The sequence below is a fragment of the Botryllus schlosseri genome, chromosome 7 (assembly GCF_051294905.1).
Source record: "Botryllus schlosseri isolate E-star chromosome 7, Bs_hap1, whole genome shotgun sequence".
NCBI classification, from domain to species: domain Eukaryota; kingdom Metazoa; phylum Chordata; class Ascidiacea; order Stolidobranchia; family Styelidae; genus Botryllus; species Botryllus schlosseri.
In genome coordinates this window covers 3,635,823-3,780,001 of record NC_137242.1, presented here as the reverse complement: position 1 = coordinate 3,780,001, position 144,179 = coordinate 3,635,823, and the positions used below count along the sequence as shown (strand labels likewise).

Sequence of the window (144,179 nt, the reverse complement as noted above, 5' to 3'; positions counted from 1 at the left end):
CTCTCCTGACGATCTGAACCCTGCAGGACAAATGCCATCCCGCAGAGAAAAATTATTTGCCAGTTAAGAAATACCAATTTGAAATCATGTGCGTCTTTTAGTTTGGTACGTTCTGGCGATTTCCATAAATTTTGACATAGCAGATATAGGAGGTCACGATAAAGCATCATGCAACGAAGTCAATATAACAACGGGTCCGCCCGAAAATGTTTAATTATTATTTAAGAGTCCTACCTTTTCCAACACACCACACTCAGCTCTACTGGTAAATCTGATTACGTGAGCAGAGAGAGGATAAAAAATTGATACCAATATATATGCAATTCCTGACCATATTGACCGATTAAAACATAAATTAAATAAATTTGTCGTTCTCCGCGCGCTTAGCCGAATTACGGTGACTCACGAAACAGTACATGAAATTGGGTATAGCTGATATGTAGCCGAAAAGGTCGAGCCGAAAAGGTCGAGCCAAAAAGTTGACCTTTTTTTATTAGTCAACTCGCCGGTGATCCCAGCTTTTATACCCATTTTTCGGTTCCCAATATTTGGGGGGCGATGATCGATGTGGAGCTTCAAAAGGGGGCGATGAGTCGAAAAAGGTTGGGAACCACTGGCTTAGATCATAGTACCCACCAAAACAAGATGAAAAAGGAGGAGGCAATATAATGCCAATGGTTGCCATACTGACCTGCTTAGATAGCGAAATCCGCTACGCAACGCCCGCTACGACCTTTTGATATATTACTATTCCTCAACAGTTAGATAGTTTTAATACTATACAATACATTGGGTTATAATTTTCATCTGAACAAGCTACACATACAATGTACAATGCGATAAGACACAATGCAATGTAACGAACAGATAGGAGGATGTCGAACGACACGCATCAGTAGCGATCCATTACTCAAACATCCACTTCAGCCTAGAGTGCCCGATGTCACAGTTCTTTTTCGATGTTGATCTTTTTTAGAAGCCGCGGCCCTTTCTACTAGTTCTTTCCATTACTTGTGAGTGCTTTCCTTCTTCGGGTCTTTTTTCTGGGCTTTGTTGTGTCCAATGTCCATGGCTTTATCAACCCACGACGTTCCAAGTCACAAGTCCTTCTCTGACTTTAGCGTTTGGACCAACGCAACTCGATCCATTTTTTCACCCAGTCAGTCAGAATTCGAGAAATTCTACGAAAGATCGCGCATACGTCAAAATCACCATTTTCAGTCACGATCACGAATCACCAACGGGTCATGTATCATCAATATCATCATGAACAGGCAATGTGACGTCTATGAATAGCTGTACTCAAGTGTAATATTGGAAACTTCTTTTAAAGCTCTCTTTTTTGATATTAGATGCTTATACGTGGTTCCATTGAAGTTTCTGCAATGCGAAGCTCACGAAGTTCAGTTAAAGACCAGTAACTTGATTGTGAATGAGATGTAAATTATAAGGAAACTTGCCAATGACCGGAACCGGCACCTCTCCCGGCGCTTGCGAACCACTGACTTGGAACATGTTTCAAACTGATATGAGAGCAATACTATATATTGCGTAAAAAGCACGTTCGCATATAAATATAGTGAGTAGGCCTACCTATGACTAGAGCTGGTCAACATCGAGTATCTGAGTGATTCGATTCTGAATCGAGCATTAAGCTTCGAGTCGAGTCGAGTATATTCGAGTATCACTGATCGTGACATCAGAACAGTATGCATGTGATCAGATTCGCCGGTAGAGTTGATGAAGACAATGGAGGTGTTTTCTAACATTTAGGGCAAGTTATAAATGATCATGCATCTTCGGTTGAGCCAACTGTTGTTAGTCACTTTGTTGCATGTTATTATTCTTTGACCTCCCATCAGGATTGTCGGTATAGTGGAAAGATATTGGAATCGCCCAAACGCACCGCAGAAACAAATTTCTTCCGTGAGGAGAACACGATTCCAAGTTGGTATTTCTATACGGGGTGCATCATTTCCCGCTGCTGTTCGCATCTGTACTGTGGGATGAGATTGCAAAGGGCGCGACTATAATAAAATAGAAAGATGAAGTCGCATTGAATCGCGAATAGCGCGAAGAAAGTTTCAAGATTGATTAAAATCTGTCATAAATTCTGTAGTAAATTCTCAAATTAAATTTGCATGTCGACGGCCGACAACACAAACTATTTGAATTACGTGTCGACGGCCGCGGGTTGGCCACCCCTGATTTAGACGTCCCTACTTGTATCTTGATATGTACGATAACAATAGGGTTGCATTTAAAACAAAAATCAATTTAAAACAAACATGTATAAAACAAGGTCTTTGTTCAAAAGATGTTTTTTATTTTATTTTTTAAGCCATGATGTGACGGATAGTCAATTGTGATGTCATAGTGGATTGACATTGACAATTGAAAATATAGGGCAAATATAGCTTCTTTGACGAAATTCTACGTACTTTAGCTGCTGAACCGACTATTTTGAGGGTTCCAACCATCCCATACGTCGGCTATATCGGGTTGTAATTGTCCGTTGGCCCATACAACATGTTTTTTGGAAAGTATTTACAAACATTTTTTTCTGAAAAAGGCTTTTGTTTAAAACGCTGTTTAAAAAAGTTTTAACAAAGTGTTTTAGAAAACCATTTGTTTTAAGTGCAACCCTAGATACCAATTATAACGGACGTTTCGGTCGTTGCCTAGCTCAAACGATGGTTCGTTATATTTACTTGATTAGAGTTTTGGCTGTAACAATTTAGGCTTGTCGAGTAGCTTGCCAACTCGAATTGAGACTACCACCTCACTTTCTTTGCTTCCTACAATCCGAGCCTACCCCTGAGACCCGGTCAAATGTAACTCCAAACAGTTACAGAATAGGATAGCAATTTACTACATAGAAAGATCACGTCAACGTCGAGGCAATAGTCACAATAGCGGTTAACAACAGTTAACTCTCTAGGCTCTAAACTTACAATCTAAACAAAATACAATCACCTGAATGATGGCCTAAACTTATACAATACTCACAAAATACAAATAATGCCCTATGGTACATTGTATCCATAAATTTAGCCTAACTTCAATCACTGATCCAATGATATTACAAGCAACAAAGCGACTAAACTTCAACAAGTGACTATCAAGACACGAGGGGAAAATCCAACCAGAGAGGGCACTACTGAGCTGTGAGGCTCACAATCACTTGACCATTTCTCGTGTTACACCAATGTCCAAGATCTTGAGGGTGATGGATTCGTATACCACTGCCAATTCTATCTCGAATAAGATCACTTGTAGTTAAGCAATTGGTATCACGCTGTTGTGTATCGACCGAACAATACGATGACACTTAGGAAGGTGAAGCCTCGCACTTCTGAGCTGGTATATGAGTGGAACAGCAGAAGTTTAATGATTTGTTTGAATATTCATTATAATGATTTCGTTTTGTGTGAAAATATTTTATTGGTATATTGTTGTTTTGGCGCTCTGTTGATGATCATTTCATTTTGTGTACCAGTAATCTACAGTAATGTATTCGATGTGTAGTTAGATGTGTATTGTCAGAGATTTCTGTTTTTGTGACTCAGTGAAGATTTGGAGTTCCGCGATGGCTTGTATATTAGTATATGTGGTCCCCAGGTTAGTATCGGTTAAGAACTGCTGGTTTAGACATTCTGGCACCAGCGACACTGTTGCATTTTAATCAGCTGCAAAGAAGGCGACTAACTACCTTAGCTAGCAATGGAAAGCCCTGAAACTCCTCAAGTAAATATTAGGAATCCCGGACAACATGTACAATACGTGTACTCTATACGACATAATTGAGTAGCCTAATTCGTTGTTGATAAGAGCAAATTTTAAAAATTTACATGGGCAGGTGGCGGCGGCCATCTAGGATATGTGTTGCATTGTTTCTCACCGTAGCGTGGATGACTATCAGCGTTTAGGGTTGCATTTTCAAAGACACCGTAAGAGCAGCGACGAATGTATACTGCATAGTGAGTATTGATATATCGATGTAAAACTCGCGCTATACAGACAATAACGCGGGCAGAGGACATCGCAACGACGCAGCACAAATGACCGTAACAACGGTCCTTGCATGGTTGCGATTGTTCAGAACAATGCCGATTTTCAGATTTTGAAGGCTATTTCGGGGTGGTTCCATTGCCTTGATGAAAGTTAAATGTATATTATAAGAATCAGCGCGACTGTAGCTTTCAAATAAGATCAACTTTATTTAATTTGAGCGCTCGGGTCGTGATCTATGGGATTAGCAATTTCGTTGCCGTTTCATGCTACGAAGCGACAACAAATCTGCCGACCAACGAATCACTCGACCGTGAATCACGTGTTGCGCATCCATCCGTAGGTTAGTTATCTATAGTCCAACATTGAGTAAGCGCATTGTAGGTTGGTTGTCATTGTCATATTATAATTTTAGATTAATTCAGGACATGTTGAGTACAATACATGATGATGAACAAACAACAGCTGCTTCACATATAGTTTTAAAGCATGACTGACTTATGCTGAAGGAAAGCGCAGTAGCCTACATGCCTGTTTTGACCGAGGGAAAGCAGACAACCTGAGAAGAAATATTGCACAAGGCGCTTGTGGCGAACTAATTTATCGTTTCAGAAGGAATGCATCATCATTGAATACAACTATAAAGCTTGGCAATGACACTACTTTGTCTGATCTTATTAGGATCCAGTCGTGGTGTACAATTGAATAAGTCTTGAATGCTCTAAGGCAGTGTTGGGATGACTCGAGTCAACTTTTTCGTATGACTTGACTTGACTCGAGTCACTTTGGAAAAATGACTTGACTTGACTTGACTCGAAGCTTCAAAAATGCGCATTGACTCGTAACTCGGAGCAAAATTTACGAGTCAATTTCAAGTCATCAAGTAAACGGTGTCGATTAAATCACCCTATCTTGTGTATGTTCGGATTGTTCGAGATACGCCGGTGTCACTTGTGAGAGCAACCAGTCATTCACTGATCGTACGATACACTGATCCTCGATTGTTAGATCACAAATAAATAAACCGCAAACTAAACAATCACAGCTTGCGGTGTAGTAGTAGTATGGTAGTAGTAGTAGTAGTAGTAGTAGTATAGAGATTGTACAATCTACAATCTCTATAGTAGTAGCAGTAGAAGATTACTCTAAATAGAAATGTGTCTCTGTTTCTTAGACGGATCAATGCTTACGTTGCGCACTGCGCAGTGCTCACCTTTACCAACATTTATGTATGATTTAAATCAAACAAATGTAGTTTTTGCGTTTATATACTCACGGATATGTAGATGTAGATTAGGTCCTATATTTTGGCTGATAATAACTGACTGTAGCATGTGACTGTACAGTTACTCACGTATTTTATTAACAGTTCTACATGTGCGTGAGTGATACAACGTCTTTTCGCATGTATATTTAACTGGATATTCGTTATTTGATTCAAGATAAATGATCATCATTGATCAATTAATCTGTCTTTCACACAGCTAGCAAAGTGTATTGACTTTGAATCATCACTCATACATAGAAAATTCAATTTGACTTGAGTTGTGACTTGACTCGTGACTTGACTTGACTCGACTTGACTCGAGTCACCTCCAAAAAACGAGGGACTTGACTTGACTCGAGTCACCTTTGAAAATCAATTGACTTGACTTGACTCGAGTCAAAATCTGCAATGACTCGAAATGACTCGTGACTCGAAGGTAGTGACTTGATCCCAACACTGCTCCAAGGATTGGCTGAATCAGCCGTTTATGCTGGAGACTATTACAGCAAAATGAATTCACTTGTAAGCAATGTTCCCTCTAATTTTCCACGAGTCTGCGCACACTCACCAACTCACTGCGCAGACCCTTGGACAACAGTGCGTAACGACGAAAAAAAAGGCCATCACTTCGGATTTTTCGTGCGCAAGTTAGATTTTCTGTGCGCAGAGACCGTGTCAGCACTGCGCAACTAGAAGCGAACATTGCTTGTAAGTACTGTCAAAGTCGTCAATGATGCCGCAGAAAGAGGTGTAAAGGTAAGCACGGACTATGCTGGTATGACCAGCAAAAAGACAGTTTGCTGGTATATCTTAGCATGTTCTGAATGAATCTTGAATCATTACCGTCTGCAACACTACAAATGCTCTGGAATCAGACCAGACATGGATACAAAACGAGCTTAAAATGCACTGAAGCGGTGCGATAGTTACACTTCTTCGGAGTTCCTATATATAAGCTATCTGGTCAGCCCATACAACATCTTCTGAGCAGATCAGATTATGCGCGGCATCCATGTCACATATGGTGTGCTGCACCAGTTTATTATGACCAATATACTTTACCTACACCCGGAAAAGTAGGAGCACTGACGTAACTGCAATAATAACTAGGTATTTCCCGGGTTTATATTTAGTTGTAAAAGTACACAATCATTCGCCGTTTCACCTCTGTCATGCCTGCCATTCTCTATAGCTAAGCTATACAAGCCAACGGTCGTTTTAATGGTCATACCAGCGTAGTCTGTGCTTGCCTTTACACTTATTTCAGGCATCATTGACGACTTTGACAGCACTAACGACTGTAACGAGTGAATTCATTTTGCTGTGAGAGTCTGATAATAAGTCCCCAGCATAAACGGCTGATTCAGCCAATCCTTAGAGCAGTGGTTTTTAACCTTGCCCCCAGCGCCCCTTGGGGGGCGCTGGCGATTTTGAAGGGGGCGGAAACGCTCAGGGGGCGATATGGGGGGCGCTGGGCTCAGGCAGCGGTATGGGGGGCGCTGGAGAAAAATGGCTTCGCAGTAGATGATGTGGTGGTAGGACATATCCTTAATGAGTATTCAGAGCAAATTAACACCGAAAACGTCGTTATATATAGCCTTCAAAATACATATAGGTTTAATTGTCCATCGGCGCCTAAATGACTGGCACCGAATGTTCCTGTCTTGGCAATCTGAACCCCAGAAGACGAATTCCATCTGGCAGGAAAAAATTCTATGCCAGTGAAGAAATACCAATTTGAAATCGTGTGCGTCTGTTAGTTTAGTACGATTGGGCGACAGGAATATTCCTGTTGGGCGATTCTATATTTTTTGATATAGCAGACAGGAGGTCATGAAATAACATCATGCAACGAAGTCATACCAACGGGTTCGCCCGCCCGAATATGTTTAATTATTAGTTACGGGCCCTACAGTTTCCAAGACACCTCATAATGTTCGCTTTAAGTTTTGATGAGTCTGCGCACACTCAACGACTCACTGCGCTGACCCTTGGACAACAGCGCATATCGACTAAAAAAAGGTCATAACTTCGGATTTGTTGCGCGCATCATAGATTTTCTGTGCGCAGAGACTGTGTCAGCACTGCGCACGTGCGCAGCTTAGAGGGAACATTGCACCTCACTCAGCTCTACCGGTAAATCTGGTAACGTGAGCAGAGAGGACAAGAAATTGATAGCAATATATATGCAATCCCCGATCTTACTGACCGATTTTAGCATGAATTATCGTAAGTTTTCGCGCTTCGCACGAGCTCGCTAAACAGTAGGCTACAGCTGATTCCGTGGCAAAAGCGAACAACGTGATGGGGCACGGTCGATTTATCACCCTATGGGAGCCCAAGACCCAAGTTTTTTCGGGGGCCTGACGAAGTGCCGTTTCGTTCCTGCCAACGGGTATACGCCCGAAGATGTATAATTAATATTGAGGGGTCCTACGTTTTCAATCACACATTACTCAGCTTTACCGGTAAAGCTGTTTACGTGAGCAGAGAGAGGATAAAAATTGATCTCAATATACATGCAATTCCCGATCATATTGACCAATTCAATCATTAATTTGTGAAATTTTTCGCGCTTCGCGCGTCTAGGCGAGAATAGCTGCCTCAGTAAATGGACACCCAATGTAGATGACTAGTATCAGCAAATAGCGGACAGCCGAATGGGGTCTGGGGGCGAAGCCCTCCGGAAATTTGGTTTATCACCCGATGGGGGACCCAAGACCAACGTTTTTTGTTTGGGGGGGGGGCTGACGAAGTGCTGTTACGGCCCTCCCTCTTACTCATTGTCTTTATTACATTCCTTACAATATGGGGTTGGGGGGGCGCTGGAGCACGATAATTTTTGAAAGGGGGCGCTGGAGGAAAAAAGGTTAAGAACCACTGCCTTAGAGCATTCAAGACTTCAATTATATACCACGACTGGAGCCTAATAAGATCAGACAAAGAAGTGTCATTGTTGAGCTTTATATTTGTATTCAATGATGATGCATCTCTTCTGAAACGAGAAATTCGTTCGCCACTCGAATAAGCGCCTATGCAATATTTCTCCCCGTGTTCTGTGCTTTCCCTCGGTCAAAACAGACATGAAGGCTACGGTGATTTCCTTCACAATAAGTCAGTCATGCTTTAAAACTTTATGTGAAGCAGCTGTTGTTTGTTCATCATCATGTATTTAGTAACTCAATATGTCCTGAATTAATCTGAAATTATCATATGACAACCAACTTACAATGCGCTTACAGAATCACCGCCGATAGCAGACTCCTTTAACAACTAATCAGCAAGCCACCAATCGCTTTCGTGATTATTAGTCTTGCCGCCGCTCTGTGGTCGCTATGGCACGCCCGTCGCCGCTCGTCGGTAGCTACTTTCAAACGCTTTGCGACAAATGTTAACGACTCTTCTGTGAGCTTATTCCAGGCTCATTGCTGTTTTTTTTTATCAATAATCTATAGAATGGGGCATTGATGCCCATCATTTGTGAGATTTTCCAAATTTTGGACAACCCTAGTGTATATATATAATACAGGTAAATACACGGATCATACGGTTTTTAAAGTAGCAAATAGCAACACCTTTATTCGCGAACAATTGAATTGGCAAAAATGCGATGATTGTCCGGTTGATTGTCCGGTATTTTTTAATATAGCAGACAGGAGGTCACGAAATAATATCATGTAACGAAGTCATACCAACGGGTCCGCCCGCCCGAAGATGTTCAATTATTATTTACGGGCTCTACAGTTTCAACGACACCTAACTCAGCTCTACCGGTAAATCTGATTTGGTGAGCAGAGAGGACAGGAAATTGATAGCAATATATATGCAATTCCCGATCTTATTGACCTATTTTATCACGAATTATCGAAAATTTTCGCGCCTCACGTTGGTTCACTAAACAGTACAGCTATAATTTCGTGGCAAAGGCGAACAACGTGATGGGGGGTCAGTTTATGACTCTATGGGAGCCCAAGACTCCGGTTTTTTTAGGGGGGCTGACGAAGTGCTGTTTCGTTCCTGCCAAAGGGTAGCCTATACATCCAGAGGTGTTTAATTATTATTGAGGGGTCCTACCTTTTCAAACACACCGCACTCAGCTCTACCCCCGGAAAATCAGATTACGTGTGCGGAGAGAGGATAAAATTGATAGGTGGACTGGGGGGCCATGGGGGGTGAAAATGTCAGTTAGATATATTTAACGAACACGGCCAAAAATGCGATGACGGATTATTCTACATATGACACGAAAGTTGACTAAAAAAAGGTCAGAACTAGGGCGGTTTTTTGACATGTCAAAATAACTCAAAATTTTGTCAAAATTGTAAAGTTAGGTCCAAAATTGTCAAAATTGTTTACAAAAGTCAAGTTTTTTAAACGCTTATAACCTATAATTCTGTAGGCGGTCTAGTTTGATACTCGAGCAATAGTCAGCTGACATATGTAAGCTCCAGTCTACTCTGGTATCTTACCCCCATCATCTTCAGATCTTGGGGAGCATTTTCTCCTTGTTCATCTCTGACTATGTCAAGGTTTTTAGGTAAATTATTTAGATATTTTAGCTTTTTTGAATGTCTGCTGTCCGACATAAACATATGGCAGTGACACATGTGTATCAGGGTTACATGTGCAACCTAATTGTCTGACCGCTAGGAAACACAATATTTCAAAGCTTACACATATGATCCAGTCGTGCTCGTGATGATATTGCAATAATGCAATGTTTCTGTATCACTCTTAATGTTTCTGTATTATTCACGAAGACTAACCGAGTGTGCAATTGTTACTGCACCTAAGACTTTGCCATTTTGGAGAATGGCACACTTTAGTATCATTTTTGAGCTACCTATAGGCATTTGCCATTCACTTGACATGTTAATCAGGATTCCTAAGTCCTCCAGTAATCCATGGTAACGGTATCACCGCAATACACAAAGCTACCGAAAGTAGGCCTACGAAGAAAAGGCTGTTTCTCCATAAGGAAAGTCAGATACCTTCTCTACCTTGCCAAGTAATCTTTTCTCACTTCATAAGGATGTTGAAAGTTACGAAGATTTCCATTCCAAGTCTCAAAGCTTATGTCAGATCAATAACTCGTGTTGATCGACTACTTTACGTTCTGAATCAACTTCGATTTCAAAATCTTCATCATTTGGCCTGCTATGCCTAAGATCAGGGCCGTAACAGCACTTCGTCAGGCCCCCCCCCAAAACGTTGGCCGTGGGCCCCCCATAGGGTGATAAACCTAACTTCTGGGGGGCTTCGCCCCCCAGACCCCCCTTTGGCTGGCCGCTTTTTGACGCTATTTTACATCTGCATTGGGTGTCCGTTTAGTGAATCAGCTTTTCCCGCCTAGACGCGCAAAGCGCGAAAAATTTCAGAAAATCATGATTGAATCAGGCAATATGATCAGGAATTACATATATTGCTATCAAATTTGATCCTCTCCCTGCTCACGTAATCAGATTTACCGGTAGAGCTGAGCGAGGTATGTTTTAAAACGTAGGACCGCCCAATAATAATTAGACATCTTCGGGCGTATACCCGTTGGCAGGAACGAAACAGCACTTCGTCAGCCTCGCCCCCCCACAAAAACTTGGGTTTGGGGGTCTCATAGGGTGATAAACCGACCCCCTCATCACAGTGTTCGCTTTTGCCACGAACTTAGCTGCACTGTTTAGTGAGCCAGCTCGAAGCGCGAAGATTTTCGATAATTCATGATACAATCGGTCAATAAGATCGGGAATTGCAAATATATTGCTATCAATATCTTGTCCTCTCTGCTCACGTTATCAGATTTACCGGAAACTGTAGGGCCTGTAAATAATAATTAAACATCTTCGGGCGGCCGGACCCGTTGGTATGACTTCGTTACATGATTTTATTTCGTGACCTCCTGTCTGCTATATCAAAAATATAGAATCGCTCAAACGTACTAAACTAAAAGACGCACACGATTTCAAATTGGTATTTCTTCACAGGCATATATTTTTTCCTTCTGGATGGTATTTGTCTTCTGAGGTTCAGATTGCCAAGACAGGAAGCAACATATGGCGCCAGTCATCTAGGCGCCTATGGACAATTAAACCTATTATTTTGTATATATAACAAAGTTTTCGGTCTGCGTAAGGGCAGTCTGTTTCGGCTAAGATTTTCGCGCTGCCGATCGTTCTGGCACACTTCTTGGAGTCGCATGTAATAAGTCCTAAATCGTTATATATCTTGGTGTGTAGTGGCGTATATTAATGGCCAACGCCGATATGTCCATTTCTATAAATCTTGCGTGTTTTTTCTTGGGGGAAGAGTACCAAATAATCAAGATATTTGGCAACTTTAAATCGCGCGCAGCGCGAAAAATTTTGGATAATAATGCATAAATTTTCAAAAAATACTCTATAATTTATGCTAATTCACGAAATAATTTGGGGCCCCCTTCGAGCTCGGCCCCCCCCCAATTGGGGGGTTTGGGGTGCGGCAGTTACGGTGCTGCCTAAGATCTTCATCTTGATCCAAATTATCGAGCGTATAGAAGTTTCAGGTTACACTGGATAAGCTGAATGGGGCATTGGACCTATAGCTGATAGTAAATGTCATGATTTTTTTCTTGCCATATCCCGCAGTTTGCATCAAATATGTGTGTGAAATATCCTCGGATGATTGCATCCTGTAACGAGTCTAACCAAAAATGGGTGAAAACATCGGCCTAGATCGAAACTAGTACCTTTTTCCTACATAATTCAATCGAGCCCTTGACTATATAACTTATTATATGGTAAAAGTTTGGATTTTGATATGAAATTGAAAAGTAATATAACTAAATTTGTGAAAATTTGCATATTTTGGGCATATGTCGCAGAGCAAAAAGTTGACGTGATATAGAAGAAAACCAGTGAAATTTTTGGAATCAGCACGGCAAAATTAGCCCAAATCAAGTGCCAAATCAAAGTCAACAAAATTTTCGTTCAAAATTGTTGCCCGTGTTAACTGCTCATTGTGAATCATAAACGGCCAAATGAAACGTACTGAACGTACCGCAATATCCTATCTGAATTAAAACTGAAGTGCATGATGAAGATTGTGATATAGACAAATTGTCAGAATGAAACAACACGGTGTGTCACCAGCAGTGTACGCACAACTTCAGTGATGCCATCCATCCAACAACTGCTGCTGTTGACCGAGAATGTAGGAAAGTGTCTTTCGTTGTACTGCAACAATTCTTAATTATTTCTACCATGATGCGTGATGATACTGGAATTCTTCATAGATCCAGATTTCGTTAAATAAATTTGTCAGTTTCAAGTCAAATAAGTTTTTCAGGTCAACCTTCTTCGTAAGGAAAGACAGTTCCAACCAGAAATGAAGATAAATAGTACAATTCTAACATTTAAATAGGTTCCTTGTGGTGCAGAATTTGAATATTGCAACGAACAACACATTCATATTCGCAATTTATTCACTATAGGCTTTTCAACTGACCCTCGTCGGTAGTGACCGCCAGTATAATACGGAGATTGCAATTCGAAATATAAATATGAAATAGGTAGTGTGACGTAAGAATGGTATAACAACAACAACGAGAGAAATCACGAAACGAGAGCGTTAAGCAAAAATGCAATTAGTGCAATACAAATTGGCTATAATATATACACGGAGAGAATAGAGTCGGTCCTTTTGCCGACAAAGAATCGGTTGCTCGAGTTTTATTATAGTCGATTCGAGAACCTTTAAATGGAACAGACTACGTCCACGAGCAAGAATTGAAAATCTGCTATCTTTATACGATTTTGCACACTCTGGATGCGTAAGAAGGTGCTGACCGATTGCAGAGTTACATGCCATGGTCTGGTCATAGTCGCGCAAGAAAGGGTTACTTGTCTGCGATTGACTGTCTGAAATAGCATTGACGTCAAGTTTTCTAATCTGCTAGGGCACATGTTGGTTGATTCTTTGTTGCAAACGACGTAAAGTACGACCCACATACCGACTGTCGCAGTGGCACGTATAATTGTAAATAATACTACTCTGTTTTAACATTATGTGGGAAAACACATAATTTACGTACACGAGGTCCAAATTAAGTTTTTCAAGGTGAAAAAAATGTCAAAATTATGATTTTTTCAGGTCAAAAGCTTCTCTCTTTTAGATAAAATGAATCGCTCTAGTCATAACTAAACGTAAAATGGGCGCGCAAACCGGTTTTCAGAGCACCTACTCGGAAAAATGACCTCATGTTTAGTCAATTCCCCAGCGATCAGAGTTCCCGTATCTTTGTCCTCTATTTTGGATCCTATAATATTGGGGGGCGAAAATTTGTGTCCAGCTTGAGAAGAGGGCGATAATTCGAAAAAGGTTTGGAACCACTGGTCTATGCGAAGTAAAGAAGAGGCATGCACACTGAATTAAGAGTAAAGCAGAGAATATAAAAGGCAAGCGACAAAATGAGGTGACATTTGGCGGAAAGCCAAATGGCTAACTATAGTACAGGGTTGCCATACGTCCGGAATTTCTCGGACATGTGCGGAATTTCACTGTTAAAACTGTGTCCGGGAGGAAATTCTAAAATATGCCTAAATGTCCGGAATTTTGAAGGCTTGAAGTAAGCTGATAATTTTTTTTCGTAAATCAACATAAACAACATTATTTTTCGGCAGATTTATGCTACATGGAATTTTTTTCGCGCTGCGCGCGAGTTAGTATCACATAAAATGATTAATGTATGAGGACTACCGCCCTCGTAAAAACTGCAATCCAAAATAAATAAAAATGACCTTCACTTACTGAAATGAGTCTAATTGTAATGGCAATTGTAGAAGAAAGGTAGGCTATATTCCTAGAGTCGGTTAAGGTCGTATATGCTTTATTCAAAGATAGTAGTTATAAACATGGAGCGCGTTTGCCTTTATTCTGGGTTTCGCAAAGATGTTGAACGTAATCTGCTTCCAAAATAGGCCGCGAGTAAGTCCGGGCAAAGGTACTCACGTTTTTTTAATAATCAGCCTATCCAATTTTAACCTGGGCCACGGAACATTTTCAAATTGGAAATGGAGTCGCGACCATAAAAGGTTGGAAACCACCGGGTGCGTGATATTTATATAGCTCAGTGGTGCACACGGGCATTAGGCTGATAAACAATATTATCGGTGTGACATGAGCACGACTTAACGATGTAGGCCTACGTACAATTATGCTCCCTGTATTTTCGAAGTTATCTACCGCTAACTTTGATCATGCGGGCGGAGAGAGGATCAAAACTTTGTAGTATTATATGAAAGAACCAATATTATTGACAGAATTCATTCAAAAAATTAACGACCAGATAAATATAGAAACCAGATGCATATAGCAAGCCCCCCAGAAGTTGCATCGATTATACCCTATGCTGGGCCTAAGATCATTGTTTATATGGGCGGGAGAGGGCTTAAAAAATGTGGTATCGGTCATGGTTACAACTTACAACACACAACCACATACTCCTGAACCGGATCGTGACCACCTCTGGTTGATAGGCAAAGCTCTGCTAGTATGACGTCATATTGGCCGACAAAGTGCTCATATTTCATGTTTAAATCCGCTAGTTAGCGCTAGTGAGTGTCCGGAATTTGAGTCACGAAAATATGGTAATCCAAGACTAGTATTTATTTTAAAGAAATTGCTTGTATTTCGACTTGAATGCGGACATGCTCGACGACTGTCGGATAGCCGGCGAGATGCTGTTCCACAAGTGGGGTCCGGCATTCTTGATAGAGCTATGCGTTTTCTTGTATTCCGTCCCGATCACATGGTAGTTGTTCTTCGTTGACGCGCGTGTGCACTTTGAAATTTGAGGGACATTGACCGCAATGTAACTGATATACACTTGGCAATTTCTAGCTTCCTCATCTTCTATGTTTAGAACGTAATGATCAAAGTCCATACTAGAATATGAGCACTTGAGTCGCAAATTGCGGTTAGACGATTATATCCAAGTTTAACAACGTAAGCAGCTATGCAAAGGTCACTGAGCAAATTGGACATAAAAAAAACTTAACCGTAAGTAGTAGAGAAATGGTGGATATGCCCGCATGCAAGCTTTTAACTTAAAGAAACTAACTTCTCCAATAAAATAAAGAAACAAAGGATAACCGACTTACGCATTTTGCAGAATTGCAGTGGGTAGTTCCCCCCCGTGACGGATTGCTGCAGAGGTTTGATCAATAATTTCTGTGGCTGAAGGTATGATGTCGCTACGGCTAGTGATTTTCGGTTCAAATGAGGGTGATATATGTGTATTCCTGGTATCATTTCCAAGGTTGCTTGTAAAATTACGTAACTCACTATCGGGCGATGAGTGGATTCCAAAACTAGAAATGGTCCTGCCTGGCGATTTAAAACTCGGCTGACCTATCATGTCGATCAATGATTTCCGGTTCAATTGAGTACGAGTGCCATCTGCGTATGCTGAAAAGTCGTTTGTGTTGAATAAAGTTTTATTATTAGGCGAGTTTTCTCAAGGTTATTGTAATCTTTGCTGTAATTTTCCGCGTATGACGATCGAATCCTTCTGGATCTCTATGGTGTGTAACCCGACGAAACGGAAAAGTTCGCCTGGCGTGACTCGGCGTGTAATGGCGGGTTTGATTGACTGATGGGTATATGATCACAACTTATGCTATGTTTCAAGCGTATGGTCAAGGTCACACAAATCGATGTAAAGTCCGCTTGGTTGAATTGTCGTTCTTCGATGGGGGTGGGGGACAGTTGGCTGTTTTTAAGGGCTACATTCAAAACTACTACCTTAACCCGCTGTCAGTCAGGCGCAGTGACGCCCGGATGTAAAGATTTGGTGTTATGAAACTATCCTGCTGCTGTTTATATTTTAAAGCTCAACTGGCGTATGATTTCTCTTGGATCTGTCAACGCTCCTCTTGGTTCGTGGGAGCCTATATGCCATATCTCAGGTGTACGGTCAAGGCGTTAGGCCACACGAAACGATGTAAATTCACGCTTGACGTTTGATCTGACATACTCTGGTCGGGAGCTACGCTGTAGTTTTCCGCGTATGACAATCGAATCTTTATGGGTTTCTATGGTGTGTAACCCGACGAAACGGAAAAGTTTGCCTGGCGTGACTCGGTGTGTAATGGCGGGTTGATTGATTGATGGATATATGATTAAAACTTATGCTATGTTTCAAGCGTATGGTCAAGGTCACATGCATCGATGTAAAGTCCCGCTTGGTTGAATTGTCGTTCTTTGATGGTGGTGGCGGACGGTTGACTGTTTTTAAGGGCTACATCTAAAAATACTACCGTAACCCGCTGTCAGTCAGGGACAGAGACGAGCGGATGTAAATATTTGGTATTATGAGACCATCTTGCTCCGGTTTATATTTTAAAACTCAACTGCCGTATGATTTCTCTTGGATCTCTCGATCAATGATTTCCGGTTCAATCGAGGTGTGACTGCAAGCTATCTGTGCGGTGCACGGGTTATCAAATCAAACTCGTTTGTGTCATTGACTCCACATTGATATGACCGCACGCAGACAGTTTTGAATAAGTATATGGGATTCGGTTGAAAACGGCTTCATTACAAAGAACCTGAGATAAATCCATTGCTCTTGCTACTTGCTAGCCGCCGTTGTCAAGCGGTTGTTGACGACGTCCAAAACTAGGCCTACTTAGCAGTTTAGGACAGTAGATGGCTAGTATGCAAGGAGCGAGCGGCGTGTAAGATACAAACGAGCGTGAATTTGGATGGGCAAGCAACGCATTGAAGGATCTTTACTGGATTACTTTGGGATTTACGTTTATCCGGACCCGGATTAGTGGAATTTACATGCTAGTCGCCAAATAATTTCGCTGGCCAGTGATGTTCATGAATCAGCCGTGATCGATCAAGCGTGATGCGATGATGTCAGTCGGGGTTCAAAATAGGACTCGTTTGAGTTAATTACATCAAGGTAATCAGTTTTCTTCTGACTCGTGACTCTTGCATCGATGTGGTTCCTGTATCGAGAACTACGATACTCGATTCCATTATACGCCGACAAATCGGGGCCCGTATACTGTACAAATGAGCGTGGATTCGGATGGGAGTACAGCGCATTGGAGGATTTTTACTAGATTACTTTTGGATTTATGTTTATCCGGACCCGGATTTTTGGATTTTACATGCTAGTCGCGAAATAATTTCACTGGCAAGTGATGTCCATGAATCAGCCGTGACAAGAGCTTTATGTGAAAGAAAATATTATCCATCACGCAGCTTGAAAAACGACTTTACCCGCTGCGTGTCGAAATAGCGTAGGGGTCGATTCCGCAGCTGCAACACCAATGGGTTGCCGGCTCGAGTCCGACTGAGTTCGACTGCAGAATTCTTACCCCAAGTGTTGGAGTTTTATCTATGCTCCTAATTTTCATATAATCCGTGTAAGTGATGCCTTCTAGAAACTCAGAAGTGGGCAGTGCTACAAGTCGCTAGCTACGGGACACAAATGACGAAAATCATCCTGGTGTAAATGACCGTATCAGTAGTCTACAAGTCCCACGAATATCACAAACAACGAAGCAAACTCTACCCGTCATGATATCAACTCCATCAGGACATATTTTCAATATATTGAGATATGTAAATTTCATTCTTCATGTTTTCAATCTTGCAAGCGAACCATCTTTTTGGGCGGCAATAATACAAGAATTGTCGTTATCGGCTAACGCTCTCAAGGGCGATTTGGTATATGGAAATGTGAATATTGATTACGGCGGTGCGATCTTGGACGATTCTTGATATCAGGAAAACACCATGCGCAGTCTGAAAATCTTGTCGAACATTCGTACCCTGCTACAATACTAAGTGCAAAGCGTTATCGGAAAAAACATCGCGATGAAGCGGCGATCGACATGCATCGTACAACGACAAAACAATAATCACGCGCGCGCACTCACACACACACACACACACAGACAGACACACACACTAGAATACTAGTCAGGTTATCGGACCACGACCTGACACATCGATCCAGTTTTCCGTTCCATGCCATCTTATTTTGTCGCTTGTCATTCATATTCTCTGCTTTAGTTTCCATTCAATGTGCATTCGCCTTCTCTACTTTACCTATGTCAAGATGGGTGTCTGATTTCAAATACTACTCCAAGCTCCAATTCGTTTCGACACCTCACTGTCTTTCAATGTATCGCAGTTTTGTAGTGTTTTGAAACGATGAAAATATTAATAAACTGACGCTGACACACTAAATTCTCCCAAGAACAGCTGCAATACAGTAACGTTTGAGGTCTATATATTTGCGATTTTTTTTTTATTGCGCGTGAAGATTTAAAAAAGACTAGTCGAATAGGTAGGAGAAGACTGAAAGAGCCAAGCTCTAGCACATAATCGATATTTCGTCTTTCAGTATTGGTGTTTGTAAGATAGGACTAGAATCTGTGTATAATGAAGAAAATTACTATAATATGAAGGCGAGGCATTCAATAACACCCAAACAGAGTTCAGGAAAGCGTCAGTTGAACTGGATTACATTCGAAAATGAACGATGAGAAGTGAGCACAATGACTCGCGAAACGGAGTTGAACATTCGAATCCGGAGTTGGACTTGTTGGTGAATGGAAAATTATTCGATTTGACTCGAGTCCTATACAGTGCTGGGATCAAGGCACCATCTTCGAGTCACGAGTAAGGCTAGGCACAATGATTCGCGTACCCGAATCTGAAACGAGTAATAAATTTAGCGATTCTAGTCGAGTAGTAAAAGACGATTTTTTAGAGTAGGCCTACTGAAAATATACGCTTCTCGCCACTAAAAGTTAATTTATCAACGAAATTCATAGGTTCGATTCTATAGTTTCCAGTGTGGAAGCTGTAAAACTTTGATTGGATGTATCGCAGCATACACGAAACCTACAGTACAATGCTACGAACGTTACTGAAAGTAACAAATCGCTGGTTTGCCAGCTAATTTTAAGACTCTAAAGCATCACCAGATTTTTATGACTCCATATGGCGGGTGTTTTCAATCCGGATCCAAACATCTGGATAATAAGTAGCCAGTACACAATTAAGTAACTCCGTCGGTCGGAAGAAGCAGGCGGTCCGTGGGCATATGAGCATGCGCCATTACAGCATGCGAGACTTCGGCATGCGACAATTTGGCATGCGACACATGAGCATGTGGGTTAAATTACGGGTTAGGGGGTAGGTTAGGGTAGGATTTATGGTTGCATTAGGGTTAGGCTTTAGGCTAGGTTAGGCTAGGTTAGGTTAGGTTAGGCTATGTTTCGGGTTAGGGTAAGTTTTTGGGTTATAAAGTCACATGCTGAAGTGACGCATGCTGATGTGTTCCATGCTGAACTGTCGTTTTCCATTGTGTCGCATGCTCATATGTCGGGCAACCGAAGCAGGCGTATCACACGATATACTTTTTTCGTATCATTGATAATGATATCATCCACATTTCGATGTCTCTTGGAAGTGGCACGTGAAACGTCGTTGTTCCACCACCAATATATCTTCTACTGATGAGATGTCTTATTCGTTTAGATATCTGCCGCGTTTGTGGAAATCTTCAGCGACTATTATTTTTCTGGGGATCATTTTCGTTGAGCATTAAAATATGGTCTCTCGCAGAGCGTGACGGTCAAAAAAAAAATGTGCGACTCAAATATTCAGCGGACACCGCGATGCATTATTATACGAGACTCCTATATATCACTTGGAATACAGTACCGATGCCTTGTAATTCAGAGGCTGCTGTATCGAGAGCGTCCATGGCAGTTGATCGAATAACCATGTGAGAAGATGGTCAAATATGATTGTTTACTTCTCTATTACGGATATTCTATTTCGGAGTGTTTCCTTGTATATCCCCGACAGCGACGACATAGAGCTGATTATTACTGATCTCCCGATGTGAGAATGAAACTCGTGAAAAGAAGCTTGTGATCTACGATGGATTACAGAATATTCCGATGTCAACGCTGACGTTCGTGAAAATGGTGCGATTCGTTATAGTTCTGATCTTGTGTGACTACCCCAAACAGTAGATTATCGACTGTAAAACGTTTGTGTAGCTATAATTCGTATCCAAGTTGTTGAACTAAGACGGTAGAATCGAATGCCATTCATAAAAACTTATTCAAATACCTATACTAAGAGTGAACATTACAACGTTAAGTCACTTGAAAAGTTGCCGTGGTAGCAGAATATTGTTTGTGAATCGATATGGTTAGTAACAGCTGCATTGATCGCACATTTAATGCTATTTATCGACATCGGATCGCCTTATGAAATATCAGTGAGAGAACAAAGTGTGTGCCAACTGCCCTTTGTCGATGGAAATAAACACCTGTCTCCTATATTGTGTCAGAAAACAATCTGTTTTCATGCAATACGCATATTTGCACGCCAAGTCCTGCTAATTTTGTTGTCCGTTCGTTTTTGTATTGACATTAAGTGTCTTGTATCGCTCCTTTGACGATGGTAATTTGCCGGAAAAAGTCAGCACCTAAGATTAAAAATGAACCAGAGAACGAGCTCTTTCTTCGTGACCTTTCAATATTCACCTATGGTTTTGAATTCACAGCAAATGACATTATTGTTGCCAATATGTGAATTGCTATCGAAGATTCGTAGTAATGGTTTTGTCTGTTTTTAGGATGATATACTTCTCAAATAGTTTCCCGAAATGAGAGACTGTTATGGAAAGACACTTCGATCCGGATCCACCAGTACAGGGATGTGTATATATCGCGTCGGGCTGTCACCGCTCCGAATTATATAGACTCGCAACGTTCGCCAGGTTTTCGAGACTATCGTACGCAAAACGTGCAGATTTAGCATCTGACGGATATTACTGGCTAGGGTTCGAAGACAAAATTAAATGTTTCGGATGCAGTGTTTCACTCGAAAAATGGGTTGAAAAGGATTCGAATGTAAGTTGTCATGAAGCGAGTTGTGTTCGAGACGTATTCAACATTCCCGTTGAAAGATCGAATTTCAGGAGTCTATTACGGGAGTTTAAGCTCCAAATCGAGTCACCGCAAGTCAATAACAGCGACATAAAACTTGCGAATATCATTGACCGAGAATACGCGTGTTTTATTAAGAACCTCGACTTGAAAAGGGAATCGAAGCGACGCGAAACCTTCAAGAAATGGCCTAGCTATCCAATACCCCACGCAGTAGGCGAGTTGGCGAAACAAGGGTTTTTCTATCTCGGTAACTTAGACAGAACGCAATGCTTTAGCTGCTTCGGTGTTCTTCGCAATTGGAGACCCATAGACGACGTATCGGAAATACACCTTACACATTTTCCGAAATGTACTTTCGCACGTGGTAGCTTTTCAGGAAATATCGCACTAGCTGAGCACGACCGCGGTAATTTGGATGACTTGCTTCACGAGAAAATACGACGGCTCACTATCAATGTGAAAGAACCAGATGAGCCCTCCGAGGATGAAAAACAGTATCTTGCTGAACTATTCCCTTGCCTAAACCCCGCGAATCCTGTAATGTCGTCCTTGTCACGAAGAATAGCAACCTTCGTCGAAGGTTGGGATCCCGCTAAAATCAATGCTAGCGTCGAGCAACTAGCAAATGCGGGGTTTTATTACATCGATTCGGACAAGACGAAATGTTTTTACTGCAATGGTGGACTTCGGTGGGACCGGACAGACGAGGTTTGGACGGAACATGCTAAATGGTTTCCGCAATGCGAGTACGTACTTCGTATGAAAGGTATCGAATTCGGGCGACGCATCGAAAACACATATCCAAATCTCAATCGTCCAATTATTAGAAACCCCATCACGAAGTTGGAGTTGACTAAACGGCAAAGTGTTCTGCGGAATCGTCAATCAAACGGTGGACCACCGTTGAATTGCATCGAAAGGGAGAGGCCATGGCGTGTAAACGATGTGAAATAAACATAAATGAATATGACTATAGCATGTAGACATCTTTGCATTGTTTCTGGACTTCTGGGATTGATGTAGAACGCAGTGGTGGCAGTCACGAAGTACTTCTATTTTTTCTCAGAATTGTGGTAGGTTTTACCTAATTACACTATATACTCAACTGCCTTGTGTTGGACTACTTCTTGTTCCATCAGTTGGATTAGACGGGACGTTCAAAATGGTTTTAAAACTGATGGAAGAAGAAGTAGTCCAAGGTTGCTATTCTTCGTGACAAGGACGACATTACAGGATTCGCGGGGTTTAGGCAAGGGAATAGTTCAGCAAGATACTGTTTTTCATCCTCGGAGGGCTCATCTGGTTCTTTCACATTGATAGTGAGCCGTCGTATTTTCTCGTGAAGCAAGTCATCCAAATTACCGCGGTCGTGCTCAGCTAGTGCGATATTTCCTGAAAAGCTACCACGTGCGAAAGTACATTTCGGAAAATGTGTAAGGTGTATTTCCGATACGTCGTCTATGGGTCTCCAATTGCGAAGAACACCGAAGCAGCTAAAGCATTGCGTTCTGTCTAAGTTACCGAGATAGAAAAACCCTTGTTTCGCCAACTCGCCTACTGCGTGGGGTATTGGATAGCTAGGCCATTTCTTGAAGGTTTCGCGTCGCTTCGATTCCCTTTTCAAGTCGAGGTTCTTAATAAAACACGCGTATTCTCGGTCAATGATATTCGCAAGTTTTATGTCGCTGTTATTGACTTGCGGTGACTCGATTTGGAGCTTAAACTCCCGTAATAGACTCCTGAAATTCGATCTTTCAACGGGAATGTTGAATACGTCTCGAACACAACTCGCTTCATGACAACTTACATTCGAATCCTTTTCAACCCATTTTTCGAGTGAAACACTGCATCCGAAACATTTAATTTTGTCTTCGAACCCTAGCCAGTAATATCCGTCAGATGCTAAATCTGCACGTTTTGCGTACGATAGTCTCGAAAACCTGGCGAACGTTGCGAGTCTATATAATTCGGAGCGGTGACAGCCCGACGCGATATATACACATCCCTGTACTGGTGGATCCGGATCGAAGTGTCTTTCCATAACAGTCTCTCATTTCGGGAAACTATTTGAGAAGTATATCATCCTAAAAACAGACAAAACCATTACTACGAATCTTCGATAGCAATTCACATATTGGCAACAATAATGTCATTTGCTGTGAATTCAAAACCATAGGTGAATATTGAAAGGTCACGAAGAAAGAGCTCGTTCTCTGGTTCATTTTTAATCTTAGGTGCTGACTTTTTCCGGCAAATTACCATCGTCAAAGGAGCGATACAAGACACTTAATGTCAATACAAAAACGAACGGACAACAAAATTAGCAGGACTTGGCGTGCAAATATGCGTATTGCATGAAAACAGATTGTTTTCTGACACAATATAGGAGACAGGTGTTTATTTCCATCGACAAAGGGCAGTTGGCACACACTTTGTTCTCTCACTGATATTTCATAAGGCGATCCGATGTCGATAAATAGCATTAAATGTGCGATCAATGCAGCTGTTACTAACCATATCGATTCACAAACAATATTCTGCTACCACGGCAACTTTTCAAGTGACTTAACGTTGTAATGTTCACTCTTAGTATAGGTATTTGAATAAGTTTTTATGAATGGCATTCGATTCTACCGTCTTAGTTCAACAACTTGGATACGAATTATAGCTACACAAACGTTTTACAGTCGATAATCTACTGTTTGGGGTAGTCACACAAGATCAGAACTATAACGAATCGCACCATTTTCACGAACGTCAGCGTTGACATCGGAATATTCTGTAATCCATCGTAGATCACAAGCTTCTTTTCACGAGTTTCATTCTCACATCGGGAGATCAGTAATAATCAGCTCTATGTCGTCGCTGTCGGGGATATACAAGGAAACACTCCGAAATAGAATATCCGTAATAGAGAAGTAAACAATCATATTTGACCATCTTCTCACATGGTTATTCGATCAACTGCCATGGACGCTCTCGATACAGCAGCCTCTGAATTACAAGGCATCGGTACTGTATTCCAAGTGATATATAGGAGTCTCGTATAATAATGCATCGCGGTGTCCGCTGAATATTTGAGTCGCACATTTTTTTTTTGACCGTCACGCTCTGCGAGAGACCATATTTTAATGCTCAACGAAAATGATCCCCAGAAAAATAATAGTCGCTGAAGATTTCCACAAACGCGGCAGATATCTAAACGAATAAGACATCTCATCAGTAGAAGATATATTGGTGGTGGAACAACGACGTTTCACGTGCCACTTCCAAGAGACATCGAAATGTGGATGATATCATTATCAATGATACGAAAAAAGTATATCGTGTGATACGCCTGCTTCGGTTGCACGACATATGAGCATGCGACACAATGGAAAACGACAGTTCAGCATGGAACACATCAGCATGCGTCACTTCAGCATGTGACTTTATAACCCAAAAACTTACCCTAACCCGAAACATAGCCTAACCTAACCTAACCTAGCCTAACCTAGCCTAAAGCCTAACCCTAATGCAACCATAAATCCTACCCTAACCTACCCCCTAACCCGTAATTTAACCCACATGCTCATGTGTCGCATGCCAAATTGTCGCATGCCGAAGTCTCGCATGCTGTAATGTCGCATGCTCATATGCCCACGGACCGCCTGCTTCTTCCGACCGACGGAGTTACTTAATTGTGTACTGGCTACTTATTATCCAGATGTTTGGATCCGGATTGAAAACACCCGCCATATGGAGTCATAAAAATCTGGTGATGCTTTAGAGTCTTAAAATTAGCTGGCAAACCAGCGATTTGTTACTTTCAGTAACGTTCGTAGCATTGTACTGTAGGTTTCGTGTATGCTGCGATACATCCAATCAAAGTTTTACAGCTTCCACACTGGAAACTATAGAATCGAACCTATGAATTTCGTTGATAAATTAACTTTTAGTGGCGAGAAGCGTATATTTTCAGTAGGCCTACTCTAAAAAATCGTCTTTTACTACTCGACTAGAATCGCTAAATTTATTACTCGTTTCAGATTCGGGTACGCGAATCATTGTGCCTAGCCTTACTCGTGACTCGAAGATGGTGCCTTGATCCCAGCACTGTATAGGACTCGAGTCAAATCGAATAATTTTCCATTCACCAACAAGTCCAACTCCGGATTCGAATGTTCAACTCCGTTTCGCGAGTCATTGTGCTCACTTCTCATCGTTCATTTTCGAATGTAATCCAGTTCAACTGACGCTTTCCTGAACTCTGTTTGGGTGTTATTGAATGCCTCGCCTTCATATTATAGTAATTTTCTTCATTATACACAGATTCTAGTCCTATCTTACAAACACCAATACTGAAAGACGAAATATCGATTATGTGCTAGAGCTTGGCTCTTTCAGTCTTCTCCTACCTATTCGACTAGTCTTTTTTAAATCTTCACGCGCAATAAAAAAAAAATCGCAAATATATAGACCTCAAACGTTACTGTATTGCAGCTGTTCTTGGGAGAATTTAGTGTGTCAGCGTCAGTTTATTAATATTTTCATCGTTTCAAAACACTACAAAACTGCGATACATTGAAAGACAGTGAGGTGTCGAAACGAATTGGAGCTTGGAGTAGTATTTGAAATCAGACACCCATCTTGACATAGGTAAAGTAGAGAAGGCGAATGCACATTGAATGGAAACTAAAGCAGAGAATATGAATGACAAGCGACAAAATAAGATGGCATGGAACGGAAAACTGGATCGATGTGTCAGGTCGTGGTCCGATAACCTGACTAGTATTCTAGTGTGTGTGTCTGTCTGTGTGTGTGTGTGTGTGTGAGTGCGCGCGCGTGATTATTGTTTTGTCGTTGTACGATGCATGTCGATCGCCGCTTCATCGCGATGTTTTTTCCGATAACGCTTTGCACTTAGTATTGTAGCAGGGTACGAATGTTCGACAAGATTTTCAGACTGCGCATGGTGTTTTCCTGATATCAAGGATCGTTTACCGCGGCGAATCGTCCAAGATCGCACCGCCGTAATCAATATTCACATTTCCATATACCAAATCGCCCTTGAGAGCGTTAGCCGATAACGACAATTCTTGTATTATTGCCGCCCAAAAAGATGGTTCGCTTGCAAGATTGAAAACATGAAGAATGAAATTTACATATCTCAATATATTGAAAATATGTCCTGATGGAGTTGATATCATGGCGGGTAGAGTTTGCTTCGTTGTTTGTGATATTCGTGGGACTTGTAGACTACTGATACGGTCATTTACACCAGGATGATTTTCGTCATTTGTGTCCCGTAGCTAGCGACTTGTAGCACTGCCCACTTCTGAGTTTCTAGAAGGCATCACTTACACGGATTATATGAAAATTAGGAGCATAGATAAAACTCCAACACTTGGGGTAAGAATTCTGCAGTCGAACTCAGTCGGACTCGAGCCGGCAACCCATTGGTGTTGCAGCTGCGGAATCGACCCCTACGCTATTTCGACACGCAGCGGGTAAAGTCGTTTTTCAAGCTGCGTGATGGATAATATTTTCTTTCACATAAAGCTCTTGTCACGGCTGATTCATGGACATCACTTGCCAGTGAAATTATTTCGCGACTAGCATGTAAAATCCAAAAATCCGGGTCCGGATAAACATAAATCCAAAAGTAATCTAGTAAAAATCCTCCAATGCGCTGTACTCCCATCCGAATCCACGCTCATTTGTACAGTATACGGGCCCCGATTTGTCGGCGTATAATGGAATCGAGTATCGTAGTTCTCGATACAGGAACCACATCGATGCAAGAGTCACGAGTCAGAAGAAAACTGATTACCTTGATGTAATTAACTTAAACGAGTCCTATTTTGAACCCCGACTGACATCATCGCATCACGCTTGATCGATCACGGCTGATTCATGAACATCACTGGCCAGCGAAATTATTTGGCGACTAGCATGTAAATTCCACTAATCCGGGTCCGGATAAACGTAAATCCCAAAGTAATCCAGTAAAGATCCTTCAATGCGTTGCTTGCCCATCCAAATTCACGCTCGTTTGTATCTTACACGCGGCTCGCTCCGTGCATACTAGCCATCTACTGTCCTAAACTGCTAAGTAGGCCTAGTTTTGGACGTCGTCAACAACCGCTTGACAACGGCGGCTAGCAAGTAGCAAGAGCAATGGATTTATCTCAGGTTCTTTGTAATGAAGCCGTTTTCAACCGAATCCCATATACTTATTCAAAACTGTCTGCGTGCGGTCATATCAATGTGGAGTCAATGACACAAACGAGTTTGATTTGATAACCCGTGCACCGCACAGATAGCTTGCAGTCACACCTCGATTGAACCGGAAATCATTGATCGAGAGATCCAAGAGAAATCATACGGCAGTTGAGTTTTAAAATATAAACCGGAGCAAGATGGTCTCATAATACCAAATATTTACATCCGCTCGTCTCTGTCCCTGACTGACAGCGGGTTACGGTAGTATTTTTAGATGTAGCCCTTAAAAACAGTCAACCGTCCGCCACCACCATCAAAGAACGACAATTCAACCAAGCGGGACTTTACATCGATGCATGTGACCTTGACCATACGCTTGAAACATAGCATAAGTTATAATCATATATCCATCCATCAATCAACCCGCCATTACACACCGAGTCACGCCAGGCAAACTTTTCCGTTTCGTCGGGTTACACACCATAGAAACCCATAAAGATTCGATTGTCATACGCGGAAAACTACAGCGTAGCTCCCGACCAGAGTATGTCAGATCAAACGTCAAGCGTGAATTTACATCGTTTCGTGTGGCCTAACGCCTTGACCGTACACCTGAGATATGGCATATAGGCTCCCACGAACCAAGAGGAGCGTTGACAGATCCAAGAGAAATCATACGCCAGTTGAGCTTTAAAATATAAACAGCAGCAGGATAGTTTCATAACACCAAATCTTTACATCCGGGCGTCACTGCGCCTGACTGACAGCGGGTTAAGGTAGTAGTTTTGAATGAAGCCCTTAAAAACAGCCAACTGTCCCCCACCCCCATCGAAGAACGACAATTCAACCAAGCGGACTTTACATCGATTTGTGTGACCTTGACCATACGCTTGAAACATAGCATAAGTTGTGATCATATACCCATCAGTCAATCAAACCCGCCATTACACGCCGAGTCACGCCAGGCGAACTTTTCCGTTTCGTCGGGTTACACACCATAGAGATCCAGAAGGATTCGATCGTCATACGCGGAAAATTACAGCAAAGATTACAATAACCTTGAGAAAACTCGCCTAATAATAAAACTTTATTCAACACAAACGACTTTTCAGCATACGCAGATGGCACTCGTACTCAATTGAACCGGAAATCATTGATCGACATGATAGGTCAGCCGAGTTTTAAATCGCCAGGCAGGACCATTTCTAGTTTTGGAATCCACTCATCGCCCGATAGTGAGTTACGTAATTTTACAAGCAACCTTGGAAATGATACCAGGAATACACATATATCACCCTCATTTGAACCGAAAATCACTAGCCGTAGCGACATCATACCTTCAGCCACAGAAATTATTGATCAAACCTCTGCAGCAATCCGTCACGGGGGGAACTACCCACTGCAATTCTGCAAAATGCGTAAGTCGGTTATCCTTTGTTTCTTTATTTTATTGGAGAAGTTAGTTTCTTTAAGTTAAAAGCTTGCATGCGGGCATATCCACCATTTCTCTACTACTACCGTATAGTAGCGCTACATTATTGTTCCAATACAGTTCAAACTAAACTACGTTATGTGACCAATTCACCATATATGGTCCATCGTACACCACGGAGGGTGCTTATTAACCCACGCTACGCGTAACGTTTTTCCAATCAGAATCGGTTTCCACGATACAATAATTAGAAAGGTTATATATTGCCTTATCCGGAATGCCGGATAATCATATGAAACCTGGGTGGATATGCTATAAGACACATTTCCAAGAAGTCAGATATGCGTTATTCGAGGCAGTTTAACCAAAATAAATTCACACTATCTTTTACGCTGTGATCTACGTAAATACTTACTAAAGGGATGGTGTGAACGTGAGGTTCACGTTCGCGTTCTGTATGTGAACCTCGGAAATTTTGAGGTTCGCGTTCACAACAGAACCTTGGTAGGTTCTGCACTGTGAACCTTTTTCATATATTTGCAATTTTCACCTCATTATAACAGCTTTGGTTCAATTTTATTGCATTTCAACTGCGGGCCACTCTGTGCATGGCGCTGGCAGCATAAACAATCAACACTAAACGGGCATCGGGCATGCACCTTGACGATCTCAAAAATTTGACTCGAATTTTTACAAAAGTTTGGTCCAAATATCCAGTTTTCCGTTTGTGAATATTTAGAGACTCTTTATTGTGAGATTGGCCCGCAATCACGTAACATCAAGAGCGAATTATACTGCATGTAATCAGCGAATGATGCTTATTCAACCGATCAATGAGATTGATATCGTTTTCTGATGTAAAAATCTATCAGGCGTACGGGGCCAATCTTGACTTCTTATGTATACTGTATCATAAAAATAATCCGTGCGAATGGGTTGCTGGCTACTGTTGTATAACTTGTTAATGGGGTAATATCGGTAGCAAGTATAGAAACCAGTTTTGCACTCTGCGCAATATCCATGTAGCAATACTCAGACGCCGAATATATTGTCCGGCCAGGCCTAGATCGTTAAGGCGTAAGCTTATAAGAGAATATATATTATCTGGCAAGTTCTCGTCGAAATTGTCGGCAAAGCGACGGAAGATATTGATTTTATGGGGTTATCATATTATTTGATTGCCTCAGTCGATACATATATTGGCGACGTTTAATACGTCAATATGTACTTCAGCACTCTGCCGTTATGCGGCTCGAGTCGTCGCTAGGTATCGTGGACTGTACTGTACAGTAGCCTACATGCACAGTACATTAATTTAGTTGAAATAAAAGGTTGAAATTAGCAATATGACGTCACGCGACGTCATGAGATTCACGTTCGCGTTCACACAGAACCTTTCAAAAAGGTTCGTGTTCACACGAACCTGAACCTTTCAGAGGTTCACACCATCCATAGGTTACTACCCCAGTTTGTTACTAATGCGCTATTTTTCAGAATTTGTTTTACTAGAATGGATCCTGGGGAGTTTATTAAACTGCTAGCGTTGGCTGCCGAAGATAGCGATAATGCGGACAGCGAAAGCATGAGCAGCAGTGCTTTGGCTGAGCATTTAAAGCGAGCGTTGGTTCTTAAAGGTAATAAGCCGGGCCACGACAACAGTAGCGATAGCAGCGACGATGAAGACCAGAAAAAGAAGAAATATCCCCTTGAAGCGAAAATGCCGCAAACTCTCCATCTTCTTTATGCAGCGAGTAAGCTACGAATTTACAAGATAGCCGATAAAATCGCGGCCAACGAAGTTTCCGGATCGTTGAAACTCAGTGAGCAGGAGATTCAACTAGAGATACCCAAACAGGAAGTTTGGGATTTCAAACTCGGTGACCGTGTAAGAATAAAGCAACAGTATTCTTTACAAGATTTCAAATCGATTCAGAGCAGAACCCTCGGCTGGAACGCACGGCTTCGCACAATTTACGGTTGTCAGGGAATCGTGACACATAGATGGAGCGAATACGAAAATGGCGTTACTATAGATATGCCGTCAAGATTCTCCACAAGTTGTATCTACTCGGGTTTGGTGGAAAGAATTCCAGATAGTGAAATTGACGAGGACACGTCTTTTACGACACAGTGGAAGGTGAATGAATATGTCACTACTATTATGGATAAGAAGGTGGTAGAACTTATGCAGCGACGACTTGGTACTATACCGCAGCGCTACCTGGGAAGAAAGGGTAGAATTATCGCAGTGACCAGAGTGGCCATCGTCGTAACCTTCAACGAGCGCACAAGTGTCGATATCAACTCATATTTATTAATGAGGTGTCCTGATCAGACCCCTATCGAGATAAGTGAGAGAAACCATGATAAGTTCAAAGTCGGTGATAAAGTCAAGGTTCTCAGTAACATCAGACAGCTAGTGGCGAATCAGAAATATCACGGAAAATGGAACGTATCTATGACGTCATTTGCTGGAAAAGAAGTGACGATTATTCATATCTGTAAAGACCTTAAAAAGATACGCGTTCAATACAAATTGGGTGACCATTGGATTATGAATGCAGATTCACTGTACCACGAACCAATGAAAGAAGTACCACAAGAAGATTGTAAATTTAAAGGTGGTGACATTGTCAAAATCAGAATGACCAACAATTTGAGAGCTTTGCTTGATAAGAAGGACGTGCCGATGGTATTCCTTGAATACTTACGAGCTACCGCTAAAGTGAAATTAGTCGATCACAATTTCGATTACCTGATCAAATACAACAACGACCAGAATGTTTCCGCTTATGCCTCGACTATTCGAAAAGCTACTCAGGGGGAGAGAGGGCACCATATGAAAGTAAAACATGATATGAAGAATATCAGGGTGGGCTGTGAGGTATATTTGGATATAGGACCTCCAAACTTTGTGAAATTCGTGTTGAGCGATTCGAACGCCCACCAAGACGTGGTTTATGCTTTAACTCACCCTTCGACTCTCGTCGGCTATGCCGAAGACAACCGAGCCGTTTTGGAGTACAGCAATGGAAAGAGATACAGAATCAAAAAGAGATTCCTCACTGTACCCGACAAATTCAACATGCAAGGGGGCATTGATGGAATTGAATTGAACGCAGCGAAAGAAATCCTAGACACAATAGCCAACTGCGTGCAAATTGTTACGGCAAATGAAGATGCGGATGTGACAAAAGGCTGCCCAGTCCGAATACTTCATATGTCATTCGATTCAGCCCCTGTGGTGGATTTGCGAGTGAATTCGTCTTCAGCTTCCGTAGAACAATTAGCAGAGACACTGCTCTCAATATCCACATGGTCTGTTGACATCATTGCAGACAATGTGATTTACATCAACGGATTGAATTCAATTGACAGAGAAATCAAAGTATCCATGTACTTCAACCAGGAACCCTATCTGCCTTATGAACGCCCCGATTCAAGTCAGGAACCGATGTCGTCAAAACCACGTGAACCCAGTGGTACCAGCTCGGTGCATGAAACGCCACGGACATTCTTTGAGATTGCTGAAAAGGAGGATTGTGCTGGACCTATCCACAACGAGCCTCAGCCACATGGTGTACAAGCCGAAAATGATCACCATACTGGACCAATGGATCCGCCGCAAAGAATGTCAGATTACCGTTACATGCCTTTACCTCATGGCATCTACATACCGTATTTCCTTGATCGTAGAGAGCCACGTGGACATGTCGAAGAAGACAATAATCAGCAACAATCAACAAACGATCCGGTCGTTAGCAAAACGTATATCATAAAACATGTCGACAGATTTTATACAAACTGAATGCATAACATTATACCAGGGGTGTCAAACTTACTTTGGGTCGCGGGTCGGATTTAAACCTTTTGATCGCTGGCGGGCCCGACCAGTTAAATGATTCCAAAATGTTATCCAAAATCGAAACCTTTGATTTTCACTGGTATTCCTAATTATGAAGCCTATACATAATAGTGGAATACATTTTATTACGAATTACATGGGCTCTCTTCTGGTAACATTTGCATTCGCAAAAATACGATGATTGACCAATTGAATACAGTCACGAACTCTTAAATCAGGGGCTCCATTGATGACATATAAGTTACTTATTTCTATGCTCATTTGGTCTTCGTTCCGATGCGGGATTGACCCTGCGTATGCGTTGGGAGGTAATGAGATTTGATTGTAAACGCGAAAGTTTGAATTTGGTTCATTAAAATTTAATTATCATTAAATCACCATTCGGTTTTCCCTGGAGGCAGGTGACCTATTGAGTCAGAAGTTACAGCAGCACGACCACCGATATTTGAATTATATTCCGGGTGTAACTGTTACATTCTCGGTAGAACTAGCGTACAACGGTTCGGCATTGGCGTTGTCACCTCGGTTTCACAAAATATCTCAGTTTTGATTAGAAATGTGCTGGACAATGAAAGCAATTTCTATTTATTCAGAATTGCTTCACGGGCCGTATGTTTGACACCCCTGCTCTATTCTACAAGTTCTAGCTTTAGAAAAAAATGACATATCTAAACAGATTTGGCAACGCGTCTATTCTCCCGATAATATCATCTGTAGTCAATGACCTTTCCCGCATGTTGCGGAGCTCTTGCTCCCTCTCTCCTATCTGTTATGGAAATATACTACATCACGTGACTTATCGCATAGTCATAACTAGGGCCATTTTATATGACCTTAAAAATCCATAATATGACTTTATTTTTCGGAATATATGACTTTATATGACTTTATGTGACTTTATGTGAAAATCGTGTATTTTTACATGCCAACAACGTCACTCACGGAACTAAATAGTAAAACAAACGCAACATAACACATCCATTTTTATTTGAAACCATTGTTGTAGTACAGATTCATGTAGTGCGGAATGTTAGAGTCTTTGAAGTTACGATTTGGACGTATAATGACTTTAGTAAGGAAAATAAGCGCTCCACAGACGCTGATGTGGGTTGACACTTCTGCAGTTTTGCATAAAGCGATGGTGAAATGTCTCGTCTTTGTAGTTCCATAATTTTTTTCACATCGTTTTTGTCCAAATGCTTCTTAATGTAATTTTTGAGCTCAAGCGGATCTTTTCCGAAATCAAGCGCATTTAGATCAGCATGGGTGACGGGCCTGTACGTTGGCTATAACTTTCCATTACAGCATCACATCAGGTTGATGGTGTACGTAAGCTATAACTTTCCATTTTCATTATTAAGTTTGAAATATTTTTATAGTGGAGGCAAATTGACTGAATAGTCAACTTTGGATCATTGACTGAATTTTTGATGCTCTTTACAATAACTTCACCTTCCTACGTCTCGGCATAATTTTGAGCAGCATTCGATCAGCTACCCCAACGAGTAACTGCCTTAGTTTCTTAGTGCTTGATTGCTTCACTGCTTAAATTGGTACTTTTTATTCAAACTATACTAAAAATATGACTTTATAACTTTATATGACCTAACCAGCAAAATAGGACTTTATATGACTCTATAACTTTCTTAATATAACCCATAGGGATGCGCTTTTTGCGTTAAAATTGATTTCACGACTTACTGATGCATAGAAAAAAATATGACTTTAATGACTTTAAATGGCCCTAGAACCCAGTGCATATCGTAGATCGACTCAGAAGAGACTCATGTACGCTATAACTTACTGCTTAAACTATCCGAATTACTAACCATCCGTACAATATATCTGGAAAATGCAATTGTTGTCGTCTATTGAACTACCAGTCAAGAACTACACAGGATGTTCGTGTCACTTACTGCCAGTTAAGTAGGGGAGATGTGGTACCGATGGATCAAAAATTGGAAAATGATCGCTGGCTCCAAAATGTTCAGCCGAAAACAACAGGTCTTTTGCTGGCTCAGCACTTTGATACAAGCTCCACCTATCGCGCACATATACATTATACATGAATATCCGTCTTTTCAAAAAATATTTATGGACGTTCAAAATTTGTTGCTCGAACGTGTCATCGGTCCCCACCCGGTGGGTCCAATGGCACACGACCCGGGGACCTATGACACATATACCCTAAATACCTCAGATGTGACAACTTTTCTTGCTCAGTATCATAATCTAAGCTACAGTAAGCCAAAGAAGAATGTTTGATCGCAACCGTCAAAAAATAGAATAAACATTAACTCAAATGTTGTCATAAAATCACATTTCGATTTAGGCTCGGACTTATAAATTTGAGGGTACATACATATTGCCCGAAAATCGGCAGTGTGACTTCCAAATACCTCGTTATAGCGATAAAACATCATGTACAATTATTACATAAAGATTTTCTGTACGTAGGCATGTTTCATTTGTTTTATGATTAGTATGCTTGATTATTTTGCTTGATTTGGCTATTGTATCATCGGTCCCCACCCTACGAATTTTACACGTGAATCGAAAATAATTCCACTCAAGGAAAGTACAGCAAAAATAATAGGTGCCATTATATAGCCTGATACAAGCCCTACACTTCACAATAAAAATGATTGCTGGTTTGTTCGTGTTGAAGGTTACAAAGAAAAATGTATATGTCGATATAAATTTACTTTACACCCCCCAAAACAAAAAACATCTGTGAGACACCCCATAGCTCGCGCACGTCGAATTTTTTTGTATGTGAGGAAAGATTTTGCCAGCAAGCAATTGTAGACAAGTTCACGGAGTGTAATCATAGAATGATCATAGAGAATTTTCAAAATATTTTCGGTCCCAGTGATCCATCCCGTACATACGCCCTACTGTAAGCTGCTATCAGTATAGACCACGCACTTGCCGTATATTATTGCAGACTAACGGACAGCTCCTCCCATCGCAATGTAGACACGGTCAGAATGCACTATAATCACATAATGTAATTTGTTCATAGAGATTGAGTAAATAGGCCTAACCATGCAATGCATGGAATGCATATTGTGAACTGACAAGAAAAATAATGCACTGTAAATAAGATACAATAAAGTTTTATTGAAAAGCGACGGACTGATTTCTCGGACCAAGGGAAGAAGAGTAGATATCCTGCTGAGAAAAATTGAATTATCAAATAGATCATACGAATACCGATATTACTGAAATACGGGTAGGGTTAGGTAGTTAGGTTGACTTGCAAATTTAAATTTCATTAGGAATTAATGATATGCAGAGGTGTTCTGTAACAGTGATGGAAAAAGAGTCAGCGTTTCTACTCAATATTAGTTGAAGTATCATCGTAAATTTCTAATCAATTACAAGGAGAGGTAGGAAATTCTGAGTAATGACAAAACTACTTCCAGTAGAAGTAGAAAATACAGATCTGAAAAAGAACTCAAGTAAACACAGTTCCCATGGGCAGATTTGGTTGATGTGTCTCATACATTTAGCAGTTAAACGGAGGTAGGGTTACCATACGTCCTCCTTTTTCAGGATTTTGAAATTGTCCTCCGAGGACGCCTAAACGACATCCTTTTTTGGCAATTCATCCTCCTTTACAGCTTTGACAGCTAGGATAATGGACAGGTTCGAATGAAAATCGGCATAAATGACGCTAAATAGGTTATACGGACGTTCGGGCGGGTCATTCGGGAGTCGATTGAAAGTGACGACTTTTTTTAATCATCACCACATATGTTCGAGCAAAAATAGTAAAATAGGCTGAATTCAGTCTTGATCAACTAACTTTTCTGATTTGGTAAAAATGTCCTCTTTTCCCGATTCCAAAATATGGTAGCCCTAATCGGAGGTAGCTTCCGTCGATATTGCATCTACTATCTTTGTCACTCACTCGCAAAATGACTAACTGCACCACTAATTCCAAAGACTACTGCAAGTCGTTTCGACACCTTCCTATCTTTTCATTTTATCGCAATTTTGGGTTGTGTTGAACTGATAAAAATTTCTAATAAACCGAACCGAATAAGTGCAATTTTTCAAAATAGATGCAGTCACCGTGATACAAGGGGTACTTCGCCCGCAGTCGTCATGACAATTTCACTCAAAACGCGACGCAAGAATATCCCAACAGTAGCTTATGTTATACAAAATCCAATGTGTAGAAAGTAAGTTTTGCCTGATAAATTTTGAAGTATAAGTTAAATTAGTCCAAAAAGATAACCCCCCGAGCACGTAGTATATGTAAGTCCTTCGTTACTGATCACTTCTGGTATTACGTAATCAGTTTTATTCTAGGGTTACCATAGGTCCTCCTCCTTTTTAAGATTTTGTCCTCTTTTTTAAGAATTTTGGTCAAATGTACTGTCAAATTGGAGTGAGATACCGCAAATCAGCACAAGTACAGCTCCGGCGGACATTTCGGGAGCCGAGCCGGAAAAAAGGCCTTTTTTTAGCCAACCACCTGTAAACGTTGAGGAAGAAGAAAGTTGACCCCACGAAGTGAGAAAAATTTACCATTTTATCAAGAGTTTTCTGCGGAATTCTAGGTTTCAAAATTTTGAAAAAGTGCCCTCCTTTCCCGATTCCAAATTATGGTAACCCTATTTTATTCACAATCAATGCGTGGACTAACAGCGACAAGATCTATTCCTGTAGGCAGTCGTTCGAGAGAACATTATAATCCTCCCTGCAGGGGGCGCTTGCGTGACGCGGTAATTCGCAGGTCGAGGACTCGTTATTGATATGGAATGTTTTCCAGGACAGCGGAAAGGGGAATCGTGGACTGCTCAAATGCTCATCTCACGCAAAGGTCAAAAACCGATCCCAATTGCACGAGTCGGGGTGTCAGCTTTCCCGTGGCCACTCACTGGCCTCAGATCCTTCTGTGGCCGGCAAAAAAAATCGCTTGGACGACAATGATAAAGCGGTTTCGCACAGAGGTGGTCAGTAACGAAGTACTTCTATTTTTTCGAAATACTCAAGTAGTTTTCCTCTACTTCTGGTGCTCACTCAAGTATATCTGATTTTCGCTACTTCTACTTCTACTTTGTGATATTTTGTGATCTACTTACTTACTCTTCGCTATTTTCAGTTTGTCAAGTAGAAGTAGTTTATTCCTCCAATACGAAAGACAGCCTGTGGAATTTCGGGGTAGTTTTCACGGAGTACCACCATTTAATATTCATAAAAGTCAAGCAAAGCCCAGAAATGTTGTTGCGCTTCGTGCACAGTAGTTATGGAGTGACTAGTATGTTTTCACGAAAGTATCAGTGAATATAATTTAGGTACCGGATTGCTTGGTTCCGCTCACATCGCATTGTCGCTCATATCAAATATTTCATCACAGTAAATATTGCCCACCATAACGTTTGAAACTACCGTTTCGAAATTTTGCAATTACCTATAAATCGTAATCTAGCAGCCCGTGACTTGTCCTGCTAATCGGTAAAATCCGGCTTTTTTTTAACGTTACACATGTTTTAGCAGATCACCTTTGAAGCTTTATGGACAAAGGACATAATATATATCTTTCGGTATTTGCATTTCAATTTCAATTCCGAGTATCATACTTTGAGTTCTAATTACTTTCAGTTCTTTTGTCTGCAGAACATACATGTTGAAGCATGAGAGCAAGTGCAGTAATGCCTCTATTTTCCAAAAATAAAGCTATACACTAAATATAAATTTTACGATCTACAATATTTGTTATCAACGTATACTAATCTCGCAAAGTGTTGAAACCGTATCCGATACAACTTCTCCGTATTGCTCTTCGCCTAAACTTGGAGCCTTATAATATAGGGTAGGGCGCCATGCCATGATATTCTCTAAAACGGGGTCTTCTAGTAAACTAAGGGTTAGTATCGCATTTTCATATCAATACTGTCAATTGCATCCCATGATGCGAAAGAATACTTATTCCGTCCAAAATTGATACCTCCTGGGATGCATCAATACGAAGGTGTCATCACGTGTGAATAAGATAGCAATCATGATTACTTTAAATGTAGGGCCTATATGCCAGCTTCTATAACTACGATGCCGACCGTCAGAATCAAGCTAGAGTATATTCATGACATTCAGGGATATCTAGAAGTTATAGATATCCCTGGTGACATTATGGAATGTGACATCTTCCACATATTATAAGTTAATTCACAAAGAAATACGGTCAGCTCTACGTGACTCGCTGTGATCGGCAGGGGGCTGTTTTTGTTCTGCGACAGTTTTTTGTAACATAGACTCTTCTATTATTTTCAGCCAATCGAGACACACAGTGTACATGGTTCTGGATAGGCTCATTCTCTTCCGTTGAAACCAAACAATCGAACGATTCATTTCACCTGCGTCATCTGCGATTGTTAAAGCTACTATGCCACTTCAACTCGGCGTCCGTCAACAACAATGACAGAATGAATCAAGGAATCGATTCGTACGACATTAGAAAAGGTGCGTCTGGTTCCACCAGTGTTTCGTGTCGCCGCGTCTTGGCGACACGCGCTGATTCGGAATTAGGATGTGGATTGCCAGGAGGTAGATTATGTCAATTGGTAATGTAAATAAATACAATTCTTGAAATCTGAGAGAGATACATCACGGATAGCAGTTATAAGTTAGGCAAATTTTTTCGTTCGTTCGTTAATTTGAATTTTTTTCGATTCAAAACACCACAAGATTGCGTAGGACAAGGCAGTAGGCATGTTCGATGACTGCCGGATAGCCGGCGAAATACTGTTCCACCACCGAGGTCCGACAGTCCCTCCGCCAATCAGTCGTTTTGTTGGAAGTTTCATAGGATCAAAACAGCACAAGTTTGCGATTTAATGAAGGATTGAAGGGTGTCCGACTTGAAGAAGTGTTTTAATTAGACCAGCTACATCCAGGACATGTAAATAAGAGGCATAATGTGCAATTGTACACTGGTTGAAAAGTAATAGAAAGGACAGCATAAAAGGAAAAGCGATGAAAATGAATGTGGCATGATTGTATGCGTTGGCGAGGTCGATATGTCAGGTGGTGGCCCGCGTTCTAGTTGATAGAGCGTTGCGTATGGTAGGCCTACTTGGTCGACGATCGGCAGTGTTCGGCTATCCGACAGTCGTCGAGCGTGTCCGCATTCATGTCGAAATACAACAATTTCTTCTAAATGAATACTAGCCAGCCTTCAGCGAGATAGTGTAATGGTTATGCGTCCGGCTTCTCGAGCGGTAGGTCGTGGGTTCGATCCCCGGCCGGGTCATACCAAAGACTCGAAAAATGGTATCCGCAGCTATCCTGCTCGGCGCTCAGCAATCACGGATAGCATGGAGGAGAAAAAAAACGGGGGCGCAGACTAGATGACCTCATGGGGCCGTATCGCAACTCCATCGCCAAAGCATCTCGATGGTGCAGGCGAGAAAGAATATCATATCTCTCTCTCTCTCTCTCTCAGGAGTACCGGACCACGACCTAACATCGACCTCGCCCTCCGCCACATGCCACCTCATTTTGTCGCTTGCGTCTAATTATATTCTCTGCATTAGTGTGTATGCCTTTTCTTTACTTCGCCTAGGCTAAGGTGGGTGTCTGTTCTTAAAGGCTACTCCAAGTTGTTTCGATACCTTCCTATCTTTTCAGTGTGTCGCAGTCTTATGATGTTTTGAAATGATAAAAATATTAATAAAACTGATTGATTGCAGATGTGATGTCCAATTATTGTTGGAGTGTCAATATTTAGGAAATCTTTAATTGCTTAATATGCAAGTTATTGCTTTCGCCTTCAATACTGAACGTCTCTTACGTCTGCAACAAAATGAACTATATAAACATTAAACAACGGGGAAGATAGCATAATGGTGACCTTTGGCGCCATCTACGCACTCGACCCGGGTTAAAGTGCCGGCGTCGGGGGTTATTCTGGGCTTCTCGTCCCCCGAGGTGCTGTTCTTAAGGTGACAAAAAAGACCCGATAAAGAAAGAAAGAGTAATACCTAGAGTCTAAAACGGACCGACGAAGAAAGATTAACATCAAATTTAAGACTGTGACATCGGGCACTTGGGCCGAGGTGGATGCCTGATTAGCATACCGCACTGCAACTGGTCGTTTGGGGATCCCCCTATCTGTTCATTACATCACACTGTACATTGTGTGAGTATCTTGGGTGGATGAAAATATAATTTGAATATTATTATTATATTCTTTATTCACAGTAAAACTGGTAGATACACACATAAGCCGGGGAGCAACCTGCCCCCAAAGGAAAATGGCGAGATTGGAGTAAATTTTTAAAATTTCAGTAATACATTCAAATTGTTATTCCTATGCAATACACGGAGAAGTCAGATTACAGAATTGCAGCAGATGAAGAATTGGCAAGGGTTACAGAGCAGAGGTAGAGATGATTGAAGATGAAGAATCGAAATTACAGAAATTATGCTGTGATTCACAAGTGTAATTTTAGTCCAGTGGTGCATTCAAGGCCTTCTGAAGAATGTGCACAGTGCCCAATAATGTGATCTTTTGGATCATGTCGAATCGAACGTAACCCGGAATTTGTTGGATATGTTTCATGAGTTTTTTGCTCACGACCCCTGTAGCGCCAATGACTATCGGTACAATGTTTATTTTGCATCGCCACATTTTCTCACATTCCATTTTGAGGTCTGCGTATTTGGAGTGTTTTTCTGATTCTTTTTGCAGTAGGTTGTGATCAGCTGGGACAGCCAGTTCAATGAATAAGCATTCTCTTTTCTTTTTTAGTTTGACGATTATATCCGGGCGGTTGCTTCTGATTTCGCGGTCAGTTATCACTGGTACATCCCACAGAATTTTTACTTGTTCGTTTTCTGTCACTGGTGCTGGGCTGTAATCGTACCAATTTTTTGTCGAAGTGGTGATGTTAAAATGTTTGCATAATTCAAGATGAATGTAGTGACCAATCCTATTGTGTCTCCATCATTATTATTATTATTAACCACAGATAACTGAGATGTTCGATATATTTTCGTAACTATGGCGACGCTGCATTTTTCTATGCTTCACTGACTAGCGCAGTTTGTTGATCCTACTTGGCTGATGCAGGATGTAGCGTAAATCCCAAATTATCGTTCTGAGTACTGTATGAAGTATGTATCACTATCCATGTATATCACAGATTGGTTAATCAACATAATTTGCTAAAAATGATCGGCACAAAAGAAATGAATTCGAGCAGGTCGGTAGTATGCTTTTGTCTTATTGCACTACGATTGTTTTGTTACCAGTGTTGAGTCGCACCATACCGTATACAACTCATTGTAAGGCAGAATATCATGGTTGATAAAATAATGGTTCCCTTGCAGGAGACTGCACGACCCTTTTCGTCAGCCAGCCTCGGACACTATACTCGGGAGAGTAGACGGGGCTTTGCATGGTAATGTAAACATTATAGTCTTATCTATAGCTCTAGTCTCTTTGATATAGCCCAAGTTATAATATAATAAACGAATGAGATACTTTGTAAAGCTTTCTAAGCACAAAAATGGTGTCAATTTACTTTCTTATTAGAAGCTTGGTGCTGATTTTATAATTAAAAGAGACATACTGGGTTACTGGCTACATACTCAAGTTGAATTTGTGAAAATATTTCTCAAGCTGGTCACTATTTCTCTATGTACTTGTCACTATTGTAATCAAATAAACCAATTCCAAGTGCAGTGGCGAATCACAAAATGACTTGGATCTAGTCGAGATAGCATAAATATGCAGTAGGACCAACTGACTTGAGAGAGAGAGAGAGAGAGAGAGAGAATCTTTATTCGTATACATTACATATCAACATAACTCTACACAAATGTAACAGTGAAATGTGACATGCAAGGTAGACGGGAGGCTCGATATGACATAGTCTTCAGAGCCGCGCCACCCGGGACACTGGGACAGGAGCAATTTTCACAGTCGATAACTAATGAATAAAAAATGAAATTAAAATAAACGAACGAAAGGAAAAATAAGACACAGTATCATGGACCAATTTGAGAGCATCAATGTAAGAAACACGCTGTCCTACTAATCACATTACGTTGTTACTAGCAGTGCTCATTTTGTCAGAGTAGTTGATTTTATCACTAAGGAGACTACTTGATTTTAAATCACCTTGCGATATACCATATACGAGTAGCTTATCATAAACTTCATTTTAAGACACGAAGATATTTTATCGCACGAAGGATCGTGACAGTTCTTCGTCCATGCTGTTCCACTACGAGAAGACAGGCGAGGGAAGAGATAATTGGAAAGATTCTCGGGCTATTGTACACCGACATAGCGATGGAACAATATTGAATTCGACATTCGGAAAACTACCGTTATGGATGACAAAACCGGGTTTGGAGGTGAGCATTTCTTCATTGTTTTTAGGATGTACAATATTGCGATATAAAAAGTCACATTGGTCTGTTTTGCACTGGAATCATATTCTTACCTATTATTTTCAAGTGCTAATGAGATTGGAACTAGATTTTGCTACAACTTTCTATGTTCACATAGGCTATAAACCTGATTTTCACAAATATGAGGTTACTACTATAACTCCTCAAGCTGTTATTATTACTTTTACAGAGTTTTCGTCGATATCGCAGTATACCGTATTTTCTCGCTGGCGAACCTTACGGCTACTCGAACAAAGTCTACAAAATGGCCGCGATCATTTTCGAACGTCTTGCGGTTCGCAAGGACGAAAACCAAAGTTTGATACAGTACGGCAAAGCTAGTAGCGAACCGCTGAGGTTTGATTCCACCAAAATCAAGCGGCAAGCATTTGAATTGGCCTATCAGGCATTGAAATGTGAGGATGATTTGATATTATATCAGTAGTATTTACAATTTAACCAAAATATTCCATGCTACATCAAATCATGAACGATTTAGCTATACAACAATCTTACACAGGTAATTTTAAACAATTATCAAGTCTGTAAATTTTAACATAGGCTATGTATTTATATATGTACAGATGTTTTCAATACCATTGGCACAAAAGTAAACAGACAAACATTTTAGTTATTATTGACAAATTAGTGGATGATTTCGTCTTGATTTTGATCATTTGATTTTGTCATCCGTGTATTCAAATATGTGGCGCATATTTCACCCTATTTCATGATATAAAGCATAATTTTCAATCAGACAGACTTTCGTCACAATTTTTGCATTGTTCCATCTCCGGAGAGTTGATATGATTCTCCTAATGTTTATTTTCATTGTGACAAGTTACTCTATCCCTTGCCTGTATCAACACAGAAACCTGAGTAGAACGTTATGAACGAGATTTGGATATGATACGTATAATATCATAACATGGTCCGTATTATCCACTATGAATAGCTTGAAGATACGTTCAAGAAATTGTGGGTTAAGTTGTAAACACGTTTCAAGTTCTGTTGTTTTTTCAGATCAAGAGTTGTTGGAAGAAATCTTGATCAACAGTTCATTCTTGTTTGCCCACGCTATGGTATGATTACAAGTTTGTTCTTGTTGAGTACCGTTCATGTCTTTGTGAGATTACCGGGTAAATCCTTTAATGGTTTTGCTAGCTTTCAATGGATGTGAATCAACCACGAAAACACTTCAGTAAACCATACTCACCCTATTGTAAGATGCACCTGGACCCACACGTACAGCGCTGATCGAATTTGGCTCCATAATCAACAAAACGTGGTTGTATGTTTATAAAACTCAATATTCCAGATATATTGTGAATTTAGAAATGCTTATGCATGATTAATGTACTGTGTACACTGTCAAATAGTGCCTCAGTGGTAAATCAGTTGCTAATATTGATGCCAAAGGGTTTAAATGTGTTAACTATCACAGCATGATGTCGGCATAATGGCAACACGCAAAGTTCCATGTATAGCTTTTTAACTTTAAAAAAGCAAGGTTTTCAATTTGACTCACCTCTACAGTCTTGCAAATTAGCTGAAAACAGCCCATTACTTACCCTCTTACATCACATTTAGCTTCTAGTTTTGACTACCATGTGTTGCAAGATAACATATATTTTGAGATATTTTTGTACACTTGATACCCAATCGATGGTCTGCGTCTGTGACGATGAAATGACGCCAAATAATTCATTGAAACCAACCATGGAAACATATCCTGCTATTACCCTTTGCTAAGTTGGATACAGAGTTGAATAATATTCGTTTGTTTGGCATAGATCAACACAAATTCTCACAAAATATCATGGCCGCTGTCATAAATCTTGATCAAACGAAAGATATATTGACGTTAAAGTCTTCTAATGTCAATACGCGTATTGTTTTCTTTATATTGTTGATAGATTATTATTTCTGAATCACTTGTTTTCACTGGTGTTAAACCCATTTCGTGCAATGAGAATACTTCACGAATTTGTGGAGATCATGAAGAACACTCAGTCTCTTCATGGTCAAATGTGCATTTGAAATTCCTAATTTTCTGGATTATTTCGGTAAGGTCTTCAAGTATGGCCTTTTCTCCATCATTACTAATAACTGTTTACGAGTTTGGGTTCTATTCACGATTACAATCACGATAAGAAGATTTCAAATACTTCTCCACCGAAGTACAAGCTGTCGGTACACTTCAGTATTGGTTTAAGTATAAACAAGACATGAGACAAGCTGTTGAGGTCATTGAGTGCTCTCGAAATCTCTCCACTTACGGAAAGATAGGCCCTTCTGTGGCCAGATTTGGCACTTGATAGAATGTGACTAACCGTGAATTTTGTCATGTAACCCTTAAGTGCGATTGTAGAATAGGGGTGGGATAAGGAACACCGTTACTTAGATCATGATTGAATATGAGTCGGTTCTTTATTACTTTTGAAACTACTCTTGATGAGTGTGCATGTGTATTATGTTTATAGTTTCCACCCGTGAGTTGGAGATTCATATCTCTATAGCTATTTTCAAGATCCCATAAGATTCATTTTCAACCTTCAATCTAATGTGATAGAGTCGTAGTGATTGTAAGCAACTCATCTTACTGGCAATAAATTTTGGTAAAGCGTTGCCTTGAAATTCTTATGGATTGTGTGATTTCTTATCTCACCTTTTGAATAGCCAGATTATCCTCATTAGTTTTAAAATGTGAAACGCATGAGCTTATAGACAAGTATCAAATCAACCTGGTAAATAAGATTGGGGTCACCAACAGGGCTGTGGAGTCGGAGTCTGGGTAATTTTTGCTTGATGGAGTCGAAGTCGTGAAAACTATAACAGCTGTAGTCGGAGTCGTAGGGAAAATTCTGACTGGAGTCGAAGTCGGAGTTTGTGAGAATGACCCTGACTTCGACTCCGACTCCAACTTCTCTATCATGAAAACATTAGCTTTCAAAGAATTTTCAACAGAATTTTTATGTACCACCAATCACTGTTCTTAATAACCATACAGATCAGGTGCGGCCCGTGGCACGCAGGCCAAATTTGGCACACGAGAAGGTTAGGTGTGGCCTGCGAGGTAATTCTCGAAATTATTTATGACATCAGGTACAATTGCAAGGCCAACCAAAATTTGATTAGCATGACCGCGAAATTTAATGATGACTAAAACAACAGTTCTGACACATTGACGTATCCAGGGGCCAGCCACATTTATCCCGGATCTTCGTATGTGACCATAAAGTAGAATGTTTCATAGCAAATTTATTTGACTTGAAATTTTTCTCGGTACTTCGCATGATTCATTGTCTCTAGATTTCTTGCATTCAGTATTTGAACCCCCTTCCGAAAATTATAAATACATATTATTCACAGAATTGAGTCTAACTATATTCGCAATTAGGAGATAACGTGTCGTCCAACATGCGGCGTCGCTTGTGCACTTGCAGCGAGATCGTCGACAAATCATTTCCACAAAATGATAGAGGCATGTTCAGTTGTTCACTGATACCGTCGATTTTGCTATGTCTAAACGTAGAATAATTCTGTCCAGTGGTATACAGATGCGACCCCCAATGTATGTTAGCAACATATTTATTGATATAATTCAGTCATTATCTTGCAAAAAAATTTCGCGCTTCCCGCAACCAGGACCTGATTGCGCACTGCACAATTGCATGACATTTTGTTTTCAATTTTAGAGCGTATTCATAGAAGTCTTGTTTGCAATGTTACCTAATTCGGTTCGCTCCTATCGGACGACTAAAAACAGGTTATCAACATTCTAGTTGCGCGCGCAATGGTTCGTAAATCTCATGTGTCCCTTTGGCCGAAAAAGTTGCCCACCCCTGATATAGATAAAATTAGACATTACTTGCAAATTACAACTCAGTTGCACAGGGAAAGAAAATCGCAATATGCGTTTTCGCGATGCAGTCAAAATTGATGCAATTTTTGGAATTATACCATGATACTGTGACAGAGCAAATGCATCGGCTGGTTTTGTAACATTGTAAAAATGATGTAAATATGACCAAACGATGCTTGCTACTTGACAAAATTAAAAATATTTGTAGTGCAGCGTAGCTGTTTGGGTCGAACGAATGATTAAGAAAGACTGCAAGTCCCAATCCTTGAATACTTGATTAGGTACATGTAGACTAGACATAGGCTATGGTCTTTGACTACTTAACTAAATTCCATTTTTGACCAATGTCCATTAGTAGTAAGAGTGTGTGTGCTTGTAATCAGGATAGCGTGCAATTAAAAAATTAGCAAGTTCAATCTCTTTATTAGTTGCTGACTCATACACAAGAGCTACACTTAAATTTTTTATCTACATTTTTATTATACAGGATTGGATATCTGCCATATTTGAATGATTCATACATTTCAGGATATTAGAGAGACCGTTATAAAAACTTGAAAAAGGAAGAATATTTAGCAAATATTTCTTTCATGTTAATTGCATAGTGGACAATTCGAGCTGTGCCACAATGATACAATTTAGCATGCCACCGTTAATAATAAGTTTGCATATGTTTAATGGTTGTTTGATAGTCATTCAACCGGCAATGTGGCATATAATTTTCAAAGTAAATTGGTAATAATGCTGGAGTCGGAGTCGGTACGTTTAAAGACCCAGTAGTCGGAGTCGGTACGTTTAAAGACTCAGGAGTCGGAGTTGGCATATTGAAAATGTGTGGAGTCGGAGCTGGAGTCGGTTGTAAAATTTACCGACTCCACAGCCCTGGTCACCAAGCAAGTACATGCACAAGATGAAAATTTCAGAAAAGCATCTAATGTGTCACACTCTCACTGACAATAGCATGCTACTTTTTATTATGTGTACACTTGTGAGTCGTGATCAATGATCATGATCATACTGCTCATCATATTGTGTAGCTGTTTGAAATAAAACCCTGTCCAGTCACTCTTGACTAATGGACATTTATATGCCCCTATTTAGGCTGCTGCTTTGATTGAAAATTTGCATTCCTACTCTGTTGCCCAGGCCGACGATCAGATGGCATTAGTGATGGTGATGCTGTACGACTACCAGAACAGAAAATGGGCGCCGAGATGCCGTCTTATCGGGGAGGAGGTGGACTCGGAAATCGCTACTGTCGAGAGCTCGCTCTACGATCACAAAATCAGACTCGCAGCCGCTTTGGCAAAGTGCCGGGTGGGTGAACGATTACACATTAGCTGCTAGAGCAGTGGTTCTCAAACTGGGGGGGGTGAAAGCATTTGAAGAGGGGCACGAAGCTGCGGTGTCAACTGAAAAAATTTTTGCGATCGGCGCGATTTACCTCCAATTCATAGTTATTGCTCTGTATATAGTCCAAATTTCATATTTGGGAATTCTCTCATCAGCAGTCGTAATCTTCCATGCCATCAAGCTATCCGTTGGGATTGCTACCATTCTGGTTGCATTTTGTGTTATGACGATTAGGGGGCGCGGAATTTTCCACTATCATAAAGGGGGCCATGTGTCTAAAAAGTTTGAGAACCACTATGCTAGACTGTATCATTGTATTCTGTGAAGGTAGCCTATTCAAAAATGCTACCAGAGAACTCTGCCTTGAGAGAACTTGGCTTGGGAGAATTTGGGCGAAAGTAAACTCAACTGCGAGATAATTTCGCCTCTCATGAAAATTTAAGAATTTGGGTAGGGTTAGGGTTAGTTAAGGTCAAAGTTACGATTAGCATTACATTGAGTTAGAAAAGCTATTTTAATTATTCGAGTACGGTAACAAATCATTTACCTGAGAGTGTTTTCTTGAGGGACACATTGAAAAGCACTATTTTAATCATTTAAATCAGGGGTCGGCAACCTTTTTACTCTGTGGACTGGTGTCAAAATTAATTTTGTTGCGTGGACCAGTCTTCACAAGACGCAAATATTCAACATTGATAATAATCTATTGCATTTCATGAACTATAAGGTCACTGAGGGGTGTCCTGTAAGGCAGTAAACACATATTTTGATAAAAGAGATTACATTGTTTGATTTTACAAGTTTTATCAGCGATCTCAACCGCTATAATTCGGAACCTTGCTTAACCGCCGGTTTAAATTTTAGGTTGAAAAATATCGCTTCAATCATGTGAGCGACTCAAATGAAGTTGCTTCGAGCGTCATGCTGACATGTTCTATTTGAATCAAGCTAGTCTAAACCCTAACCCTACTTCATAAATCTTCTCTAGAGGTCGAAATCTCTTGAGGTAACCTTCATAATCATGGTATGCCACTGGATAACAATCCGTCTGATGCTGATATTTTACTCATCATGCCTAGCGCCATACATTTATCACACAGCCGCTAATATGATTTTAGTAAGGTTCGTGACATAATATATTTTAAATCAAAATTTAAATTTCTCCTGATGAGAGTTGTTTGAATAGCACTGGGTCAACACTGGAGTTTTGATGTGTCCCGTGAATCAATTCTTGTGTTCAGGTTAAGAATCAGTCGCTGACAATTGACTACATCCTGCCCGAAAATGTTCGGCAGCAAGAGAAATGCGCCTCGACGCTACCGCAGAGCACGTGGGTGAACACCCTCAAGTCAAGGTAACAACTCTGGTTCTTGTAGGCTACTTATTTAAGGGGACTAGCAAGTCAAAAACCTAACTCTCAGATGGCTACCCCAATCACCATGAAATTTTCACAGTCGCTAGATGTCGCTATGCTATATATGAAAAAACAAAAAGTTTAGTCCTACCCTGCAGATTGTGGATTTGAAGGAGAAAAAATGCACCGAAACGGGGAATGCAAAATCTCAATATTGTGAAGCCCTTTTTTCAATCTAACGCCTTATTTTGGAAGTACTAGGACAGTGCTGTGTTATGCTAAAATTTGAAGGAATATGTGCAACCCCTCTAGGAGAAATTCCATTTTGAAATTTTGAAATTTCAAATTTTAGGTCATTTTTTCAAAAAGTTTGCTGTGAAGCTCTGTAATTCAGAGCAAGGTAGAACTAGGCCAAACGTCTCTTAGCATAACACAGGTCTCTATGTTAGCTTTTCAAAAAACCCTCAGTGAATACTATACGACATATATGTCATACAAATTTTTGATTTACCGTGAAGCTGTTCAACAAAATTTTACAAAATTTTATGATGGAGAAAAACATTAATAAACATTTTACCAGTAATAAAAGATACTAAACCGGTGCTGATGAAAATCGAAAATCGAAGTTATTAGTTATGTTTTGGGTAGGATAAGGCCATGAGGTAAGAGTATAGGTAATATGTCGATATTTCAAGCCAAGAAAAAAAAATTTGAAAATTTTGATATTTTTTCTAAATTTTGAATTGCTAGTCCCCTTAAGCTTATATCTCAATCATGGAAAGGGAAATAAGTATTCGAAGACTTGGAGAGCTTCTTGGAGTTAACAAACTTCAATATACAATTGAATAGTATATTAATATTGAAATCAACCAGAATATTTTCGGCTGGCTTTTAAAAATAAGTGGTAATCGTCAGCAATTAGCAGAACTTCAAATTTCATGCTGGTTACATCATGTCTGGTGATACGGTTGTTGATGTACACCGTTCTTCCCAATTCTCTAGTAGTTGTTGACAATTACCCCGTAAATATTCCAGTTTATTACAATATGAATATACTAATCAACTGTAATTACTTACATATAACAGAATGAGATGTATGCTAACTTTCAATGTTATTTTTCATAGCTTTATAGAGCCACAGAGATTAGTCAGTTTTCTCTTCTAAAATTGCATTGAAAGGGTGGTTCCATCATAAATTTAAAGGAAAAGTGTAATATATCAAGTATTTTTCCATAGTTTTTTAAAATATGGAAAACCGCATGAATTTCCTCCATTAGGTTTCCGATATTCTATATCGAGGGTTTGCGTGACCCGATGTGTTTGTCTATATAAATCTTATCCAAATTACTTCCAACTATGCTATTTGCGCAGGCAACTTCCAGGCTATAACCAGATCTGCTCAAATATTTGTTCAACGGGCAGTATATTTTCTTTGATAGCCGCGGACTGCATTGATTTGGTGCATCCTTGAACATTCGTAGCTATATTTCTGTATATGATGACTTCGAAGTGACTCCTTGATCACAATATTTCAATCAAGCTATTAAATTTGCAAAAGCAGGATTCAGGAAACTTTTTTGGTTTATGGGTTAAGTTTGAGTAGACAAGGAGTCGAAACGACGATTGTGTTTAGTTAAATTACCTAGGACACAATATCCACAAGAACTGCCAGCTGTCTGAGTACTTTTCAGCACAGGTGGTCACAAACAAACTACTGCTTTTTCTGAGTACTCAAGTACATTTTACCCGCATGCATTACTTACTCGATAGGCTATGTGTTTTACTACATCCACCTTTTCTCAACAGTTTTTTTTAGGCAAAACTGTTTACTTTTAAGTAGAAAGAAGTTTTGTGATATGTTTCCATCACGAAATAGTGCCTGTATGGCAGTGACTGAATATACTCTTTGTGTGAAATCTGTTAAACAAGTAGAAGTGAGAGTAGTCTAAATCAGAGCCACTGGAGCAAGTACGCGAAATCTCTTTGAGTATTCCGAGTAAAAGTGCTTGGTTACTGACCACCTCTGATCAGGGTTGTAATGACTCGACTCGAGTCACGTTTTTTTGGTGACTCGACTTGACTCGAGTCATTTTTTTCGAATACGTAAAATGACTAGACTCGATTCAATTTTTGTATCGACTCGAGACTAGGACGGCCAAGACAGACATTTCATTGTAACTTTGAAGAATAGCAAAATCACCACATGATTTGTATTTCGCTTATCAGTCCTGATACATGGAAAATAGGGCCAGAAACTGTTAGGACTGAGGAAAATAACCACATTATGAATGCGAGCAATTCTATATCACTCGTGTTGAACTGGATTGAACTCAAAACACAATGAATTGAACACAATGACTTGGACTCAGGCTCGAGTTACAACACTATAACTCGGACTCGGTCGTCTACTAACTGACTTGGACTCGGACTTGACTCGGTGGTGGATTGAAAATAAATCGACTTGACTCGATTCAAAACTATAAAAGTGAGATTGACTTGTGACTCGGAACCTTGTGACTTGGTTACGACCCTGCCTAAGTGCTTTTGGCATCTTGTAATTCCTCCATATGCGATCTCTCATATCACTTGCTAGAATCCAGCATCGGTACGTTCCTCGTTTTAGCATCGACAAAATTGCGAAGCAACTCGTCGATATCGGATTTTGCGAGGTTTGCGGCAAGCAAGAAAATCTGCTGCCGCTGCGCGGAAAGTACTTCCATCGAGACTCACACTGTGACGACGTGATCCTTTTTCCTTGGGACCAAAAGGAACTCTTGAAAAGCCTGGACATGGTGCAAAACGGCGAACTCATATTGCAGGTACATTTCATTTCACTATGTATCTGAAGAGACTCTTGGAGGTACAGAACTTCAATATGCAATTGAATAATATATTCATATTGAAATGAACCCGGATATTTTCGGCTGATTCTCGTCAGGGGTAATCAACTGCTAAGTATGTGACCCGTCGACAAAATAGTCTTTTTGAAACTACTCCCTTGCGTAATTTTTATGTCTTTTATTTTCTACTGCCGCTGGAAATCAATATTTCTACTTGTAATTTAGTAAAAATTGACAGCAATACTTCTACTGCAGTGGTTCTTAACCTGTACCGTACTAACCTAGAAAACCTCAAATATTCGTTTATTCATAATAAAAATCCATTACATTACACATCTAGTACATTACTGTAGGATAGCTTCTTGGAGGTACAGAACGTCAATATACAATTGAATAGTATATTCATATTGAAATAAACCCGAATATTTTCGGCTGACACTCGTCTGGGGTAATCGTCAGCAACTAGTAGAGAATTGGAAAGAACATTGTATACGATTGATACGATTGTTGATATACAATGTTCTTTCCAATTCTCTACTAGTTGCTGACGACCCCTGACGAGTGTCAGCCGAAAATATTCGGGTTTATTTCAATATGAGTATACTATACAATTGTACTGAAGAATACTGGAGCACAAAAGGAACTGTGCAACAACAGTATTGAAAGAACAAAAGACAAAACCACTAAAGGATGATTTTCACTCAAAACAAAGAGATTATGGAATATTTATCGCAAATCAGTCTAACTTCTGCTGTATGAGTTGGTCATGTGTCTTGTCTTCCAGCGAACCCCTGGTAACAACCACTGTTCTACTTCTTCTTGAGTAGAAACCCTGACAGTCAATGATTATTATTATATTGCCTTGTGCAAATGTATATGGTAGAACCTAACGCTAACCTGATTTTGTATATCCACAGGATAAAACGAGCAGTCTGGCCGTACAAGCAATGTCGTCGCTCTTGACGGAAGATGACGAGTATGACATCATACACACCGATGTTGCGTCGGGACTGACTACGGCACACCTTGCCATCTCCCTTCACAAGTACGAGATTGGGGTTTTGCTTTCAAACCGTTTATTTATGCACCGGATGATATGGTTTTGTGAACGCATCGTACCAATATATTTTCCATTGATCATGATGATCAGATGAAAGTGCGATGTATCTCAAGTCTTTAAGACTCTTCACTCAATATGAAATTGTACAGCCTTCACGCCACCTGTTTTCGGTACTGAATAAGTCAAGCAGCCAGGTTTATGGAAGCAGCAGACTGGCTAGTAGTGGCTCTGTTTAGTATAGAAATCACCAGATGGCGCTATTTCCTTCAATAAAAGTGAATATACACGGCTATATTCGAAATTTGACTGTAATTTTTTCATTTATTTAAAATGGCAACTAAAATAAGGTAGATTTGACCAAGAAGGAGTTGGACTATCAAAAAAGTAGGTACGTATTCGGAACCAGCGTGAAATTTCCTTTTAGATAGATAACAAAAGAAATTTCACAAAATTTTTATTTCGAACTAGTAGTAAATCAGAATTTTGTCGTCTTGAATATTGAAGCTCACCGCAGAAAGTACTCCGTTACATATCGTCTGCAATATTTTTTCTTACAAATAATCCGATTCGACTGTCGAAATTGTGGAACATGCATTTCGATTGCCGACCAGAGATAGTCGGTAATGAAGTACTTCTACTTTTTTGGAGGACTCCGTAGTTTTGACGACTGGTACTACTTACTTGAGTGTTTTTTTTTTAATACTCCCACTTCTACTTGAACCGTCAAAATTTCAATTTCCAGCATGACAAAAGATCAAGTGGAGACCAGGAGCAGCATGTACCGCAATCCGCTTCTCGCCAGCCGGGTCTTGGACAATTCGGAGGAAGACGACGAAGTGCCGGAACAAGCCAAGCCGACCGTGTACGCGTTCGGAGTGACCGACGAGAATCACCACAATCAGCTCACGACTCTGTTCGATAATTTGGGAATCAAAAGTGAGACGGTTTTTGCGATTCGTGGGCATTTTTCGCTATGGAATCGAAGTAGCTGCTCTCCATTTTTCAAATTTTGAGATCCATCTTTCAAACTGATTGAAAATCAACTTTATGGAAAATTTTCATATTTTTACGGCCATGCTTATGTTTGTCACGTTGTTTCAATTTCAAGTTAACCGTGGTCATGGGTGAAACAAGATGAAAACTTTACGGAAAGTTAATTTTCTCAAAATATATAAAATGGATCTTAGCTATTTTAATTACGGCGACAATGCGTTGATGTGACACAATAGCCTACGACACTTAGGCATGCAATTTGAGAATGTGGGCTAGGGTTAGGGTTAGTTTAGGGTCGGAATCAGGGTTAGAGTTGGGGTGCAGGGCTTGTTACCACTGCGTGATCAATGTAGACAGTGCCGGTAGAAGTAGAAGTAGCACTGTAAATTTCTATTAACTGCGAGTAAAAGTAGTTATTTCCAAGACATGACAAAACTTTGTCAAGTGGAAAATGAGAAGTCTAAAAACAACTGAAACTACATCGTACAAAGCTCAAAGTGTGAAAAAGTGAGGAGTTTTGTCCGCAAACAAGTAGAAGTGGAAACAGACTAAAATTAAAACCACTTGAGTAGGAGTAACGTCGTAAATTTTGACTCAAGTGCAAGTAGAAGTAGCAATATCCAAGGAAATAAAAAGTAAGTATTCTAGGCCTAGTTTTGCCTTAAGAACTGAAAACTGTTAAGGACAAGTAGTAAGTGGTAGTGATAGTCGAATCACATAATTTACTCGAGCACTCGTAAAAAATACAAGTGCTTTTGCAACTGACCTCGAAAAGAAACTGACATTTCCGTACCCGAGACTCCGATACTCTCTCAGACATCAAACTGATTTCGAAAAAGTTTGAAGAAATGCAGCCTGACGGCGACTCGCAATTCGAACGTGTAAAACTCATCCTCTGCACTCCGCAATGCACGAGGACGGCCGTATCGAATCCGATCGAGTTCATGCTGATGGAGGGCGACAAAGAGACTTATAGCATTCTGCGGGACTTGTCGCACGGTCGCCATAACGACCACGCCGCGGAAGCCGGGAAAAGACACCTGACAATACTGAAGCATGCTTTGAGATGTAAGTAATTTTTTGAGATCAAGAGGCTTATTAATATGCTGCTAATAGGACTAATGCAAAAAATAGTAGAGAATTGAAAAGATCATTGTATATCAACAATCGTATCATATGATATGATCGTATTCTTTTCAATTGTCTACTAGTTGCTGACGATTACCCCTGACGAGTGTCAGCCCCAAATATGCGAGTTTACAAATTACAATTACAAATATGTTTACAAATTGTACATTGAAGTTCTGCACCTCCAAGAAGCTCTTGAAATATTAATGAATCAAAATTTTTGTGATCACAGCATGAAATAACTATGGCGAAAAGGTAAAAAATGTTTCATGATGTACAAATGGCATTGTTTTCCTTGATTTCTGACTTACGAAGTCATTCATTTCTCGGTGACTTCATAATAAGAATATGTGATATTAGAGTACTCCACTAAGAATCGAAGTGACTAGGTACTCGATTTTCTCCTGACAACTTGTCACGGCATCTAATATCCTGTGCAGTCATGAGTTTGAATCAAATTCCTCTCCAGTTACATCGGTCCAAGCCTGCGTTTACATCGCTCGAAGCGTTCACGAAGAGGAAAACGAACACGTCGTCAACGCCGCCATCAAGTGGCAGAGACAACACACGAGCGGGTCGATGCCTTTCCGCATTTCTCCGCCGACGGTGCCGCTGATGGCGAACGACATGAGGAGTCAAAACGCAAAGTCGCTCTCCAATAAGTTTCTCTATCTCAGGCAGTCTCCGACGATGAACGGATGTTTCTTGGCGGTTCTTACGCGAGAGGTTTGTGTTGTTGTATCGTGTTGGATCTATCACTAGCGCTGAACATCGTGGTTCAAATACTCGAATCCGAATGAAATGTTAATTCTAATGATCCGAGTTGAGTAAGGTGAGATGATTTTTAGGCACTGAAATGTTAGGTCTCAATCCACTAAAAGTAAATTTATCAACAAGAATAATATTTTTGATTCTATTTTACCACTATTGACACCTTGAAACTATACTAGGATTAGAACATTTTCAGCTTTTCAGAATTAGATTATAATTAGAATTATAGATATACAGTTTTTCCAAATTATACTAGAATTAAAATTATAGCTACAGGCATAGTGGTGGACTTTTATTTTTACATTAGGTGGCCAGATGAAAAAGGGAGGGATATGAAATTGTTTCAAATTTATCAAGCTAGCATCAATTTATTACCGTCTAGTACGTGCGTAAATCAGTCACACAAATCCTAGCCTGGTGCTCGTGATAGGTCTTGCCAGCGATTATAGCGCGCAGGCCTGCATGCGGACGCGATAATTCAAACCAGCGACGATAGCGCACATCAGATGTCAATCACCCATTTCGCATACAAATGGTTCTCGCTAATTTGCAGTACGCAGCATCGATGATACGAATTAGTGAATTGACATTCCAAAAGGACAGGATTTCTAGTTTTAAATGGGAAACTCCCTTGCTACGCACGTAGGATAGGGTTTTAATACCGACAACGCGCTGGTTAATATCAGCCCGGGGCCTACGGCCTACGTAGGTCCCGATCAGCCAGTCGAATTTGATCGTGAAATGGTGCGTTCGCGCTCCAATTAAAAAAACTATCACGAAACTAACTCCAGAATTATTTTGTAAACGAATATGCACACAAATACAATTTAAGTATTGCTTTCACAACTACATTCATTGCAGTAAAGAATTTATTAACTCGAAGACTTTTCGTGTGCCCCTTATCGAGAGTTGATAATTTAATAAGTAGAACGTGAATTCGCTCGTCTGGTCGAGAGAGATGGTTTTTCTCGGCGCACGCATGTCGAAATCGACGTTGTAAACGAGGTCGCTTCGATTGTATGGTTACTAGTCACAGATTACAATTTATTGGGGCGTGCTAAGCACTAGTTCGTCGTCGCCAGCGAAGCTGCGTAACCAATTAATCGCGTTTGTAGCGGTCAATGGTAAATAATTGGCATTTACCCGATATCACGGACTCGCTAATTGACAGACGGCGGGCGTTTGAGCATTTTGTATGGGGTGGCCTCCACCCCATAAATGTGTCATGGGGTGGCTGCGTCACCCCGCCACCCTTTAACTCGGCGCCTATGGCTACAGGTACAGAGATTTTTCCGAATCAGGATATTATTATTAGAATCACGGATTTCGCGACAACTCGGAAATTGACTCAAGCTCAGTTGATATCAAATCAGAGTTTATCCTTATAAGCATGAGAATGGAAATGGTTTTCCTGTAGCCATCTCAGGAAAACCAGAAATTAGATTAGAATAAAAATGAGAAAATTTCACAAATTAGATTAAAATTGGATTACTGGCATGTCGCTTTAATTAGTCTAATGGTCTAATTGCCAATTATCTATATTGCCTAATTAATCTAGTTATCCAAGTCTGCTTGAAACCTCGATTGAGCGTATCACAGTAAACAAAAAAAAAATGCAGTACAAAGCTTCTTAAAGCAATGAATGATACTCTCATTTCCAATAACAGTTAATGTATCAACGAGAATTATTGTTTCGATACTATTTTCCCACTATAGAAGTCTTTAAAACTCGATTGCTCCCATCACAGCATACAAAACATAAAACGGTAGTACTAAACCACCCACGTTAACGGAAACGACATTTCTGTAAAGCCGTGATCAAACCCCGAACCCCGAAGCCGAAAAAATACAAAATTATTATTGTGATGTAGAACCAGCGAACTTCATTTGAACCATGTCATATTTGTGTTAAAATTCAGGTATTTGATACGATCCATGTTGTTACAGGTCGGCACGGATTCCATGACTGTCAAAGATATTATCAGACGAGCCGCTTTGAAAGGACTCGTGAAACCGTCATCGCAGGTCGACTTGAAATCCAAGAGTTCAACAGTAAAGGCGGAACACACCGAGCCAGAGTAAGAATCGGAACTATATTCCACTTGATATATTTCCCCCTCCATGCTATCCCGGTAATGCTGATCGCCAAGCGGGGAAGTCATGGATACCAGTGTTACTAATCACGTCTTTGGTCTGACCCGGCCGGGGATCGAATCCACGACGTACCAATCAACAAGCCGGACGTAGAAAGTTATGGTTTTTATTTTAGACTACTTAACGGCTTTCTGTTTTTGATGGCAAAACCAGGCCGAGAATAATTTATTTTTTATGTTAGTTCAATTTTTGCCCAAGTAACAACAATGACTACTAAGACTACTTCTAGTAGAGTTACTAGATGTAGCCTACTCACTGCCTGCGCCTGCCGACGAGAATTTAAGCAATGATCCATTTCATTACTTAATTAGTTCTGTTCTTTTTATTTTATTTGGTGATACGATTGTTAATGTACAATATTCTTACCGATTCTTTACTAGTTGCTGACAATCACCCCTGACGAGTGTCAGCCCAAAATATCCGGGGTTATTTCAATATGAAGGCACTATTCAATTTTGATTTCAGAGAGGAGAAAAAGAGAGTCAAGAAGAAGACTAGCGGTACGAACCATTCCGCCGTGACGCACAAAAGAAGCTCAAAAGCTTTGTCGCCCACAAAGTCGTCGCGCACGGTTCAGAAAATGACCGACATGAAAAGAGTAGACGCGAACGATGTCAACCATCTTCTCGGGCTTTACAATCAGAAGCAATCCGACTCCCAATGTAAGTATTTTCGGCATCAGACTGTTAGTATCATTGCACGAATCATGTAATATGCAAATTTGAGATTATATCCGGGCTGAATATCATAAGTTGAAATCAGTCTATCAGTATTAGGATAGTGTGTATAATAGATCCAGATATGATGTATAGTGGTGTCAATTTTTGATCTTCATCACGGGAATAGTATGTCATCTCACGCACTAGTTAAACTGTAACTTTAGCTGCAATAGCTATGTGTAGTTGGACTATAGTTATAGAAGGTGCATATGCTGAAACTTAAAATGTAGGGCTTACGCCTTATGTAGGCCTTTGTTAATCAGTATGCCTAAGAACAGGATGATGTGGTCCATTAGCCCATTGTGATCTGTAGCGCAATGAGTATTCTACATCCACATATCAACAGATGAGATGTTGCCAATGCAGTCAAGTAGCAGAACTACTTCAAGTGGAAGAATAAAATTGGTTTAAAAAAGCAGATTTGGTCGATGGGCCACATACCTTAAGCAATTTATCAGAGGTGTATTGTATCAAAATTGCAAGATGTGTCTTTGCAACTAACGCAAAATGATTAATGCCATTACAAAATAAACTTGGTACCCTTGGTACAGGAGGTATTTCATACGGTATTTGCGATAAATTCCCACGGTTGTAACCAAGTCATAAGGTTCCGAGTCACAAGTCAGTCTAACTTTTACAGTTTTGACTCGAGTCAAGTTGAGTCATTTTCAAATTATCACCGAGTCAGGTCCGAGTCCAAGTCAGCTAGTAGAGGTCGAGTCCGAGCCGTAGTGTTGTGACTCGAGTCGGAATCCAAGTCATTATGTCCACTGTTTAGTTTTCAGTTCAACCCACTTTTTCAACTCTGCTCGAGTGATATAGAATGGCTTGCATTAATATAGTCTTAATTGTTTCTGGCCCTATTTTCCAATGGAATGATAGACGAAATACCCATAATGTGTTAACTTTACTATTCTTCCAAGTTACAACGAAATGTCTCTCTTGCCGTCCTAGTCTCGAGTCATGCACAAAGACTCGAGTCGATGCAAAAATTGACTCAAGTCGAGTCATTTTAAGCGTTTGAAAAAATGACTCGAGTCAAGTCGAGTCACTAAAAAAGCGCGACTCCAGTCATTACAACCCTGCAAATTCCCTCTTAATGTGATGCAAACATGTGCCGAATCTACTTTCTACTCCACAAAATCCTAATTGTAAAAAGTAAGTTTTGCCTAAAAACTGTTCATATAGAAGTGGAAGTTTTCTGAAAACAACTGTTTGAGTAAATGGTGGAAAACCACATTAATTATGTAAAAAGTAGAATTACTTCGTTACTGACCAGTGACCACCTCTGTCCGAAATATGGTACCATCGGGCGCTAAGACGTCAATTGAGAACTGTCGGTTTTTAGGCGGATAGAATGATTTGCTTTCACTGAAACATTAGTGTTGACTGCAATCTGCAAGACCTAACATATATAGTGGTTATAATAGTGAATAGCACTATGTAAGCTACATAGTGCATGTGTACAGTGTAACAAGTGTGGCATGTTATTCCATAGCTAGCGCAGAAAAGCGTGACGACGGCATGGCTCAAGTAAACCTTAGTCTCGCGTTTGAATCTTCGACCGTTCATCACTCATCTACGCATCAAGTCAAACACAGGACAACAAAGGTAAATCATTAACCCGCCGAAGCATTGTACTGATAACGCTATCTGTTATGCTAGTTATTGATGTCACAAATCTAACGATTGTATTTGAGATTTAACCACGTCCGGTTGATAGTCCCAAATTGACAGTGTATACAAGATAGTGAATATACAAGATTTGGAACAGAAAAATATTTCAAAATAAAGAACTACACAGTCCCAGTTCACATAAAATTGTATGAATTCGTGTGTCAGTTGCACATTCTGCATTGTGTATGACAAAAGAATCATACAATTTTAACAACTGGTAATTCCGGCTTTTGTAAGGAAGAAATTCCATCCCTTTCTCAAAGAATACATCACAATACACACTCTGCTCAAGAAGTCCCGAAATGTTCAGTAAACCACGAACGATGCTCGAATCCTGTTCGTACAGTTCAGATTACTTGTAAAACAACCACTTTGAGTGCTACCACCTTATCTGACAAATGACTATCTTTATATGCATTGCAGGATGCCCGGAAGTATTGAGCACCGTTGGACATCCACCGTACCTTTTCTATACTTGCATTTTGTGTTTTTCGCATTCCATGAATGATTTGAATACCATATTCAGCAACTGTTGCCTTGTGGTTATATATTTGCAATGGGGAAATTGGATTTGTATATTATTATACTTTTTCGCATTCTGTCATAAGCTGGTAATATATTGACTTCATTCACTTTATAGAGCAGACGATCCAGTGTAGTATTGTATCTTTTGATAATTTTGGAGAGTGAGTTTTCAATGTAATGTTCTTTGCTTGTGGCACGTTGAATAAACATAAACATGTTAGTTCGGAGTCTTACACGACACATAAACTCTATGAATTGAATTGCAGTTCAGACACAGGATAATTTTATTTGTCTGAATATGCAAAGCAGCTTGAAAAATCTTACTGATTTCATGAATGTTCAGTTTGCATATTACACACACATATTTGGAATTAGTGTAGGGACACTAGGACAGCCATATCTAAAACCCTGCTGTAATAACTCGAGTCATTATTACTGGACTTGAGCAAATTTGTGTATTGACTCGAGTCTTCGCGGAAGACTACACCAAGTTATATGACTCGAGATTTGAACATCCAAGGGCTAGATATTTGAATATTCATGAAAATTACCCTATCATGAATGCTAGGCATTTGATATCGACCAAGTAGTGTGCGCTGAACTCACCCACGCAGAGTGCGTTGAAAACGACTCAAACTGAACAGTTAACAGAATGACTCGGACTAGGCCCTCCGCTGCACGACTTGGACACTATCGAGCAAGATAGTGTAATGGTGATACGTCCGGCTTCGTTATAGGTAGGTCGTGGGTTCGATCCCCGGCCGGGTCAGGCCAAAGACTCAAAAACTGGTATTCGCCGCTATCCTGCTAGGCGCTCAGCATCCACGGATAGCATGGAGAAAAACGGGCGTGCAGACTAGATGACCTCGCGATCTTATCGCATCTTCGTCGTCAAAAGCATCTCGATGGTTCAGGCGAAAAATGAATACCCCCTTTCTCTCTTGACTCCGTGGCGAATTCAAACGCATACTTGGCACTTGACTGGTAACGTGGTGTTGCTAAATTCAAAATTCAACGTAGCTAAGACTTCGATATCATCACCTACAGTTCAAGACATAAGCTACAATTGAAATAATGATTGCTGTATTTATTTTTCAATCAGAAAGTAAAAGAAATTATTCTATTGGAAACTTCGAGGTTCAGAATTGGCGCATTGGAAGGCAAGCGAAGTAAATATTATCGCTAACAAAATCAAGTCATCTCAACCGCTGTTACGGAATTTCAATATCAACATTGATTATTAACAAAGCAAATGTGAATTAGGAAAGCTTGCACATCATTTTGAATGGATAATCAAGTTTTGACCGTAGCAGCTGCTTTTTAGTCACATCCGACCCTTTCACGAGCAAAGATACCGCGAATGAAAATCCATGTGGTCTTCCATGAAGGTAGAAATGAAGAAATAGCTGTGATCATATCCCTCCTGCATTCGAATAGTCGGCGTCACTTTAGTGCCCTTGCACGCCTCCCGAAAACTTTCCGTTTTTAGTTGATCCGCTAAAAATTGATCACCCAATCCTTGATCGATCAAGACTTCAGCAACAAAGCCGGAGTAACTCTTGACCAAATGGCAGGGATCTTGCTTCAAATACGATTCTGCATCGTTTCCCAGGTACCCTTTGAATGCTTTCTGCCCCCACGGAACATTAATCGGGTTTACGATAGGGGAAAATGCAGATATCGAACCATACAAGTCAGGATTACGGAATCCCACAACAAGAGCACCCATACCACCCATGCTATGCCCAGTAACGCCAGCTTTATCAGTAACATTGAAGTTGTCACGGATTACATTCGGAAGCTCCTTGGTAACATACGAATACATTCTATAATGTGTCTTCCATTTATCTTCAGTAGCGTCAAGATAAAATCCAGCCCCCGAGCCGAAATCATACGAATCATCCTCGCCTTCTATATTCACCCCGCGGGGACTGGTGTCTGGACATACCACGACGATACCATGCTTAGCAGCGGCTCTTTGGAATCCTCCCTTTGTGACTACATTTTGTTCCGTGCAAGTTAGTCCTGATAGGTAATAGAGGACGGGACATTTTTTCTTTTCAGCTTGCGGCGGCAGGTACACTCCGAACTTCATTGAACATTTCAGTTCGGCGCTGACATGTTCGAAAACCTTCTGCAGCCCGCCGAAGCTTCGGTTGCACGCTTTTTCGGTCAATTTTGATGCCATTTTTTAGATACTACAATAACGAGTTCACTATAACAAGCCTGTAGGAAAATAAATTGTCATGACACTCGATGACTTTTTAAAATTTCAAACGAAGTCAAATTGTTTCCAAGTTGAGTACTATAGAAAGCTGAGCTGTCTTACAAATCATTTATAATTTTTGACCCCGTTTGTTTAAAAAGGCAGTTTACATTACTGTTTCCATGTGATAGCTTGATGAAGATGTGTAGGAAGGAACTGTTAAGACAGCACCACTATTTTCCTCCCCATTCCCCACACAATAAATCAAGAGGACCTAGATGGGAAGCCGCATACCATCACAGTTCAAAAAGTAGCATATTTGGTCCCAGTCGGAATCATTACCCATCGGTATCGATCAAGAAGCTGGATGCTCTACCATTTATGTTATCTCATTTTACAGCCTCATTTCGATGGCCTATTGTTATATATATAGTTCAACATATCAGCCTATACAACTGGGATCCATTCAATTTCCAATTGATTGAGTTTAGGTCTGGATTCTGTTCTGACCCCGCTACCGGGTAAATAATTCTTGTTGTTCAATTCAAAGTCAGGCTATCATGTTGTCGATGTAATGAGCAACATTACGAATATCCGACATGTTAACCTCATCAGACCAAATGATGTGATTCCAATATTTTGTCTGAATGGCTTCTGCAACACGCTCATTACAGCACGAGACTGTCCTTATCGTGAACATAATGGAATCAATTCCACTCAGAGAGAGAGAGAGAGTCTTTATTTTCATAGAACCAAAATACATAACAAACTGCAGTGATGGTGGTACAGAAAATATGCGTGCACAGTATTCGGTATTAGATAGGAATGATCGATAAGACCGTCAAGGTCATCTAGTCTGATCACACCAGCATCAAACAGGTACACTTGACTCTGAACAGTCTGGCTGTAAAGAAATGTTTAGTTGAAGGAAAATAGAAAAAAAAAATTAAACAATGGTGGCAAATGATCAATGAAGCAATGTCTGGGCGAGGTAGGGCAACAGTGTTAGTGTAACGACAAGAGGTGATCAAGTAGGGCTTTTTTGAATCTATTATAAGGCAATTCACGGATATGTGGTGGTAATGCATTCCAGATGATAGGTCCCGAGTAGTCGATAGATCTCTTAGTTAGGTTGCTATTGGGTGGGGGTAAGTGTAAGTAGATGTTTCCTTTAGACGAGGATCTCGTGTAATGGGAATGGACATGTTTAGCAGGTATGAAAAAGTCATCAAACACAGGAGGCAGACTATTGGAAAAATATTTGTGAACAACTTTTGATACTTCGAAGCGATATAGTTCATCAACTCGCAAAATTCGATGCTTACGGTAGTAAGGCGATAAAAGTCAGTCCGCACACTTCCCGCGAGCGAGTTACACTTACCAATGTGGAGCGTGGACGGACGGATGGATGCATTGCAGACTTGCAGAAAGCAGATTCGTGCGAACGGGAGCGGCAATGATTCACGCACGACCAATGATAACGGATTTTACAGAATCATTCATCTGAGACTACTTTCCCTGCTTTTGTCGACTGGTCGCTTTGCAGTTGCAGACGACAGTGTTTCTAATAGCATTGCTTCCTCGAATTTCAATGTCGAATTTTTATGAATTTACGTTGGTTGTGTAAATTTCATGAATATTCTTTTTTTCGCAATGTACTGGGAATCTATATGCGCTGGAGTCCTGGAGCCATGCCAGATTGTCAGGATCAGAGATTTGAAAGACCGACAATGAATTCAATCTCAAAGTTCCAATGAGAGAGAGAGAGAGAGTCTATATTTTCATCCCACCAAAATACATAACGGCAGTGATGGTGGTACATACATGCACAGTATTCGGCATTAGATAGGAATGATCGATAAGACCGTGAAGGCCATATAGTATGATCACACCAGCATCAAACAGGTACACTTGACTCTGAACAGTCTGGCTGTAAAAATGTTTATAGTTAAAAAAGGAAAATAGAAGAAAAATTAAACGATGGTAGCAAATGATCAATGAAGCAATGTCTGGGCGATGTAGGGCAACAGTGTTAGTAGTATAACCATAGTGTCCTATATGGTGTCGACATAGTGTCCTATATGGTGTGGACACAAGCAAATCTCACGGCTCAGTGAAATTGTATCACGTCACAATTTCCATTTGGCTACGGGCAATTTGACGGTCATTTTTGACCAGCTTGCCGAGCATTAAATTTGGTAAAACGGGTATCAATCGAAAGCTGACTCTGCACTGATTACGAAAATATAAATTTTATTCCGCTCGTGTCCCTGGAACTCCCACAATCAGCCTCGAATTTTTCATTGTTATGGAGATTGGCATTGGAACGCAACAATGCTGTCTGGCGAAACGAGAGAGTTACTCTCGTTACTGGTGTCGACCAGAGATGAGCATGGATTAGGATTAGGTTTTGAAAAAACAGGATTTGTGAAATTTTGTCGGATTTGGATTGGATTTGGATTAGACATTTTTTTCAGAACGGATTAGGATTTGGATTGGATTTATCTATTTTCTGTGAGATTGAAATGTCGTGTGGCGAATGGCGACAAACTTTATTCAGATCAGTTATTAATGTACTTATGGTTACTAGATTATTTTGAATCAAGTGAATCGTTGGTTGTGAAAGAAAATTTTCGAATCCCTCCATTGCATAAATTAGTTTTTTTTCTGAATTTCCAGTTGGAATCGGATTAGGATTGGACATGGACTTGAATATGAAAAAGTTATGGATTAGGATTTGGATTTGGATTTGAAGGTTCGGATTTGGATGGGATTAGGACATAGAAATTTCAAATCCGCTCATCTCTGGTGTCGACACAGCCAAATCTCACGCCTCAGTGAAATTGTATCACGTCACAATTTCCATTTGGCTACAGGCAATTTGACGGTCATTTTTGACCGGCTTGCCGAGCATTTAATTTGTTAAAACGGGTATCAATCGAAAGCTGACTCTGCACTGATTACGAAAATATAAATTTTATTCCGCTCGTGTGCCTGGAACTCCCACAATCAGCCTCGAATTTTTCATTGTTATGGAGATTGGCATTGGGACGCAACAATGGTGTCTGGTTCTTTTTCTCTTGATCTACTCTCTCGTTTCGTCAGACAGCATTGTTACGTCCTGAGCTACTCTCTCGTTTCGCCAGACAGCATTGTTGTGTCCCAATGCCAATCTCCATAACAATGAAAAATTAGAGGCTGATTGTGGGAGTTCCAGGGACACGAGCGAAATAAAATTTATATTTTCGTAATCAGTGCAGAGTCAGCTTTCGATTGATACCCGTTTTACCAAATTTAATGCTCGGCAAGCCGGTCAAAAATGACCGTCAAATTGCCTGTAGCCAAATGGAAATTGTGACGTGATACAATTTCACTGAGGCGTGAGATTTGGCTGTGTCGACACCATATAGGACACTATGGTATAACGACAGGAGGTGATCAAGTAGGTCTTTTTTGAATCTATTATAAGGCAATTCACGGATGTGTAGTGGTAATGCGTTCCAATGGAGTTCCAACTGAGACAAATATTGAGCAGAAGCGGTCACAAAGCCGTACTTTCACCTCGGTGAACGATATTATCTTGTACGATCTGGCATTTCCGTTGAAATTGTCGGAAAGCGCATCTGAGTGAAAGCGCGATTGCTTGAGGCTTATCAAAAGTCGGCAAAACAATGTAGACGAGAAGCTGCGTCTACAAGAAGCTGACAGAAGCTGTCACTTTAGAATGGGTCAAGAATCAAAAGATGATCACTGTTTCAGCTCAAATCTACGAGACTGGAATATGTGGAGCATTGTAATATATCTCGAATTCGGCATTTGATGTGTAGCTAATAAGCTTTGTGGAAATAAAATGACGGCGGGCCTTACGCAACAGCTTTAATGTATTTCATGTGCACCATGCACTTAGAGCTGCGCAGTCGAGGCGGGCGACCGCAACGAAGATTCTGATAGATCGAGTCGAGTTGTTAGTCTCATTGATACTATAGTATAATACTAGTGTAAGCTTATATGTATATTGATTTAGTCAGCGGGTATGGTTTAGAGTTTTATAAGTAATATAGATATCCTTCTAGTAGCCTAGTGCCATCGTACATAATTAATTTAAACTTGAATACCGTAATATGATATTTGAATGTAGAACATACGATTGTTGTTATACATTGCTCTTCAATTCTCTCTGATGACTACCCTGACGAGTGTCAGCCAAGTATATTCAGGTTTATTTCAATATGATTATGATTATATACGGTATGTCTGAACATAACTTATTCAAATGTATATTGAAGTTACAAGATTACCTAGACCTCCAAGTCTCTTGAAATAATTTTAGTTAGTCATTTAGCAATTCGTTTCATTAGCTCAATGTTCAGATTATCATTAGATCGCGATATAATGAAACTTTTAAAATACTCGAAACAATTTGCTAGATATATTCTTGATAGGTTTCTTCATATTGAAATGAACATCTGTCCAACAATGCTCATGAGTTATGGTGGCTGGGTCCATCTATTTTGTGAATGTCGCTGCCTAAAAGCAAAAGAAATGACATTGCGAGGTTAGGCCGTGCTACCAGAAAATACATCAATACTCTGCATGAGTAGCATCAGTATTATTCATTGTCGTTTGTGGTACTTATACCTCGTCTTCAACCTTTATTATCCATTGTTTTAATTGGTCATTCATACCTTTATCAAAGCAAATCTTATTGTCTATAAATATAGTGTTTGAGATGTCAAAACGTAGGAAGAACATCGTCTCCGACGACTCCAGCGACGGAGAAATAGACTCGCATGACTCATCCTCCTTCAAACGCCAACGAAAAGCCAGCAGCAGCAGCGGCGCGTCTCCGAGCCCGCCCGCTCAAAAAATCGAGTCGAGCGACAGCTCCGACACTTCAGATAACGACGAGGAATGGACCGCGGGCAGTTCGAAAAAGAATAAGAAAAAAATGAATTCCAGAAGTAACAAGAAAGGTTTGAGCAAAGCGCACGTTTACGATTCATCAGATTCCGATAACAGTAGTGCAGAAGGGGCCGGGTCTCATGAAGAAGGAGAGATTAGTTCCAGTGCCGGTGATTCTAGCGATGATTCGTCAGCTGAGTTTGACGAACAAGAACTTCGTAAACAATTTGATGATGGTTATGATCACGAATTAGTCGGCGACGAAGACGATAGACGCAGACTCGAAAATATGACCGAAAAAGAACGCGAACAGGAACTCTACAATCGGTTGGAAAAGCGAGAAGCTCTACAAAAACGATTTGAGATCGAGAAAAAACTGAGATTGGCGAAATTACAGGGTGGTAAATACGAAAAAAAGAAATTAGTCAAAAAGAAAAGCTCGGAAAGGCACGATTCGAAATCCGCGTCCGGCGATTCCCTCTCTCAAATTAGAAGCGGCAGGAGACAAAAAATGGAAGACAAAAAAGAACACAGAACGCTTGAAAGTTTGAAAGCGGAACGCGAACGTAAAAAGAACCGGGCCGCTGAAATTGAGAAAAAGCAAAAGCTAAAAGCAAGTGAAGTCTACAGTGACGAGGATGATGATGACGATGATGATGATAGAGTTGAATCCTCTAAAACTCGAAATCTTGTCTCCTCCAGTGACTCGGATTCATCTTCAAGTGACAGTGATGCTAGCGGAAAACAATCTCCTTCATCTGATAATCAACGCTCGGTTAAAGGGTCTCAAGAAATTGAAACGTTAGCGGAAGTCTCGAAAATCCGACTGTCTCGTTATAAACTCGAGCGTTGGCTGTTGTTACCGTTTTTTAAGGAAACCATTTTTGGTTGTTTTGTCCGAATTGGCATTGGTAATCATAACAGTCGTCCGGTGTACCGTATCGCTGAGATTACAGATGTAGTCGAAACTGCCAAAGTGTACCAACTAGGTAAAGTACGCACAAACCGTGGATTAAGACTCCGTCATGGGCAGCAGGAGCGTGTTTTCAGGCTTGAGTTTGTGTCAAATTCGGATTTTACAGACTCTGAATTTTTTAAATGGAAAGAAACCATGAAAGCGGCTGGAATGAAGCTTCCCACTCGAGACGAGTTGAAGGAAAGGTCGCAAAAAATCAACAAAGCCATGAAGTACAGCATTCAGGACAAGGACATTGATGATATGATCAAGGAGAAGAAGAGGTTTCAACGTAACCCGCACAATTACGCAATGCACAAGACGATACTTATGAAACAGAAGGAAGTAGCCGAACAGCTCGCGGATCAAGATGACTTGAGTCGCGTGAATCAAGAACTTGAAGAGCTGGAGGACAGGGCTAAAAGTTTGGACGACAAAAGACAGAAGAACATAGCCGGGATCTCGTTTATCAACGAAAGGATTAAAACTGCAAATTTGGAAAAAGAAAAGGCGTGTATCGAAGAGTGGAAGGATATCCGTACTAAAACAGCAGACCCATTTACCAGGCGACGTTGCAACCCTGTTCTCGTGTCCAACGCGGAAGACTCCGACCAAACTCAACGTCTGATCAAGGAGATGGAGAAAAGATACGGTGGCACGGTCGATAAGTCATACGAAGCTCCTAAGCGCGGAGGTAAAAAAGTGAATTCGGAAGAGGGCTCGTCTCAAGGTGACGCGAGCCTTTTCGACGCTCACAATTTCGACATAAAGATAGACTTGCAAATTCCGTCGGCCGATTTACACCCTCTACAAACTCCCAAAGTCACTAGCTTGTCAAACTCAGTTGCGGTGCCCAGGAGATCTCTCAATTTGGAGGATTATAAAAAGAGGAAGGGCCTTATATAGTTGTGGATCGATAAAAAAGTTTCTATTACCCCAAATTCGATCCTCCATCCTGGTGACGCAATCTACTAGATTGTCTAGGAGGATAGGACACTATGTCGAATCTATGAGCTCGCAAGGTCAAGTGTCCTGTGTAGCAATCTGTAGCCGATAGGCATAGCTCTCCAGCTACCTTCACAGACTGAATTTGCTACATTTTGATACTGACAACGAATGTATGTATATCATTTGGTAGGAAATTCTATCATTTGTTCACTAGAGACGTTTCCATTTTATTTATTTTTCCCTCTGTTGTAAAATTGGAGTATGCTAGTTTTTGGATCAGTGATCAGTGCCTCACTGTGGTATGTATCATGCACCCGACTCGATGTTTTATTTGTGTTGGTGTCCGTGTGTTTCATCAATACAATTAAAGATCTGATATTTTGTTTGTGATGGATTTCATGTGATATATTGGTTGGTTTGACGCCCTTTTTTAAGATTGCAAGAATGTGTTTCCTGCTTGATCCCCTCACTCAATGTTGTAACCTGTACGCTGTAAGATATTTTACAGTGCACGCTCGAACTGTGGATGAAATTCTCAGCAGTTTCACTTTATCTCTTGTGCGATCCACAGAATCATGTCGTAATGCCACATTGTGTTGGCCATGGTTACATTGCTGCCTATGTGGCTTCATGGTGCCATATTGAAGTTTGTAGAATAATGGCAGAGTGGCTGGTAATTTACTGGATGAAGTTATTGTCTGCAGCTCAGTGCTTCACTAGGGCCTCTTGCTCTGTGTCCTGATTAAGCCACGCTTTTGTGCTCGGGCATGCGAGCTATTCGTCGATAACTTTTTTTGACTTTTCTTTATTGAATGCATCACATTTTTGACCTCGTCACTGCATTTTAATAGGTTGCAACAATTCTTTCAATACAGTAGTCTTTAAAATCCAAGCATGCATGCTTGCGTGAGGTATCGCAGCGGTTTGAAGCTGCTAAGGGACACCTCGTTCAAACGTATGGTTCCGTGCGCAGGGAAAAAATGGTCTGCGGAAGATTGTGTTCCACCACCTGATTACGAAGGGATTCAAGTTGTTAAAGACAGAAGACGCAACTTGCCGGTATATCCGAAAGTGCCTCAACACGTGAATCCGCCCAAGAACATCAGAAGAGAATGGATGTGCATCCGCGGGCCTTGCCTTGGTGAAGGCGCAGAGCTCAGATTAAAACAATATGCGATAATTGCGCTGAAAGGTGGTTTTTTAAAACCTGGACATATCGACATGCTCAGACTCACGATAAACAAAGCGATTAGGTTACGGCCATACCTTCTAGCGGAGTTTCGTATCCCACCTGTGCATAAGCCAGTGACTAAACATCCAAAAAATGCAGTTATGGGGGGCGGCAAAGGAAAAATCGACCATTACGTGTCGCCCGTGAAAGCTCGGCAAGTTATTGTAGAAGTAGGCGGTCAAGCCAGCTTTGAGGAGGTTTATAAATTTTTGAAAATTGCCGCTCAAAATCTACCTATGCCGGCGATCGCTATCACGCACGAACGCTTGCAGTTGATGTACGAGGAGGAACGCAGAATAGAGGACGAAAATCAAAATTTCATCACGTTCCGCGAAATCGCAGAGAAAAACCTACAAGGGATGAGGAAATATCTTACGAAATATGATTTATTGCATTACGGAGTTTATAAATAGAGTGTCGATTACTCTCTTAGTACTCTATTTCTCATAGGTATGTAGGATGTTGAGCAGAGAGTATTGAGGGTTGTGATGTCACATTCTTAGCAGTCCTGGTTTGGTAGGGATTGCAGCATGAGGAGGCCACTGGCCAGTAACTCAGTACTTCCACGAGTGGTTTTGTTTTCAGATTATTTCAACAGTCGTTTTAGGTAAAGATAATTGCATCACTTTCAGGACTGTAATTGTAACAACTGGTTTAATATCCCCTCTATCCAAACTGAAGCAGGGGCGTATGCTAGATAATCTATTTTTCGAACCTTGTACGTGAATGAGTTACAGACATTGGTAAATTGCGTTGAATAGAGTCTGCTATGGTGGCTGTCTGAACTTTCATATCGATCGCACTGTTGCGCGGCACAAAAGATTACAGAACATTACTGGAGCTACTGCTTCTACATTCAGTGCACGAAACTGTCTTGGTGAAGTGTATTAATGCAGTTGATATCCACAAATAGTTTGATCGTGTTCAATCATAGCTACACGCCAATTGGTTACAAGTACTGATGGAGATATATTAGTAGCGGGTGACAACAGTGAAATAGTGATGCACCATGCCAGCCGGATGTGAACCCCCTGCTCTTAGCAGTTCAATTGGATTGGCATTCTACATAGATTTTATCACATAAGTGAGGCAGGTCTTCGGTGCTTCAACATTCTTTTATTTCTTCGATTTTATCCAGTCCTTCGAGTCTTCCTTCGATATTGCTGCTGACATTGAGTTATGGATAATTCGGCAAATTCAAGAAATTTTTGAACCTTGTTGGAATCTCATCTCTGGTCAAAATCTACAAATTGCCTTGAATGGTGCCTATTTCGTTACAAGTTCCTAACATCTGAAGACCATAACTTCATTTCATAGAGATCATTAAATTCAATTATCTGGTGCAAGCGTTCGATTATCTCGAGGCAAACTAGGAGACATAACTTCTGGGTTTTCTCTCACTAGCTGCTCTAGATCAGAGACATGCAATGCAACCAATCATATTGTTCGATTTTGTGAGAGTGTTTGAAAAGCAGAAATGTTGGGACAGCTAAGATGGTAAATTTTCGACAGGTCATCTGCGTCAAACAAAAAATGAACTGTGACAAATTCCTTTGTCAATTGATCCATGGCAGCATCCATTCTTCGGCAGTGTTCGGCCCATGTAGCCCAGATATGAGCCACAACCATTTTTTTCATTTTTTTTGGCTGATTTCAAGGCATCGTTGAATTCGTCTGTAGAACTTAAATATTTTACAGGGTTCATTCTAATATACAAAACCGCAACGTATTTAGAGGATATATTTCAAATGTAGCTTCAACAACATGTGTGCTACTCAAATTTAGTGTCCTGTCCCACATACTCCGCATATGGTAAAACATACCAGAGACACTTCCGGATATTATAACAAATGTTTTGCACATGTTTATGTTCATACACATCAATAAATTACAGGTTCAGATGAAAACATATAGCGGTAATGCATGACAACGATGAAATATTGATGTATCAGAGATTCACGTTTCTTTGTGTTCAGTGAGCAGGCACACCATCCTGTCAACCCCCTATTCTCACTATCCAGTTGAATAGTAGTTCTCAATGATTTAATCACAGTACGTTACATTTCAAGGGCTCAGCAAGCCTTCCAATTCTCCATCTTCTTTCAATTCTTTGATAATATCCAGCCCTCCGACCAGATTGCCGTTGACGTACAGTTGGGGATACGTCGGCCAATTCGAGTACTTTTTCAAGCCTTGTCGCACCTCATCGTCTGTCAGAATGTCGAAATGTCCAAAACTGGTGCCTAACTCGTTCAAAATTCCGACCATCTGACGACTAAAACCACATCTCGGCAGCGACGGCTCGCCTTTCATAAAGAGTATGATCTTTTCAGATTCGATCAACTTTTTCAACCTTTCTTCCAATGGTGGTTTCGTAACAACTTTTGGTAAAGTCTCTGTCAATTCTCCATCTTCGTCCATTTCTTTCAATATGTCAAGCCCGCCAATAAACGAACCGTCGATATATAATTGCGGATACGTGGGCCACTTGGAATAGTCTTTCAGACCTTGTCGAACGTCAGGATCTTCTAATATATCAAAGGTACTGAAATCGCAGTTGTGTTTTTGTAGTAACGCAACCGTCTGCTTACTAAATCCACATCTCGGAGTTTCTGGATCTCCTTTCATGAATAACATGCACTTATGGGAATTGATTAGTTGCTCCAATTTTTCATCGGGTGAAATATCTTCAGTTTCTTGGTTCCAACTCAGAGTAATGGCATCCAGGTTTTTCTCAATGAGCCGGTTTAGTTCTGGGACATGCGCACCGTCCAGTCGGTCGATTTTTTGAGAGTTTTTGAAAAAGAGAATGGTCGGAACAGCTACGATTTCATATCTCTGGGATATTTCCGGAAGTTCTTCTGCCTCCAACTTGAAAAAATGCGCTCCTCTAGGGAATTCCTGTGTCAGTTCCTCCATGGCTTCGTTCATTAGTGCACACTGTTCTGCCCATGGCGCCCAGAAATGGACCACGGCCAGTTCTTTCTTCACGGATTTTAGGGCATCGTTGAATTCGTCAGCAGAAGTGATTGATTTTACAGGGTTCATTGTTACAATACAAAACCGCAATGTAGCTACAAACTGTGAAACAGAGGAGTGAGAGAAAAAATTTAATCAACGCAAACAAGCAACAAAAAAGGCAAAAACTTCAGATACATACAGAAAAGTTGGCGACGGTATAATGTTAAAAAACAAATGGGAATGTACCAGTGTTGGGATGACTCGAGTCACCTTTTTCGCATGACTTGACTTGACTCGAGTCACTTTGCTAAAATGACTTGATTTGGCGTATCAGAAATGTGGATTGACTCGTGACTCGGAGTAAAATTCACGAGTCAATTTCAAGTCATCAATTAATCGGTGTCGATAAAAACCACTGTATCTTGCATATGTTCGGATTGTTCGCGAAACGCTGGTGTAACCCGTGAGAGCGACCAATCATTCAATGATTGTACATTTTACTGGGCCTCCATTGTTCTCTCACAAATAAATTGACCACAAAAGAAGTGATCGAAGCTTACAGCTTCGTTGTAGTAAACTAGCAGTAAAGTAATATAATAGAAAATTATCTATTTCTGTTCTCTGTTCTTACCTTAACCAAACCTCTTGTTTTATTGATATTGAATTCTAATTTAGTTTATATACTTCTCAACCATTGGCGCAGGCTCGAATTGTTTCATATCAATATGTAAATGGGTAAAGGGTAATGTATTGCATCTTATCAATTCAACTTATCAATTCGCGATACAGCGCCTTCTTTGGTGTATATTCAACTCTATATTCGTTCATCGGTTCAAAATCAATGACTACTCAACCTGTATCTCAGACAGCTAGCAGAATGTAATTACGTAATCATGCCTCATAATACGAAAGAGCAACTTGACTTGACTTGAGTCACCTTCAAAAATCGAGTGACTTGACTTGAGTCAAAATGTGCAATGATTCGAAATGACTCGTGACTCTGAAGGTAGTGACTTGATCCCAACACTGGGATGTACAAATGTAGATGTAGGCTATAGGCTACACCAAGGGTGTCAAATTCAAATTGTGTCGCGGGCCAGATTCAAACCTTCATATCGCTCGCGGGTCGGACCAGTGAACTGATTCCAGAATATTACCTCATGCCATTTCCTTCCACTTGAATACTTTATTATCAAGCATTTAGATATACTTTATTACATTGTATCACAGACCGTAGGGGTTTTATTTTAGCTGCAAGTAGCAACACCTTTATTCGCGAACAATGGAGTTGGGTAAGTACAATGATCGAACAATTGAATACATTTATAAACCGCTAGACTACCAAGTTTCATAGACGACTCCAAGTCGCTTCGACACATTCCTATCTTTCATTGTATCGCATGTTTGTGGTGTATTGAACTGATAAAATTGCTAATAAGCCAATGATGATGATAAAACAGGGGTGCTAACGACGATATGAAGTTGGCATATTTCTATGCTCTCTTTTCTTTAGTTGTAATCTGGTGTTAGCCATGCGTATGTTTTGTGAGGAGTACAAAAGATTTAGTTGCAATTTGGTTGATTTATCATCATATCTCGATTCTGGTTTCTCTGGAGGCCGGGATCCTTCTGAGTTGTAAAGTGACAGAATAATGCAACAGATATTTGAATTGTTTTGTATAACTGATGTATTCTCCATGTAATCTGCATATAATGGCTACGTATTGGCGTTTTCGCTTCTGATAATACCTACACTTTTTGGTCAATTCCCCATAAAACTCAGTGCGCACTTTGGCCTTCTCGAAATTGGTTGTCAATATCACCGACTTGTTCCTAGTTGCCGTTCAATACCACTTGATACAGACACACTTCCCGCATCAAGAGCTCGGTACAATTTCCAAGTCATCTTAATTTTGCCGAACCACAATTAACATTGCTAGTTTCAAAAGGATAGAGATTTGGGATATCGGTAGGCAAATCCCCAATTCACATATTTCATTATTTAAGGTTCGCAGTGAGTTGGTGAGTGCGCGAAGGCTGGTGAAAAATTAGAGGGAACGTCGTACATTGTAGCACAAGAATATGTTATCAAAATACAGACAGATTCGCATATTCAGTAAGTAGTTTAGCCAATTGAATTATCAACCATCAGAAGTCATGTAGTGTCAATGATAGTCTACCTGGGTAGTCTAGCTCAAATAACCATACAGTGCACACAGTGATTTGAAAACTATACCATCTGTAGACAGCAAGTAGGCTATATATGTATAGCCTACACTGTACACAGTGTACAGAAGACTTTAAAAGAGAAGAAAAGCGTATTGGTGAATATCTGAATGCTCTGGCTGGATATTTCAACCACTGTTGGTTTAGAGATTTGCTGTACTTCTACATAGTATGAGTTAGTTCTCAAATATAAACAATTATTTACCTACATTACCCCTCTACATTAGGCTGCAATTTGAAGGTGAGTGTATTGTGGTCTACTGTGGATCCTGCTTTCAGACCTTTACTCAGTAGTCAGTGCCCACATCCAGAGAAGAAGATGCATGGGCTAATATAGGGGCACACTGATGCTCATCGTCGGGCTGCAATATAGCATAATTGGCACTTCTTCGTTATTCCCAACACATCAGAAAAATGATCCCCATGACACCAATAAATGTTTCCCCATGAACATAAACAGAAAAATTTCTAAGCGTCAAAATGAATTGTTTTTCGCGTTGGGGTGTGGTTGACGGATGGGGGAGGGGTATATTAGGGTTGGGATATTTTAAGATTAGGGTCGGGAGATATTAGGGACGGGGAGGGGATAGTAGGGTAGGGAAGATTAGGGATGGGGAGGGGGATCTTAGCATGGGTTAGGGTAAAGGTTGGGGTTAGGATACACTAAGATCAGGGATGGGGGGGATATTAGGGTGGGTTAGGTTAGGATATCCTAGGATTAGGGAAGGTATATATTAGGGTTAGGTTAGGATATCCTAGGATGAGGGAGGGGATATTAGGGTTCGGTTAGGATATCCTAAGATTCGGGATAGGGATATTAGGGTTAGGTTAGGATATCTTAGGCATGAGGGTGGGTTAGGATAACCTAAGATAAGGGTGGGTTAGCGTCAAGGATGGGGTTAGGATATCCTAAAGTTAGGGGTGATGATGACAATATTCCCAACCCTAATCTTGGGATACCCTGACCCCAAATTTATCCCTAATCTTGGGATATCCTACCTCAACTTTGACCCTAACCTACCCTAGCACCCGCGTCCTGCAACCCTACCCTAATATTCCCTTCCCCGACCCCAATATCTCCCAGCCGGCCCTAACATTTCCCTAGCCCTAGTCCCAACGCAAAAAACAATTCATTTTGACGTTTATAAATTTTCACATGTTCATGGGAATCATTTATTAGTTTCATTGTGATCACTTCTGGATGTGTGGGGAATAACAAAGAAGTGCCGCATAATTAGCATGACCCGACTTCTTGCAATGGCATACTAATCAGCCCTCAAGATTACGGGACCTCGCCTAACCACGTAGTACTTTTTAGTTATCCTGTATTTCTTTTCGTCCCATGTGCATTGCAATGGCTCTTATCTACATGCTTACGGCCAAGGTGTGCATCTCCCGAGACTCCGAGTCGTTTCGGAACCCTCGTAACTGTGGTGCTTTGGTCTGATGCAGATTTCAACAAAATGATTGATTGCGTGGCCCGCGTGACTTCGTCCTTCCAATAACAAGGCCTACCTCTCACGTGGCTGAAATTTACAAGCCGTATACACCTCAGACCTCACAAGATCACGTCCTGATCCGGCATATTTTAGTTGGAAATCGAAAACCTGATCTGATCCTGTTCGGCAAAATATCTACAGAGCCGTCCTCCAGGATTGCACAGTGCACGGCTGCAGTGGCTGCACGCACGTCGCTCAGCCCAGCTTTACAGCACATAGCTATATTTTGCTGAGTCACTCAGAGGAGTGATTTCTCACTCCGCGACTGCTCTGCTCTCCGTCTGACGTCGATGCGCGTTATACGCACACTGCTGCAAAGTGCAATGTACTGGATGTCACTATGGAAATTGTCTCAATCTCTTTATAGCAGGGGTTCTGAACACGCGGGCCGCCTGCGACCCGCAGACGCATATTTTGCGGCCCGCACAGACTTGTACAAACTATACTCATTTAGCATGGTTGTAACCGAGTCACAAGTCATTCTGACTTCTATAGTTTTCACTCGAGTCAAGTCGAGTCGTTTTCAATTCACCACCGAGTCAAGTCCGAGTCCAAGTCAGCGAGCGGAGGGTCGAGTCCGACTCATGGTATTATGACTCGAGTCCGAGTCCAAGTCATTGTGTTGACTACATCAGTTTCGAGTTAAAGTCTTGTAAAACCCACTTTTTATGACTCTGTTTCGTGATATCGAATGGTTCGCATTTAAAATATACTCATTTTCTTCACTTTTAGCAGTTTCAGGTCGCACTTTCAAGTACCAGTGGTTTATATAGCTCAGTGTTCTTTAACCTTGTCTCCAGCGCCCCCCAGGGGGCGGAAACGCTCTGGGGCGATATGATGGGGCACTGGGCTCAGGGGGCGGTATGTGGGCGCTGAAGAAAAATAGCCTCGCATTAGACGGTGTAGTAAGGACATATGATTGCAGTGGAACTATAGTTCTATATATCCCTGAGCTCTTATTGCAAACTAACATTCGACAAAATCTGCCAAATCACGACGTATGTCGTCGCGCACTGGACGCAATATACACCAACAATGTTTCCATGAATGCAGTGGTTTATGTTTATCCACGTAAAATGAATTTCACGTACTTTAGGATTGCCAATTTCCCGCTATATAACACTCCCGTCGAACTAGCTCGGGTTATTTCGGACAAAATATTTCGAATTAGGTATTGTATCTTGCAGGGCACAGAGTGTCAAAATCGAAAAGTCGCCGTACCACTTTGATAGGGATGCCCTTTGTACATTATGGTTGTTAAAATATAACGTTTTCCGGATTCCAGGTATTCCCTGATTAAATTGTTACGTTGACTAAAAAAACGCTGCACAACAAATTTAGCTCAATGCCAACCAGTAGCCTATAGATCCAGTAGATCCGCATATCCATTTGAAATTTCGTATTTTTAGTTTCAAATTTTACCCTCAACCCCATGGTTAAAGTGAGAACCGACCGTCATGAGCAGTATATAGAATAGTGTCATAGGAGACTATGGCGTCACATGTGCTGTTGCAAACTGACGAGACAAAAGTCTCGCGTGATTTCAGAAGGATGTTGGTATATTCATGGCGTTTTGGCATTGTTGGACATTTTACACATGGTCGATAATCTAATCATTCCTGACAGACCAAGAACCACTGTTTCCAGATTAGGACACGTCATTTGCTGTTACATTACGATGCGATAATTAAATGCTATATTACGATACAATGGCTGAAAACGTTTTGCTTAGGCATATTTATTGTGTTAAAACATGCCACATGGATGATAATGCTGTGTAAAAGGACCCAACCCGCTCCATAAATTATGTTGACTGATGCTTTGTGAAAACATATTTTTCACTGTCCGATCCGATATATTTACTCTATCTCAGAGCGGCCAAACCTTGACTCTTGGGCCACATCTGTGTGATTTCGATATCGATATGTCTGGAGCCGAATAGTTTTCTCTTGTCCTTCCAAACTGAGCATAGCGATATAGGGCAGACCAGCAATATACTCAAGTAACAATATTATTGACCTGTAGACTTTGAGGAATTTTCGCGCTTGGCGCTGCTAGTGGCACGCGCAGTGGTTCGTCAATTGCGGGTGGTCCTTTGGCCGAAGTTGCCCCCCTGCTCTATCTATTCCGCGCGAAGTACCACGGAAATTCTGGACTTCGCTTAAATTGAACATTTAATTTCTTGTTGGCACTCCGTGAAAACGGACCCTGCCTTTCTTCGTCTCAATCTCTATCTCTTTATCATCGGAGAAATACAATACTTGTATACTTGACAAACTGTAAACAGCGAAAAGTGAGTAAGTAAATCATTAAATATTACGAAGTAAAAGTAGCGGAAAATTTGATATACTTGAGTAAGTACTTCAAGTAGAAGAAAACTACTTGAGTACTTCGAAAACGTGCGTAGAAGTACTTGGTTGGCCTACTGACCACCTCTGAGTATACCAGCTTTTGTTTGTTCCTTTTTCGTTGCTTTTCTGTTGTGTAGATGAGTGCGATAAATTGTTTAAATGATCCTGACTCTGAATCGTGGTATGAATTTTCTAATTCTATCTTATTTTATAGATTCATTTTTGGTTGGTTCTATATATAGTATTGTGAAGCAATGCTCACGCTCAATGCGTTTCAATGCTGGTTTCCGCTTCAGAAGATTGTGGTCAGAATGGATATAGTGCGATCGCGGTTTGCACCCTGCTCTGAGCAGCTGTAAACCAATATAAGGTTGCTCTGATGGTGCTATTTCTGCGAAGCAACCATAGTCTCTTGATAATGCATCATAGATTGATGAATGCTCGGCGAGGCCGTTTATGGGTAATAGCCTACGTGCAAAGTTGCACAGACACGAATGGAGTCACGTGGCCTTGTAAAGTTATATTGAATTGTAAACGCGTATTTGGTCCGAAGCATATATTTTTAGAAATATCAACGATCCGTTACAGAAACTTTTCGTCATTCGATCGTAGATGTCACATGATTGCACTTGTACTTAGTGAAATGAAACCATTCAAGGCTCGCCAGATCCCCTCTTCAGACTGCGAGGGTGATTGAAAAAATGCTGCGAAAGCCGCACCTGCATCATGCAAATTTACAAGATCGCGCCATCGCTTCAAACAGTCGAAGTAAAGTGATTGGAACAGTTTTGGTAGTTAAAAATCTATGAGCGAAAGACGGCAGACCGCAGTGAATGATCAGTAGCCAGTTATGAATGTCGTACCGACTAGCCACTACTATTTTCGCAATTGTTCTTTGAAAAACGGCCACAGCAGTATTAGATATAAATATCTTACCATTGGGGGGAAACGGAATGACCCCCATCCATATGCATTATTGTGCTAATTGCAGTGCTATTTCTGCAAAGCAACCACAGTCACTCGATAAGGCATCATAGATTCATGAATATTCGACGAGGCAATATAATAGTAATACGTGCAAAAGTTGCACAGACAGCACAAATGGAGTCATGTGGCCTTGTAAAGTAATATTGAATTGTATAAACGCGCCTTGGTCGGAAGCACATATTTTTAGAACTATCAACGATCCGTTACAGAAAGTTGTCGTCATTTCTTTCAATCACATGATAGCACTTACTGAAACGAAACCATTCACGGTTCGCCAGACAACGTCTTAAAACTGCGAGGGTGGGTGACAAAAATGCTGCGAAATCCACACCCGCTTAATGCAAATCCACCAAATCAATCTATTTTGCTTCACGCAGTTGAAGCAGGAGCGATCAGAACAGTTTTGGGGGTGAGACGCCAGACCGCAGCGAATGATCAATAGCCAGAAGTGAATTTCATACGGACTATTTTCGCAAATTGTTTTGAAAAAAGGGCACAACAGTGTTAGATATAATAATTATTTTACCATTGGCGTGCGACGGAATGACACTCACCATATGCAATCTTGTGCTAATTGAAGAAAATTCGTCTTGGGCGATCGCATAGATTGGTAGAAGATTGGAGTGTTTCATCCCGGCGTAATACGGTGATGCAGAATCATGTTATCGCATCGCTTACTTTTTTATTGGTAAGATAACGCGATCCGATTCGTTGGTTTACAATATCATGCATATCATTTCGACTGCCAAATCTGTACGAAGCCACGGAAATATGCCGATGTATGAATTATTGGCGATTCGAATTACTTTCTGTATTAGTAAAAAGCTCACTACTGGGATGAAGTTTTCTTCAAGTCTACTGACCATTGGCCATTTACTGGTCTTTCATCACGATTGTTGTAAAACTGAAACTAAAGTGCCCTTTAATGGCGTATTGCATGTTTCTTGATTTTCAGGAGCTTTTCTGTTTCATACTTGGTCGACTATGCAATTATTTATAGGAAGGCCAATCTCTTTCAACTTTATGAATTTATATTGGTTGCATTTGAAACAAAAATCAATTTAAAACAAACACTTGTTTAAAACATGTTTTCATTGTGCTTTTATTGTGTTTTTTTACCATGACGTCGGGAATCTTCAATTGTGACGTCATAACGAATTGGCATTGCCAAATGATAATATAGGCATTATAGGACAATGCTTCGCAAACTTTTTCTATATGCTCGTGCTCGTACCATTTCGAGCATATTGACTGAGCGCACGTACCACCTCGTCGTTATATCGACTGCAACAGAGGTTGCTCGTAAGTGATGAAGACCACGGCTATAGCTTAATCACAAGTTAATACTACCGAGATTAGTTTGGCACAAATACTTTGTTGTGAAGGCAAGATTTGGTGCGCTGATCTGGTATGTAAGAATTTGAAATCGTGAAAAGGCTTGACAAATAATAACCTCCGATACAACTATAATTGCGCGAATCACAGGAAATATGTTCAGGAATATTATATATTTATTCGTAGAAGGCCATGCCGTTGTTATAAAATAAGCTTTGCGAGCTATTTGGCAGGGTTGTAACCAAGTCACAAGGCACCGAGTCACAAGTCAATCTCACTTTATAGTTTTGACTCGAGTCAAGTCGAGTCATTTAAATTCGCCACCGAGTCAATTCCGAGTCCAAGTCAGCGAGCAGAGGGTCGAGTCCGAGTCATGGAATTATGACTCGAGTCCGAGTCCAAGTCATTGTGTTCACTGCTCGGTTTCCAGTTAAAGTCTTGGTAAACGCGCTTTTTATAACCCAGTTTGGTGATATCGAATGGTACGCATTTAAAATATACCAATTTTCCTCACTCTTAGCAGTTTCTGGTCGCATTTTGAAGTACCAGTACCAACAGACGAAATCCCAATAGTGTGTTGGCTCTGGAATTACAATGAAATGTCGGTCTTGGCCGTCTGAGTCTCGAGTCAATGACTTGGTTCGAGTCATGCGCAATGACTCGAGTCCAAGTCGAGTCAATACACAGATTGACTCGAATCGAGTCGAGTCATTTCCGTATTTTGAAAAAAATGACTCGAGTCAAGTCGAGTCATCAGAAAATCGTGACTCGAGTCGGACTCGAGTCGAGTCATGACTCGAGTCATTACAACCCTGCTATTTGGAGTGTTGCATATGTATCTGTGCTCGCCGCGCGGTTTCATTCACAGTGTGCATAGAGCCGCGAGCAATCTGAGTATGTTAGATCAGGGCTCGTTTAACGTTTACTTACAACTTGTACACCCTGATCACATAGCCTAATACACCGATTCCATAGTAGGCCTAAGCCTAAGCCGCATTTCGAATACATATATAGCATATGCCGCATTCCAGCGGACAGTCTTCAACCGTCATGGACCATCTGGACGGACGATAAATAGGCTACTCATGTGAAATTGGCTACCGGGAACTTTGTGGCCCGAAAAGCCCTTGTGGTGTTCTGTGCCATCACTGATTTTTTGAGATATACCTTGCGTATAAAAGTTTCTAATTGTAGGAGCACAGCATCCTAGCAGGCTTACTATGTATGCACCAAAATCGTAAGTTGTTGTTTATTAAAATAAAAATGTGGCGCTTATCACCTGCTGATCTTTTGCACCACGTTCTATAATGGCGTAAGAAGAAATGAAATAAGGTCAATAATGGCGTACGGAATGGAGAGAAGACATTATGTTAATTTAGTCATAACTCATTATTGTTATTTCCGTTGTTAAATTTGCATTTCCTCATTTACTCATCGCAGGTTTTGAGAACGTCTGCCAAAACTCTTGTGACGGGTGAGTTGACATTATGATCATCCATAGTGACGACACATATACTCCCAATCGTGTATTGGTGCAAGTGCAGTCTTGCACAGCAAACCCAAAATATCATGCACCTTGCCATTGCTATACACGATACATCACTATTACCCGTGTTTGTAGTAAGGTGTCATTTTCACATTATTAAGAGATATATCGGCTACACCAAATGTAGTTACAGTTTTTACCAAAATCCATGTATTGTGACTCGAAACACGGTTGGCAAGCTCAATAACATTGGCCATACAATAAATTGTTATTCACAATTGACGACAATTGACAGACGCTCTTGAATGAAGACAACACCGCGTGTAGAGTGTAGAATAGCCTGTTGGCAACCTATCGAGAACGTAAACAGAAAATTTGATGCTCTAGATACGAGAGATGTATTACCGGAGATAGCAGTTACGGAAAACGAAAAGTTAGCAATTTGGGAGATAAATAAAGGTATGATATTGTGTGCGTACACTACACAGTACATTTCAATTTTGTTCCTATCCTTTCCTGAAATGAGTCTGGAAAATGTATGAGATGCTGTATTAGCATAGTGTCCTATATGGTGTCGACACAAGCAAATCTCACGGTTCAGTGAAATTGTATCACGTCACAATTTCCATTTGGCTACAGGCAATTTGACGGTCATTTTTGACCGGCTTGCCGAGCCTTAAATTTGGTAAAACGGGTATCAATCGAAAGCTGACTCTGCACTGATTACGAAAATATAAATTTTATTCCGCTCGTGGCCCTGGAACTCCCACAATCAGCCTCGAATTTTTCATTGTTATGGAGATTGGCATTGGGACGCTACAATGCTGTTTGGCGAAACGAGAGAGAACCTCATGACGCTACAATGCTGTCTGGCGAAACGAGAGTGTAGCTCAAGAGAAAAAGGGCCAAAAAGTATTGTTGCGTCCCAATGCCAACCTCAATAACAATGAAAAATTCGAGGCTGATTGTGGGGGTTCCAGGGCCGCAAGCGGAATAAAATTTATATTTTCGTAATCAGTGCAGAGTCAGCTTTCGGTTGATACCCGTTTTACCAAATTTAATGCTCGGCAAGCCGGTCAAAAATGACCGTCAAATTGCCTGTAGCCAAATGGAAATTGTGACGTGATAAAATTTCACTGAGCCGTGAGATTTGCTTGTGTCGACACCATATAGAACACTATGGTATTAGCAGAGTGTACTCAAAGGTGGTGTGGACACAGAAAAAAATTCTCTCGTTCACGCTTCACTTGGGTAGTCAAGATTGTTATTTTCGATACGTTTTCTGTACCGATTCGGTGCAAAAATCGGCATTGGTATATGTCGATTTTGACGATGTTTCATTTTGATATGGGGGACAAGATTTCGTATGGTATATTTGGATGATGTGATCTAATACTGTACCAAGTTTCAAGGTCCTCACTTCATGATTAGGGCAGTAATTGCGATACCGAAGTCAAGTATGCTATTGTCGATCCGTCTGAAACAGTGATTTAACGCAAACGTAGGTATCGGTATGTGTTGATTTTGATGATGTTTTATACCGAGATGGGTCACAAGATTTGGTATGGTATATCTTGACGATATCATTGAACACTGTACCAAGTTTCAAGTTAGTCACTTATTGATTAGGGTGGTAATTGCCTTATTTAAATCATTTAAGTATAAGTGTGCGCGGCCTACGCATTGCCGATTTTACGCAAAACTCGCTATTGATATGTTATGATTTTGACGGTATTCTATGCGTAGTTTGCAGACAAGATTTCGTATGGTATATCTTGATTATATCAGCTAATGATGTACCAAGATTCAAGTCTGTCACTCATTGATTAGGGTAGTAATTGCCTTACCGAATTCGACAATGCCTAAGTGAGAGTCAGACTGAAACTAAGCTACCGCATAACAGATTTTACGCAGAAGTCGCTATTGATATGTGTTAATTTTGACGGTGTTCGATACGTATTTGGGAGACAAGATTTCGTAAGGTTTATCTTGATTATATCAGCTAACGATGTACCAAGTTTCAAGGCGATCACGCATTAGGGTAGGGTAGTAATTGTCTTATCCGAATCGACTATGTATAAAGGTGTGCGCTAAACTAAAACTAGGCTACCGCATAGCATACCGCATACCGCATACCGATATTGATGTGTGTTGATTTTGACTGTGTTCTATACGGAGTTGGGAAACAAGATTTCGCATGGTATATGTTGATTATATCAGCTAACGTGTCAATTTTCAAGGCTGCAATTCAATGATTAGGGCAGTAGTTTAGTTAGCGATGAGTACACCCCAATCCTTGAGTTACAACCCTAAAACATGGACCAGTGTGGAATGACATCATGAAGATATTCCATACGAAAAAATGGACACCGGCCAGTGCGGGCTTTTGCATAAATTCCGTAATGCGGTAGGCTGGATTCCAGAGGTCAGTCGCTGCAGCTGCAGGTCTCTTCAAACACGGTCGACTTCGATAACGGAATTAATGCCGTAATCATCGGACGACAACCTAGAAATTTACACAGTGTTTGATGACATCGCCAAGATATACCATAGTAAGCCTTGTGTCCTCATTCGGTATATAACACTGTCAAAATCAGTACGGACCAACACCGACTTTTACATAAATCACTTTAGCGAGCATCTATAGTATAAATACGAGACTTCGGAAACGAAATTACTGCCCTAATTAGGCAGCCTTTAAACCTGGCAGTTCGTTAGCTGATATAATCAAGAAATACCATGCGAAAACCGCCAAAATCAACAGATATCAATAGCGACTTATTGCGTTAAATCTGTTATGCGGTAGCATGGTTTCAGTCGAGCTCTCACCTATGCATTGTCGACGTTTACAAGGCAATTACTACCCTAATTATAGAGTGACAGCCTTCTAACTTCGCACATCGTTAGCTTATATAATAAAGATATAGGCCTACCCTACGAAGTCTTGTCTTCAAACTACGTATAGAATACATGCAGTCAAAATCAAAACATATCAATAGGGAGTTTTGCGTAAAATTGGCTATGCGTATTGCGTAGTTCACGCACAACTATACATAGTCGATTTGAATAAGGCAATTACTACATTAATCTTAAAATGACAAACTTGAAACTTGGTACAATGTTCGATGATATCGTCAAGATATAACATACCAAATCATGTGACCCATCCCGGTATAAAATATCGTCAAAATCAACACATACCGATGCCGGCGTTTGCGTTAAATCACTGTTTCAGACGGATCGACAATAACATACTTGACTTCGATAACGAAATTACTGCCCTAATCATGAAGTGAGGACCTTGAAACTTGGTACAGTATTAGATTACATCATTACATCATCAAGATATACCATACAAAATCTTGTCACCCATCTCGATATGAAACATCGTCAAAATCGACATATACCAATACCGGCTTTTGCACTGAAGCAGTACTAAAAACGGATCGAAAATAACAATCTTGACTACCCAAGTGAAGCGTGAAGGAGAGAATTTTTTTCTGTGTCCACACCACCTTTGAGTACACTCTGGTATTAGTACATTCAACCCATTCAGCCGGTTGGCATCGGTTCTGTAAAACATTTTATGATATTATCAAACAAGTAAGAATTATTGGTCATCTGTCACTTGACTTTTCGTTACAGAAGTGGCTGAAAAAATATGATTTTGATATGAATTTGAATCCCACCACCGAACCCCGTGAAATACTTAGGCCTATATTTGATAGCGAGCAGTTAATTTCAAATTTTGATAGGTGACGGAGTTCAGAATTCAAATGTTTCAAATGCTCACACAAAATCTTGATGTGACTTACTCATTGCATACACGTAGGCCTACTACGCCGTTTCTGTAGAAACAATAATCATCATCTACCTCTATTATCCATGGAAAAGATATTACGGGTCTAGTGGACGGTGACATATCGATTTCCCTTGCAAGAAACGCAATTACTGCAGGGTTGTGGCCGAACACAACGATACCCTACAAGCTAGATTCAGGATTATCACTGCAGGTATGTAATGGAATTGCACTGTGAAAGTTTTCTCACACAAGTAAAAATCGCAGACAATGTGAGGTATATAGATTGCTGTACGAAAATATGTCTTAGGCCAGTCGTTTTTAACCTGTGTTCCACAGGAGCATCTTCAAGAGGCCTACAGAGATATTTCAAATATTATGAAGTTGCTAAAAATGCCGTTCTGTTCGTCGTACCTGTTTGATGCTGGTGTGATCAGACTAGATGACCTTCACGGTCTTATCGATCATTCCTATCTAATACCGAATACTGTGCAAGCATATTTTCTGTACCACCATCACTGCCGTGTGTTATGTATTTTGGTTGGATGAAAATAAAGACTCTCTCTCTCTCTCTCTCTCATAATATCCAAGTATTTGCAGACTCTCGTCAGGAGAAAATGTCAGGACATGCGTAGTTGGGTTATGTGCACAGAGAGAGTTGAACATCAGCTAAAATTCATCAATATCGTATTTGACCATAGTGTCCTACAATGGCGTGGGCAGTGGACACAAGCAAATCTCATGGCTCACTTCGATTGGGTTAGGTCATTCTTTCCATTTGGCCAAATGCAATTTACGGCACTATTTAGAATGGCTTGCCGAGCGCGCAATTTGATATATTTGGTATCAATCGAAGGGTACCGCCGTAGGTCTACTGCCGTACTGACTGCGAAAATATAAATATTATTCTGTTCCTGGTCCGGGAATCCCGCAAAATCAGCCTCGAATGTTGCATTGTAATGGAGTTTGGTATTGTGACGTTATAATGCAAAATTCGAGGCTGATTTTGAGGGGTTCTAGGACCACGAGCAGAATAAAATATACATTAGTAATCAGTAGGGCGATTTTTTGACCTGAAAACGGAAGATTTTGACCAAAAAAATAAAAAATTTGACAATTTTTTACCTTAAAAATCTTAATTTTGACCACTTTTGACCTAGCATATACAAATTAGGTGTTTTCCCACATAACGTTAAAATAACACATAACGTTAGAACTACTTATCTTCATTTCTCGTTGGAACTGTCTGTTCTTACGAAGAAGTTTGGCCTGACAAAAACTTTTTTGCCTCGATTACAAATTTTTACTTGAAAAAACTTTATTTTAACGAAATCTGGCCCTATGAAGAATTCCAGTAGTTACATTACGCATTATGGTAAAAATAATTGAAAAAATTTGTAGTGCAACGAAAGATACTCGGGTAAAAAATTTTGACATTTTTTGACCTAACGCTACAATTTTGACCTAATTTGACTTATTTTGACATGTAAAAAAAAATCGCCCTACTAATCAGTACAGCGGTATAGCTTTCGATTGATACCAATTTTATCAAACTCAGCGCTCTGCAGGCTAGTCTAAATAGTGCCGTGAATTGCCTTCGGTCAAACGGGAAGAATGACGTAACCCAATCGCAGTGAGTCATGAGTAGGGCGATTTTTTACCTTAAAAACGGAAGATTTTGACCTGAAAATCTAAATTTTGACATATTTTGAGCTGAACATCTAATTTTGATCTCACGTATTCAAATTAGGTGTTTTCGCACATGTTGAAATTGTCCTTCTTTATCTTCATTTATGTTTGGATCTGTCTCATCTTACGAAGCAGTTTGGCCTGAAAAAACGTTTAATTAAAACACTGACAAAGTTTTACATGAAAAAACTTTATTTAAACGAAATCTGGCCCAATGAAGAATTCCAGTTTTTAAACCACGTATTATGGTAGAAATAATTAAAATTTGTTGTCGGTCATTCTCGGGTAGAAAGTGTCTGTCCTTACTAAGTATCTTGCCAAGCATGGAGATAGAACGTTCAAATACAGTAGTTGTTGACTGACGACACTGAAGTTGTACGTACACTGCTGGTGACACACGGTATTTCTTCATTTTGACAATGTTGTCTACATCCAAAATTTTCATCATGCGCTTCTTCATATAAGAACCATACAAAGCCCAAGCAGTCCCCAGCAAACACCTAACCATAAAAGAATCATGCGGGATGGTACCGATCAGGTTCCGATTTTATTGTTGCAAGGATATGTCTAAAATATGTAAAGAGGATAATCTTGGGTGACATTTAAACGGGAATAATTTCGTTGCGGTGATATTCGTTCACATTTAATAATTTCGTTGGATCCATTAGATATCGTTACTATATTTGGTTTCACTGCATACGGCTTTAAACAGTGAAAACTCGAAATGGTCTATCAAACCGTTTATTTTTTCATTTACGGCCTTTAAGTATATTCGTTGTCTTGTATGTACAGTACACTTGGCATGGGTCCTAGTTTTATTTCGTAAATAACTAGTGAATGTCATGTAAATACTAATATCATCTTGCTTCGGTTAGGATATTGCGGTACGTTGAGCATAACACCATGTCAACCTATTTGTTTCATTTGACCGTTTATGACTCACAGTGAGCAGACAACGAGCCGTCTACAACGTCAGGCCTATAAAGTATGCTACAAGCAGTAAAATATCAAATAAGTTCACCGCCAGTTCGAAAGCTACGATACAAACGAAATGGAGGGGTCAAAATATTTTTGACTTTGTAAGCAATTTTGACAATTTTTTGACCTAGCGCTTCAATTTTGACAAAATTTTGACTTATTTAGACAAGTCAAAAAAATCGCCCTAGTCATGAGATTTGCTTGTGTCCACACCCTTGTAGGTAGGGTTGCCATACGTCCGGAATTCCACTGTTTAAACTGCGTTCGGGAGAAAATGCTGAAATATGCCTAAATGTCCGGAATTTTGAAGGCTTGAAGGGACCTAAAATATTGGTCCTAAATAAACATAAAACTATATTATGATAGTTTTCTTCGCGCTGCGCGCAACGTATAGTGTCGCATTTTTTGATATCAATACGGATACCACTATCGTCGCAAAAACTACAATAAAAAACAAATTAGGATTATTATAGTTTACTGTAATGAGACTAATTGTGACCGTAATTTTAAGAGAACCGTATATTCATAGTGTCGGTATGGTCGTTAGGATGCTTTCTTTCTTCGTCAAAGATAGTGGTTCTCAAGCTTGGGGTGATTTGCACTTTTTTAGGGATCGCGACGATGTTGAACTTAATCAGCTTCCAACATAGGCCGTGTGTAAGTCTGGTTAAAGGTGCTGACGAGTTTTATTGTAATCAGCTTCCCAAACTTTGAGGTGGGCCACGGAACATTTTCGAACTGAAATGTAGTCGCAACGATAAAAGGTTGGAAACCACGGGATATGCAACTTACTGGTGCGGACCGGTATTTCAGCTCATAAATAATCTCATCCATGTGACATGAACATGACTTGACATAACATGACCTGGCGATGTACAATTACGTTCCCTCCATCTTAAAATCAGCATCTTCACTCGCTCTACGGCTAACTTTGATCACGTAGGCTGAGAGAAGATAAAAAAAATTATAGTGATATAGGAAGAACCAATATTATTGACCGAATTCATTCAGAAATTTTAACAGCCAGATGCACATTGCACATATATATCCAGTCCACAGACAATCTCATCCGGCCCGTGAAGAAGTTTGATGCAGACTAAATGAGAAGACCCTAGCATTCACCAGAGCACAAGTTCGAGATGGCGCAATAGTCTATTTGATTCACGACCTATGTTAAAAAATCCACTCCTTATACAATCGATAGGCAAAGAATGGCCATTGTGACGTCATATGTGTTCGATTAGGGCTGTTCAAAAAAAATTTCCTTCAGATTTCACTGGCTACTTGATAAAATTGTTAGGCTTGTTAATAAAACGCTGCATACCAACTTTGGCTTCATTCGAACCAGCGGAAGCGAGATTCGTGCAATAGAAAATTTTGAATTTCTCATTGAAAAACGAAAAAATAAAATTTCAAAATTTTTCTGCCGACCCCATAAAATTGTTAGGCTGTCAGTAGAGATGATGTACACCAAAGTTGGCTCAATTCCAACCACTAGAAGCGAAGTTATTGCAGTAGAAAAATTTGGATTTGAATAAAATAGTATTTACGGTGACTAACTCATTAATTATTTATTATAAAATCATGGAATATGCGTCATTTGATCTCCTCACGACACCATACAATTTCAAAAACCTATAGATGAAAAAGATGGCCAATTGCGCAATTGACCGAGCTTGTTTTGTCAACTCAGTACCAGCAGAGCACGCTATAGAGTTTATCGGCAAACATTACCATTCCTTTCAATCAGGCCATTGCCACCATCGAACTTGCTATCCAAGAATTCCGATTGCGCACCTGCTTGGATTTTGTCGCGCAGACAACCGAGTCTGACTTCATTGAGATTTTGCCCCTGGCTGGGTGAGTTTGAAATATTTATGATAGACAAAAAACATCCAACATATCAGTTTTGATGACCATGCTCAATTGATCACGGTCCGGGTTACAGTTGGTCAATGGTCTCTGGTCAGCCTAGCTAAAGGCTTACTTGAATAACATATGCCAATCACAGGTGTAGCTCATACGTCGGGATGATTGGTGGGGCGCAAGAACTCTCCATTGGAAACAGCTGTGACACGATTTCAACCGTAATCCACGAGCTGATGCATGCTCTTGGGTTTTACCATGAGCACTCACGATTTGACAGGGACGATTACTTGGAAATCATTACGAGTGCAATACAGTCGGGTAAGCCCACAGCCCAACATGCCTATGAATCATCGATAAACCAATGCGATAGCGCTAATTCCCGTGATGCGCGGATCTACAATTATTTCAGGTAACGAGCATAATTTCAACAAGATCGGTCTGTCGCGAGCGAATCCACGGCGGGTAGCGTACGACTTCAGCTCCGTCATGCATTATGGCGGGACATCTTTCAGGTATGTGAAATTCATTGTATGGCTGCATTTGAAATGAGATGTCTGCAGCAAAACAATTCTGAATAAAGCCTCAGCGAAGCGGAACGAAGCTGCAAAATCGATCGTTGCCATTTCATGTTTACATTTCATACTAACGCTAACCCGCAAGTCTTCGGGGAACCCAAAATGTCCGATGAGTCATACTCTGCTACCACTTTACACATCTAATACATTACTATATAGATTAATGGTGCACCGAATGAGCTGTGTATCCACCAAGTGGTATAAGAACAAAACCATTAAAATATGATTTTCACACACAACGAAAACAATATAATGAATCTTTATTGCAAATCGGTGTGTCACCTGTTCTGACATTCGATAATTTCAGAGACGTGTTCAGATATGCGAGGCTTCGCCTTGGACAGTTCCATCGTATTGTTCGGCCGAAACGCAACAGCTTGATAGCTATTGCTTGATTGCAAATTAGCTAACGAATATATTGGACATATAATCGGCATTTCAAAAACCTCCCCAGCGTTAGTCACTGAGCCCGACGTGCCACCACAACAGTCATGATCCGACATGCATTGTAGCCTGTGGCGAAGACGGACGTGCAATCACTAGGGTAAATTTTCGCAACTTTGTTTACAGCTTCCGGAAGCTTCCTAAATACTCAGAATTTATGTAGTATGATGTTTTAAGCTATTTGAAGGAATTTTAGATTGCAACTTTTCTATTTTTATGTTACTTTTTACTGCAACTTGTATCAAGTATTGCGCAAAATGCAAATAAGTTATTGAAAAAACATCAGTATCAGTATCAGTTAATTAATATTCTAATCATTTCAAAACATTACAAAACTTGCGATACAATGAAAAGATAGGAAGGTGTCGAAACGAATTGGAGTAGTCTTAGAGATCAGACACCCACCCTGGCCTAGGCCAAGTAGAGAAGAGGCATGCACACTGTATGAAAAGTAAAGCAGACAAAAGGAAGGCGACAAATTGAAGTGGCATGTGGCGGAAGGCGAGATTGATGTTAGGTCGTGGTCCGGTAATCCTGAAGGCTGACTAGTATTCATTTAGAAGAAATCGCTTTCTATAAAACTATTTCTAGTATGGTTCTCTCTTTAATTTGCGTAACAAAGAGCTATCTGACAACAACCCCAGCGGCGGACGACAGTGTCTGAACTAAAAATAGATCGCTTGATTGATTCACTGTCGTTTAAATTGGAGGTGCTTCCCCATTTGATGGACGCCCAGGCGAGACCGCCTGAAATTACATAATCACTTCGTCACCTTTTCAGGCTATTGGTTTGTTAAGGTCACCAACACTGAGCTTTGCTGCAATGGGTTGGGTGAAGTATGCCGACCTAGGGGGTTTGGAGTGTGGTATTTGACTTGTTTTTTTATGGATTACACTGGTCAACAAAATGAAAAAAATGGCAGAACATCAAGGAGCCGTTTCTGGGGTTTTCAAGGTTGCTGATTACGAATATCACATTAGTTTTGCCAAATTGGCTCTAGAAAGAAGATATCTATGCCCCTTAGAAGCCTAAAATCACCGTATTTACCCTTGAACAATTCACTTGGTAGAAAGTAAATATTGGATTTTTCTACTTTTATACTTCGCATGAATAGATAATTGACTATCAGGAACACTAATGTCGTTCTCAGTTATTCGATCAATAATAACATGACCTGATGCGAGAACTTTGTTAGTTAAAAAAGCAGTTTATCAAGCCTAAAAATTGTACGTTTGCACAATGGAAATATATTTTCTCCTGTACCAATTGATCATTCTACCAAGATGAAAGAGGAGTATAAAACTCAGGGATATCTAGAACTATCTAGATATCTAGAGCTAGTTTCTAGATATCCCTGATAAAACTATCAGGTTTGTCCCTGGAAAGCTTGTCTAAAATACTCATATGCTTCTCATCTCGTTTCACTTGTAAATGGATAATTTTCCGTAAAGTCAACAAAGTGGGTATACCTAGTATCCATATCAAATGAGAAGCTTAAATCTGGAATGTTTGATGGATCTCAGATTCGAATATGGACTAAGGATAACAATTTCACATTAAGAAAGGTGCGCAATGAATGGAAACCCTTCTAGGATGTAGTAAATAAAACATTTTGGAAGATTACAAAGCACCCAATACAGACAGTTGGTCCGAGAATTGGTATCTGCATATGGAAACCTTGGAGCAAACATGAGCATTAAATCTGTTCGTTCATATTGATATATTTTCTGAGAATATTGTTGATTAGAGGGAATAGAAAGGGGAAAGGTTCCACCAATACACCAATACATCAAAACAACAAAAGAAAGATATCATTGCAGATGCAACGAACATGTTATGGCAAACTATAGCTGGAACCTTTCGAAAAGCTACACTTACAACCGAAAATAATACAAGAGCAGATTTTACTTTAAGTTATTATTATTATATTCCAACTGATTATTTTGAATTTAAAATAGGTGGTTGACATAAAACTGATTAAATTAATGCAACGTTAATTGAGTATTTGAGTAAATGCTTATATACATGATTGAAGTGATATCCGCGTCTCCAATTATGATAAATGTAATACCCCGAAATATAATTCTGTTGATGTATTTTGATTTAGAACAGTCTTCAGCGTGTCAAAATAATAAGTAGATTGAATTGCTGAACTTTATAGTACGACTGAGCCGATTTTTTATCTAGCCCATGGAATATCTCCAAAATTAGAGCCAATTTGCAAAAACCAAGGTCATATTCGTAATCAGCGCCCTTCAGATCCCCCAAAACCACTCTTACTTTGTCTCCCTAAAAATATGTGTTGACCAGTGTTATCGCTTTACTGTTTAGCTTTTTGCGGAAAATAATGTCCGCATTGCGCTATTTTTTTGCTGCGCACCGGGAAAAAATGTAATTTTTGGCAGTCTCGACAGGCTGTCAGTGAAAAGAGAAAGTACCAAATTTGACAGCTCTGCAGAGGAGCTGACAGCGAAATGCTGCCATGTAGGTTTCAAACCTAAAGAACACAACAATGTATGCATGATCGATTGAGACCAGAATAAAGAAACGGAACAATCAGACACCCTGCGAATCTTAAACGGATCTTTTTGAGCATCTTGTAGGGGAGATCGGGGACAATTGTAACACTTTCTGTCTTTTCTAAAATTGCGTGTTTTTCTCATGGAAATTTCATTTCCAAAGTTTTATATAATGAGCCATTAACTCGATAGTTGATAGAAAAACGAAAATGTAACTCAATCAGCAATCAATCATGGAAATTTTGGCTCACGAAAATCACCGCTCAAATGTTACAATTGCCCCCCACCCAGGGGCAATTGTACCCCCCATGCGGGGCAATCATAACAGGCTACGCCCCATCGCATTTTGGCATCTGAATACAGTATCACCCTTCGTGCCTTCTTCATGAGCTCAACGTGTACAAAAAACACATTCTTCCATCATCTCCGCTGTTGTTCAGCGTGCCTAATGGGTTGGGCATTCGGTCACTTGCGTAGGTGCGAAACCGACCTAGCTAAAATATCTTGATTAAATGGGCCGATGATAGCGTAGCAAAACTAGGACACAGCATTGTGTGGCGTCAAAGCTATAATGACGTTCTTCTGTTCTGGATAAAAATTAATATAAATTGTTTTTTTTTTAATTATTCCGGGGTAGCGCGTCGTAGCTCAACGTAACTTCAGTTATGTTAGGAGATATAACTACCGCATGCGCAGTCCAAATATCAATCCGAATTCTCCACCATACTAGCGGTGAGGTCGATTGTTACATTTCCCTCTAGTTACATTTGTCCCCGGTCTCCCCTATACCCTAATAGTAATGCTAAAAAATTATAACTGCAACTTTTTGCTAAAACGTTTGTTAAAATTGAGTACAACTTTCTCACGATTTTAGTGCAAGAAAAACTTGCCATATCACGAAACATATGTGTCTTGACCGCCAGCGGAACCCTTAATACTGCCTCAAGGAACCCCGGCAGGAACCAATGGAATAGAGAGTAAATAATGGCGGCAAGAATGATCGAAGGAATCTTGTAATTAAACACAAGCGCAGTTCGGATCAGGCAGTTATTTCTGTGCGCCCTCCCAGATTATTATAGTTTATTTTTCGATACCAATTCCTTGCGCAAAGATAAAACGATAGCTGTATTACAGTAACGATGGAACGACGCTTACAATGGTAACTAGGAATCCAGCGTTTCAGGACCTGATCGGTCAGGTTGACACCTTCAGCGTCGGAGATACTACAAAAATCAACAGAATGTACAATTGCGGTGAGAAATCATTTAGATAAATCTGTAAATTTCTCGAGGCCATCACTACGTTGTTGCTGCTAGCTACGTAAGCGTATACCGTTCTTGTTCCCAGAGGCAGGTCTGCGGTTCGCCTTTGTACAGTGGGACACAGATTACACTACTATATTTAAAACGAAAAATCTAAGTCATCCTGAATCACGCTAGGCGTGAATAAGATTTTCCAGTTTAGTTAAAATCTCTTGAAGATTTGAGAACCAATTCGTTAGATAAAATTGCATCTCGGTGGCCGCCAACACATGCCAATTTAATTATCTGTAGAGAGCTGCATAATTATTATTTAACGGCTGCCTGTAGGGTTGCATTTAAAACAAATGGATGTTTAAAACACTTTGTTTGAAACATGTTTTAAACAGTATTTCAAACAAAGGCCTTTAAAAAAAAAGTTTTTTTAAGTGACAAAATTTAAGCCAGAATTGTGTAACTACTGTCCCAAAAATATGTTCTATTACCACCCGTTATAGCCGACGTATCCGATATGGGATGGTTGAAAACCTCAAAGTAGTCGGTTCAACAGCTATAGTACGTAGATATTTCGTCAAAGGAGGTATTTTTACCATATATTTTCAATTGTCAATGTCAATCCACTATGACGTCACAATTGAATATTCGTGAAGTCATTACTTTAAAAAAGGGCCTTATTTTAAACATGTTTGTTTTAAATGCAGCCGTAGCTGCATGCGCCCGTACCTCAGCGGGTTAACCACCTCTCGCCTATTGAAATAAGGATGAGCAAGGCTGCAACGTATTGAAAATGCTAAATACTAATCAGGGCTCGAGGTTACCAGACACAGTGATTCTCAAACTCGAGCCCCTGGCTTCGCCCCTGCAATTATGTACACTGCGCTATTCATAAGCATCTCGCAGGAAGTACTAATTTAAACTGTCTGAGCTATCGTAGCGGTTTCCTCAACAATCATGATAGACAGATATCGCAAGCTGAACAGTGAACACATATCAACTCCATCCTCTTTTACTCCAAAAATAACTAATGATGGGGAGAAGCATTTGCTTATCGACCTCACAAAAGGAATGTAATTTACAAGCGGATCTGGTACACCCCAGTACACCCCATCTGAGTGATACACCCTTTTAAAATTTTGGTACACCCTAGGGCAGGGGTGGGCAATTACTTTCCTCCGCGGGCCAAATGAGAAGTAGAAAATACGTTGGCGGGACGAGTGAAAAATTCTAGCTATATTCCCCAGCGTATTTTAATTTTATTTCTAAATTACATTGTTGTTAAAATCCTGCTCAGTGAATGTGTTGATGTTAGGTAATGAGAAAGCGACGGTTATTTAGAAAAATCTATATTTGCCGTCATGATTCGAAACAATGTTAAACCTGATACATTTTTAAATATCTTTAGACTCCTATCCATGTTCTTCGATTTTAAGATTCTAAAACAATGGTTCAAACTTCTTTAAGCACGTCTCCTTTTATGATAGTGAAAAATTTCGCGCCCCCTTTTCATGATATCACAAAATATTTAAAAGCGCAACCAGAATGCTAGCAATCCCAGCAGATAGTTTGATGGCATGGAAGGTTATGGCTGTCGATGAGAGGATTCTGAAATATCAATGTCGGACAATACACAGAGCAACAACTATAAGCTGGGAGCTGGGGTTAGATCGCGCGGAGCGTGAAAAAAAGTTCATTTACCTTCGGTTTCGCGCCACCTTCAGATGCTGTCACGCCCCCCAGTTCGAGAACCACTGCACTGAAATGTTTATGCGATAGTACACAGCTTAATGTCTTGGTCCCTGCATTCCGAGCAGTGTGCAGCTTAAATAGCCTTGATGTTGATTGAAGCTTGCAGTTTTTCTGAAATTCGCCTACCCTTGACCGAGTGTTTCGTGTTTTTGTCATATGACCGAGTTTAATTAAATCCTTAATCTCGACAACATGCTCGGCAAAACTAAAAGAACTGGTTTACCTCTGACTCCAGTATAGAAATATTTGGAGCTCTAAACCAGTGGTTCTCAACATTTATGAATTCACGGACCCCTTTTGGACCATCACGGATCCCCGCGGACCCCCAAAGTTTTAGTTCAAATTTAGCTCTATTATCGTGCAACCGTCATCTGTCTTGTGCGAATATCAATTGTAGGCTAGTGCTAAACAGCAGCAAAATGTCCATTCTTGAAAATAACATCATAGCTTACTATTTATGTAGAAATTGGGGAGACTTTTATTATATCAAAGCGAATTCTGTAGCTAATTTGTTTTGAAATACGCGGTCGTGTCTTCAAAATCCGCGCCGTCGATTTGTTATGAACGAGTGCCGCAAATCCATTTCCACAAAGATATATGACATCAAAATTGAAATGCAGATTTTTAGATAACAAATAACGTCCAGCAATCATTTCTATCTAACAGCGATTCTGGAATAGTGGTTATGCGTGCCACAAGAGAAAATCTTTTTTCCAAAACCCCAACTAAACATCTCTAAACAGCAATATGTGTAGGCCTATATCAGTGGGCTATTGGCAATTTGGAGAGTAAAAGGAGTTTGTACGGTATACTATTTCATCTCAGACGGCCATTCTGTTTGTGTGAGTTATAAAGTTTCTGCAGTTATTAAGCGAAACGGTCTCGTGATTTCTCTAATTGAAATAAGTACAAATTAGGTTATCAACCATTTTGCAAATTTGGAGGTTTCACGGACCCCCTGAAAATGCTTCGCCGACCCCTCGGGGTCCGCTGACCCCCGGTTGAGAACCACTGCTCTAAGCCTTCTTTGAATTTCAGTTTTTGGCTTTCTTTTTTCTCGACATGCCCGTTCACTTCTTATGGGTGAAAGATATGATGAGTTATGTAGTAATCGCGAGCACTGATTGACTTGTTTTACAAATTTGGAAACGTATGGCGTAACAATTTGAAACACATACCGTATAATGCGTAATGTGACAATGGCAACAAAGAAGGTTTGAAAACAGATATACGGAGAGAATGATTTCCTGTGACTTTAATTGCAACTCACACTTAGCCACATTGCCTTTATTTTGAATCTGGATTATGCACGCGAGATACCTAGGCAGCGTAATCGTGACGTATTAATAAACAGGCTTCAAAGTAAACGAATTTCCTGGTCAGTTGATACAGCTTATGGTTTTAGTCATTCTAAAAGCAAGTTTTATATTATGAATTCCAAGCAACCTTTCGCGGGCCGTACAGAGCAGCTTCGCGGGCCGCATTTAGCCCGCGGGTCGCACTTTGCCCAGGTCTGGCCTATAGGGTGTACGATACACCCAGTTGAAGAGCCCTGATCTATTTGACATAACCATCATTGTAATTCAAAAATATGTAGCTTGTCTTAGAGCGACGTTACGATATGCCGGCCTCCGACACGCATTAAACTTCATGAAATATGGTTAGCCTATCTCTGATAACAGAATGGATACCGTGGTGTTGGCTAATGAAGCCAATGTGTGACCCACAGATACTATTTTCCAGTTTACAAAATACAAATTGTAAAAAGTAGATCGATTTGCCCAGTGTTTGGATGACTCGAGTCAAGTCATGACTTGACTCGAGTAACTTTGCAACAATGACTTTTCTTGACTGGGCGTTTCAGAAATGTGAATTAACTCGTGACTCGGAGCACCCTGTTAATCGTAAAACGTTTGGTTATATAACGTTTCTTTTCAAATAGGCCTATATCTCATACCCTAATAATTCTAAAAAATTATACACGCAACTTTTTACTGCAACTTCTATTAAAATCAAGTACAACTTTCTCACGACTCTAGTGCAGCAAAAACTTGCCCTGGTCATCACCCAACTTCCTTCACTTCCGTGTATCCCTTTCCCCTAGACAAGAGGCATCGAAGATAAATCTAGGAAAGCAATGATTCTCAATGCAGGTGACACCTTACTCTACTCGTACTACTGCGACTTCGAAGATGAAGCACTCTGTGGCTTTACCAATTATGATCGTACCGGCGGTATTCTGTGGGAGTTTCATAAAATTGGAGATAACAGCACGGGGTTGCCAGATGGAATACCCGCAACTGATGCGACTTACGGTGTGACTGGTCGAGGTAAATACAAGCCTGTTACAAATATGATCATAATTTTACTGTCGTATTCTATTACCGTTTCTGTCCACAACACTTGGTGCAGGCGCTTATATGATCGTTAGAACGTTCGATTCCGATCAATATGGACAGCGTGCGGAAATTAGGTCAATGAGATACATCTCCAAGTCTTCGAAACAATGTCTGCACTTCTCTCATTATATGGAAAATATCTCTCAAAGTTTGAAGTGAGTTGCTGCATTTTTTTCAAAAGCTGAATCCCTTGTCATGTCGCATCCGTTCCACACATTAGCAATAAGCCGAATGAGGAATTAAATTACCGGGAAATCAATATAGACTTGGGATTTGAGGAAATAAAATGCGAGACCGATCCGAATTTGCGTTTTATGCTACGTTGGATTATCCAACGTAGCATAAAACGCAAATTTAACTTGGATATCAACGTGGGACTTCGAATAATTCTGAAGTTTCATTCGTAAAAATGAGCATCTGTATGTACTTTCTGTGAGTTAACACTAGAAATGAAATTATGATTCGAAATGACTTTTCGACTGGACTCAAGTACCGATTCCCAATCGAAGATGTTAAATTTTTACCATCTAGTGTCAGCTTGGCGACGATGGACGACTCTACCGGAGAGATAATAGAAACCAGGCTTCTTAAAACAGTGAGCTCGGCGAGTACAGACTCCAAATGGATATACGAGAGAATGACAATTGAAGCACCGGCCTCATACAGGATTATATTTTCGATTGCGCATGGTGAGGAAATTGGCTTCTCGTGGTAGGTCTATATGTAAATTAGATTTACCATATTGAAAGTGGAAAAATCACCCAGATTTTCCACTTAAGTATAGGTAGAGAGATTCAAGCTATATCAAATATATTTCAAGTAGAAGTATAAAATTTATGAGAGCTTTAATACGTTTCCGAAGATATGATTAGAAAAAAAGGAAGAAAAACTGGTAACTTTGAAGAGTTCCCGTTATTTAAGTGCGTTTGCATGGCACAGATTTCGACCTCAAATCCCTGGCATGTCTTGGGAAATCCGGACATATGACAACCCTAGCGCAAATCTGTCATTCATTCATTCATAATTAATATGCTCAACATGAGAGTTTTTTCATTTGACGCATTTAGGAATACGAAGAATATGCACGAATGAGAGCCACTGAAACTATATATACTCTAGGGCAGGGGTGTCAACGGCTCCATACTATTACCGAGAATGCTATTACCGAGATGGACATTACCGAGAATGCTATTACCGATAAGGGACATTACCGAGAATGGACATTACCGAGAACGGACATTACCGAGAATGGACATTACCGAGAACGGACATTACCGAGAATGGACATTACCGAGAATGGCCAATGCCAAGAATCTAGCTTAATGTAACGGACGTTGTCGAGAAATTTATACCTGAGAATCGATACCGAATGTAGCAACGCCGTGATGCACACACACGACCTGTTCATATGCATAACATGCCTGCATTACATATATTGCATTCTCGGTAATGTCCATTCTCGGTGGTCTCCATTCTCGGTAATGTTCATTCACGGTATTGTCCATTCTCGGTAATGTCCATTCTCGGTATTGACCTTCTCGGTAATGTCCATTCTCGGTATTGTCCTTCTCGGTAATAGCATTCTCGGTAATAGCATTCTCGGTATTGACCGGACACCGTGTCAACTGACGTCGCGGGCCGGATTCAAAACTTCAGATCGCTCGCGGGCCGCACGTGTCAATTGATTACAAACGATTACCTCAAAATCCATGACCTTGTTTTTCTTTTGAATACTTTGTTATCAAGCCTGTTCGACGCAGTAGTATATTAGATTATAATACGTTACGGATCATAGCGGTTCCATTCTAGCTGCACCTTGATTCGCAAACGATGGAATAGGCAATAATAACTTGATTGGGCGGCAGAATGCTGCTAAAAACCGATACAACAGTGGCGCTTATAACGATGATGTATATTTCTATGCTCCCTTTGTTTTAGTGGTATACTGGCGTCAACCCAAGGTACGCGTTGTGAGGAATATAAAATATTTAACTGTAAACGCGAACATTTTGAAATTTGCTTCATATTATTATGTCGCGATTCAGGTTTCTTTCGAGTTCGCAGACCAGTGGTTCCCAACCGGGGGGGAATTCCCCCTTGGGGGGTATTTTGAAATTTTTAGGGGGGAATCTTGCTTAATTTTTTTAGGGGAAATCTGGCTTTGGCATTGTATCGGAAGACACACTGGGTTCACAAGGTTTTTAGATTTTTATGGTATAGAACTGTTAAGTAGAAATCAGTTTTTTACAATTGTGTGTTTCTTTGGCGGATTTCCAGCAAGGTGTATGCTCAAATGCCTTCCGTATATATTACACCCCCTGATAAAGTGGGGCTCACGAGACGATTTCGTTGAGGCCGCGACAGCCTCTCGACCAAATTGCTACTGAGCAGGAAAACGTCAAGCCGAATTCAGCACAAGACCGCTAGTGAAATTGTTTAACTTTTTAGGCCAACATATGAGCTAACGTGAAAAACATACCGCACCAAATTCATCGATTCAACTAAAGTCCATAGCAAGCGGACTTGGTGATTTATTTTTCGTCAGCGGCTATACCCGACCGGTCAGAAACAGGTCAAATTTGACTGCACTTTACCAAAGTTTAGTGAGTCCGCATTCGCCATAGTTCGGACATATCTGAATATGTTTGGCCATTAATTGCTCAGTCAACAAATGGTTGCGCGTCACAGGCAACTTTTTCATAGGGGGGGGGGATTATAGCTCAGATATCGGCCAAGGGGGGCACGAGACGAAAAAGATTGGGAAGCACTGTCGTAGACCATTTAAGTCAGAAGTGATGGATCAGTGCGACTACATATTTTTGAATTATATACCTGTGCAGGTATTATATTCTTCAGGTACCTTGCGTATAACAGTTTCGCATTAGCGTTTTCGCTTCTGACAGTAACTAGTTTTGGGTCCATTTCCCCATAAAACTCTGAACTCCATATGCTCCTTTTACTCTTCTCGAAAGTCGGTCTATGTCAGCGACTTTCTTCCAATGGTGACTAGAAACCATAACACCGCTGTCAAGTGGTTATGATGTGGCGCGTGAACACAGTCAACATTTGTTGTCTTGGTGGTTATTTTCGTTACTACATTTCTTACTAAAGATCTCAACTAAAAATCTCAATATTTACCGTTAGTAATGTGTTGGAAAGTACACGCATTTTTCAAGTTACTCAAAATTGCTGCGCGGGCCGGATGAAATCATCAGATGACCAGCTCGAACGGTCCGAATTACGTATTTCGCGTCATTTATGGCGTTTTTTGTTGTTGTGCCTGTCCATTAGCCTATCTGTCAAAGCAGTAAAGAAGGAGGACGAATTTCCCAAAAAGAGGACATTCAGGCGTCATCGGAGGACATTTTCGATTTCGTGAAAAAGGAGGAAAAATCCTCCTAATGCAGGACATATGGTGACCCTATTATGTGACAGCCCACCCATTATGGGTGTATGTGATGATTGTTAGTTACTATTGTGATGGTACTGTTATTTCTAGGGCCGCCAAGTGTCTAGCTCCGACTCCGTTAAATGGACACTTGGTGGACCTATAACAATGCATGCCCTTCTTGTCTGAACTTGCTGCCGTGAGGACGCGGAAATAAAGCTGTCTGAAAACTATTGTGAATCTCTTTACATCGACTAGATTAGGAGGTCTTCCACATTATACTTCAAGGCGTTACATCACATTACGTCTGGAGAATAGTGAACACTGCATAATAACGATTCCACATAGGCCTACACAAATTTTACAATGAGGAATCTGATGAAGTTCTAAATCTACACCGTTTCACCTGCGGCTTGAGACTCCATCCGGTATTTGACAATTGACTAGGGTCCGCATACGTCCTCCCGATTTGTCCTTTTTTTTTAAAGTGTCCTTGGAGGATGCCCAAATGTCCTCTTTTTTGAGATTTTGTCCTATCTTTTGAGAAATTTGGTTAAATATAGGACAAAATTCGACTGAGATACAGTAAATCAGCACTGAAGTAACTCTCCGGCGGGTATTTCGGGAGCTAGGACGAAAAGTTGTCCCTTTTTCAGGATTTGACCATTTTTTCAGGATTTTCCTCCGGTATTGCACGTCTGAAAATTATGAAAAGTGTCCTCTTTTCAGATTTCCAAAATATGATAACCTTACAATTAACAAAGATAGCAGAATTTTCACAGCATCTACCTGTTCATCAGCAGACGACCATCTCGATACTACACACGAGTGGACCGGAGAGCGCAATAGCAAGAAATTATACCCGGAAAAATCACGGCACTGCTAGTGAATTAATCAAAGTTCCTGAACACTTTAAACACTAATATAGTAGATAACAATATTTAAAACAGGGTATCAACGTTTCAAGCATTATGAAAATCATCATTTTCAACATAATCAAGTACAGTTTTACTTGCAGAAGGCATTGCCGCAGCAATAGCAATTGATGAAGTCAGCATCCAAGACAAACCGTGCGACGATGCCTACCATGTCGAACACAATGTTTCGCAATATGCAACCGGCGACTCTTTTTTCACGCCAGTATTGAAAACCTCCCAAGGATACAGTTTTCGTCTTGAGGTGCGACCCACCTATAACTTTTCTATATATGTTTGTGCAAGGAAAGACAAAATTACATAAGCGGATGCAGCGATAAATGGCGAATGCGATAAATCATTCTGTTGATGCACGTATCCAAACCATACGTACAACGATTGAATTATAGTTTTGAATCGAGAAATACAGGCATAAAGATTTTTATTTAATAAAAATTGATACACAGTAAAGGCCTTTGGATCAAATTGATCCCCGTTCATATTGTTACGGTATAACCGCGATCCTGTGATCACAGATATATCCAAATGGTCGTTCGCCGACAGAAGATTACATGACCGTGTACTTTCAATTGTATCCCGGTGACGAAGACGATAGTTTGAATTGGCCTTTCTGTGATGTGTACGTACAAATATCAGTGATTGACCAGACGGATCCCTTATACGCGATGAACGCCCACAGAGAATTATTGACTGTTCCAGACGGTGACGGTCTCTGGGAACGGCCGGTAAGCATAGATATGTGGTGAGCTGATTGGAGTAGGGCACGGCAAAATCAAATATCTGAGTGCTTGCTTCACTGTAAACGAAAATGGCGCATTTCATTGATTTTCATCCTAGCCCACGGTGTAAATCAGGTAATCAGCATTCTGGTACCAAATCGTGCTTTCACACCCTCTCAAAGGGTGAAAATGAGTTAAATACACCAATTCTGATGGAGATATATCAAAAAAGGTGGTAGGCTACATGTTGGCCCCGTGTATCCACGATACCGATTTGGTCTCACGTTGAGTCAACTGAGCGGCCAATATTTCGGCAAATATCCATGATCCATATATTACAGAATCCCTGCGACAGAACGAATGTTCCAAAGACGGCTATGTATATTTTTGTTAATATTCCTCGCATGTAGCTGTGAATTGACCGACTTTACATAGCTTTTTGTGTCAAGACAATTCTACATACGTATTAAGCTTACAAAATCTTTTGCGAATATTTCTTGTCCAAGCATTATCAAATCTACTGTGTTCTTTTAGGTAAATCAGCTTCTACTCTTTGGATGGAGCAATAACTTCATGAAGCTTACGGAGCTTCGAAGTAGAAACTCCTATTTAAAGCACAATCGTCTAATTCTGTCAGTGCTCACTCAAGGTAGCTATCAATTATTTTTAGATTATAAATGTTTGCAAATCCACCGCCATTGATGCTATAGATAAGTGTTTCCCGAAACTTGTTTGAGCTGGCGCTTCCCTGAGCTGTCACAAAAGTGCCGGCCCCGACCCTACCACCCCCCCCCCACACACACACAAACACAAAAAAAAAACATACCTAAATAATGAAACTAAAATGATTCTGATTTATTACAACTAATAATGAGTAGATGCGGGTGGTGTAATGTCATCATTCTCATTATACCTGGTTCAATGTTGAATGGAATGATCTAAAACCTCTAACCGAGCGAGATAGTATAATGGTTATGCGTCCGGCTACTCGAGCGGTAGGTCGTGGTTTCGATCCACGGCCGGGTCATACCAAAGACTCGAAAATTGGTATCCGCAGCTATCCTGCTAGGCGCTCAGCAATCACGGATAGCATGGAGGAGAAAAAAAACGGGGGCGCAGACTAGATGACCTCATGGGGCCGTATCGCAACTCCGTGGTCAAAGCATCTTGATGGATGCAGGTGAAAAAGAATATCATATCTCTCTCTCTCCATGCCCCGCTATGTCAAGTCGGTTTCAGCGTGCGTCAGAAGCTTTGTCACATCACTGAAAGGGCCGTGTGGATATACAGCTGTATCATACGCGTCTGGGGTACGCGAAATATAGTCAGGTATCACTCAAGTATCAGCTGTATCATTCAGGTGTCAGCTGTATCAGTTGTGTCGCTCAAGTATCAGATGTATCACTCAGGTATCACTCTAAATCAGTGGTTCCCAACCTTTTTCGACTCATCGCCCCCGTATCACGCTCGAAACATTTTCATCGCCCCCCTATAACAAGGCGACGCAAATCCGAGTTCTATTAACATATCGTGACCACTCTTCCCTCTAAGCTGCGAGCGTGCGCAATTGCACAGTGCTAACACGGTCTCCGCACACAGAAAATCTAAGCTGCGCACAAAAAAGCCGAAGTGGTGACCTTTTTTAGTCAACACCACAAAATTAACGGTTAATTCCGCAGTCCAATCAAAGTGATGACCTTTTTTTAGTCGTAACGCACTGCTGTCCAAGGGATCGTGCTGTGAGTTGGCGAGTGCGCACAGACGGCGACAGCGACTTTAACGTTCGACGATAAGTTAGATGGCCATTACTGTACTATTCGGTATCATAACAACATACTGTCCTCCACAAATCTAACCGCACAGGGTTATCAATGTCTTGGCAATCATTGGAGTTACTAGTAGGCGATAAAAAATGGCTTATGGCTTCTGCAAGAAGCAATGCTATTGTGTACGTCTAAAAAGTAAACCAATTAAAACTACATTGGTGATTGAGAATCAACTGTTTCGCCTGCTTTATATGTCATAAATAGGAATGCCAATTGCGGGAAGGCTCTGGGAGTCAAATATGTCATAACACAATGCCAAACTGACTGAAATATAACCAAATTATCTTAATCGTTTGAGATGTCTTTACGTGTTGATCAGTTTCAATGGTTCAATTACGCTTAAATTACGATGCAAAATTACGCTGCCAGAAAGTAGGCTACACTTTCGTGGAATTAATTTCCGTGTGCATAAGGTCGTCAAGTTACATTTACTGACGTCAACAATTCTGCAACCAAATCGGCACGAAAACGAACCAGCAAGTTTTTCAATATATCAGCTTGCATAGTTACATCACGAATTATATAGACATCTTCAGTATTTAGACTCGGGGCGGGCTCATAAATCCCAACTAGAGGATGTCTGGTAGCCTAAATGACTTGCATAACAAATCGGCTTTTGCAGTGAGTAGCAGATAAAGTGACTCAGGACCTATAATATCGATGTAATATAGGACATCGATTTATAGGACGTAATACCCTAGTATGCCTACTGCAGGTCTAAATTATGTAAAACAACCTCAATATTTCATTGGGTGCGCGGGTAAGGACCACTTGCTACTTATCTAAAATGCTGAAAACAAATTTTCATAGTGATATTTGAAGAAAATCGAACGAGCAAAAATAGTGCCAACGTGCTAGATTCGAAATTATTTTGCCAACTAACGTGAAAATGTACCAATATTCCAAAATTTGGTCCAAATATGCGCCAATTGGCAACACTGGATACTTCGCAATGACACACTAATTAGCAGTTTTGACAGAAAGTGTTCGTGCATGGTGGCTCACGCAGAAACAGCTGATATTTGATTATGATGTAACAACTGCTGTATATCCATCGAGAATAAACGCACGCCAACAACCCGACGGTACGAGGTTGAGACAGTTCGTAAACAAATGAAAAATAGTTGTAATATGAGGCAAATTTACGTAACTTGAAATCCATTTCAGGTATCGCAGGCTGGAATGGGTCAAGTATTGAGCCACTTTCCTATCAACATCGATCTCATATAAATTGAACTGCGCAATAAACCAAGCATATAATGAATCATATTTGACTGAACGTTCCAACGTTTTCGCCCCCCTATCGCCCCCTTCGTCCGTTTTCGCCCCCCTATCGCCCCCTTTGTTATCTTCGCCCCCCTAGATCGCCAAATCGGCCCCTGGGAGGCGATATCGCCCACGTTGGGAACCACTGCTCTAAATGATGAGTATCGCGTCTCCAGTGCTCTTCAACCGGGGTGGTCGTACACCCTAGGGTGTACCAGAATTTGCAAAGGGTGTACCACTCGGATGGGGTGTACAGGGATGTACCAGATCCGAATTACAATGAGCCGATGGCTAGCTATCACAAAGGCAGGTTTATGGGTCAGGACAGGTTGACGCACAGGTTAATGAGCATGCAGCACCGTAACTGCCACACCCCAAACCCCCCAATTGGGGGGTGAGCTCGAAGGGGGCCCCAAATTATTTCGTGAATTAACATAAATTATAGCGTATTTTTTTAAAATTTATTCAACTTTTTCCAAAATTTTTCGCGCTGCGCGCGATTTGAAGTTGCCAATTATGTTCATTATTTGGTACTCTAACCCCAAGAAAAAACACGCAACATTTATAGAAATGGACATATCGGCGTTGGCCATTAACACGTCACCACGCACCAAGATATATAATGATTTAGTACTTATTACATGCGACTCCAAGAAGTGTGCCAGAACGATCGGCAGCGCGAAAAGCTTGGCCGAAACGGACTGCCCTTACGCAGACCGAAAACTTCGTTATATATACCAAATAATAGGTTAAATTGTCCATAGGCGCCTAAATGACTGGCGCCATATGTTCCTGTCTTGGCAATCTGAACCTCAGAAGACAAATACCATCCAGCAAGAAAAAATATATGCCAGTGAAGAAATACCAATTTGAAATCGTGTGCGTCTTTTAGTTTAGTACGTTAGAGCAATTTTATATTTTTGATATAGCAGACAGGAGGTCACGAAATAAAATTATGTAACGAAGTCATACCAACGGGTCCGCCCACCCGAAAATGTTTAATTATTATTTATGGGCCCTACAGTTTCCGGTAAATCTGATAACATGAGCAGAGAGGACAAGATATTGATAGCAATATATATGCAATGCAATCTTATTGGCCGATTGTATCATGAATTATCGAAAATTTTCGCGCTTCGAGCTGGCACACTAAACAGCGCAGCAAATGTCTCGACAAAAGCGAACACTGTGATGAGGGGTCGGTTTATCACCTAATGAGAACCCAAAACCCAAGTTATTCTGGGGGGGCGGGGCTGACGAAGTGCTGTTTAGTTCCTGCCAACGGGTATACGCCCAAAGATGTCTAATTATTATTGGGATGTCCTACAATTTTAAAACAGACTTCGCTCAGCTCTACCGGTAAATCTGATTACGTGCGCAGAGAGAGGATCAAAATTGATAGCAATATATATGTAATTCCCGATCATATTGCCCGATTACATTCTTGAATTACTGAAATTATTCGCGCTTCGCGCGTCTAGGCGGGAAAAGCGGTCTCAAATAACGTACACCCAGTGGAGATGTGAAATAGCGTCAAAAAGCGGATAGCCAAGGGGGGGTCTGGGGGGCGAAGCCCCCCATAACTTAGGTTTATCACCCCATGGGGGCGCTAGGCCAACGATTTGGGGGGGGGGAGCTGACGAAGTGCTGTTACGGCCCTGTGAGCATGGTACGATGTTATCTCAAGTGTAATACTGTACACCGTTCGATTGTGATGTCATAAGCACAAATCTCCCGTAATCATTTAGCCGTCGGCAATAGACCAATGGCTCCGTTTGGTGTTGGAAAGTATGCAGTTAACAAACATGTGTTCAGCTAGTCATTTGTCTTTTAGTGATTTTTGAGTAAACCGCCGCGATAGCTCAGACTTCTTGAATCGGTACTTCATACCTGACGCTAATAAATACCGCAATGAAAATAAAAAAGTGACGTAGCCAGCCAGGGTCGAAACAGCATCCATGATGAAATCGATACCCTTTTGTTTTAAAATGCCGATGTTATGTCCAATATTTCGCCATACATTTGTAATTTAATATTTTGTTACTAGTGATGCAAATTAGCGAGAATAGACTGTGTATAGCGACATAGGATCTGAGGTTACTGACATCTCATGCAGCCCATGTGCTTCTGTCGACTGTGTGTGGTGTGGGGCAGGCCTGATACGCAGTAGGCTGGTGCGCCTGCTATCATCGCTGATCTGAATTACCGCTTCTGCAGCAGCAGCTTTACCTATTCTCTCCCCAATACTGTTACATTTAGGTTGATTATCGTTCGTAATGTCATGCTGTTTTGGGGCTGACACGAAATAAATTCCAATTTGCGTGACAGGCGGCCTAACTGGCGGCGAATAGACTCTGTGACCAAATACTATTTTATTCAAATCCAAATTTTTGACGGCAATAACTCCGCTTCTACTGGTTGGAATTGAACCAAATTTGAAGAACATCGTTTTTATAGACAACATAATACTTTCATCGGGGGAACAGAAAAATTTCAAATTTTTCGTTATTTATTTTTCCCGTAGCAATGCGGCTACTGGTTGGAATCGAACCAAATTTGGTGTGTAGGCTTAAATTAGGTATAACCTAACAATTTTATCAAGTAGCCAGTACGATTTGAGAAAAAAAGTCATTTTTGAAGACCACTAATGAACAGGGGTGTACGAGTTTTGAGCAAACGTTAAAAGGGTGTACCACTCCGAAAAAGGTTGAAGAGCACTGGTCTAGACTGCGTCTGGCATGCGCGAAATAGTCAGGTATCACTCAAGTAGCAGCTGTATCAGTATAGTGTATCAGTGTATCACTCTGATATCAATCAGGTATCATCGAGTTAACCCGTCCAGCGGGAACAGCAATCATTCCTACCAACTCCTTATTGAATATTATTAAAATGGCGTTATACCAATATACTTCGTTAAAGTCTTCATAAATAGTATCACGTCAAGACTACGTCTGGGATGCGAAATAGTCAGGTATCAGAATACAAGGGTATCGTCTCCTACAGTAATTATGCAAACACGCCTATTGTCGCATTGCGAGCAATGTCAGGAGTAAACTAGATTCAGGACGCATGTAGCAAGGCAACAAGATGATTTGTGCGATGATGAAGTATAGACCAATATTCCCCATCTCAAAAAGTACCACTCATATAACACCTGGCCATCACCGCTGATACAGCTGATATACTTGCTGCTGATACTTACTGCCTTGACTAAATTGATTTGGCATACTGCGCAGTGCGCATTCATCAATCGTTTGAACTCTACGCAGAAGTATCCTTCTAAATATTCACAACCCGCATTTTTCTCAACGCCCCTCCTACAGCCCAATTCATAGCCAGTGCCCCCTCCCCCGATCGCCCATTTAATGTCCAACGCCCCTTCACGCTCGTGAATGCCCTATTGGGAGGGGAGCTGGCGCTCACTTTTAGAATCACTGCTCCAAATCCACGCCCGAGTCTCAGCAGTAGCGCATTTCGAAGTATCTGAAGTTTGTCTGGGTTCCTCTCAGTCTCCTGCGTCACTAGCCGAGATGGTTGTATCGACATTCTTCTGTCCATCACATCGCATTGTACATTACGTGTCCTTGAGCGGATAAAAATGAAATCACCGCCAATTATACCGATTCAAATATTACATCCTTGTCCCAGCCCTTGTACCATGTGTTATGAAGATGAACCATCCGTATAGGCTACAAATTGCGGTCGGCCAGATTGAAAATTCAGTAAAATTCGAAATGATTTGGAATACAAGTGTAAAAGCTATATGGGAACCAGGCAAAAATTCGGAATTGACTTTACATTATCGATTATATATTCATGATAGATTACATGCAGACCGTCCACAGTATCACGTCGCCAGTACTAAACTTGCAATGTTCTGTGCCCAAAACGGCAGGGTTACTATATTTTGAGATACGGAAAAGAGAACACTTTTTACAAATCGAAAAAGGTATAAAATCGGACGAAAATACGGTTCATTTGAATATTTTGACTGGAAATACGGTTGTGTTGACTAAAATAAAATGTATATAATATAATAAAATATATAATAAAATATAAAACAGCTCTCTTTCCCAAATCGACTTCCAGACGAACCGCTCTAGGTTAATTTGTTAGTCGTCCTTGTAGTCAAATCCAAATTCCCCGTCATTCATGGCCATTTTCAGTTCTTCCTGCACGATCGCCTGGCTGTCAAAGCTATAAGGAAGGATACATTTCGGCGTCATCCGAGGACATTTTTCATTTCTTGAAAAATGAGGACGAATCCTCCTACAGGACGCATGGTAACAGTACAAAACGGATCCCGTCGCCAGTTTAACACGTTAAGGAATAGTGGGGACATATCATCGGCGAGTGCCAGCGCATGCACCCAAATACAGACGCCCAGTTAAATGAGATTAAAGATGTCCTTTATACACCCCGTTCCAGCTCTTCACATATGAAATGGCATGAAACTGATTTAGTAAAGTGACTGTAGGGTTACCATATGTTCCTTTCTGAGGAAACCGAATATGTCCTACGAGGACGCCAATTTTCCTCCTTTTGGGAATTTGTACGCCAATACAGCTTTGACAGCAAATGAGCAGCAAGCAGCCATATGACGCGAAATCAGTAATGTGAATGGTCTAGCCCCTAGCGGATCTTTCGAGAGTAACACTGGAATTTTCTACTCTGGTAATCTAAATTTTGCGATTTATAAAATGTGTCCTACATTTCGGATCCCAAAATATGGTAACCCTACGTTAGGCTACTGCCTAATGCGCTTCACTGTCTTCTTGTACGAGAGTAGGCCTACTCCTGCAAGGACGTTATCAACAAACACGGTGAATAATTCGTTCGAATCACACGGGCTCTCAGAAGACCGTTATTATCTATTTGTCTTCTACAGATATGAAACGTGTAAACGGAGGGGTTTGTAGCAGTGAGTGGGCAACAACGCGCGCCACAACAGCGTTTGCGTCAACGTCATCAGCAAGCACAGCGATATCCAGTGGGCAAAACAAAATTGCGTTTGCAGACCTGGGCAACTAGACGGAGTCTGGGTTTCATGAACAAAATTGAGGATGATATCGTCAAGATATATCAGAACTTAATATAAAGTTGACTCATATATAATATATATAGGTAGTATAACTATAGTATAACTTATTATATATATATATGGGTGTAACACGATCAAGTGAATGACATTGAACATTTTTTCTTTGCTGAATTGCAACTACTGGAATTCTCTAGTTGTCCAAGTCTGCGGTTTTAGCAGTGAATAGACCTTTACAAGTCCATCACTATCTTCAGCAGACTCGACGACATCTATCGAAGCTACGACGTCGTCCCCAGCAGCCACTGAAGAAGGCACATCACCTTTCATTGCATCGGCGACACTTATTTCGACTATCCCAGCTACGACCAACGGTCAGACATCGACAGCTCCTCCAGAGACAGATAAAGTGTCATCGAGCATAACAACGACCTCAGTATCTCAAACAGGCACGACGACCAACAGTCAGGCAACGACAACTCCAACTTCAGAAACAAATGAAGAGACAACAAGCATAAAAACAACCTCAGCACCACATACAGACACGACGGCAAATAGTCAGACAATGACATCTCCTGCGGAAACAGAAGAAGAGACATCACGCATATTAACGACCTCAGCGCCACATACAGACTCGGCGACAAACAGTCAGGCAACGACAACTCCCTCTTCAGAAACAAATGAAGAGATAACAAGCATAAAAACGACCTCAGCACCACAGACAGACACGACGACGAAAAGTCAGGCAACGACAACTCCCCCTTCAGAAACAAATGAAGATATAACAAGCATAATAATGACCTCAGCACAACAGACAGACACGACGGAAAATAGTCAGACAACGACATCTCGTGCAGAAACAAAAGAAGAGACATCAAGCATAATAACGACCTCAGCACCACATGCAGACACAGCGACAAACAGTCAGGCAACGACAATTCCCCCTTCAGAAACAAATGAAGAGACAACAAGCATAAAAACGACCCCAACACAACAGACAGACACGACGGCAAATAGTCAGGCAACGACATCTCGTGCAGAAACAGAAGAAGAGACATCAAGCATAATAACGACCTCAGCACCACATACAGACACGGCGACAAACAGTCAGGCAACAACAACTCCCCCTTCAGAAACAAATGAAGAGACAACAAGGATAGAAACGACCTCAGCAGGACAGACAGACACGACGACAAACAGTCAGGCAACCACAACTCCCCCTTCAGAAACAAATGAAGAGACAACAAGCATAAAAACGACCCCAACACAACAGACAGACACGACGGCAAATAGTCAGAAAACGACATCTCGTGCAAAAACAGAAGAGACATCAAGTATAATAACGACCTCAGCATCACAGACAGACATGACGGCAAATAGTCAGACAACGACATCTCGTGCAGAAAACGAAGAAGAGACATCAAGCATAATAACGACCCCCGCTTCACAGATAGACACGACGGCGAATAGTCATACAACGACATCTCGTGCAGAAACAGAAGAAGAGACATCAAGCATAATAACGACCTCAGCACCACATACAGACACAGCGACAAACAGTCAGGCAACGACAATTCCCCCTTCAGAAACAAATGAAGAGACTACAAGGATAAAAACGACCGCAGCACCACAGACAGACACGACGGCAAATAGTCAGACAACGACATCCCCTCCGCCAGAAACTAATGAAGTGACATCAAGTAGGCCTACAATAACGACCTCAATATCGCAGGCAGAGACGACGGCGAACACTCGGACAACAGCTACAGAAACAAATGAAAATGAAGCGACGTCAAAATTAATCACGACCTCAGTATCACAGACAGACACGACGACAAACAGTCAGACAGCGACATCCCGTGCAGAAACAAAAGGAGAAACATCAAGCATAACAACGACCTCAGCACAACAGAGAGACACGACTACAAACAGTCAGTCAGGGACAAGTTCCCCAGAAACAAATGAAGAGGCATCAAGCATAATAACGACCTCATCACCACATACAGACACAGCGACAAACAGTCAGACAAAGACAACTCCTCCAGAAACAAATGAAGAGACATCAACTACATCAACCACCTCGGCATCACAGACAGACACGACGACCAACATTCAGACAACGAGAAATACTGTAGAAACAAATAATGAAATGACATCAAGCTTAATCACGACCTCACTATCACAGAATGACACGTCGACCAACAGTGAGCCAACGAAAACTTCTCAGGAAGCGAACGCAAATGAAGTGACAACCACCACAAATTTGACCTCAATATCACAGACAAACACTATGACGAACAGTCAAGCATCGACATCTAACACAGAAACAATGATGGTGGTATCAAGTACTACAATGACCTCAGCATCGCTGATGACAGACACAGAGGCAAATAATCAGACAACAACGGCTCTTCCAGACACGACGCAGGAGACATCGAGCGCAATAATAACCTCAGCATCACGGGAAGTCGCGGAAACGAGCGGTGAAACAGTGACAACTACACCGCTCGCTTCATCAACAAACCTAAAGTCTGATCCAACCACGGCACCGACATCTCTTGAGACGACCGACATGAATGTTATCACTGTGGTCAGCACTATTACGGAGTCCGTCACCCTATCGCCGCCTTCGACTGATTCTACGACCAACCGATCCACTGATGTTGTCTGGTCAAGATCGGCTTTGCTTGTCAGGATTCTAGTGACCGTCCTGTGCAGCGCTTATACTTAAGTGATTTTTTCACAGCTTATTAATGTCGGGCTTCTCTGGAAATGATGTCTGGGGCAGATATACAGTTGACTATCACCCATGCAATTCAGGTTGTTGTTGTTGTTGAATATGTTTGTTTTGTCGATTACCCGCTTCAGGTGGTATGAGCTTTAGTACGGTTATTGACACTTGAAGCAAAGCAAAGCATGCCATTTTATCCGAACGGCCGCAGCCGATGTCGACAATACTGTTTTTGAAATCAGCTGTTGAATTTACAATACTATGCAGCAGTTTCCGGTGGTCTCCCACACATCGTCCAGATATCTTAATCCGTCAGTTAGCCTACTCACCGGCGTCACCGCAGTGACATTATCCACTCAGTTTTATTTTTAATGCTTGTTTTGATTGGGCCGAATTTTACAATATAATCTTTTGACAATACCAAGGTGATGGGTAGTATGGTGGGAAGGTAATCAGTACCCTGGTAGCTTCCGATTGATTCCAATCTCATCAAATTTCGAATTACCGTCAAATTGCGTTAGCCAATTGGAAAGTGTGAAGTAAACCAATCGCACTGAGCCGTGAGATTTGCTGCCCAGCCCTAGTCCTGATACTTGGAAAATAGCGCAAGAAATTGTTAGGACTGAGGAAAATTACAATATTATGAATGCGAGTCATTCTATATGACTCGAGCAGAGTTGAAAAAAAGAAGGTTGAACCGGATTGAACTGAAAATTGAACAGCGAACACAGTGACTTGGACTTGACTCGGTGATGAATTGAAAATGGCTCGAGTCAAAACTATAAAAGTGAGGTTGACTTGTGACCTGGTTACAACCCTGGGAGATATAGATACAAATCCGGCATAGAATACGGATTCAAAATAATAAATCCGCTATCTGTGCTTCTGTGGCGCAGTGAATGCAATATTTGCTACATATTACTGATCACGACAGCGAACAATTCACCTTTTTTTTCAATAGTTATGGGCACGTTTCCAATATGTACCTCCATCCTTCAAAATATTGTGCACAATTATCTCTAACGCACTGATTCAACTTTTGTGGCACACACATCGGCGGTAGGAATGAAACAACGACGCCGCAGCGGAATATCTGAAACACGCAATATTTATTCATTGAAAAAACACATCAGCACACAGAAGAAGAACTCAACTACTAATTATATCCAGATATAGCTCTGGATGGACGGGACAAAATATCGACATCTGAACATATCGGTAAGGCAACGGATTGCAATGAAAGAGTGCTACACGGTCATGTTTTCAAACTGGCTGTGAATCACTGCCATCAATATCTAGCACATAACATTACACAAATTCACATGTATATATAAACTAATACATTCAGGTCGTTCTGGTAGACATATAAAAAAGCAATATATTATCGACATGGGATATGCATTCACAGCAGTATAATGAACAATGAACACCTTTGCTTCGGTTGTTAAACGAAAATGAAGTGAAGATATATCAGGTGATTGTCAAACAAGTCTTAACGAGCCGTGCAAAACATTGAATCAGACACGAAATCTATTGCAAAAAGGTATCAATGTCAAAAGCAGCAATATTCCACTCGAACAGTATTGCACACAAAATACTGTGTACAAAATAGACGTACTAACATGAATTAACAAGATGAGGTGTCCACGCGAGCGAAAATAAGCATGTCGTTTAAAGGAACTTGAAGATTAGTCTTCCAGATACCGTCTGATGTCGAAACCACGCCAGCGTGACCTAACCTCTCCCAAGTTCCAGGAGGTAGAAAGACATCACGAGACGTCGTTCCGATTTCGAGTATTGGCGCGAAAATCAAGTCACTGCCGATCATAAACTGGTCGTCGATAAGATATATTTTGTCACTAGTGTAATCTCGACGACTCAGTGCCGGCATACAAGGTGCCATCCACATAGGCGACATGAACAAGGAGCGATCGTTTTCAGCTCTCGCGAAAGCAGTCTTAATGGTTTCGGCAACAGTACCGGTATTGCGAACAAGCAAACATTTTTTAATCACGTCCGTCAACTGGTTTATATCGAAATTCCTGTCCCGCATGACTGCGTAATCCCAAGGCACGTGCATCACCGGGAAAAACGAAACTAATTGCACCCAACGAATGAACCCGTCCATTAAATTAGCAGTAGACATCGCGTGCACCTCAGCCAGTTTAAATGGCAGATTCGGAATAAAAAACGGGTAACCGGCAAGTCCGGATGCCAAAGCCATAGGTAAAGTTTCTTTCAGACCGGCTGCCGGTTTGAGTAACACAAACTGATGTACGCTTTGAGACGCGTACGCTACATCAGTCAACGGGCACGAGCTGATATGATTAGCAGTGTTAGTGTACAAGGTTGAATATAATCCGGAATTTGTCAAGTTTTTCGCCATGCTGTACAGTCTTGGCAGCCAAGATGATTGGCCGTACATCAGTTGTAAGTAGTCGATTTCATATTGGTCTATCAGGCCTTTTGCCTTTTTTACAAACCAATCGCCGGAGTCGGGATGAGTGAAATCGATGATACTTGGCAGTAAATCTTGACATCCTACTTTTTCTGCATTGATTAAAACCGGGGATTTTTCATATCGATTACTCAACAGCAACCGATCGTTAAGAGCGTCCTTGAAATTGATGGAATCAAAATTTAAAAACGGAGAAACGGGGACCATAACAGAAAAATTGGATTCATGCATCAACGACACTACTTCTTTCATATTAAATTGAGAAGCCTCGTTCAACGAAAAATCACCGACATGCTCATAAACATTGCACAAGTCCAAGATCAACACGGTGCCACCGATACCAGAAATAGGATCCACGTGAGTCATCGCCTTGCTCTTGTTGGCGGCGTCATTTAGGACAATATTCCACAGAGGTTTAGTAACCAAATCAGAGCAAGTCTTGGTAATATTTAAATGGGAAGGCAATTCCGAATTTCTTCCATCGCTAAGCTCCCGTGCTTCTTTTTGTACGATATTCTTGATCACATGAGAATGTAATTCAGTCAAATTCGATCCGAAGCACACCGCATATTCGAGCATCGATTTGTTAGAAAATTCATCAATTCCCGATTTCAGACAAAGCTTCGACGCCGTTACATCTCGACATATGTCCATGCAAGTTTTCACATGATTTTTTAAGGACGCCCGCAATATCACGCCGTGCGACGACAGCCATAGAGGCTCCACTACACTCCCGCCAATATCAACGGCCTTCACTGCAGTGGGCGTATATTCGTGACATACTTTTTCGCAAAGATTTCCTTGGAGTCTCGGCCAGATTATATATCCCATCGTGTCATACCACACGGGCTGTCCACGACCATTTTCAGAAGACGCTTGGAACAAAATGCAATCCTCTGGCGTAGCATCGGAGTTAAACGACCAAGACATATCAAAACAAACTGGGCCTACGCTTTTAGAGTCAACTGGCATATGTTGAGTGATGCAAAAATCTGTATTATGATTCGTCCACGAGAAGCAGGCTTTTCCACGAGAAACCTCATACTCTTGAGAGTGTTGAAATTTAAAATCGTTCAGTTCAGCACCGCCCAAGGAAATTGATAGACGCGTAACCCCAGCGCCATCCGTGAACCGTAACATTTCGTCAGAATATATTTTCGCGGTAATATGCCTGTCGCCCACTTGTATTATTCCAGGACGCGGCGAGTGATAATGTAAAATCAGCACGACCACCGTAACTATTATTATTCCACACAACGCCACCAAGAGCCTAATTTTCCAGTTCGGCCGCTTCCACTGATACATTCCTGACGAGTCCCAGTTTGTTCGCATATCAACTGACGACCTGAACGATTGTGATTGTTAAGTTTCGTCAGGTCTTTGCTCAGAGTCGAATTATTATTGAAAGTGCAGTGAACACCGGGCTTGGCCAATTACATAATTCTAGTCTAATTAGGTCATTTAGAGCAAAATGCACGTAATCTAATTCTAATCTAATTTCTGGTTGTCCCTGAAAGTGCTGCAGGAGACCTGCATAGCGCGAAACGAGTCAAGTTTGGTGCATAGACGTTTGCCATTCTCAGCTTTGATATGCATTGAACTTTTGATTTTTGTTGTCTTTCCTCATAATTTTGAATTGATGGGTTGCTTGAACCGGATTGAACTCAAAACCGAACAGTGAACGCAATGACTTGGACTCGGTTCTCTACTCACCGACTCGGACTCGGTGGGGAATTGAAAATGACTCGGCTTGACTCGAGTCAAAACTATAAAAGTGAGATTGACCTGGGACTCGGAACCTTGCGACTTGGTTACAACCCTTGATACTCCAGCAGAAGTAACGTCGAAAATTTACACTCAATTACAGCTAGAAGTAGCAATTTCCCAGACATGCAAAACTAATTCGATTGTCAGCAGAGAAAAGAGTAGATTCACTCGAGTTTCGCATACTTTGAGCGTTCCATGATTGAAGGAAGCTACTTTTGAGATCAACGGGTGGATCTTTGTGACTGACTAATGGTACTAGAAATCGCCATTTTCAATAATATAGTCAATTACCGTACCTTACTGTGATACAGGTGCTATTTCGTAAAGCCGCTGTGACAATTTACTCAAGTTTGAAACATATCATAAACTACTTTCTAAAAAGTAATTTTGCCTAAAAACACAAAAACATGAAGGTAAAATATACTTCTGTATGCCAACAAAGTAAAAGTACTTAGTTACTGACCACATCTGATAGCAAAGTCCTCAAAGCCTACTGTACAAACATAGTAGCAACGAACACAGCCATCAGCTAGGACCGCAAGATAACTACTATTTCACTGTGTGTTATCCGTCACAAGACACCATCCGCGCAACATTTGGAGGGCTAAAGTGGTGCTTTTCGAAGTTAGTTGCCAATCATAGCTAGACAGTTTTTAAAAATTAGAATACGAGTAGAATTATATATAACTACACATTATTTCTCCAAATTAGATTAGTATTACGGAATTCACGAAAGAAACACAATAGAGATCGAGTTCAAAGCAAATGTCTGAACAGTAAACACCAAGCTTGGTTCGTTTCCCACTCTATTATTGTTCTGTGACATTTTGAGAGAAACGGGTAATAAGATCAGAATTAAAATTGGAGCATAAGAACATTTCAATAATTAGGCTATAATTAGCTTACCATCATTTCGCTATGATGTTAGGTTAATTGTCCAAGTCTCAACGTAACTCTAATACTATATACACTAAACGATGGTGACAAATTGACAATATTAGCATTGGTAGTGACTATATCAACTTAGCCGAAATTAATTTGTAGCATTTTTGGTTGGTCAAAGGACCCTTTTTTAAAGTTCGCTTGTCACCCCATGCTACATGACCTGGTGCAATAGTGAAATGAAGTCCGCATGATTGCGAATGCCTTGGAAATCTATTCCAAACTGGCCGGCTAGAATTATTAGATATTGTTTTCCATTAATTGAAATTATCAAGTAGAAGCATCAGGTTGACAATTGACAGGGAGTAATTGAATTTCATCTTGACAACATCGGCAGTTACAGAGGAGATTGCTTGTTATGGCATGAAGCTGTACGATTATTTATGGGTTACAACAAAAACCATTCGCCTTATCTTTCCCATAAGAACTGTCGTAAACTAACATGATTGAAAAAAGAGAACTGGTATTATGGATATGGACAATGATCCGAATTGATTCGAAATCATATGTACGCTAACAATAAATTGCCAAGTCATAGTTACCTGCTGCAAGTCCTGACTCGACGTTGTGGTTCCTTTGGGATTCTGGTACCTCCTCCAGCAATTTTAATGCTTGAAGAATCTGACCACAAAATAATGCATCAATACAAGGAATATTATCAATACGATGAAGATATTCAACATACGAGTTGAAAGATACTGGTTATTAAAAAAGTGGTCAACTGTAGACCTTAAGTACATTCATGAAATGCATATGATGCAAGATAATCATAACTAGAGCTAATGTTTTTTTATGTAGAATAACTCATTTTTGACAAAATTTTGATGGAAAAGTACATAAATTACACATTATTGCACAAAACATTGAAAATTTATCTATTTATCTACATCAGTATCAAGTACGGGCTACCATGTGTGGCAAAATGAGAACTTCACTGACATTGTAACACACCGCAGACCGCAACAAGGCAGTTTGTCAACAATTTCAGTAATTTTTACTAATTTTTGAAGCTACTCGTAACCTTACCAGCGTCATTATTGTTCCTGGTTTCTGACGGTTGGTCGGTGAATGCCTCACTTGTCAGACTCACGAGAGGAATTTCGTTGTCACCGTCTTCCCCGTCTTGGAGACGCGAGTACTGATTCATCTCGTTCATGTTATCGCCATGCGAGCACCACCACCAATGCCTCGCATTGTTCATCGGCTTGCTGCCAGCCGCGACAATTTCCGGCTGTCTTTTCTGAAACAACCAATCATGGCCGAGGCGAGCAATGATTCCGAAATCTAGATCGATCGATACCACTGAGCTATATAAACATCGATACTCGATGCTCTTGCTCTTGCAAAAAAACAGCACTGACGCGGAACGATGACAACATCGAAATCAGTGATGAGTAGGGCTGGGCAAAATCGAGTGCCTGAGTGATTCGATTCTGAATCACATGATTTGCTTCGAGTCGAGTCGAGTAATCGAGTATCACTCAATATGACGTCATAACTGAACGTAACATGTGAAAGTTCAAATATCCACCTTCTTACCATCAAAAAGAATATAATGCCCGTTATCTGTCACATTAAAGATACTTTGGTATTTTTTCGACCATACCAATTTTATTGCGCTTGGAGACAATGCTGTGGAACGATCATGACTTCGGAAATGTGCTAGTTCCAGTACCGTTGGTAGTTTTGTACTATATGTATCGTATGTTACGATAGGCCAATCAAGGTTCCAAGGCTTTAGCAGTGAAAATTACTGTCGAAACTATTATTCTCGTTGATAAATTAGCTTCCAGTGCCGAGGAGCGTATAATTTCAGTACTCGAAAGAATGTATTTTACTACTCGACTCGAATCATCACAATTATTACTCGATTCAGATTCGAGTACTCGAATCATTGTGCCCAGCCCTAGTGATGAGTATTATTCGGATTCGGATAGGACTGGATTTTCCACTACTTTGTGTCAGTCAGATCGCATACGGATTCTATTTCAGGTTTTGTTTCGGATAGTTTTGATAGTTCTGACCAGAAGTAACTTTTAATAATAAAGCCAAGAGAAAAAGATCGTCACCTTGATAACCAAACCCGGCCACTGGCCTTAGAACTGGGACTGGCACATGCCCTAAAGTTGTTCTGTGAAAGGTCCAAGCAAATATAAATCAACTAACCCTAAGCTTAGCCTTCGTAAAGGCCACGCATTAACTGTATCTCAGTCGAGTTGTACAATCGGGATTCTGAGAACAAGTTATTCAATACGGATTTTCGCGGATTCGCGTGGATTTTAGGATGGAAATTCTTTGTATTCGGATAGGTTGTTCCTCAGATGCTCATGGTGTTGGACGTATTTGGATTGTCAGAAATCACAGGATTCGCTGATCAGTCATCACCGATCGAAATTACGACCACTATAGATGCGACATAGTGGTTTCCATCAGCCCGTTAGTAAAGTCTATAATTTATTGATATTTTTATCGATTCGAATCACCGCAAGATCGCGATACAAAAAAGATACAGGAGGTTGTCGAAACGACTTGGAGTAATGATTCAATCAGATACCAACTTTGGCCTAGCTTGAGCATGCAGGCCTAAAATACTTAAGGTCTAAAAATAATAGGAATTCACACTGAATGAGAAGAAATGGAAGATAAAAAATAACAGGAAAGTCGGTAAAAATGAATGGGGCATGTGTCGACAGGAGACGTCGGAATGTCAAATCGTGGTCCGGTAATCCGAAGGGCTGACGCATGCACATTGTGATTCGTACAGGGAGTTATTTTGTATTTGAACCAGACAGTCATTTGTTGATATTTTATCGATTCAGATACACCACATGATTGCGACAATAAAAAGATACGAGGGTGTTGAAACGACCTGGAGTAGTATTTTAATCAGGCACTCGCCTGAATGAAAAGGAGTTGAATGTAGCATACGTTTCGGTACTCGGTATGCACCATGTCGGATTGTGATCCGGTATTTTTATACATTTTTGCCCGAGTGCCGGATCCGGATCAGGGCGGGACTCTGAATTTCTAACGAAAGTGTAGCTTTGTTTGTTTACATCGATAATTTAAATGACATATGTATTTTGGAGTCTTCGACGCATCGGATTTTGCCTTTACACGAAGTTCCGTAGAATCCTTTCACCAAACCTCAGCGCGTTGCCGGGCATAAATGGATCATTGTGGACGATTTTCGGTTCCTGATTTGACATTGCGCGGTGAACGAATACGGATACGGGTTCCATTAGCTATTCGAGATGTACGGATCATGGTTTTTCGGGATCCGGATTCGACTCTGTTCGATAAAACGGAATCCTGATCCAATCCGGATCCTGTTTCTTTCTCAAACGTTGAAATCCGGGTCCGAAAATATCCTGCTCAAGGCTGGGCATCTATTTGACCCTGTCGTCGATATTTTACACCTCGACATTGATATTGCTATTATAGGGACTTTTCGAAAAAGTGATGCAATGCTGAAGCCAGCTGATCCTAAGTTCATACGAAGCGTCGAAGTAAACAAACAGAAAGTGAACTTCGTGCACTATAAATTTAGAATCCTGTCCTGATCCTGATCCGACAGTTGGGAAAAAATGTGAATCCGGATCCAATCCTGTTTATGAAAAACATGTCGGATTACTTTCCGCTTAGAATCCAAAATCCTGATCCTGTAGCTCTCTATTAGCTATACCTTACGACAGGGTACTGCAAACTTCCTTCCGGATATTATCTTGCTCGTTTTGAGATAAATATCAACTCTTGCCGGTCTCCGTCTTCATAACTATGCAAAATATTTCATTAGCTGAGTTCCTACGTCGGACGCAACGTAATTTGCTACAGTAGGCTATATGTGTGTATAGTCCACAGGTGAAAATTTCAATGAGGTCAAATATATTTAATGTCAGACACACTGCAATTTGAATCAAGTTACATCATAATCAATCAATAATCGTCAGACTATATTTTCATCTGCCCAAGACACCAACACAATGTACAGTACGATATACAAGACATGCAATGCGACGTAATCAACATGAACTGGAATGTAGGAAAATCAATTTTAAGATTGACATTTTGTATGTGCATAGATAAGCCACCATAGACAGGAATCAGCATTTTAAAATTCAGAGGCTGGCAAAAATGTTTGATGAGTTGTAACCTGCGAAGAATCCGAGGTCCATCATAAGATGATGATTCTAAGAAATCTTTTGCATTTGCAGTTAAGCGATTGTTTCGTCACAAGGATATCAAAACTTCATTTTGCCTATTTCCAGAACATATGGTGGGCTAGGATATTTCCAATAAGTATAGATCACACATAAACATTCACCTAGTAGTGTGTCTTTCTGTATCAGTTTGATTGCTATGTCTTCAAGTAGGCCCACACCCCAAAAGACAGAGGAGGTTGCTGCTTCTACTACCACAAAAGTCTCCGAACAATTGAACAGGCCAGCAGTTTCTGAGACGACAGGCAACGTGTCGCAAGACAATCAACGCGAAGTACTGCAAGGTATAATCCGCTAATGTATTATGCCATTACGATGATATTTGATTAAATATTTTCTAAATTTGCAAAGATCAAGAGTGATCAATAACATAGGGTTGCCATAGATACGTCCTCCTTTTTCGGGTTTTTGAAAATGTCCTACGATGACGCCTAAATGTCTTCCTTTTTGAGATTTTGTCCTATTTTTGAGGAATTTTGGTCAAATTCATAGCAAAATTCGACTGATATGCCGTAAATCAGCACCGAAGTGACACTCAGACGGGTATTTCAGGAGCTGAGTGAAAAGTCGACCTTTTTTTTAGTCAGCCGACTACGAAGTGGTAAATATTTACCATTTTTTCAGTATTTTCCATCGGTATTCTAAGTTTGAAAAATTTTGAAAAAGTGTCCTCCTCTCCCGTTTCCAAAATATGGTAACCCTACAATAACATTAATGTTAAGGGTATATCGAATTAACAGCGTCTGTTTTCCGAAATCTTATTGGATATATTCATGAAGGGTTGGGTAAAATCGATCATCATGGGAGAGTCGAATTCGAGTCCAGTAAGCCTCTAGTCCAGTGGTCGGGAACCTTTGTTGTCCGAAGAGCCATATTGGCCCTATTTTTTCCATCTCAACTCCCAAAGAGCCATACATACCAATCAACTAATACGTCACAGTTGAAAATTCGTGACGTCATGATAGCACTAATTCGAACTCACCACATGGGATTCCTCGTGCGCCATATTTTCATGTGAAAACTGGTATTTATTGTACGAAAATAAAGCTCGCCACGAGAGGTAAGGCATAAGACGGGCCAGGCCTCGCCATTGATAACGCAATTCATCGTAAGTAACGCAGAATTAATTATAACTGATATTAATCGAATGTGACTGTCACACTGATTCTGAAAATCTAAATAATTATCAAGTTTTCAATTCTCAAAGTATTCGGCGGTAACATAACGTTGCTCTACACGCCTACATTTTATCGCGGGTAGACTACTATACAGAACTATACTATACTTACCGATCAAGAACGTGAATAGCAGTGACGTTGTTTGTAATTCGAGTTTGTAATTGTGACTTCCACAGTAGTGCGGAGCGGATCGACGATTCCCTGGTCCGGCTCCGATCCGGTTTGCCAATTCTCTGGTCCGGCTCCGATCCGGCTCCGGCCGTATCAGGAAAAAGTACTGATCCGGCTCCGATCCGGCCCAAAATGAAAAAGTTCTGCCGGAATTCCGGCCCAACACGGTACGGTGGTTCCGTGAATTTAAAAATATGGCTCGTTTCTTTTCGCACTGGCTTGGCGGTTACATTGCGTGTTGTTGGTTGGCAGTTATTCATAGTTACAAACGTCATGCTTATCCATAAAGATTCTGGCCTTATCAAAAAAGTACTGATCCGGCCGTATCAGAAAAAGTACTGATCCGGCTCCGATCCGGTCCGGCCAAAATTGAAAAACTCCGACCGGATATCCAATCCGGCTCCGGTCCATACTCCGCACTAATCCACAGCGTAGATTAGGAAGACGATGCGTATTTGAAAATTGCGTTTTGAAATGGGCGTCGCCATGTATGCTATGCTCTTATCGTACCGTATCGTAACGTATCGCACAATTCAAGATTTCGAGTCGGGTGAATAGAATTCGCGAGTGATATTGGCCGCCGCCCGATTTTGAAAAGAGGGGGTCCGAGCCCCTAAACCTGAAGACGACATTGTCTTTACCTCTCAAAGACATGTTTATACTACCACGGGAATAATTATACTGGCCATGATGAAAATTTACCAACAAATCGCTGCAATATTGATCAATTCTGTGCAAAAATAAATATTTGTCAATGAGCCATATCTTATACCCAAAAGAGCCATATATGGCTCGCGAGCCATAGGTTCACGACTACTGTTCTAGTCGAATAGCCGAATATTCGAATACCACCTATTATGACATCACAGTAATCATAATGACCCCAAAATTTAAAATATAATGTCAGTTACACGGCATCCAAATCATTTGGTAGGCCTACTTCTTGACCATGACTATTTTATGGCCCTGTGGATATACGCAGGTATCACTAAGGTATCGCAGGTATCACTCTGCATCATGTCTGTAAGGTGTCTGGGGTGCCCTATTTTATAGCCCTTTAACTTTCTATACTCGGGATGAATTCCATTTAGAAATTCCTGGATAGTAAATCCATTCTGTAAAGTTTCCGAATATGAAATGATTGAGGAGATGCATGATTATACTGTAGAAAGTTCAAGTTCTATATCTCCTATCAATGATGTTTGATATTCATTAAATCAAATAGAAATAGCCTGATTGGAGTCCGGTTAAATGTTTCCTCGTTGTCCATCGCCGCTCACAAATCTTGCAACGTTCTTTCAGTGTCGTGACAAAGCTTCTGACTCAGAGCAGAAACCGATTCGATATAGCGGGACGTGGAGATTATATATCGTTCTTAAACCCAATATAATGTGGATGACGACAATACGCCAGCTTCATCCGTCTCATTATTAGTTGCAATGAATGCAGAAAAAAAGCTTTCGTTTTATTGTAGACGCACGTGGTGAGGGGTTCGGAGGGCGCTGATACTTTATTTGTTGTCCAGAGAGGCGGGAGCTCAAAAAAGTTTGGGAAACACCGAGCTAACTAGTAACTACCATTAGTTTCTTCATCTAATGAGCATGGTTGAAACGAATAAGGTTCAATTTAAAATTCTACATAGATATCTTTATTCTGTTACGCGCCGCTCTCTCCGATACAAAACGACGAGAACGAGCCGAAATTTTACATCGCTATTTTAGGTTCTTGGTTGGACCCTTCTCTTCTAAAAGAAACACACACGTATTTCAACAATACAAGAAAACATTCCAACTACTCGGAGTACGAAAGATTATTCCACTTAAAGGAAGGATATGAGAAAAGATTACATCGAGATGACAGAGCAAATAAGATTGGATTGAATATAAGCGAAGAGGTGAGAGAGATTCAGAATGAAACGATACTCTGGCGGATGTTGAATAGATCTATGAAATCTTCTGAAGTGAATTGGACATGCAAATATTCCAGGAGCGAAATAGGAAAGTTCCCGTCCTGTCATCCTCGGTATACGGCTCGAGACCCAGTTTAGAAGAGCAATGTCGGGAACACGTGATCATTGAAAGCGTCAACAAAGGATTCTTCAGGTGCCGAGGAACCAATATACCCTCAAGCTCGCAAGGAAATCTTTGAACAACCAGTACTATTGTGACAATAACAATCTATTATTTTGAGCTGTATGATATAGCCTACTCGGGTTCCAACGTGAAGTGTGTCTCATGCTGGTATTGAGCAAATACCAAAATCGAAAGGCGCGTTTATCATGAAATGGTTTGAACGCATATTTCGCTGATTGCACGGCTAGCTATAACAACGTTACAATATCAATGGACCAGGTTTGAGTCTCGGCTAGGAGAAATATAGTAATCGCTAAAAATTTTCATTTTCAACATAATTTCTGATGGTACCTACCTATATTAAAATCAGAAAGCCCATTCACATAAAATCGTGCGTATCGTGAAGAATATTTTCCAGTTGAATAAATTGGCAAAGAAAATATTCCACAGCATATAGGCCTAATGCCGCAATGCATCTCGTACCCCCTGATGTGGTGCTTCGTACCGCGATCGGGTCTACGGACCCTGGTTAAGAATCCCTGGAACAGAAATGTCCAATCGTCGAATAATCCATTGGTGTTACGCAGTGTTGGGATCAAGTCACTACCTTCGAGTCACGAGTCATTTCGAGTGATTGCGCATTTTGACTCGAGTCAAGTCAAGTCAATCGATTTTCGAAGGTGACTCGATGCACGTCAAGTCAATCGATTTTCGGAGGCGACTTGAGTCAAGTCAAGTCGAGTCAAGTCACGAGTCAAGTCAAGTTGCCTTTTCGAAGTATGAGACATGGTTACGTCATTGCATTTGCTAGCTGTCTAAAATACATATTGAGTGGTCATTGATTCTGAAGCGACGAACGAATATGGAGTTAAATGATTGTACAGGTACACGCAAGAAGGCGCTGTATCTCCTTCTAACTACGTAAGTAATTGCATAGCCTCAGTTTATAGTTGCCAGTCAAAATAGAGAAACGAATTGATAAGATGCAATACATTACCCAGTTGCAAATTGATATACAATTCGAGACTGCGCGAATGCCTGAGGACTATATAAACTATATTCAAATTCAATTTAAATAAAACAAGAGGTTTGGTTAAGGCAAGAACAGAGAACAGAAATAGACATTTTAGTATTAAATTACTTTACTAACCTAGTTTACAACAAGGTAAGCTGTAAGCTTCGATCACTTCGTTTGCGGTCAATGCATTTGTGAGAGAACAATGGAGGCTCAGTAAAACGCACGATCATGGAATGATTGGTCGCTCTCACGGGTTACACCAGCGTTTCACCAACAATCCGAACATATATGCAAGGTACAATGATTTTTATCGACACCGATTTAGCCTACTTGATGACTTGAAATTGACTCGTGAATTTTGCTCCGAGTCACGAGTCAATCCTCATTTCTGATACGCCGAGTCAAGTCAAGTCATTTTAGCAAAGTGACTCGAGTCAAGTCAAGTCATACAAACAAGGTGACTCGAGTCATCCCAACACTGGTGTTACTGCTGTGAAGCGTACTACTACTTTTCTCGCCACCGATAATAACATGGATAAAGAGAACAAACAACACTCATCAGCATGTAACCAACTATATGTCTCGAGGGTCACAGAATACCGATGGTTGCCATACTGACCTGATTAGAGATAGCTATATACCCTACGCAACGCAAGCTACGACCTTTTGATATATATTACTATTCCCCATGACAGTTTCATAGATTGTTGCGTCCGTAGGATTTCCAAATCACCGTTGCGAGTCGCAAGTCCTTCTCTGATTTTAACGTTTGACTCGAATCAACTCGAGTCATCTTTATTGAATCACCCAGTCAATCCGGAATCGATTAATTTGACGAAAGGTCGCACCAAACCAAATCACAATTTTCAGTCACGAATCATCAACGGGTCATGTTTTATCATCACGAACTAGAAATGTGACGTAATAGCTGATCTTCTACCGCATGGCAGCTTTTAAAAGTGATGTGATAGTGAAGTTTGTTGAAATTTCAGTGATTTTTATAGTAGTTTTAGGGTGAACTTTAAGTTCTTATATCTACAAAAGATATATGGCATTTAAATATATTGTTGAATACTTGAAATTCCGAAATGCCGTCCCGGGCCGCACAAAATGTTCTAGCGGGCCGCGTGTTTGAGACCTCTGATGTAGAGGATTGTGTCTAACTGTATTCGTGTGTGCTGTCTGCGGTTGCGGGGCTATTAGGCACCAGCTTTTCGGCGCCAAAAAAACACATCACGGCAGATAAGTTAAAGCAAACACGAAGTGCGATCCCAGAAATATCGCCAGCGATAGAACCTTGGCCAAACATCGCGCGAGATGGCCTCGTCCGTGCGATCTGAGTCCCACAGTACAAATGCGTCGCGCAGAGGCAAGAAATATTATGCCCCGTGAGTAATTGGGAATCCCGCGCAATATGGATGGTGTGAACGTGAGGTTCACGTTCGCGTTCTGTGTGTGAGCCTCGGGAATTTAGAGGGTCAGGTTCACAAACGAACCTTGGTCGCTAGCTATCGTGTACACTGTACAGTGTACAGTGTACGTGTACAATAATATATAGGCTATCACTGCACTGAAATGTAGGGTTGGAATTAGCAATATGACGTCACGTGCCGTCATGAGGTGCACGTTCGCATTCACACAGAGCCTTTGAAAAAGGTTCGCGTTCACACGAACCTGAACCTTTTAGAGGTTCACACCATCCCTACCGCGCAACTCACCAAATACAGTTCTCGTTTAATTGCTTGTGGTATGTGTGAGCAATCTTTTGAGTGGCGACAACTTTCTCCGGAGGTCACGAAATAATAGCATGCTTCAACTAAGTATAAGTGATCACAAGTTGGCCGGCCAGACGCTCACTCTCCAGAAACTCACGAATAGTCTCACCGTATGGTATAAACATATAGCTCAAGATGAATATTTGCGTGCCTTCTGAATCAGTTCCACCCGTAAATCTTATAATGATAACGTATATATGGAGGGGCCCGTAACAGAGACGCAACCCAAACCTCCCAATTGAGGTAGCGTGCTCGAATTGAGACCCCAAAATTATTTCGCAAATAAACATAATTTAATAGAGTACTTGTTTATTGTCTCATTAAACTTGAAATTTTTATTGTGTCTCGATTTTTGTATGAGCGAGGCTACCACATCCCCCAGACGAAAATAGTTTAATGTATAAAAATAGGCACTTCAGCGCCGTATACGTGCCTAAATTAGGGTTACCATATTTTAGAAATCTGAAACGAGGACACTTTTTCAAAATTTTCAGACTTACAATGATGGAGTAAATTCTAGAAAACATGGTCAATTTTTCCCGAGTTTGTGGTTGGTTGACTAAAAAAGCTCGCCTTTCCGGCTCAAGTCCCGAAATACCGACTTTCTAGGAGATTTGCCGTTGGATGACTAAAAAAATCCTATATCGCAGTCCGAAGAGGACAAATTCTCAAAAACATATAGGACATTTAGGCGAAAAAAGTCAAAAAAGCAATTTGAGAAAATACCTTACCCCGTACTTAAATGTCAACTTGTTATCGTGTTTGTCTCACGCAAAAGGTTCTTCTTCCTGTTTAGTCTAGTACAGTGGTTCTCAACCGGGTGTCCGCGAAGCAATTTCAGGGGGTCCGCGAGACCACTAAATTTTCAAAATGATTGATAACCTAATTTTATTTATTTATTTTATTTTAAAAAACATAAGGCAGGTTCGCACCACAACTGCTAAAACCTCATGACTTACATCACTATGCGAATCGTCTGACATAAAATATCCTACTGCGTCAATTCGTTTTAATTGCCGAATTACCAATAACTTACTAATTCAAACATATTGCTGTTTAGAGACGTTTTGTTGGTGTTTGTGGAAAAAATAAAAATATGGAGACATAGTAAAGTCAATCAGCGTGACTTCGTAATGTTTGCAGAAACTTTTCGATTGGAAGTTGTCAGTCTGATCAAGTTAGTGAACAGTCGTTTGAAATAAAAATTTCAGAAGTATTTTCCCTCATTTATCCCACTGAAGAGATTGATACCTCGCCACGAAATCCATTTTATCCCGTGATATATATACATAACCCCTATTCCAGAATAACTTCAAGATGAGATGCTAGATAAAAATGACTAGGCTGGACGAGATATGTACATTAGAAATATGCTTCTTCTTCTTTGGTACCATAAATGTTGCGATCACACCAAAAGTATCGTCGGAAGCGTTAAGCGTTAATTAGGGTTACCATATTTTGGAATAGGGAAAGAAGAACACTTTTACCAATTCAGAAAAGTAAGTCGATGAAAACTGAAATCAGCTTATTTCGTTACATTTGCTGAAAAAAATTGATTGGTTGGCTAAAAAAGACCATTACTTTCGTTCTAATGCCGATTTACACAATTCTTCTCAAAATAAGTGGTGTTGACTAAAAAAACGTTGTCGCCTGCTATCGGACCACGAATTCCCTGTTTAGGGTCATTTATGCCCAATTGCCCATTTTCACTCGAACATATCCATAATCGTAGATGTAAAAGCAGTAACGGAGGATGAATTTCCAAAAAGGAGGACATTTAGGCGTCCTCGGAGGACATTTTCAAAAACTCGAAAAGAAGGACGCATATGGTAACCCTATCGTTAATATTGCATTACCCTCCATATATCTTTATGAAAATGGATTTTCGGCCCTCATCGTTCATATCAAATCGAAGACGCGACACACGACCACGTACTTCAAAAAATACAGCTGCAAAATAAGCTTTCAAAGGATAAAAGTCTACCCAATTTCTACGTAAATAGTATGATTTTATTTCCAAGAAAAGTCGTTCTGTTGCTGTTTATCACAAGTCTACAGTTTATATTTGTACAAGACAGATGACAGTTGTACTGCAATTGAGCCAAATTTCAACTAAAACTTGAGGTGGTCCGCGAGGGTCCGTGTCGGTCAAAAGCGGTTCGAGAAGCCAAAAAGGTTGAGAACCACTGGTCCAGTACATTTGTGCGATTCCTATATCTTTTAACCATATAGCAGCCGGGAGGTCACGAAATAGCAACATGCAACCGATTAATTATTAGCAATGCCCGCACCACATAGATGTATAACTAATTAATTGAATATCATTAACGTGCCCTGAACCTTTGAAGACACCACCTCCCTTTAGCTCTACCAGGGAATCTGATCACGTGGGCAATTATATGATATGGAAACTAATATTATAGACAAAATTTAGTCATGAATTAGAACATTTCTTCGCGCCAGTAGGCCTATATACGAAATACACGGTATGATTGACATGACAATGAAGTAGGGCTTTTGAGTAGCCGTGATATGGAAGGTATAGGGGACGAAGCCCCTCAGAAGTTCGGTTTATCGCCGTATTGGGTGCGCAAGACCTATGCATGTATAACAATTATATAGAACAAATTCATCCATTACCTTTGAAAATTTTTCGCGCTTGGCGTGGAAGTTGAGGCACACTATATTCCATAACATTATGTCTGTTGGTGAAAGACCACCCTATAAGTTGTATTAATCACCCAGTAAGGACCCAAGATCATAGTTTTTTACTATATTTCTCCTAGCCGAGATCGCTAAAAAGGTTAAGAAGCAATGCTATTACTATGGCTCAATAGTTATTATATTTGCCGTAAGTTGTTATTGATATGTTCCAATAATAATCGAAGGTACAATCTGACGCTGATTTAATTTGACTTTGGGAATGACAGTAACAAGAGCCTACATACCACGACTATCAAAACCAGGATTAGGCCACACGTACACCGCTCAAATGCTCTTCAGATCAATCTTCAGTAGATATAAAATATTCTACACAACATCGTGGCACGTCACAGGTCCAATGGCTGCAATATTATAACCCGACAGTTTTACGATGTCATGATGCATCGTCTCGCATGATGTCCATAACGAGGACATTTGGACAATTACTCTATTATGAATGTGAGGGATTAAACATCACCCCAACAGTTGTTAGAAAATGAGTTGAACAGGATTGAACTCGAAAACGAACAGTAAACACGACGACTTAGATCTCGAGTCTTAACACTGTGACTCAGAACCTTTGCACCCCGACTTGGGACTCGACTCAGTGGCAGTGTTGGGATCAAGTCACTACCTTCGAGTCACGAGTCATTGCACATTTTGACTCGAGTCAAGTCAAGCCAATCGATTTTCAAAGGTGACTCGAGTCAAGTCAAGTCACTCGATTTTTGGAGGTGACTCGAGTCAAGTCAAGTTGTCTTTTCGAAGTATGGGGCATGATAACGTCATTGCATTTTGATAGCTGTCTGAAATACAGATTGGGTGGTCATTGATTCCGAACCGATGAACGAATATAGAGTTAAATTTACACGCAAGAAGGCGACTGTCGCTCACATATATAAGTAGAACTGTTAAACTACGTAACTATAATTGTACAGCCTCAGTTTATAGTTACCAGCAAAAATAGAGAATAGAGAAATGAATTGCTAAGATGCAATACATTACCCACTTACAAATTGATATGATACAATTCGAGCCTGCGCCAATGGTTGAGGACTATTTAAAGCAGGGGCGGGCAACTTCTCCAGTCGGCGGGCCGGATGTAGGAAAATTAAGTACTTGGCGGGCCGGATAGCTGTATCGATACATTATTCGCCCATTTATCCACATACACAAGGAATAAATCGCATGTAATGAATGTATTGTAACGACAGCAATGTCAGTTCAAAGCCATTTCTCGCCGATATTGACGAGAACAATGTGAGTTTGAGAACACCATTGTCATACAGGCGCCGCCATATCTGCCTCTCTCTGACCAATCAACACATGGTGCAATCCTTAATTAAGATTTCAAGGCGCTCGATCTGTCCGGTACCCCAAATTTACCAAGATATCAATTCATTAGGGTTGAGTACATCGTCAATGCCGATAATGCTAGTCTTCTCGCTTCTACTTACTTACGCGTAAGCTCCACTCTCGAACGCTGCGCACACACGCAAATAATAACATACAGTCACTAAAATCTGACGTAGTAAGCAAGTAGTGGGGTATCTCGACAGACTAGGGCCGCGGGGGTTCTATACCAATACCGAGAATGCGTGCGAGAGTGGAGCTTACGCGTAAGTAAGTAGAAGCGAGAAGACTTGCATTATCGGTATTTACGGTTCTATACCAATACCCAGAAAGCCATTACCGAGAACGGCCATTGCCAAGAATCTAACTTACCGAGAAGGCGTTGTCGAGAACTTTTTATCTGAGAATCGACACCGAATGTGGCAAAGCCGTCATGCACATGCACACGAACTGTATATATGCATAACATGCCTGCATTGCATTCTCGGTAATGGTTTTCTCGGTATTGACTGGACACCAGCCGGCGGGCCACATTTCAACCAATGCAGGAAACTGTCTGCGGGCCGGACAAAATCCCGTCGCGGGCCGGACCAGCGTTTCGCGAACAATCCGAACATATGCAAGATTCAGTGATTTTTGTCGACATCGATTACTTGATGACTTGAAATTGACTCGTGAATTTTGCTCCGAGTCACGAGTCAATCCATATTTCTGATACGCCGAGTCAAGTCAAGTCAAGTCATTTTAGCAAAGTGACTCGAGTCAAGTCATTCGAAAAAGGTGACTCGAGTCATCCCAACACTGCTCAGTGGTGAATTGAAAATTACTAGACTTGGATCAAGTCATAATTATAAACGCTAAATTGACTTGTTACTTAGGGTTAGTCCTAGTGTTTAAAGGATATAACCATTAATAAACGGATGACGATCGAATAGACTCATCCCTTCGTTTTCGGCAAACTATCTCAACAAACTTTGCTAGTCTACTGAACACATCTGACAATCTACTCGAACTTGCATCATGTTGGCTATCCAGTAGTTGAGTTACCAAAATGAACATGTTTGCTCGATATAAAATTCAAATATTTTTCAATTCTCCTAGAAATTTGACTGACAAATACAAATCGAAACACTAAATTCGACATGCTTCATGATTCACAGCAACACCATCACAGCAACAGATGGTCCGTCACCCTGTCGATATCATCTTTCAACTTCTCGACGCTTTCCAGGATCTTCGACTCCTGACTGATGAATTGATCTTTTGTCATTTTCTTGTTGATTAGCCGCTCGGCGGCGCTGGACAGCTGTTGATACTTTTCTATCAGGGTTTGGTCCATTTTCATCATGCCTGTAAGTTTTTCGTGGATTTCGGTACTCTCGCCTGAAGTCTTTGCAATGATAGCGCTCATAGCCCCGGTACATTCCTTGTACGCCTTTTCGATAGATTTTTTCGTGGTCGAGAGAGCACCGATATCCTTGCTGGACTTGTAGGCCCTTACTGCTCTCTCGTACTTTTCGTAGCAAGCAGAACGTTTCACTTGTAATTCCTGTATCTGTTCGATGACAGACTGCAGTTTTTGCTTAGACTCTGACACTTTGTCATGCGTAATCGAGAAATCCAACCTTGCGATCAGGATGACTGTGAAAAACAGCAAGAAAAACGCACCGACAACCAGCAGTGGTTCTTGAAGAAGCATCAAAGTGTTGAAATTGTATGATAGTGTGAAGTCTTGAATGTGGGATTCAACAACGTTTTTCTTCTGGAACGTGATCACTGGTCTTCCGATAGTGTCTAAATATGTGAAGTGCAACGCGTCTGCATCTCTCTTTGTTTCATATGGCATGTTGACGCTTATTTTCTTTGAATTTTCCGGCAAAATCACTTTCACGGTAAGATCGTCGATCACCATATCATCGTACACGTGATCTAAGAAACGCATTCTCAAAGCGAGCAAATCACCGGTCTTGTACAAGTACGTGTAGCTCGGCAGATTGTAACCGATGTAGTAATGAGTTTTCCAACCGCCGAACAACGGGAAACGCGGGCGGATTTCCACTTCGACCGAATCATCCTGGTTCAAGAGATTGGACGTTGATATGTTACCGATCTCATCGCGGTAGTACACATCACTAGCTGAAGCAGGAAGAATAGTCTTGAAGGATTTCACAGCCGCGATGCCACTGTTGGGTATACGCTGGTAATCGTAACGACTGAACGATCCTTTGAATTTCGCGCCCGTGTGAAGCAAGTCCAATGTCTCTTCGACAGCAATGTTACCCCAGTGGGATACCTCGATTACTCTCGTCATTTTGGAAACTACCAGAAAAGGGCTGTTGTTTTCATAATGTAAATCCAACGTTTCGTGTGAAAGTGGTTGAACGTTTGTGTATTCGTCAGAACCGCCATATTTGATAGTGCTGTCTTGTAGATCGGTCTTTCCGTATTTTGAATGGTTCTCCACGGCACTCGATGGTAGCTCTACTGTTGTAGTTTGCGTTTCGGTAACGTACGGGCTGTAGTAAAGATGATTGCCGGCGTACACGACTAGCTGCTTTTGTGATTGGGTAATCGCTTCTGGGAATGGTCGTACAGAGTGGGTTATTTGTTCTTCGATATTGACCTCAGCGGTACCGCCTGTAGATACAGGTTTTGGCAAGGTTACAGTGAATTTTCCGTTGCCTTTCTTTGACAATTTCAATTCCTTTGTCTTATCATCTGCCATAGTCACGGAAATGTACGCGAGATTTGCGGCGACGCTCGGTTGTAACTGAATCTCGAATTCACCCGCAGACGGGCCGCCGTTGCGCAGTTTGACTTTGGTTGATATTTTCACGATGTGCGATTTCAGATCTATCACTCGAGTGACGTCCGAATTCACCCACACTGCATCACAGACAATGCCGCTTAACACAAGCGTGGCTAATCCAAACCAATTCATAATGGCTAAGAATTTGTCTCTAATAAATTCAAAACAAGATTCAATGACGGTCAAATATCGACTTGGTGGCAATTAAAATATAGTGACAACACTTTGTAACATTTTACACCGCAAATAACCCGAATTACACAAGAAAATGCTGTGTGGCTAGTCCAATTTGCGTGAGGGTATCTAAATACGATAACATAAATATCTGGATTGAAACGCAAACAGAACACACTCTATGCAGTTATTTGAAAATCAAGGATAAGTGAACAAGTTTTTCGCATATGAGTATATCAAACGTCAATAATGTTATGATCACATTCCAACAGCCTACTGATTGGTTAAGTTATGTAATAAAGACCTGGCAGAGATACCCAACCCAGTCATAAGGCTGTAACAATAATGCACACCAGCCATAATAGACAGTGATCCATCGTATATCCAGGCAGAAACTGAATTGAAAGAGCAAATCTGTAATTCGAACTACCTGGAAACTATGATATAGCCGAAACAACGACAACATATTATACACCAAAAATGAAGTATTGCGAGAAAATATCATGTTACTGTCAATAAAAGTTCATTCAAATATCTTCGCACATATTTGTAAATTGACACAAGAGTTGGTCCCGAGCCGAAGCTATTAGCTTCCGACGATGATGTTATTGATTGGAATGTGAATAAGCTTCACAAAGAACCCGATAAAACCCATTATCGCAAAGCCAATCGCCGTGGCCATTGCAATCTTCTGGAATTCCTTTCTGTCCGGCTTGGTGCACCGCTTAACCAGTCGTACAGAATCCTTGGTAAATTGCTTGAGCGGCTCAACGTATATCATAATCTGATCCATCTTCTTTTTATTTCGTGCGAGTCGTCACTACTATACGCTGGCAGAAACAAGTAGAGTCTGAAAATGAATATCCGTCTCTACAACACAGATTCGCGTAAAACCAGTAGCGTGGCCAAAACGCAGTGAGGCGTAGTGCCAACGTAGCGCCTTTTCGTCGATTCTCTTCAGTGGCTGATATTTTGCAGAACTGCCACGCAAGATGACGCCAGTGCGCAAGATTAGTGAAATGGCACGTTTTACTTTTCAAGAATAGATTCAATCATCACAGCGCGCCCAAAACACCCCGTTGAGGTCCTGGAAGATTGTGAAACTATTAACGATGTTTCACATTTGTATACTGCAAAATTAATATTACTGACGATAACAAGGTGATATGTGACAATTTGCAGTGACGTCGCGTACGTATACGTACTGTATGCATAATGAGTAGTCTACTGTGACGATAGTGTGACTGCTGTGCGTGAACTAAAGTTATTTAGCCGATATCAGGGGATGGTATCATTATCGAATGTCACATTCGATAGTATCATACAACCGGCGGGACCAGTTTTCGTTTTCGGACTAGGAAACGGTGACGACATCTGTGATCACTGCTCACTGCACCCAAAGGGATCAGTGAGTTCCCCTCGTTATTTAGGAGCTATAGACCCCAGTTCCGACCTGTCGAATCCAGTGACGTGCGGTCAAACGAGTCAAGTGAGGCAGTGCCTCACCTGTCATCAGGGTGACGAAGAGAAAATTGTGAAAACCCTCGATGAATATTGATATTTTTCATTGATGTACATAAACGACATAACATAACATGAACGAGAAAGATTTCGACGTTTTAGGAATCGCACCGTGCATCTCATTTCCAAGGCAAAAGCAAAGTACAGTGAGAGGTTTTTCAACAGACACAAAAAGGACACTCGAAAAACATGGACAGGACTTAACTCTCTCCTACATCGGAAAAAAGGCCATAAGTCCGTTTCGGAAATTGTGAATTCGGATACCTGAAACAAACTTTCAGACCCGGCGGCCATCGCGAATCACTTCAATGAATATTTTTGTAACGTAGGCCCTAATATTGCTTCTTCTATTACAAAACCTGTGTCGGCCAGGTCAGAGGTGAGATCGATATCCCAGTCGATTGTGCTTGAACCTACGTTCAAATACGAATGTAGTTATCCACAAACTGAAATCGCACAAAGCCGTCGGCTATGACCAAATCCCATCATGGTTTTTAAAAATGATAAGCCTGCATATCGGTCAATACATGGCCCATTTTTTCAACTTCGTGATAGAAAATGGAGTCTACCCAAGCTATCTAAAAAAAGCCAGAGTAGTCGCTGTACATAAAGCTGGGGATAGAACTAATGTCACCAACTACCGTCCAATATCCGTTCTCCCATGCATCGGGGTTGTATTCGAAAAGTTGCTCCTCTCCCGCCTATCCTCATTCCTCGCCAAAATGTCTGTCATTTCCCCTCAACAATTTGGCTTCCGAAACAAACACCATACCACACATTCCCTCCTAACACTGGCCGAACTGTATTATGATATCTCAGAGAAACGAAATGTGGGTTGTAGCATTTTTCTCGATCTAAAAAAAGCGTTTGACTGCGTAGATCATAAAATCCTCATCTCGAAATTGGCGCGTTACGGACTTCGGGGCCCACAACTTGAGCTCATGAAAAGTTACCTCACTGGACGCCAACAAATGGTTGAGATCTCAAACACCTTGTCCTCTCCTCACCTGGTGACCTGTGGTGTGCCCCAAGGCTCAGTACTTGGACCGGTCCTCTTCACCTTATATGTCAACGACATTTTTGAAACATCCTCATTGAACACCACACTGTTCGCTGATGATACTCACCTCCTCTCTTCCGCATCTTCGACGGCAGAGCTGGATGCCCTGACTAGTGACCAAATGCCTAAAGTCCATGAGTTGACGGCCCAGAACAACCTTTGCATAAACGCCTCGAAATACCAATTGCTGAGAGTAAATTCAAAAAATAACCTAACCGTTAATATCGCTGGTCAGCCCGTTTCCGACACAGATAATGTCAAATATCTCGGGGTTTTACTGGACTCGAACATGTCCTGAAAGAGTCATATTCAATCCCTATAAACTAAATTATCACCGAAGTGCGGCCTGTTCTACAGCCTTATAGGCGCTTCATGCCAGCATGGGTTCTTCTGATACTCTTTAAATCCGTAATCCAATCGAAGTTACATTATGGCATCCTCTGTTGATGGGCTGCCAGTAAAACTGCTCTCAAGCCACTGCAAAAACTACAGCATAAAGTACTCCGAATCATATATATTATATATATCGGCTTTCAATTAAATAAAAGGGCAAAAGAAAACAGGAAACAAAGGAACATCAAGATAATCAGTTTTGGGCCCTTATTAAGCGCCTCCAGCGTGGGCGGTCGTGGGCGTCTTCGAGCGATAGCCCGCGTTGCGCTAGCTCGGTCTCTATTGTTGAGCGCTATGTGGTTCTATTCCAGCCACCTCTGCGCCATGGCTCCGTCGGAATGTGGTTGATGATGGCGGCGGCTGGTTGATCGTCTTGATGCCGCACTAGATGACCGATTAAGCGAAAGCGTCGTTCAGCAGCCAGCAAACGGCATGGGACTGTTTTTGTGAGTTTGCGCAGAGAATTGGTGGATATGTGCTCCGGGTGGTGGATGCCGAGTGCGTAGCGGAGGAGTGCATCGTAGTTGGCGTTGAGTGTCTTAGCCAGCTTTTCTGTCAGGGTGAGTGCTTCTATTCCGTAAAGAAGAACCGGCTCGACAGTGGCACGGAAAATGCAGGTTTCGAGATGGGGTGAGGCACTTGAGTGGAAGAGGCAATGTAGCCGTCTTGCCGCGCCCCAGGCCTTTGCTCGCCTCGCC

At 40.8% G+C, this 144,179-nt stretch overlaps 10 protein-coding genes across 13 annotated transcripts; 6 read left to right on the top strand and 4 right to left on the bottom strand.

The window, feature by feature from the left end:
- Positions 1 to 18,041: 18,041 nt before the first annotated feature.
- Positions 18,042 to 22,652, top strand: LOC145442469 (baculoviral IAP repeat-containing protein 2-like). Of its 2 annotated transcripts, none has more exons than XM_080320387.1 (2): positions 18,042 to 18,952; positions 19,817 to 22,652. In XM_080320387.1, exon 2 carries the CDS (start codon positions 20,974 to 20,976, stop codon positions 22,198 to 22,200), a length of 1,227 nt encoding a protein of 408 aa, XP_080176513.1. In that variant the 5' UTR covers positions 18,042 to 18,952; positions 19,817 to 20,973; the 3' UTR covers positions 22,201 to 22,652. The 2 variants fall into 2 exon arrangements, with proteins under 2 accessions (XP_080176513.1, XP_080176514.1); XM_080320388.1 differs by lacking the exon at positions 18,042 to 18,952 and having other exon boundaries at positions 19,405 to 20,271; positions 20,931 to 22,652.
- A 19,107-nt stretch (positions 22,653 to 41,759) lies between these two features.
- LOC145442607 (putative methyltransferase NSUN7) lies at positions 41,760 to 61,819 on the top strand. Of its 2 annotated transcripts, XM_080320569.1 has the most exons (16): positions 41,768 to 41,965; positions 42,093 to 42,163; positions 42,934 to 43,124; positions 43,351 to 43,576; positions 44,184 to 44,242; positions 48,172 to 48,342; positions 49,620 to 49,732; positions 52,356 to 52,551; positions 53,490 to 53,617; positions 54,375 to 54,568; positions 55,442 to 55,693; positions 56,223 to 56,479; positions 58,472 to 58,602; positions 59,144 to 59,340; positions 60,896 to 61,008; positions 61,498 to 61,819. In XM_080320569.1, the coding sequence occupies exons 1-16, from the start codon at positions 41,934 to 41,936 to the stop codon at positions 61,513 to 61,515; spliced, it is 2,349 nt and encodes a 782-aa protein (XP_080176695.1). In that variant the 5' UTR covers positions 41,768 to 41,933; the 3' UTR covers positions 61,516 to 61,819. The 2 variants fall into 2 exon arrangements, with proteins under 2 accessions (XP_080176696.1, XP_080176695.1); XM_080320570.1 differs by lacking the exon at positions 60,896 to 61,008 and having other exon boundaries at positions 41,760 to 41,965.
- Positions 61,820 to 62,665: 846 nt separating this feature from the next.
- Positions 62,666 to 65,484, bottom strand: LOC145442613 (S-formylglutathione hydrolase-like). Its single transcript, XM_080320576.1, has 2 exons — positions 65,187 to 65,484; positions 62,666 to 63,825 (listed from the first exon to the last, which is right to left on the bottom strand). The coding sequence occupies exon 2, from the start codon at positions 63,785 to 63,787 to the stop codon at positions 62,939 to 62,941; it is 849 nt and encodes a 282-aa protein (XP_080176702.1). The 5' UTR covers positions 63,788 to 63,825; positions 65,187 to 65,484; the 3' UTR covers positions 62,666 to 62,938.
- Positions 65,485 to 68,202: 2,718 nt separating this feature from the next.
- On the top strand, positions 68,203 to 71,461 carry LOC145442609 (RNA polymerase-associated protein RTF1 homolog). The gene has a single exon (XM_080320571.1). It carries the CDS (start codon positions 68,535 to 68,537, stop codon positions 70,566 to 70,568), a length of 2,034 nt encoding a protein of 677 aa, XP_080176697.1. The 5' UTR covers positions 68,203 to 68,534; the 3' UTR covers positions 70,569 to 71,461.
- Positions 71,462 to 71,504: 43 nt separating this feature from the next.
- Positions 71,505 to 72,270, top strand: LOC145442614 (large ribosomal subunit protein uL16m-like). Its single transcript, XM_080320577.1, has one exon. The coding sequence runs from the start codon at positions 71,505 to 71,507 to the stop codon at positions 72,252 to 72,254; it is 750 nt and encodes a 249-aa protein (XP_080176703.1). The 3' UTR covers positions 72,255 to 72,270.
- A 1,410-nt stretch (positions 72,271 to 73,680) lies between these two features.
- LOC145442610 (glutaredoxin-3-like) lies at positions 73,681 to 75,735 on the bottom strand. Its single transcript, XM_080320572.1, has one exon. It carries the CDS (start codon positions 74,887 to 74,889, stop codon positions 73,906 to 73,908), a length of 984 nt encoding a protein of 327 aa, XP_080176698.1. The 5' UTR covers positions 74,890 to 75,735; the 3' UTR covers positions 73,681 to 73,905.
- A 6,289-nt stretch (positions 75,736 to 82,024) lies between these two features.
- On the top strand, positions 82,025 to 118,287 carry LOC145443257 (uncharacterized). Of its 2 annotated transcripts, none has more exons than XM_080321247.1 (16): positions 82,025 to 82,553; positions 84,641 to 84,674; positions 85,074 to 85,145; positions 88,581 to 88,699; positions 92,903 to 93,012; positions 93,164 to 93,339; positions 93,431 to 93,533; positions 97,695 to 97,813; positions 101,719 to 101,895; positions 101,978 to 102,119; positions 102,496 to 102,653; positions 106,371 to 106,531; positions 106,803 to 107,012; positions 107,541 to 107,655; positions 114,987 to 115,088; positions 115,397 to 118,287. In XM_080321247.1, the coding sequence occupies exons 1-16, from the start codon at positions 82,515 to 82,517 to the stop codon at positions 117,865 to 117,867; spliced, it is 4,308 nt and encodes a 1,435-aa protein (XP_080177373.1). In that variant the 5' UTR covers positions 82,025 to 82,514; the 3' UTR covers positions 117,868 to 118,287. The 2 variants fall into 2 exon arrangements, with proteins under 2 accessions (XP_080177373.1, XP_080177372.1); XM_080321246.1 differs by having other exon boundaries at positions 82,030 to 82,553; positions 115,394 to 118,287.
- A 670-nt stretch (positions 118,288 to 118,957) lies between these two features.
- Positions 118,958 to 124,968, bottom strand: LOC145443258 (alpha-galactosidase MYORG-like). The gene is made up of 3 exons (XM_080321248.1): positions 124,061 to 124,968; positions 123,577 to 123,655; positions 118,958 to 121,670 (listed from the first exon to the last, which is right to left on the bottom strand). Exons 1-3 carry the CDS (start codon positions 124,233 to 124,235, stop codon positions 119,495 to 119,497), a joined length of 2,430 nt encoding a protein of 809 aa, XP_080177374.1. The 5' UTR covers positions 124,236 to 124,968; the 3' UTR covers positions 118,958 to 119,494.
- A 2,334-nt stretch (positions 124,969 to 127,302) lies between these two features.
- LOC145443260 (cilia- and flagella-associated protein 90-like) lies at positions 127,303 to 130,798 on the top strand. The gene is made up of 3 exons (XM_080321252.1): positions 127,303 to 127,538; positions 130,325 to 130,497; positions 130,590 to 130,798. The coding sequence occupies exons 1-3, from the start codon at positions 127,394 to 127,396 to the stop codon at positions 130,749 to 130,751; spliced, it is 480 nt and encodes a 159-aa protein (XP_080177378.1). The 5' UTR covers positions 127,303 to 127,393; the 3' UTR covers positions 130,752 to 130,798.
- Positions 130,799 to 138,562: 7,764 nt separating this feature from the next.
- On the bottom strand, positions 138,563 to 141,422 carry LOC145443259 (dolichyl-diphosphooligosaccharide--protein glycosyltransferase subunit 1-like). Its single transcript, XM_080321249.1, has one exon. It carries the CDS (start codon positions 140,463 to 140,465, stop codon positions 138,693 to 138,695), a length of 1,773 nt encoding a protein of 590 aa, XP_080177375.1. The 5' UTR covers positions 140,466 to 141,422; the 3' UTR covers positions 138,563 to 138,692.
- Positions 141,423 to 144,179: the final 2,757 nt, after the last annotated feature.

Excerpts from the sequence above, each read along its gene's own strand:
- LOC145442610 (XM_080320572.1), bottom strand. The coding sequence starts at position 74,889 with ATGAACCCTGTAAAATCAATCACTTCTGCTGACGAATTCAACGATGCC.
- LOC145442469 (XM_080320387.1), top strand. The coding sequence starts at position 20,974 with ATGGAAAGACACTTCGATCCGGATCCACCAGTACAGGGATGTGTATAT.
- LOC145443260 (XM_080321252.1), top strand. The coding sequence starts at position 127,394 with ATGTCTTCAAGTAGGCCCACACCCCAAAAGACAGAGGAGGTTGCTGCT. Across the intron at positions 127,539-130,324 it reads TCAACGCGAAGTACTGCAAG|GTTCTTGGTTGGACCCTTCT; the intron begins GTATAATCCGCT and ends TCGCTATTTTAG. Across the intron at positions 130,498-130,589 it reads GATTGAATATAAGCGAAGAG|GAGCGAAATAGGAAAGTTCC; the intron begins GTGAGAGAGATT and ends CAAATATTCCAG.
- LOC145443259 (XM_080321249.1), bottom strand. The coding sequence starts at position 140,465 with ATGAATTGGTTTGGATTAGCCACGCTTGTGTTAAGCGGCATTGTCTGT.
- LOC145442613 (XM_080320576.1), bottom strand. The coding sequence starts at position 63,787 with ATGGCATCAAAATTGACCGAAAAAGCGTGCAACCGAAGCTTCGGCGGG.
- LOC145442609 (XM_080320571.1), top strand. The coding sequence starts at position 68,535 with ATGTCAAAACGTAGGAAGAACATCGTCTCCGACGACTCCAGCGACGGA.
- LOC145443258 (XM_080321248.1), bottom strand. The coding sequence starts at position 124,235 with ATGAACAATGCGAGGCATTGGTGGTGGTGCTCGCATGGCGATAACATG. Across the intron at positions 123,656-124,060 it reads CAGGAACAATAATGACGCTG|ATTCTTCAAGCATTAAAATT; the intron begins GTAAGGTTACGA and ends TTTTGTGGTCAG. Across the intron at positions 121,671-123,576 it reads CGAGTCAGGACTTGCAGCAG|GTCGTCAGTTGATATGCGAA; the intron begins GTAACTATGACT and ends ACAATCGTTCAG.
- LOC145443257 (XM_080321246.1), top strand. The coding sequence starts at position 82,515 with ATGCAGAATCATGTTATCGCATCGCTTACTTTTTTATTG. Across the intron at positions 93,013-93,163 it reads GAGATTTTGCCCCTGGCTGG|GTGTAGCTCATACGTCGGGA; the intron begins GTGAGTTTGAAA and ends TGCCAATCACAG. Across the intron at positions 102,654-106,370 it reads TATATTTTCGATTGCGCATG|AAGGCATTGCCGCAGCAATA; the intron begins GTGAGGAAATTG and ends TTTTACTTGCAG.
- LOC145442614 (XM_080320577.1), top strand. The coding sequence starts at position 71,505 with ATGCATGCTTGCGTGAGGTATCGCAGCGGTTTGAAGCTGCTAAGGGAC.
- LOC145442607 (XM_080320569.1), top strand. The coding sequence starts at position 41,934 with ATGATCGGCACAAAAGAAATGAATTCGAGCAG. Across the intron at positions 43,125-43,350 it reads TGACAAAACCGGGTTTGGAG|AGTTTTCGTCGATATCGCAG; the intron begins GTGAGCATTTCT and ends TTACTTTTACAG. Across the intron at positions 55,694-56,222 it reads ACTGAAGCATGCTTTGAGAT|TTACATCGGTCCAAGCCTGC; the intron begins GTAAGTAATTTT and ends ATTCCTCTCCAG.